General features: G+C 43.1%; 2 protein-coding genes across 11 annotated transcripts in view; one reads left to right on the forward strand and one right to left on the reverse strand.

The window, feature by feature from the left end:
• Positions 1-1,829, forward strand: part of eml6 (EMAP like 6) — an 844,856-nt gene extending 843,027 nt beyond the window's left edge. For 3 of the 8 annotated variants that reach the window (XM_085981346.1, XM_085981348.1, XM_085981351.1), the window contains one exon: positions 880-1,820. The gene's annotated coding sequence lies outside the window, so the exon portion shown is untranslated. Of the gene's footprint in view, positions 1-879 lie in introns of all 8 variants that reach the window. The other 5 variants (XM_085981352.1, XM_085981349.1, XM_085981353.1 and 2 more) reach the window with 5 other exon arrangements.
• Positions 1,830-15,565: 13,736 nt separating this feature from the next.
• On the reverse strand, positions 15,566-108,768 carry LOC147121211 (uncharacterized). Of its 3 annotated transcripts, XM_085981355.1 has the most exons (10): positions 108,174-108,768; positions 102,025-102,060; positions 92,869-92,925; positions 72,808-75,846; positions 42,230-42,437; positions 41,504-41,642; positions 29,541-29,610; positions 25,067-25,113; positions 18,519-18,577; positions 15,566-16,538 (listed from the first exon to the last, which is right to left on the reverse strand). In XM_085981355.1, exons 1-10 carry the CDS (start codon positions 108,517-108,519, stop codon positions 16,496-16,498), a joined length of 4,044 nt encoding a protein of 1,347 aa, XP_085837481.1. In that variant the 5' UTR covers positions 108,520-108,768; the 3' UTR covers positions 15,566-16,495. The 3 variants fall into 3 exon arrangements, with proteins under 3 accessions (XP_085837481.1, XP_085837482.1, XP_085837483.1); XM_085981356.1 differs by lacking the exon at positions 102,025-102,060 and having other exon boundaries at positions 108,174-108,767; XM_085981357.1 differs by lacking the exons at positions 92,869-92,925; positions 102,025-102,060 and having other exon boundaries at positions 108,174-108,767.
• Positions 108,769-144,179: the final 35,411 nt, after the last annotated feature.

Genomic DNA, 144,179 nt, shown 5'->3' on the forward strand with positions numbered 1-144,179 from the left:
TTAACTTCCTGTCTGGGCTAATTAAGGTGTCCTTTCTGCACTGTGACAAAAATAGACCTTTATCTTTCAAAATACTAATACATACTCATAATGTTAAATATTTTGAAGAAGTGAAATGATTTTACACAACCTCAGTAGAAAGTACCCATATACCTAAAATACAGTAGTATGTTTTCCTGTGTCAGTACTGTACTGTGCATAAAAGGGTTTCTCTAGCTACCCTAAAATAGTACACCTCAGATACCGCTGTTGTTGCCCCTATGCAACTGAATCTTCTTATAATGCCATGGATTTATTTGGATGTTATTTGCATTTCACTGTCTTTCACTAAAGAATCATGGCCATCTGACTTGTGAAGTCCTTTGCACAAGTGCCTTTCTACAATTCTACATACAATAACCATTAATTTAGTTTTTACATGGTGCTATCAATTTTAGCAAGTTTCAAATAAAACTAGGGCTATGTGTAATCTTGAGTTTGGATTTTAAACAATCAGTAATGTATGAAATCATGACCTACTGCAATAGTTTTTTGTTGTAGTTTCATTGTTCAGTTTCCATATTATAAGAATAAATACCCCAGATGTAAGATAACTGTTACTCCTTACATTTGGAGTCTGTGAAAACTTTGTATTTGACAGTTGGGCAGTGAATGTATTGGCTGTGAGTTATGAATTGCTTTTTAAACATTTCTACACGAATGGCAAATATTTACTACACGTATGTACAGTATTTAAACTGCTAGTACTAGAAATAAATATGCAAAAAGTCTCTTCTAGGGCATGGCTCTAGAATTATAAGGCAATTTGTTGGCTCTAGAATATTTATATGAAATGCTCCATGAATTATGTCAAGTCAGACCCCAATTTTCTCATTACAGTCAGCATAATCTCATGACTGAATGTTTTGCCCGTAGTGCAATGCCCTGGTACATGGAGTCCTCTATGAAACTTCAACTCCAATTCACTTAGGAAGCAATCTAATATCTTTCAGCATCTTTAGTGGACTACTACACTTCAGCTTTACAAAATGTTCACAGTTCAAGAAATGTTGCCTTATAATGTTTGATTGTGGATGTGGATTATTAAACTAGGTGTCTAAATTCAGCAAGCCAAAGCTCACTATGCAGTGTAGCCACTAGCATGGTGGTTTCATACTAGTTGTATAGTGCTTCATAAGAATATCAGATTAATAATGGTAGTAACTTTAATTAAGTGTTTGTATTATTATTTACAGTCTGTATTTGTGCTTAATCCTTTTGCCTTTCAAAATTTGAGAATTGATTTTTTTATATGTATCCAAATGAAAGTGTATAATTGTCAGTTGGCATTGGCAACATGTGTTATACAGTAGGATAATAAAACTAATAGCAATATTACAAATATCCATGGAAGTAAATTTAAGTACCTACATGAAATGATAAAAAAATGCAACTGTATTAATTTTTTTGATTCATTTTGGAAAATATAATTCTTACATCATTTTTGTATTTGATTTTTAAATATTGTAAATATTTATATATAATTGATCAATTTGTTATACATTGTAATATAATGTATATTAAGAAACTGCTTCATGCATGAAATTATTTTTAAAATTAATATAAGAATCATAGTTGTATGGGTTTAAATGAAGTAATATGGTTCACGTGTGGCCAGTGCAGCATCAAATTCTATCAGAACATGTGTGGTCAGTTTCTTTTTTATACAGAAATGAAGTCATTGTTTAATTTTTAATGTTTTGGTATGAATATATGATATCCAACAATCAATTAAAAAATACAGTTACCAACAAAGTTGTCGCCGTCAATAATTAGCTTTAAGAAGAAAATGCAAAACCATTGTGGTTGGTCCATCATGTCTGATAGAAAAGGAAAATAAAGATGAATCAAGACGATTTCCAAATACATTATGTACTTAGAAATTTGTTATAAACTACGTATTGCTAATTTCATATCAAATGCAAATGAGGGGTTACAGATTGATATTCCAGGCTTTTGGAAAACCTGGGCGGAGAAATTGGTTTTCCGGCAAAAAACGGCATGCAGTGAGCAGTGCCTGGTACGCGCATCCAAAGACGTCAGTCTGAGATTCGCTCCAAAGTGGGCTTTGGACCTCATTTTTCTAAAACCAACAAGCAGCGCTCAATCTCCTGTTGGCTCCACATTAAGGTAAGTTTTAAAAAAACCTTACCTTTTCGTTGGCACATGCTGTGCTCAGTTTCTGCCAAATTTGGGAGCAGGGTCATACAACAGGCATTAAAAGCCTTACCAGCATATTCAAAGGGCCTAATGCCTCTTTCAGGAGGGTGCCCTAGGCGCTCGGCAGTCACCAGCTTCCAGTTTGTCAGCCGGTACACTCCTTGGTGAGGGGTGGGACACGGGATACCGCTGCCCAAAATTCATCCACCTCTCTCATTTAGTGCAAATTTCTCCCCTAGTTATCCTGTACCCTAACAGAAAACAGAGAGTCGGAATAAATGGGTCATTTTCCGGATGGCAATCAGTAACTAGTGGGGTGCCACAGGGATCAGTGCTAGGGCCTCAACTATTTACAATCTATATTAATGACTTGAATGAAGGGACAGAGTGTACTGTAGCCAGATTTGCTCATGATACAAAGATAGGTAGGTTAGCAAGTTGTGAAACATAGAAGATAGGAGCAGGAGTAGGCCATTCGGCCCTTCGAGCCTGCTCTGCCATTCAATGAGATCATGGCTGATCATCCAAATTCAGTACCCTGTCCCTGCCTTCTCCCCATATCCCTTGATCCCTTTAGCATTAAGAAATATATCCAACTCCTTCTTGAATATATTTAATGAACTGGCCTCCACCTCTGTGGCAGAGAATTCCACAGGTTCACCATTCTCTGGGTGAAGAAATTCCGCCTCATTTCAGTCCTAAATGGCTTACCCCTTATCCTTAGAATATGACCCCTGGTTCTGGACTCACCGGCCATCGGAAACATCCTTCCTGCATCTAGTCTGTCCAGGCCTGACAGAATTTTATAGATTTTGATGAGATCCCCTCTCAATCTTCTAAACTCCAGTGAGTATAAGCCCAATCGACACAATCTCTCCTCGTACGTCATTCCTGCCATCCCAGGTATCAGCCTGGTGAATCTTCGCTGCACTCCTTCCATGGCAAGAACGTCCTTTCTCAGATAAGGTGACCAAAACTGCACACAATACTCAAGGTGCGGTCTCACCAAGGCCCTGTACAGCTGCAGCAAGACATCCTTGTTCCTGTACTTGAACCCTCTTGCTACGAAGGCCAACATACCATTTGCCTTCTTAACCGCCTGCTGCACCTGCATGCTTACCTTCAGCGACTGGGGCACAAGAACACCTAGGTCTCTTTGCACTTCCCCTTCTCCCAATCTATTGCCATTCAAATAATAATCTGCCTTCCTGTTTTTGCCACCAAAGTGGATAACCTCACATTTATCCACATTATAGTGCATTTGCCATGTTTCTGCCCAATCACCCCACCTGTCCAAATCGTACTGGAGTTTCACAACATCCTCCTCACAGCATACCCTCCCACCCAGCTTTGTGTCGTCTGCAAATTTGGAGATATTACATCCAATTCCCTCGTCCAGATTATTAATATATATTGTGAACAGCTGGGGTCCTAGCACCGATCCTTGTGCTACTCCACTAGTCACTGCCTGCCACTCGGAAAACGACCCGTTTATTCCAACTCTTTGCTTTCTATCCACCAACCAGTTCTCTATCCAAGTCAATACCTTACCCCCAATCCCATGTGCCTTAATTTTGCACGCTAATCTCTTATGCGGGACCTTATCGAAAGCCTTCTGAAAGTCCAAATACACCACATCCACTGGTTCTCCCTTATCTATTTTACCAGTTACATCCTCAAAAAATTCCAATAGATTAGTCAAGCACGATTTACCTTTAGTAAATCCATGTTGACTTTGTCCGATCCTGTCACTGCTTTCCAAGTGCTCTGCTATTACATCTTTTATAATGGACTCTAGCATTTTCCCCACTACCGATGTCAGGCTTACCGGTCTATAATTCCCCGCTTTTTCTCTACCACCTTTTTTGAATAGTGGGGTAACATTAGCTATCCTCCAATCCATGGGTACTGTTCCAGAGTCTATTGAGTTCTGGAAGATGACCTGCAATGCATCTACTATTTCTAGGTCCACTTCCTTAAGTACCCTAGGATGTAGATTATCAGGCCCTGGGGATTTATCGGCCTTCAGTCCCATCAATTTTCCTAACACCATTTCCCTACAAATACTGATTTCTTTCAGTTCCACCCTTTCATCAGACCCTATGTTCCCCGGCATCTCTGGGAGGTTATTTGTGTCCTCCTTTGTGAAGACAGAACCAAAATATGTATTTAGTTGGTCTGCCATTTCTTTGTTTCCCATTATAAATTCCCCTGATTCTGACTGCAAGGGACCTATGCTTGACTTCACCAATCTTTTTCTCTTCACATATCTATAAAAGCTTTTACAGTCAGTTTTTATGTTCCCTGCAAGCTTACTCTCATATTATATTTTCCCCTTCTTAATTAATCCCTTTGTCCTCCTTTGTTGAATCCTAAACTGCTCCCAATCCTCAGGATTATTGCTTTTTCTGGCCAATTTATATGTCCTCTCCTTGGATCTTATGCTATCCCTAATTTCCCTTGTTAGCCACGGTTGATTCACCTTTTTTGTTTTATTTTTATGCCAAACAGGGATGAACAAATTCTGTAGTTCATCCATTCGGTCTTTGAATGTTTGCCATTGCCTATCCACCGTCAACCCTTTGAGTGACATTCCCCAATCAATCCTACCCAACTCGCTCCTCATACCATCGTAGTTTCCTTTATTTAAATTCAGGACCCTAGTCTCTGAGTCAACCACTTCATTCTCCATCTTAATGAGGAATTCGATCATATGATCGCTCCGACCCAAGGGGCCTCATACAACAAGATTGCTAATTAATCCTTTCTCGTTACATAATACCCAGTCTAAGATGGCCTGATCTCTGGTTGGTTCCTCGACATATTGGTCCACCATCCCGTAAACACTCCAGGAATTCCTCCTCCACAGTATTGTTACTAATTTGGTTAGCCCAATCTATATGTAGATTAAAGTCACCCATGATGACTGCTGTGCCCTTATTGCACGCTTCTTTAATTTCCCTTTTAATGCCAGCCCCAACCTCCTCCTTACTGTTTGGAGGTCTATATACCACTCCCACTAACGTTGTCTGCCCCTTATTATTTCTCAATTCTACCCATACAGATTCCACATCATCAGAGCTAATATCCTTCCTTACAATTGTGTTAATCCCTTCTTTAACCAGTAAAGCTACCCCACCTCCCTTTCTTTTTTGCCTATCTTTCCTGAATATCGAATACCCCTGGATGTTGAGTTCCCAGCCTTGGCCATCCTTGAGCCATGTTTCTGTAATCCCAACCAAATCATATTCGTTTATCTCTATTTGCGCAGCCAATTCATCCACCTTACTACGAATCCTCCTCGCATTAAGACACAAAGCCTTCAGGCTTGTGTTTTTAATGCTCTTAGACCTATTAGAATTATTATTTACTGTGGCCATGTTTGATTTAAACCGTTGATTTCTCTGACTGCCACTTTTGTTTTTCTCCTTCCTATCTTTTGCTTTTATCCTTGTTTCCCTTTCCTCTGTCTCCCTGCTCAGGTTCCCAACCCCCTGCCATTTTAGTTTAAACCCTCCCCCAGAGCACTAGCAAACACTCCCCCTAGGACATCGGTTCCAGCCCTGCCCAGTATGCATCCAATCGCAGCTCCAGTGCCGCAATGCGGTCTGTTAGTAGCTGCAGCTGGATGCACTTCTGGCACATGTAGTTGTCAGGACACAAAGTCTGCAAAGGGATATAGATAGGTTAAGTGAGTGGGCAACAATTTGGCAGATGGAGTATAATGTGGGAAAATGTGAGGTTATCCACTTTAGAAGGATGAATGAAAAAACTAATTATTATTTAAATGGAGTGAGCGTACAAAATGCTGCGGTACAAAGGGATCTGGGGGTCCTAGTACATGAAACACAAAAAGTTAGCATGCAGGAACAGCAAGTAATTAGGAAGGCTAATGGAATGTTGGCCTTTATTGCAAGGGGTATGGAGTATAAAAGTAGGGAAGTTTTGATGCAACTTTACAGGGCGCTGGTGAGACCGCACCTGGAGTACTGCGTACAATTTTGGTCTCCATATTTAAGGAAGGCTATATACTTGCATTGGAGGCAGTGCAGAGAAGGTTCACTAGGTTGATTCCTGGGATGAAGGGGTGACGTATGACGAAAGGCTGAGCAGATTGGGCCTATACTCATTGGAGTTTAGAAGAATAAGAGGTAATCTTATTGAAACATAAGATTCTGAGGGGGATTGACAGGGTGAATGCTGAGAGGATGTTTCCCCTAGTGGGGGTATCTAGAGCTCAGGGGCATAGTTTCAGAATAAGGGGTCGCCCATTTAAGATGGAGATGAGGAGGAATTTCTTCTCTGAGGGTCATGAATCTTTGGAATTCTCTACCCTGGAGAGCTGTGGAGGCGGAGTCATTGAATATATTCAAGGCGGAGATAGACAGACATTTGAACTACAGGGGAGTCGAGGGATATGGGGAGAGAGCGGGAAAGTGGTGTTGAGGCCAAGATTGGATCAGCCATGATCTTATTGAATGGCTCAAGAGGCCGATTGGCCTACTCCTGCTCCAGTTTCTTATGTTCTTATGAATTTCAATGAAATGTGGTTTGACTGTTTTAAAGGATATGTGCAGCACAAATATGATAAAACTTTCACCTTAAGATGTACTACATTCTACAGAACTTATTCATAATAGCACTATATCACCAGGCATCTAATAATTTACAGCTTAGTGCACTTAGCTCTGGCTTTAATATCATTGTACTTGTTTGTGTATTCATATTTCCTAAGCTGGTTCTGAGTTATAGAAATTTTGGGGCTGAATTTCTTGGGTGTTCTTCCGATCAGCTGGCATAACTTTGGCAGAAGGTCAGCAGAAACCCTGTTTACGCAGATAAATGGTGACTGATTGGGAGAACCCTGGGAGAGCCCAGGAAATTCCTGGTGTAACTGATAAAATACTTGAGTAAATATGTGTAGAAATTCCGATTGACTCAAAGTCCAGGTACAAATAATTTATGTGTTCATACTATATTCTTGTGTAAGTTATTGTAATGCAAATATTAAAACAAATTGGATACTACCCGTGTAATAATAGCGCAAAAAAACCAAGCCTGAAGACTTTGTGTCTTAATGCGAGGAGCATTCATAATAAGGTGGATGAATTAGCTGTGCAAATAGATGTAAACGGACATGATATGATTGGGATTACAGAAACATGGCTCCACGGTGACCAGGGCTGGGAACTCAACATCCAGGGGTATTCAATATTCAGGAAAGACAGGCAAAAAGGAAAAGGAGGTGGGGTAGCATTGCTGGTTAAAGAGATTAACACAATTGTAAGGAAGGATATTAGCTCTGATGATGTAGAATCTGTATGGGTAGAGCTGAGAAATACCAAGGGACAGAAAACGTTAGTGGGAGTTGTATACAGACCCCCAAACAGTAATGCGGAGGTTGGGGATGGCATTAAACGGGAAATTAGAGATGCGTGCAATAAGGGCACCGCAGTTATCATGGGTGACTTTAATCTACATATAGATTGGGCTAACCAAATTAGTAACAATACTGTGGTGGAGGAATTCCTGGAGTATATACAGGATGGTTTCCTGGAGCAATATGTCGAGGAACCAACTAGAGATCAGGCCATCTTAGACTGGGTATTATGTAATGAGAAAGGATTCATTAGCAATCTTGTTGTGCGAGGCCCCTTGGGGCGGAGCGATCATAATATGATAGAATTCTTCATTAAGATGGAGAGTGAAGTATTTGACTCAGAGACTAGGGTCCTGAATTTAAATAAAGGAAACTACGATGGTATGAGGCGCGAGTTGGGTAGGATTGATTGGGGAATGTTACTCAAAGAGTTGACGGTGGATAGGCAATGGCAAACATTTAAAGATCACATGGATGAACTACAGAATTTGTTCATCCCTGTTTGGCATAAAAATAAAACAAAAAAGGTGAATCAACCGTGGCTAACAAGGGAAATTAGGGATAGCATAAGATCCAAGGAAAGGACATATAAATTGGCCAGAAAAAGCAGTAAACCTGAGGATTGGGAGCAGTTTAGGATACAACAAAGGAGTACAAAGGGATTAATTAAGAGGGGGAAAATATAATATGAGAGTAAGCTTGCAGGGAACATAAAAACTGACTGTAAAAGCTTCTATAGATATGTGAAGAGAAAAAGATTGGTGAAGTCAAGCGTAGGTCCCTTGCAGTCAGAATCAGGGGAATTTATAATGGGGAACAAAGAAATGGCAGACCAATTAAATACATACTTTGGTTCTGTCTTCACAAAGGAGGACACAAATAACCTCCCAGAGATGTCAGGGAACATAGGCCTAGAAATTCAGTATAGCCACGTTCGGGGCGCTAAAGTCGGGCGGCCGCTAAAGTTTGTGCCCGGCGCAAGTTCGCGCCACCTTCGCTGATATTCAGTCGCATCGCCCCAAGAGGTTGCTGCTGTGCTAAAACAAGCGATGCACGACTATCATTAGGCGCTAAGCCGGCGGTCCGGGGTGATACCCGAGGGCGGGCGCAGCGCAGGTGCGGCGAGTTGCTGATTGACGGCACTCTGGCGCCGGTCAGCTCTTAAAGGGGGAGGGTGGACTTGTCTGGCTGCCATGCCCTGCGCACTGCAGCCCTGAAGCAAGGCCTGACCAATGCTGGTTCATCAGTTCTACGCCCTGGACCATGGTGAAGCCCGCTATTCTTCCAAATCCCATTGTACGCTCTTGCTGCTTGTCCAGGGTCATGGGGAAGGAGATGTACTGACGTCTCCTTCTGAAAAGGGCATTGGTCACCTGGCGGATGCAGCAATGTACCGCGAACTGGGAGATGTTGGCAATGTCCCCAGTAGCGGATTGGAAGGAGCCGGTGGCATAGAAGTTGAGAGCCACCGTCACCTTCACTGCCACCGACAGAGACGTCCTGCTCCTCAGCTGTGGCTGCAGATCTCTGCAAAGCAGGTGGCAGATCTCAGTGACCACCTCCCTTCTGAATCGCAGCCTCCGAACACACTGCTCCTCAGACATGTTCAGATATGAGAACTGCTGGCGGTATACCCTGGGTGGGTAAGGCCTCCTGTGCCGACACCTGTTGGCCCTTCTCCATCTGGCCATGACTGGCACTCTCTCACGGCGTCTCTGATCCCTTTGAATGCAATGCAGAAAGCCAACGTTTCCACCCATTGTAGCCCCCATTACAGTATATGTGGCGACTCAAGGCTATGGCACTGAAAGTGAAATCCAAGTGCAAAGCTCTGGCCTGAAGCCAGAAGTACCTGTGCGAGCGCTGAGTCAAAGCAGAAAGCTCTCTGCCTTTGTCTCTCACACAGAAGGATTGGCACAAAATGGCTACCATTTATAATGCAGGAGGAGTCCCCTTTAAATAGCGCCCCCCCGCAGCAACTGGGAACCGTTCCCCTCTACCAGTCACTGGGGGCGCCAGGCGCAGCACCACTGAAGTTCCGGTTTGGGGCGCACAAAGGGCGTTGCACGATGAAATGACGTCAGGATCTGCGCGCGCAGCTGAGCGCGTGCAAAGACTTTGCACCGACGCTAAATCTCTAGTGAAGTTGGGGAGAGGCGCAGATCGCACTGCGCCCGGCCGCTAGCCGCCTAGCGCCCAACATCTCCTCCTAAGGCGCTACCGGCTGGCGCAAGCAACTGAATTTCTAGGCCATAGTATCTAATGAGAGGGAGGAACTGAAAGAAATCAGTATTTGTAGGGAAATGGTTATTTTGAATTGATGGGCTTGAAGGCCGATAAATCCCCAGGGCCTGATAATCTACATCCTAGGGTACTTAAGGAAGTGGCCCTAGAAATAGTAGATGCATTGCTGGTCATCTTCCAAAATTCTATAGACTCTGGAACAGTTCCCATGGATTGGAGGGTAGTTAATTTTACCCCACTATTCAAAAAAGGTGGTAGAGAGAAAACGGGGAATGCTAGAGTCCATTATCAAAGATGTAATAGCAGAGCACTTGGAAAACAGTGACAGGATTGGACAAAGTCAACTTCGATTTACAAAAGGTAAATCATGCTTGACTAATCTACTGGAATTTTTTGAGGATGTAACTGGTTAAATAGATAAGAGAGAACCAGTGGATGTGGTGTATTTGGACTTTCAGAAGGCTTTCGATAAGGTCCCGCATAAGAGATTAGCGTGTAAAGTTAAGGCACATGGGATTGGGGGCAAGGTACTGTCTTGGATAGAGAACTGGTTGGCAGACAGGAAGCAAAGAGTTGGAATAAACGGGTCTTTTTCTGAGTGGCAGGCAGTGACTAGTGGGGTACCGCAGGGATCAGTCCTAGGACCCCAGCTAATCACAATATATATTAATGATCTAGACGAGGGAACTAGATGTAATATTGGCCCAGAAATTTGGGTCTCCATGGGTGAGTACGCATGGGGTACTCACCCATAGGCCTGATGGAAGTGCTGGTTTCCTGCAGGCACTGCGCATGCGCGGGAAACCAGCACTTCCGTTCCTCTGAACCAAGAGGTCGATAGTGTGCACGGGGGAGGCTGCGCGTGAGCATCAAACTTCGTTTTTTTTTTACAGGTTTTTCCGTGAGGGTAAGTCTGCAGAATTTAGAAATATAAAAAGCAGGCGTAAGGCTTCCTTTTTACAAGGTAAGTGGTGAATTAATTAAAATTAAAACATTTTTCCACAGGTTTATTATTTTTAAATACTTTAAAGCAAGATAAGTTTATTTTTAGCCCCGTTAGAATATAAAATTATTTTTTTCAGAAATTTAAATCATTGTTTAAAATAGTTATTTCATGTAATTTACAGTTTATTTAAAAAATGTGATTTAAAAAAAATTATTTGAAGGTTTAGTGCTATTTTGGGGCCGTAGTATTTATAAGTCTTGACAGCACTTCCTGTCAGACTTATGAATGGAGCATTCCCTGCTCCGATTGGCTGCCCATGGCCCACGTGATCCCAGGGCACGCATTGAACTAACTGCGCCCCTGGGATATGCAAGCACTGCGCGCCGGCAGCTGGGCCAGTCCCCGGATCGGAATTCCACAGGGCCCTACAGCTCAACGGCCGGCGCGCAAGATAAGTGCAGGTCGGGGGCTTGCACCCGCGGGAAGCCCCCGACCCGAATTTCTGGGCCAATATCTCCAAGTTTGCAGCCGACACAAAGCTAGGTGGGCGTGTGTGCTGTGAGGAGGATACCGAGAAACTTCAGTATGATTTGGACAGGTTGGGTGATTGGGCAGATGCAGTATAATGTGGATAAATGCGAGGTTATCCACTTTGGTGGCAAAAACAGGAAGGCAGATTACCTGAACGATACTAGATTGGGAGAAGGGGAAGTGCAACGAGACCTGGGTGTCCTTGTGCAGCAGTCGCTGAAGGCAAGCATGCAGGTGCAGCAGGCGGTTAAGGCGGCAAATGGTATGTTGGCCTTCGTAGTGAGAGGGTTCGAGTACAGGAACAAGGATGTCTTGCTGCAGTTGTACAAGGCCTTGGTGAGACCACATCTGGAGTATTGTGTGCAGTTTTGGTCGCCTTATCTGAGGAAGGATGTTCTTGACATGGAGGGAGTGCAGCGAAGATTCACCAGACTGATATCTGGAATGGCAGGAATGACGTAGGAGGAGAGATTGGGCTTATACTCACTGGAGTTTAGATGAGAGGGGATCTCATTGAAACTTATAAAATTCTAACAGGACTAGACAGACTAAATGCAGGAAGGATGTTCCCGATAGCTGGGAAGACCAGAACCAGGGGTCACATGCACTATCGCCATAGAAGAATTTCACCCTCCATGTTTAATAAGGATTAAATCCTCCAAAGGTCCATGTTCCTGCTTCATGAGACTTTTGCTGGTGCCATCAATGTTTAGATTAACCCAAGGTATATTTACTTTTGTCAACTGGGTGGATATCAGGAACTTTTCCTTTTGGCAATTTAACAGTGGCATGGTTGTAATGTTTAATTACAATATGCAGTGTCAGTTAAAGTTTTGAAGAGTTGGAGGCAAGGAGGACAAATACATTTTTATAGTGCAGTAGTTTTGAAGGAAGTTGCTAATCTGTTTACTTCATGCATAGAAAAGGTAATAAACCAATATATTGTAATATAAACCTAGTTAGACCCACATCAAATTCTTAATGAATAACCCAATTTAAAAAAATTCTTTGTTCCTGGTGCAATCATCATTTTTCTCATATACATTTTTAATAACTTCCATTTTATCCCCTTCCTGTTCATTTTGAAGGAGTTTAATGAGCTATACCATATTCCGCCAGAGTTTGCAAGAGAACTGCGATTGTATGAATGAGAACGTCTACATCTGAGTGAGTATACAAGGCGAGTGTATGAGCAAAGGATTTGGGTTGGGGTTCAGTTTACGTGAGATGCCCGTTAGAGAGTATGCAGGAAAATGTATATGCCAACCATCACTGTTTCACACTGACGGTTAGCATTTTGACAGCATTTGCTGACAGTCAGCAGATTGGGCCTCTCCCCTCAGTGCTACTAATGCAAATTTTACCTGATGAAAGCCTTCCCCCAGGAGCTAATTGCAACTGGGCAATCTGGAAGTGCCTTAACAGACTTAGGACCAGTGTAGGTTGCTCAAAGGTGTCACTAAGCAAATGGGGATATTCAACCAGCCCAACAACTTGTGAATGTGGAACTGAGGCACAGACTATGCAACATCTCCTGCAATGCCCATCGTTAGAGGAACCCTGCACTGTTGCAGATCTTGCCGAATCCAACAAGGCGCAAAAATGTGTCCAGTTCTGGCTGGGCTATGTATAGACTGTCCGTGGACACAAGAAGAAGACGACCACCTATACTACAGGAAGAAATTAGGTACTTGGAGAAACTGGGTTTACTCAGGATCAACAAGATTATTTCTAAACTGCTGCTTGACCAATCTAATAGTATTCATTGAAAGGTAACAAAGGATAAAGGAGATGAAGCTTGTATGCATTTTAAAAGGTACTATGAGATCTGCAACAAAATTAAGAACACATGGATAAAGAAATTGTGGGAGGCAGAAAGCAAAGGTGTAAGAGGAAATTTCTCAGACTGTAAAGCTGTGGCAATGCTCCACCAGGCTGTGTTGGGGCCCCTTACATCATGTTGGAACCCCTCCAATTAAGTTTCCAACCACTCCCACCGGACTGATACAGCCCTTAGTCACAAATTACATCCTGTGTGACGGGTAAACTATGCATCCTTATCCTTCTCGACCTGTCTGCAGCCTTTGACTGTTAAACACACCATCCTCCTCCGTTATCCAGCTGCGTGGGATTACCCTCACCCAATTCCATTCCTATCCAGTTGTAGTCAGAGAATTACCTGCAATAGCTTCTCTTCCTGCTCCCACACCATTACTTCTGTAGTCCCCAAAGGATCTATCTTTGGCCTCCTATTTCTCATCTAGATGCTGCCCCTCAGCAAAATCATCTGAAAACACATCAGGTTTCACATGTACACTGATGACATCCAGCTCTACCACACCATCACCTCTCATGACCCCTTGATTGCCTGATTTGTCACACTGGTTGTCCATATTGGATGAGCCACAATTTTCTCCAACTAAATATTGGGAAGACCAAAGCCAGTATGTTCAGTCCCCCCTACAGTTACCTACCAGACTCCATCCCTCTCCCTGGCCACTGACTGAGGCTAAACCAGACTTTGCAACCGTGGTGTCCTATTTGACCATGAGCTGGCCAAACCCATAATCCTCCACCACCAATACCACCTACTTCACCCCTGCCTCAGCTCATCTGCTGCTGAATCCATACCCTTGTTACCTCTAGACATGACTATTGCAATGCTCTCCTGGCCAACCCCTCACCTTACACCCTCCATAAACTTGAGCTCAAAACTCTGCTACCCGTATGCTAACTTGCACCAAGTCCCATTCACCTATGCTCGCTGGCCTACATTAGCTCCCAGTCCAACAACCTCAATTTTAAAATCATCATCCATTTTTCAAATCCTGCCAGGCTCTCGCCCTCCCTATAACTGTAACCTCCTCTAGCCCTACAATCCTCAGAGATCTTTGCGCTCCTCCAATTCTGGTTTCTTGCCCATCTGATATTCTTCATCCTACCATGCCTCGAGCTGCCTAGGCCCCAAACTCAAGAATTCCCTCCCTAAACCTCTCCAGCTGAATATCTACCTCCTTGACCAAGCTTTTGGTTACCTAGCTTAATATCTCATGTGGCTTGGTGTCAAACTTTGTTTGAGAATTGGTCCCATAAACCTTGGAAGTTTTAATAAGAGGTAGCAGATGCACTTTAATATGGATAAGTGTGAGGGAATGTATTTTGGGATAGAAAAAAAATAGGAGTATACAGCTAATGGAAAGAAACTTGAGGGTGTGGATGAACAGTGAGCCGAGTGTTCAACTGCATAATTCCCTGAAAGTGTAAGTACAGGTAGAAAAAGTCAAACTTAAGGTATAGAGTTCAAAAACAATACTGCTAATGCCAGAGTTATAGCATGCTGTGCAATTGGGGCACTCCATTAGAGTACACTGAACACAGGTTATCAGGATAATGACAGGCATGGGAAATCAATCAGTTACATGGAGGAGCTTGGGATACTGGGACTACTTCCACTGGGGCAGAGACGGTCTAGCGGATATTTAATAAAAGTTTAAAATTACCAAGAGTTTTGATACAAATGAAAGGAGAAAGACTATTTGCTCTGGTTGGGGGGGGGGGGGGTCAATGATGAGAGGTTAGCAATTGAAAATTAAGCAACAAGAGGGGTTGGAAGAAATTATTTTGTTGTTGGCGTCAGCTGCGGCTCATCTCTAGAGTCTGAAGGTTGTGGGTTGAAGTCCCATTCCAGAGACAGGAACACATAATCTAGTCTGACACAAGTGCAGTACTGAGGGCGTGCTGCTCTGTCTGTGGTGCCGCCTTTTGGATGAAACGATAAACTGCGGCTCCGTCTGCCCTCTCGGGTGGACGTAAAAGATCCCATGGCACTATCCCGTGTCCTGGCCAATATTGTTCCTGCAACCAAAATCACACAAGAGATTATCTAGTCATCATCACATTGCTGTTTGTGGGACCTTGCTGTGTACAAATTGGCTGCCGAGTTTCCTACAATACAAGTGACTACATTTCAAAAGTGTTGAAAAGCACTTTGGGTGTCGAGGTCGTGAAACGCGCTATATAAAATGCATATTCTTTATTTATTGGAGCATGGAATACATTGCCTCTAGTTGTCGTCCAGTTAGAAATCATTGTTTCAAATATTTATCCAGTTTTCCCTTAAAAGCAGAGAAAGCTACAGGGCTATGAGTGTGCAGGGCAGTGGTATTAATTTTGGATTACCTTAGTAAAGAGCCAGCGTAGACATAATTAGCCAGATGGCCTCCTTCTGTGCTGTAAATTTCTATGGTTCACACACCAAGTCCATATTTTGTCTGTAAGCTTTATTTATTCTTTTATTTCACAATGCATTCCCCAGACCAAAGCCCGAGCCCAATTCATTTACAATGCAATGTTCATTCTCACATTTGTGCATCAAACAATGCTTGAAATTTCCAAGTTACATTTATTTGTAGCATTGGCATTAGATATTCAGTCCACAAATAATCAGAAGTACAGATAAAATGTTGCTATAGGTGTGTTCATACATTTCTTGCTACACAGATGAAAGTTTGATGACTTGTACATTTATGCAGAGATATTTTAATTTTATGGAATATATATATATCTCTTACTGTATGCTTCAGTGCTGTGGCTCCATCTTTAAAATTCAGTTAACTCTGAAATGTCAAGCACTGCGGAGTTACTCACATCAACTCCTTAAGCTTAGGTGAAACACTAACTGGGTAATTGTTAAAACAGTAAAATCTTAATACAGCGAAGGGTTTTAGTCAGAAAAGCAAGACCTCAAATTTCACTACAATGGTACAGTAAATATTTTGAGCGCATGGGGTTAGAAATTTGCACCAACCTCACAGCATAGATTCTACAAACAGTGTGCAAACTGGGGACAGGGAATACCAAAAGCTCCAACTGCACCATGATTTGTTTTCACATAGTAAAGACACTACCCCTGACAAGTGCAATGTACAGCTTCTCAAATCTTTAATACAAACCAGTGTTCTCTGTACCAAATGAGATAAATAAACTGAATTCAAACTTCTTACACATTAGTATTTGTGATATAATGGATCATGAAATAGACTACAGTTAAACACTGTTTCTGTTACTACCAAAATGGAAAAGATTTGCAAATTACACTGCAGTTCCAAGGCTATTTTGTTCTTCCCAACCCTCCCTGTGACAATCCAAGTGACAGCCCAGCAGACAACATGCCATGAAGCACAGGACAGGCTCCTTTACTCCGTTTTCCTCTTCAGACCAGGAACTTTAGCTTGAATCCTAAAATACAAAGAATTAAATTGATGTATGCTTCATAATTTTCCCATATTTCACTTTTGAAAAAGATTAATGTTATAAATACTAGCCTGCTCCATTACATCAGTAGTCATGATTAAATATTTATGCCAAAAACGAATGCAAAAATTAAAAGTTTAGACAAACAAAGGCTAAGCAAACTAGATGCACATCAGGTATGGTTTTAATACACATTCATAAATGGGAACAAAAAAAATTCTGAAATTGCAGTTCCTCTTGCTTAAAGCTGTGGACATTATGGAGCCAAGTCTAATCATGGAGGATGTAAACCAGACAGTCAAAATTTCTGAATTCCATGCATATGGAGCAGATGCAGTAGACTTGCAATTCATGCTTTAAAACATATACAACAAACTGAACAACAAAGCTTGGGCATTGACAAAATGTGTAAATATTATGACTCAAGATAATTATGCACAAAAAATCAGCACATTCAAAAACCATAAGCAGCCCGACTTTAAAGTAAGCTAGGCTAATCCCTGCACCAGATACTATTTTAAACCAATAATTGGCACCACAGGCCAAACACAACCCGAGTCTCCAAAAGGATGGTTCAGAAAATAGTAGAGTGAAGATGCAGCCAGAGAATAGTACTGATTGTTCAAGCCACACAGATCCCAATTCATTTGACACAACTGACATTACGTTCAAGGTATGGGCTGTATAGCTTTTCCCAAACAAATGATGGTTGAACACAAAATAATAGCCCTATGCTATATGTAACTGCAACAATTCATACCACAATATAAAAGCAGCATTAGCACATGCTTTTGCACTTCGTGCTGCTGGCTCCCAACGCACAGGTCTCGCTCAGCTACCTGCAATAGCAAAGTAAACTTGGTAAATTTAACATGGCTGGTGGCCAGAAATGTATTTTCTTTTAATTAAACTGCTGGTGACCCTAGAAGAGCATTAGAGCAATATAAAAGATCTTTCATATGCATCAACCTAACGAGGAGTACTGGGAAAGCATCCAATAAGAAATGTGTTCAACCCTTGTATAACAACATTTCATATTACAGGACTATTCAATGCCACTGTTGCATTAAAAACAAAAGTAACTTTTGCAACATCCTCTGCAAGGGACAACTAGGCTACTGAACAGCATATGAACTGGTACAAGTCAATCTAATAATGATAAAACTGATGCCAAGAATTTCAACAAGATGGATGCAGATCTCTTCAATGGTGCAGACAAGCTGAAAGTGTTCCAAATCAGGCTGCACACTGTTACAACTACACAATTGCTCACGAAGGTTATGAAAAGTTGATTACATGGAGAAATTATGGATTACTGAAAGGGCATAGGAACCACACCATTACAGCAACTTGCAAGCCTAAGAACTGCCCTTAAGAGCCCTAAACATCTGCCCCAAAAGAAAACAGTTCATGGCATAACAAATGACTTGAATGGATCTATTTTTACCAGAACCATTTCATTGCAGCATATCAAATTCAATTAACTCAAATCCTAATACATTACCATCTTTTCAAACTGTGCAACACAGAAAGCAACTAAGTTATGGAATTGTTAATATCCCAAAATACATACAAATGCTATTTACAGCACAGCTAAAATCAAAATGTGAGGGATATGTTTAATAATCACTCAGGAACATACCAAACCTGTATAGAGGACTTTTCCAAATTACACAAGCATTTTCTCATGTGCAAGATCAACACTGCACTAGAGTTCTACAAATGCATTTTCTGAAGATAACTGCTCAATTTCCCTTGGATTTAGCAGATATGAACATTAGTGCTATATGCATATTTTGCAAGGCAACAACCTCCTAGAGATGGGAAGTTACTATATATTAGATCTATATATAAAATCGAAGGAACCAATGGCCAGAAAGAAAACAGGGCATTGCTTAACCACAGTACTAAAAAAGCAACATAGCTGCCACATAAATGGTGTTCCCAAATGCTTTGTATACTTACTTAGTAGTGACCTCTCTAATCTGCTTACTTGCTATCCCTATGTAATGATCAATTTGAGCCTAAAGAGGAAATAAAAACAGGTAAATGTGTATTCATATATTTAATATAATTCTGTGGGATGCCTCACAGCATGGGTAAATGGCTCCAGCTGATCCCAGTCTTCCTGTACAGGCCAGCAACAGTTTCTTCATTATCATGTACAGGCCACTTTGACATTAGAGGAAGGTTTGGGGAAAAATAGCAAAGCCATTCATTCATGTGCAAAACTACCCATGAACAGTTGCCTTGCATACAAATAGGAGAGTAGATACTGCAACAACCAGATCAGACTTAAATACAGAACTGCTTAAAAGCAAAAGCAGCATACTTGTATTCTCAGCAAATTCAGTTATCTCTCAGAATTCAAGGATCACCACCATTAATTTTGAAGACCTCAATGAGGGCCAGAGAAAATTTCCAGCTTAAGATAATAGAAAATCTTACTTCAGCAGCTCATTGTCACTCAAAACATACAGTAATATGGTTAGTGACCAGGTGTATGCTGGGAATATGGGGAAAAGCAAGTTCTCAAGAGCCATTTAGCTTGAGTAGTTTAATAAAAGTCAGTACCTAAATAACAGATTTCAACATTAATCAAAAGAAATAAATTCATCAAGAAATGCAATATTACCGTTGTTGATGAGACGGCAGGGGATAATATAGCTGGTATGCATATATTATAAAGTATTAGTTGTTTCTTGCAGACAGAAACTCTTCCAGAGTTAAAAATGACCTATCCAGTAGCAACAGCACATGGTAGATCATCACACTAACTGAAATGCAACATGCTAATCAGGAGGTTGGAACTCACTATCAACTAAATTCATTTGAATGTCATGGGACTCAGGAGAGGATTAATGCAGTGTTTTTACCAATTTAAGGAAACTATTCATTATCAGGTACTTGTTTAATAGGGCTTCATTGTTGTGGCATTCTACTTTTAATACCTATACTCCTGAAAACCTAGCACATATATACACACAATTTTTTGGGTGGTAGTGAAAATGAGGAACAGCCAAGACAGCTGTACAAATCACCAAACCTCAATTTCAAGCCCAAGACTATTGAAGAGTGAATCTACCAATTTTATCCATCTACATCTATACTTTCTCTCCCCCACCAGTCCCTCCAAAAAAAATTGATCCCATTAGCTGCACATTATGTAAAATAACCCAGTGCCATTTTCACCAGATTGTTTGTAATGTCAACATTTGAAAGTATGGGTATGATCTATACAAGTTTTCAACTCTAAATAAAACATTTTTTACATCTGTAACACTGTCGCATCTCAAAATGCTTCAAACAACTAAATGCTTTTGAAGTGTGACCATGTAGGCAATTGTGGCAGCCACTTTACCACAAATGTTAATGAAGTGACTGATCAGATGATCTGCTTTTAGCATCACTGGGGGTTGGAGGCAATGTTAACCAAGACACCAGGAGAACACTCTGTTCTTAGAATCATATAATGGTTACAACATTTGGCGATTTGGCCTGTCGAACCCGTGCCAGCTCTCTGCAAGAGCACTTCAGCTAGAGCCACTCCCCCACCTTTTCCCCGTAGCTGTAAGAATTTTCTCCTTCAGGTTTTTATCCAATTCCCTTTGAAAGCCACAACTGAATCTGCCTCCACTACCCTCTCAGGCAGTGAATTCCAGATCCTAACCTCTCGCTGCGTAAAAAGGTTTTTCCTCATGTCGCCTTTGGTTCTTCTGCCAATCATCTTAAATCTGTGTCCTCTGGTTCTCGACCCTTCCGCCAATGGGAACAGTTTCTCTATCTACTCTGTCTAGACCCCTCATGATTTTGAACACCTATTAAATCTCCTCTCAACCTTCTCTGCTCTAAGGAGCTCAACCCCAGCTTCTCCATTCTATCCACGTAACTGAAGTCCGTCATCTCCCTGGAAACATTCTTGTAAATCTTTTCTGCACCCTCTGAGGCCTTCAGATCCTTCCTATAGTGTGCTGCCCAGAATTGGACACAATACTCCAGTTGAGGCCGAACCAGTGTTTTATAAAGGTTCATCATAATGTCCTTGCTTTTGTATTCTATGCCTCTATTTAATGAAGCCCAGGATCCCAGATACTTTTTTATCCACTTTCTCAACCTGCCCTGCCACCTTCAACGATTTGTGCATATATACCCCCAAGGGTCTCTGTTCATGTATCCCCTTAAGTATTGTACCCTTTAGTTTATATTGCATCTCCTCGTTCTTCCTTCCAAAATGCATCACTTCACACTTTTCTGTGTTAAATTTCATCTGCCACGTGTCCGCCCATTCCACCAGCCTGTCTATGTCTTCTTGAAGTCTATCACTACAGAATTTGTTCATCTCTGTTTGGCATAAAAAAAATTTAAAAAGTGACTCAACCGTGGTTAACGAGGGAAATTAGGGATAGCATAACATCCAAGGAGAGGACATATAAATTGGCCAGAAAAAGCAGCAAACTTGAGGATTGGGAGCAGTTTAGGATTCAGCAAAGGAGGACAAAGGGATTAATCAAGAGGGGGAAAATAGAATGAGCGTAAGCTTGCAGGGAACATAAAAACTGACTAAAAGCTTCTATAGATATGTGAAGAGAAAAAGATTGGTGAAGTCAAGCGTAGGTCCCTTGTAGTCAGAATCAGGGGAATTTATAATGGGGAACAAAGAAATGGCAGACCAATTAAATACATACGTTGGTTCTGTCTTCACAAAGGAGGACACAAATAACCATCCAGAGATGTTGGGGAACATAGGGTCTAATGAGATGGAGGAATTGAATGAAATTAGTATTTGTAGGGAAATGGTGTTAGGGAAATTGACAGGATTGAAGGCCGATAAATCCCCAGGGCCTGATAATCTACATCCTAGGGTACTTAAGGAAGTGGCCCTAGAAATAGTAGATGCATTGCTGGTCATCTTCCAAAATTCTAGAGACTCTGGAACAGTTCCCATGGATTGGAGGATAGCTAATGTAACCCCACTATTTAAAAAAGGTGGTAGAGAGAAAACGGGAAGCCTGACATCGGTAGTGGGGAAAATGCTAGAGTCCATTATAAAAGATGTAATAGCAGAGCACTTGGAAACAGTGACAGGATAGGACAAAGTCAACATGGATTTACAAAAGGTAAATCATGCTTGACTAATCTACTGGAATTTTTTGAGGATGTAACTGGTAGAATAGATAAGGGAGAACCAGTGGATGTGGTGTATTTGGACTTTCAGAAGGCTTTCGATAAGGTCCCGCATAAGAGATTGGTGTGCAAAGTTAAAGCACATGGGATTAGGGGTAAGGTACTGACTTGGATAGAGAACTGGTTGGCAGACAGTAAGCAAAGAGTTGGAATAAACAGGTCTTTTTCCGAGTGGCAGACAGTGACTAGTGGGGTACCGCAGGGATCGGTGCTAGGACCCCAGCTATTCACAATATATATTAATGATCTAGACGAGGGAACTAGATGTAATATCTCCAAGTTTGCAGACGACACAAAGCTGGGTGGGCATGTGTGCTGTGAGGAAGATGCCGAGAAACTTCGGTATGATTTGGACAGGTTGGGTGATTATACTGCATCTGCCCAATGTGGATATATGCTAGGTTATCCACTTTGGTGGCAAAAACAGGAAATCAGATTATCTGAATGGCAATAGATTGGGAAAAGGGGGAAGTGCAACAAGACCTGGGTGTCCTTGTGCACCAGTCGCTGAAGGTAAGCATGCAGGTGCAGCAGGCAGTTAAGGCGGCAAATGGTGTTGGCCTTCATAGCGAGAGGATTTGAGTACAGGAGCAAGGATGTCTTGCTGCAATTGTACAGGGCCTTGGTGAGACCACATCTTGAGTATTGTGCGCAGTTTTGGTCGCCTTATCTGAGGAAGGATGTTCTTGCCATGGAGGGAGTGCAGCGAAGATTCACCAGACTGATACCTGGGATGGCAGGAATGACGTACGAGGAGAGATTGGGTCGATTAGGCTTATATTTGCTAGAGTTTAGAAGAATGAGAGGGGATCTCATTGAAACTTATAAAATTCTAACAGGACTAGACAGACTAGATGCAGGAAGGATGTTCCTGATGGCAGGGGAGTCCAGCACCAGGGGTCACAGTCTAAGGATAAGGAGGGATAAGCCATTTAGGACTGAGATGAGAAGGAATTTCTTCACCCAGAGAGTGGTGAAACTGTGGAATTCTCTACCACAGAAGGCAGTTGAGGCTAAACTTATTAAATATATTCAAGGAGTTAGATATATTGGTTAAGGCTAAAGGGATCAAGGGATATGGGGAGAAAGCAGGGACAGGGTACTGAATTTGGATGATCAGCCATGATCTCATTAAATAGCAGAACAGGCTCGAGGGGCCGAATGGCCACTCCTGCTCCTATCTTCTAGGTCTATCCTCCTCACTGTGCACTGTACTTCCAAGTTCTGGGTCATCTGCAAATTTTGAAATTGTGCCCTGTACACCAAAGTCCAAGTCATTAATATACATCAAGAAAAGCAGTGGTCCTAGTGCCGAACCCTGGGGTACACCACTGTGTACCTTCCTTCAGTCTGAAAAAAAAATCAATCACTACCCTGTTTCCTGTCACTTAGCCAATTTCATATCCATGCTGCCACTGTCCCTTTTATTCCATGGGCTTCAACCTATTATGTGGCACTTTATCAAACGCCTTTTGGAAGTCCATGTACACCACATCAATCGCATTACCTTCATCAACCCCCTCTGTTACCTCAAACAACTCAATCAAATTAGTCAAACAAGATTTGCCTTTAACAAATCTGTGCTGGCTTTCCTTAAATTAATCCATACTTGTCCAAGTGACTTAATTTTGGCCCGGATTATAGTTTCTAAAAGTTTCCCCACTACCGAGGTTAAACTGACTGGCCTGTAGTTGCTGGGTTTATCCGTGCATCCTTTTTTGACTAAGGGTGTAACATTTGCAATTCTCCAGTCCCTGGCACCAGCCCCGTATCCAAGGAGGATTGGAAGATTATGGCCAGTACCTCCGCGATTTCCACCTTTACTTCCCTCAGCATCCTAGGATGCATCCCATCCGGTCCTGGTGACTTATCTACTTTAAAGTACAACCAGCCTTTCTAGTACTTCCTTCCTCATCAATTTTTATCCCATCCAGTATCCCAACTACCTCCTCGTTCACTACGACTTCGGCAGCATCTTCTTCCTTGGTAAAGACAGATGCAAAGTACACATTTAGTACTTCAGCCATCACGCATAGGTCTCCATTTTGGTCCCTAATCGGCCCCACCACTCCTCTTACTACCCGTTTACTATTTATATGCCTATAGAAGACTTCTGGGTTCCCTTTTATGTTAGCGGTCAATCTATTCTCATACTCTCTCTTTGCCTCCCTTATTTCCTTTTTCCACTTTCCCTCTGAACTTTCTATATTCAGCCTGGTTCTCACTTGTATTCTTAACCTGACATCTGTCATACACCCCCTTTTTCTGCTTCATCTTACTCTTTATCCCTTTCGTCATCCAGGGAGCTCTGGCTTTGGTTGCCCCACCTTTCCCCCTTGTGAGAATGTACCGTGACTGTACCCAAACCATCTCATTAAAAGCAGCCCATTGTTTGATTAGTTTTGCCTGCCAATCTTTGATTCCAATTTACCCGGGCCAGATTCATTCTCAACCCACTGAAATTGGCTTTCCTCCAATTAAAGTATTTTTACTCTAGCTTGCTCCCTGTCCTTTTCCATAGCTAATCTAAACCTCGATACTCTGATCACTGTTCCCTAAATGTTCCCCTAACACTTGCTCTACTTGACCCACCTCATTCCCCAAAACCAGATCCAGCAATTCCTCGTTGGGCCAGAAACATACTGATCAAGTTCTGCTGAACACACACTTCAGAAATCTTCCCCCGCTCTGCCCTTTATAGTATTACTATCCCAGTCTATATTAGGATAGTTGAAGTCCCCCATTATCACTCTAGTTCTTGCATCTTTCTAATTTCCCTGCAAATTTGCTCCTCTTTATCCTTCCCACTAGTTGACAGCCTATAGAGTTGGGAGGAGCACTCCTGCTCCTCCACACTCCACAGAAGGGGAAGTAAAAAACTTTCCCCATCATTTCTTCAGTGGTCTCTTCAAAAGGACCATTGTTTAAGCTGCTGTAGAACTGAAAACTAGTCTGAGCTTGCACAGCACATGCTCTACCTAGTTTTTCCACTCATTTTGCAGCAGAGTCCTAAAATAGGTGTATTCTTTGCATATTTATATTGATCCAATGCCGATTTCAGCTGGCTGTCAGGGATGCCTAAACAGTAAGGACCAATATGGTGGCAGTCATGCCACCAGCGCAGATTAGGTGCAAGACCTCGCGCTATTGGTATACACTGAACCCGTTTTATACCCAAAATATAGGCAAAACACATCAATTTATCCCCTAGTGTGTACTATGGCCCACGCCAAGATGTCAGATCAGGCCAACAATCTAAACTGAGTTTCACACTCCTGCTGTAGGAGAAAGGGGAGGCACTAAAACATACATGAATTTCTGACACTTACCTGGTGTCTTTCATAAACAACAGGAATGCTGAAAACTGCTACCAGAGCTACAGGTAAATAAAAATCAATCTTTCAGTATATAATACTTTAATAAATAGCATGTTAAAAACCTGAAGCCAGTTAAAAAAAAAATACAGCCACTTGTACAAATATATTCATTGCATAATTTTTTTTTCTTCCTTACAGAAAGATTTCTAATCCTCAGTAATTTCTGCCCCAATTTTACATTATCTTCTTCAGGTAACAGTGTGGTATAATTCAGATACAGATACCAACTTTATAGCTCCTTGAAAAGACATACTAGAATAATTTAGACAGGATCCCCCTCTGGTCAGTTTAGCACCTCTAGAAAAGAACTGCAAAATTGACTCCTAAGGAAGTCAGAACATAAGCCTCAATCCAGACAAGTCAGATGCTCTTAAGACTGTTGCTAATTCAATTTACATTTCAACTTAACTCTTAAATTTGATAAACTTATTTTAGGTGAGATTTAACAGTTCTTTCTCAGTAAGTACCATCAGCACTGCTGTTGCACAAAGTAGTGACATGGAGACAAGGCACCTCATCCCATGGTCATGGAAGTAAAACTAGACATTTTTATACAACTGGCCTTCATTCTCCCAAGTTAGGTTACACATACCTTTTCACCCCCACAAGGTAATATAACCTGTGCAACTGGGAAAAGTCAATTGAGATTTTTGTTGCTTTAATGGACCAGAGGTAGAATCCATTTAGCTTTTTCCTAATAGAATTATGTAGAACTATTTATGTTTCTCACCTAGCAGGTAATGAAGATGGGAAAGGAGCTGCACGAACACAAGATTTTGGTGTTCTGTTATCAATATCCAGGCACCACAAAGAAACAATCTTTGAATTTCTACACTTTGAGCAAAGCCACACAAGTAGACAATCTGGTAAAACTATCCTGATAGATTTATGCCAATTGCAGCCAACCAAAACTAATTGGGGCTGGGTTCCAGAATATTACTCTTATTAAATAGTCTAAGGAAAACAAAAAATATTCAAAAAGCCCTCCCCCAAAAATAAACAATTTTGCTTCTAGAAAACTACCCTGGCCCCGATCTGGAAGACAACTAAAACTTGCATTTATATAGTGTCTTCAACATCAAAAAACATCCCAAGGCACCACAGGGAAGCTTGGGAAAAAATTGACACTGCGACCAAGGAGGTATTAGGAGTGGTGATGAAAAGCTTGGCCATACAGCAGAGTTTTAAAAAGGTCCGAGGAGGAGGGAGAGCTAGAAAGGCAGAGGGGTGTAGGAAAGAAATCCCAAAGCATGGGATCTAGGCAGCTGATGACAGGGCTTGCACAAGAGGTTGGGGTCAGAGGAAATGAGATGCCGGGGGGGGGGGGGCGGGGGAAGAAAGATGGTTTGTAACACTGGAGGGAGGAGTTCAAAAGGTAGGGAGGGGCAAGGCAACGCAACAAACGAGATTTAAAAGACAAGGATGAGAATTTTAAAGTTGAGGCCTTGGGGAACTAGGACAGAGCAGCAAGAACAGGGATGATGGACAAAAGACTGGATATAGAATACAGGCAGCAGAGTTCTGAAGCTTATGGAGGATGAGGGCCAGCCAGAAAAACACATTGGAAGAGTCAGGTCTGGAGGTGACAAAAGCATGGTTAGGGTTTCAGTGGCAGATGGGCCAAGTTACAGGCAGATGCGGTCTTTGTTTGAGTGGAGCTGGAGTCAGTGGCTCAGTTTCGGGTCAAATAGGGAACCAAAGTTTTGAACATTCTGGTTCAACCCGAGCCAGTGGCCAGGGAGAGAACTGGAGTTGGTGGCAGGGCTGCAGACAATGTCTTTGATTTTCCCATGGTTTAACTAGAGGAATTTGCTAATCAACCAAAACTGGATGTCAGACAAGCAGTCTGATAGCACAAAGGTAGTGAAATCAAGAATCAGTGGAGGGGTAGAATTGTGTCATCAGCTTGCATGTGAAAGCTAACCCATGTCTGTAGATGGCGTCGCCAAAGGGCAGCATGTACGAAAATAATGGTGAGTCAATTCAGTTTCAGAAGGGGCAGATTCTACCTGACCAACTCTTGCATTTTTTTTTCCCCTGAGGTAGTGACAGCCAAAATGGGCATTGGAGTTCTATGGCATAGTACACAGACTTAAAGAAAACTTAAAGTTCCAGATGAAAGGCTGCAATACAAGATCAAGGTGATGGGTACCCAAATACAACTTGGAATGAGACAAGGCATTGATGGAGAGGAAGTGGCAGGGATATTGAGTGAAGTTGGGCTGGGAAAATATACTGAGTGGAGTGCCCAAGAATCAGTGCTGGGGTTGGTACTGTTTTTATGTACATACATGATTCAGAAACACAAAATAGGTTGTCCAATATTGAAGTTGATGCTAAACTGGAAGGGTGGTGTGAAGTGGTAGGGAATTGCAGAAAGACCTAGATGCTATTTGCAAGAGGCGAAAACTATAGCAGTTGAAATGAGAGATGAATACAAGGTATTACCATACTGGAAGAAAAATGGGGTACATAATGAACGATGTTTAACTAGCTCGGATGAGGCAGAGATTTGGGATTGATGGACATAATTTAAGCCAGGTGTTACACAGCAGCAATTATAGCAAACAGAATGCAGACCTACATTATCAAATCAGCAGAGTTCAAATCTGAGGCCATCAGACTGAAGCTGTACAGTGCTTTGGCCAGGCACATCTTAAATGGTGCATTCAATTCTACTCAGAGATAAGAAATATCCAAGCCCTGGAAGCTATGCAGAGAAGAGCTACAAGGCAGGCCCCAACTGCCAGAGGATGGAATCCAGAGGAAGTTTGAAAAATCTGGACCTGTCAGCCTTCACCCCATCCTATCTCTAATCTCCTTCAGCCCCAGAGATATCTGCACTCCTCTAATTCTGCCCTCGAGCATCCCTGCTTATAATCACTCAACCTTTGGTGGCCGTGCCTTCTTTTGCCTAAGCCCTAAGCTCTGGAATTCACTGCCTAAACCTCTGTCTCGCTACCTCTCTTTCCTCCTTTAAGTTGCTCCTTAAAACCAAACTCTTTGACCAAGCTTTTGGTCACCTGCCCTAATTTATCCTTGCGACTCGGTGTCAAATTTTGTCTTAAAATATTCGCAGCACCTTGGGACGTTTTACTACATTAAAGGCGCTATATAAATACAAGTTGTTGTTGAAATGATATGAGGACCTTGTAGATGTACAGTCAACATCTCAATTTAAAGTTGTTTAATTCAAATTACTGGATAATTCAAATTTTTAACCACAACAATTACTGCATCAGTAGGAAACTGTATAAAAGATAATGGCTCGTGTTTTCCAATCGGAGGCTTCCCGCTTGCGGAGGCCTCCGATCTGGGAAAAATCTACGGACTTACCACATATCCCAGAGGCACATGCAGTTCACAAGCGTCCCTGGGATCACTTGGGCCATGTGGAGCCAATAGGAGAAGGGAATCTCCTTCATACACTTAACAGATAGACCTGTCAAATATATGAATGGAGATCAGCCCAAAAACCACTTCAAAACATTAAATCATTTTTTTTTTAAATCACATTTTAAAAAATGGAGTTGAAATTACAATAGATTCAATATTTTAAACCAAATTAAATTTTTTGAAGAGTTTTTTTTTTAAAAACAGGGCTAAAAATAAACTTTTTTAAAAGTATTTTTAAATGATAAATATGAGTGAAAACATTTTTTTAAACTTTCAACTCTTATGCTGGTAAAAGGCATTATATAAATGCAAGTTATTGATTTTAAAAGCAGCTGGTGTGCTTCTGGAGCGATTTGCATTGGGCACTGGGAACGCAGGGGTAAGCTCTACGGCTTTTCTGCAGGCTGAGGTTCTCCAGAAAGCGGAACTATCCACTCGCAGAGGCCCTTCTCTAGGGCAGGCGTCCGATCTGTCAAGAGCATTCTTAACAGATCGGAAATGCCGGATTTCAGTGCATGCGCTTGGCATGCCTGAAACCAGCATTTCAGAGGTCCCTACGGGGTGTGTACACAGCCCGTAGGCATCAGAATATACAGCCCACTAAATTGAATAGAAAATTTTAATCCAAAAGTACTTTTTCCCCCAAGTTAAACCACTACTGCAAGCTGATAAAAAAAAGCAATCTCAGGACCAATGTCAGTAAGTACTTCTTCACATGGAAGTGATTAGTAGCTGGAATGGTCTCCAAGGAAGGATACGAGGCAAAAAGAGGCAACTGTATACCGTGACAGGAGAATCATAGGTTTCTGTAGGAGCGTTACATTTTGGGACTATTTCAGCTCTCATTTTAGAGCATTCTTATGGATGAGTTGGAACACCCAATTTTGTTTTAAAGTATACATATACTTGGTTAAAATATAAATGCAAGATTTTAAAGTTAGATGTGACAAATGTAAATAAATAGAGCCACATCTTTAGTGAACAGAAGAGGAATAGAATATACAAGCACAAAGTACAAATAAAGACTTACCTATTATCAGCAGGGTCAGCCCATTAAACAAGGCACCAACATACGTGAGCAGCCACATCAGCACTGAAAACTAATGGAAGGAAAATAAAAACATTTATAATTTAGAGACTTTTTAAAATCGACAAAATCCAAAACAATGTTAAATAATTGTCTAGTCTTCAAAAAGTAAAATCAAATAAGTGGAAGTGATTTCAGGTAAGCCCTGGTAAATTATATACAGTAACTAGCAATGGGGTTGGGATCCAAAACTATAGCTATTCTGTTTTGGTAAACAAAGAGATTCAACAGATTAAATGTGTGCTGATCATAAACTGGGGCAAAGTGACATTTTCCAATGGCAATCTGATCCAAACCTTCTCCCAAAAGACCTCCAGAGTTTAACAGGATTAATGAATTATATAACATTGCAATAGTAATATATTGGGACAGTCCTTTAAGATTAAATGTACTAACTACTTAATTGCCACAGATAATACAAAAGGGCATTTTCAATGGAAAAAGAGCCTTCAATTTAAATATATGCTAGTAATTCAGACTTCAGAAGTAGATATGCAAATTTCACATCTACCAAAGCCTAGAAAGAAGAAAGTCTCAAGGAATTTTAAAAGATTTAGCACGTTGCATAAGAGGTTTGCCAAGGTTGGCCTGTTTGTACTAGTCCAAGCACCAAAGCAGACAACGGTCATAATAAATTGGTGTTCTGTACTAAGATGACAACGGAAAAATAATTTAGACAGGAAATGAGTGAACAAATGTCACCAGTACTGGACCATAAAGCTGTCACTAAAAAACTATGAAATTCCTCTAGTATTAAAAATGCTACACATTTATCAGACAAGAGGCTGAAACTCCACTCTGCATCAGGCACACAAAATATAGATCAAGTTGGTGTGGTCCAGCTTGCCCAATGGACATTACCAATCTCCTGCCTCATTTCAGCACAAAATACCCAAATTCAAACTTTCCTGCCAACAGGAAGTACAGGTGCCACTTTAAGCTGCACCAACACATTTCTACTACTGCCTTGGAAATCCCAACCCCTGCGTTCCCAGTGCCCAATGCAAATCACTCCAGAAGCACACCAGCTGCTTTTAAAATTAATAACTTACATTTATATAACGCCTTTAATAGTAAAACATCCCAAGGCATGGGGAAAACCAGGGAATACCTGCCTGTGCGCTAGTATCACAATCTGCCAGGCAAACTGCATTAATCCCACTAATGTGCCAGGAACATAATTTTAGCTCTTAATTTCCAAGATGTGAGAAACATAGGCCTATTTTCTCTCATTAGCAAATTCAAAATGTTGCATAGAAATGGCACGAATTCCTTTTCAGTTCAAATGCCAAAGTAAACTCCTCCCTAACGATGAGCTGAATACATACCGTAGCACCTCTACCAATGAAATGGAAATGAGTCCAATTATCTTTAAAGAATACTAACTCCAGATTCATCCCAGCACCAACACATTAAAAAAGGTTACATTTTACTACACAATAAACTAGAGTTCACACTTTATTTTAAAATTAATTTGAATATACTTCATTCTATGATGAAAATAACTTAAAATATTTTAAAACAGTAAATTATGGATTTTAAACTCATTTACTCGAGGTACACCAACTCCTAGTTTTTATGATTTACTGAGATTAGAACTTTGTCAGAGCTCTCTATTGATGCCATAAATGGAAATCTTCCAAATATTTAATGTCAGTTATTTCACAATCTAATCTGCTGACCTACATAAATGCCTTTCCCAACTTTAGTGCGATGAGCTGTGCTAAGTCCAGTCTATGAAAGACATCTGCTAGAACTTAACCTTTCCTATCAGACAATACGCACACTTCTTTAACTGTTGGCAAACAACCTCTGCTCTCCCATTCTCCAAATTGGTCTCGTTTAATTTCACTTCATCAGTTTTGATAACATTCAGAATCACTTCCAGATCCTCATGATGTTCAATCGAAAGTACTGTGAAAGCTATTACCACAAGCTTATCTAAAGCTCCCTTTTCTGATAGTTAGGTTCTACCACTCAGTTACAATTTCCACACACAATTTTAGGCTGTATCTATAAATTCTTTGGATTTATAATGCAAAAAAGGATAAAACACTTACAAAGCATCCAACATAAAAGCATCCCATCATTAATGCTACTAACTGGCTGAAAATGTCTAACTTATTCAAAATTACAAGATTCAATTTAATCACAGTACAGAAAAGGACTACTCAACATAAAATGGCATATGCAACATTAAACACTGCAAATCTCATCGAAACCTATAAAATTCTGTCAGGTCTGGACAGACTAGATGCAGGAAGGATGTTTCTGATGGCCGGGGAGTCCAGAACCAGGGGTCATAGTCTAAGGATAAGGGGTAAGCCATTTAGGACTGAAATGAGGAGGAATTTCTTCACCCAGAGAGTGGTGAACCTGTGGAATTCGCTGCCACAGAGGGCAGTGGAAGCCAGTTCATTAAATATATTCAAGAAAGAGTTGGATATATTTCTTGAGGCTAAAGGGATCAAGGGATATGGGGAGAAGGCAGGGACAGGGTACTGAAATTGGATGATCAGCCATGATCTCATTGAATGGCAGAGCAGGCTCGAAGGGCCGAATGGCTTACTCCTGCTCCTATCTTCTATGTCGGAGAGACAGGTTTAGTCACATTAGGCTGGCAAAAATCAAAGCATCTGATCTAAAAGAGTAATTTCATTAACTTTGTTAAAATTAGACAGGGAGAGTCACACATGGTTTGATTAAAAATGAATGAAGTATCAAAACTGCCAGCCATCACAATTCCACACTGCACAGAGTAATGAAAAAGGAAACATTTGTCTAAACCAAGGTTGTCCAATAAGTTAGCCAGGTGACTAATTGGAAATCCAGGTGTGGTTAATTGCATTTTTGGTAAATAAAAAGCGAGTAAAAACATAGAACATAGAAAAATAGGAGCAGGAGTAGGCCATTCAATATCATGGCTGATCCTCTATCTCAATACCATATTCCCACTCTCCCCATACCCCTTGATGCCTTGTGTCTAGAAATCTATCTCCTTCTTAAATATATTCAGTGACTTGGCTTCCACAGCCTTCTGTGGTAGAGAATTCCACAGGTTCACCACCCTGAGTGAAGAAATTTCTCATCAGTCCTAAATGTCCTACCCCATATCCAGAGACTGTGACCCCTCGTTCGAGACCACCCCCAGCCATGGGAAGCATCCTCCCTGCATCCAGTCGGTCTAACCCGGTCAGAATTTTACACATTTCAATGAGATCCCCTTTCATTCTTCTAGTGAATACAGGCCTAGTCAACCCAATCTCTCCTCATACAACAGTCCTGCCATCCCAGGAACCAGTCTGGTAAACTTTCACTGCACTCCCTCTATGGCAAGTATATCCTTTTAGGTAAGGAGACCAAAACGGCACACAGTACTCCAGGTGTGGTCTCACCAAGGCCCTGTATAACTGTAGTAAGACATCCTTGCTCCTGTACTCAAATCCTCTTGCAATGAAGGCCAACATACCATTTGCCTTCCTAACTGCTTGCGGCACCTGCATGTTTGCTTTAAGTGACTGGTGTACAAGGACATCCAGGTCCCTCTGTACATCAACATTTCCCAATCTATCACTATTTAAATAATACTCTGCCTTTCTGTTTTTCCTACCGAAGTGGATAACTTCACATTTATCCACGTTATACTGCATCTGCCATGTATTTGCCCATTCACTCAACTTGTCTAAATCATCTTGAAGTCTCTTTGCATCCTCCTCAACTCAGTCCCACCAAGTTTCATGTCATCAGCAAACTTGGAAATATTACATTTGGTTCCCTCATCCAAATTATTGATATATACTGTGAATAGCTGGGGCACAGACACTAATCCTTGCGGTACCCAACTAGTCACCACCTGCCACCCCAAAAAAGACCCATTTATTCCTACTCGGTTTCCTGTCTGTTAACCAATTTTCAATCCATGCCAGTATATTACCCCCAATCCCATGTGCTTTAATTGTGCACATTAACCTCTTATGTGGGACTTTATCAAAGGTATTCTGAAAATCCAAAAACACATCCACTGGTTCTCCCTCATCTATTCTACCAGTTACATCCTCAAAAAACTCCAGTAGGTTTGTCAAACACAATTTTCCTTTCATAAATCCATGTTGACTTTGTCTAATCCCATTGATATTTTCTAAGTGTCCTGTTATCACATCCTAACATAGAAACATAGAAGATAGGAGCAGGAGTTCGGCCCCTCGAGCCTGCACCACCATTCAATGCGATCATGGCTGATCATCCAAATTCAATACCCTGTCCCTGCTTTCTCCCCATACCCCTTTAGCCTTAAGAAATATATCCAACTCCTTCTTGAATATATTTAATGAATTGGCCTCTACTGCCTTCTGTGGTAGAGAATTCCACAGGTTCACCACTCTCTGGGTGAAGAAATTCCTCCTCATTTCTGTCCTAAATGGCTTACCCCTTATCCTTTATAATAGACTCTAGCATTTTTCCCCACTACTGATGTTAGGCTAACCGGTCTGTAGTTCCCCATTTTCTCTCCTTTTTTAAATAGTGGGGTTACATTTACCACCCTCCAATCTGCAGGAACTGTTCCATAATCAATAGAATTTTGGAAGATGACAACCAATGCATCCACTATTTCCATGGCTACCTCTCAGTACTCTGGGATGCAGATTATCAGGCCCTGGGGATTTATCAGCTTTCAGTCCCATTAATCTCTTCAGCACTATTTTTTTTTTTACTAATACTGATTTCCTTTAATTCCCTCTTCTCACTAGACCCTTGGTTCCCTAGCATTTCTGGGAAGTTATTTGTGTCCTCTTCCGTGAAGACAGAACCAAAGTATTTGTTTAATTGCTCTGCCATTTCCTTGTTCCCCATTATAAATTCTCCCATTTCTGACTGTAGGGGACCTACATTTGTCTTCTCTAATTTTTTTTTACATAATGTTGTTGGGCATGTGTACTTGAACCTTGTTGTACGCGGTTGATAAAATGATGAGGACCAAAGGGAAGACACGCAAGGCTTCAGATGGTCGCAGCCGAGCTAAAACAAGGCCACGGAGGGAATTACAGGTGAAGATTTTAAATTCAATCCAATGGGAGGGTGGGACGCCATTGAGGATGGGGGTGATGGGCAAATGGAGCAAAGCGCAGGAAAGGATTTGAGTGGTAGAGCTTTGGGTGATTTGGAGTTTGAGGGGCCAATTAGAGTCTAAAAGTAATAAAGGCGTGGATAATAGTTGAGGCAGGTGGAGCTAAGGGCAGAGGAAGGCAAAATTGCTGAGATGAAAGTAAGCGGTCTTGGTAGTAGATTGTCAAAGTTTGAAGCAAAATAGTTCAAACTGTCTACAGCCAGGGTTTTGAATCACTGGCAACAGTGCGTGGTTTTTGGCAGGGATTAAAAGTGATGCTTGCGCTTTTCCCAATGCTCAATTATAGGACATTCTGCTTCATTCATGGCAATGTCAAGCAGGCAGTCTGGTAGCCTAGAAACAGTTCTGAAGTTGAAGTAGCGGAGAGGTAAACCTGGATGTTTTCAACATACACATGCAAGCTGATTTTAAGAAAAAATTTGTTTATGGGATGTGAGCGTCGATGGCAAGGCCAGCATTTATTGCCCATCGCTAATTGCCTTCAAGAAGGTGGTGGTGAGCCGCCGCCGCCGCCTTGAACCGCTGCAGTCCGTGTGGTGAAGGTACTCCCAGTGCTGTTAGGTAGGGAGTTCTAGGATTTTGACCCAGCGACGATGAAGGAACGGCGATATACTTCTAAGTCAGGATGGTGTGTGACTTGGAGGTGGTGGTGTTCCCATACACCTGCTGCCCTTGTCCTTCTAGGTGGAAGAGGTCACAGGTGCTGCCGAAGACGACTTGCTGCAGTGCATCTTGTAGATGGTACACACTGCAGCCACGGTATGCCGGTGGTGGAGGGAGTGAATGTTTAAGGTGGTGGATGGGGGGGCCAAATCAAGCAGGCTACTTTATCCTGGATGGCGTCAAGCTTCTTGAGTGTTGTTGGAGCTGCACTCATCCAGACAAGTGGAGAGTATTCTATCACACTCCTTACTTGTGCCTTGTAGATGGTGGCTTGTAGATGGTGGAAGGGCTTTGGGGAGTCAGGTGGTGAGACACTCGCCGCAGAATGACTAGCCTCTGACCTGCTCTGGTTGCCACAGTATTTATGTGGCTGGTCCAGTTAAGTTTCTGGTTAATGGTGACCCCCAGGATGTTGGTGAGGGATCTGGCAATGGTAGTGCCGTTGAATGTCAAGGGGAGGTGGTTAGACTCTCGCTTGTTGGAGATAGTCATTGCCTGGCACTTGTGTGGCACAAATGTTACCTGCCACTTATCAGCCCAAGCCTGAATGTCATCTAGGTCTTGTTGCACGTGAGCATGGACTGCTTCATTATCTGAGGAATTGTGAATGGCTCTAAACACTGCAGTCATCAGCGAACATCCCTATTTCTGACCTTATGTTGGAGGGAAGGTCATTGATGAAGCAGCTGAAGATGGTTGGGCTGAGGACACCGCCCTGAGGAACTCCTGCAGCAATGTCCTGGGGCTGTGATGATTGACCTTCAACCACCACAACCATCTTCCTTTGTGCTAGGTATGACTCCAGCCAGTGGATAGCTTTCTCCCCCCCCCCCCCCAATTCCCATTGACTTCAGTTTTATTAGGGCTCCTTGCTGCCACACAGTCAAATGCTGCCTTGATGTCTAGGGCAGTCACTCTCCCCTCACCTCTGGAATTCAGCTCCTTTGTCCATGTTTGGACCAAGGCTGTAATGAGGTCGGGAGCGGTGTGGTCTTGGCAGAACCCAAACTGGGCGTCAGTGAGCAGGTTATTGGTGAGTAAGTGCCACTTGATAGCACTATCGATGACACCTTCCATCACTTTGCTGATGATTGAGTAGACTGATGGGGCAGTAATTGGTCGGATTGGATTTGTCCTGCTTCTTGTGGACAGGGACATACTTGGGCAGTTTTCCACATTGTCTGATAGATGCAGGTGTTGTAGCTGTACTGGAACAGCTTGGCTAGAGGCGCAGCTAGTTCTGGTGCACAAGTCTTCAGCACGGTAGCCGGGATGTTGTCAGGGCCCATAGCCTTTGTTGTATCCAGTGTGCTCAGCCGTTTCCCCGAGATCACGTGGAGTGAGTCGAATTGGCTGAAGACTGGCTTCTGTGATGGTGGCAACCTCAGGAGGAGGCAGATATGGATCATCCATTCAGCACTTCTGGCTGAAGATGGTTGCAAATGCTTCAGCCTTGTCTTTTGCACTCAGGTGCTGGGCTCCACCATCATTGAGGATGGGGATATTCATGGCGGCGCCTCCTCCCGTTAGTTGTTTAATGGTCCACCACCATTCACGACTGGATGTGGCAAGACTGCAGAGCTTTGATCTGATTAGTTGATTTATGGGATCGCTTAGCCCTGTCTATAGCATGCTGCTTCTGCTTTTTGGCATGCATGTAGTCCTGTGTTGCAGCTTCCCCAGATTGGCACCTCATTTTTAGGTACACAAAGTGCTGCTCCTGGTATACTGCTTATTGAACCAGGGTTAGTCCCCTATCTTGATAGTCATACTCTCAGAACCATACCTTTACCATTACTGTCAGGCTTGACTAATCTGTGGGACAGCTCTCAATTTTGACAAGTCTCCAGATGAGGAAGGCTTTGCAGGGGCAACTGGGCTGGGTGTATCGTTGCCGTGTCAGTAGCCAGTGCAGAGGTCGATGCCAGGTGGTCCTTCCGGTTTCATTGTGGTTTGTTACAACTGAGTGGCTTGCTGTGGGTTTGGAGTCACAAATAAGCCAGACCAGGTAAGGACGGCAGATTTCCTTCCCTAAAAAGGACATTAGTGAGTTTCTACGACAATCCGATACAAACTTTTTATTCCAGATTTATTTAATTAACTGAATTTAAATTCCCCAGCTGCTGTGGTAGGATTTGATCTCCAGTCTCTGGATCAAATCCATCCAGGCCACCTTGGATTACAAGCCCAGTGACATTACCACTATGCTACCATGATTACTAAAGATGTCTGAAGAGGATGCCAAGGTGAGGCATCTAGGAGATGAATGCAGAAGGGCCAAGGATAAGTCTTGGGGGGGGGGGGGGGGGGGGGGGAGCAGGGGGATTCCAAAAGGTAAATAAATGTGTGGGAGTTGAAGGAGCACCCATTGCTGGAAATGTACAGTCTGCATATTGACAAGTGGAACCATGCAATGACAATCTCACTGATGTGGATCACAAAAGGAGGTAGTGGAAGAGGAAAACTGCAGAGAAGTCTGCTGCCAACTGCAGGATAGGATTAGAGTGGTGGAGTTTGAGGTCAAACAGTCATAAGATATTATTGGTGATCTTGACCAGAGCAGTCTCGGTGCTGTGGGTGCAGGGACCACAACGCTTTATGGTGAGCAGGCAATCGAGAGGAAACAGTATATTGAAGGACTCTAGAGAAGATGAGAAGGATAGTAATTAGGTAGCAGCTGGAGGGTATGAATAGCTTTTGAAGAGGGGGATGTTGAATTGCAGCTTTGAAAAGGAAAAGTGGACAGTGCCTGCATGGGAGTTAAACATTTCAGCGTACTAAGGCCAGAAAAGTTTGAGTGATAAGGAGTTGGGTGGGGAAAAAAAATCAAGTGTCTCTTGGAAGAGATGAACTTTGGAAAAGCCAGGAAGCATGATTAGGGAGAAGCTGCAAATTGACCTGGGAGGTTAGCGTTAAGTTAAGGATAAAGGAAGGGTTGGGAAGGTGTTTGGCAGCTGCATGGACAGGTCTCAATCTTTGAGAATAATAAATCTATGGGGGGGGGGGGGGGGGGGAAGAGAGAGAGAGAGAGAGAGAGAGAGAGAGAGGGAGGGGCGACAGGTGGCCAGAAGAGAAAAAGAGAATAGTGTTATAGGTCTCCAGATAGGGGATTTAAGACCTCCTGGCATTACTTCTAATCTTACTAGTCCAAGCTGCCCTTCCCTTGTAGTCTGATGATGCAAACTCAGACAGAATTGCATAGCAGGAGCGAAAATAAGGACAAAAAAAAATCAAATGGTAAAAGTTGGAGACAATAATGCATGACTGACTTACATACTGTACAACCCTATCTTATCAAAGTGTGTTCTTGGTAGTGTAAAAGCACATTAGTGCTGTTAGCATAACAGACTGTCTACCTGCCCAAGTGTCAATGCTCCCAGTCAGTTTCTCCATTCACTGGCGCTTTAATTTTTAATAAGGAGCATGTTATACTTGTTGCTGCGCATTCCCCTCCCATTTAAGTGAAGGAAGTTACCAACTAGTACAGTAACCAGCTGTTCATAGTTAGCACTTGCTCTGCCAATCCACAGCATGATTTAAAGTGCAAGTAGTGCAAAATGTCAATGGCACAGCTCACAAATCTGCATTGATAGTAAAATAAATTGGAAGTCTTCTTGCATGTTGTATCTAAATGACAAGACCTCACTAGCAAATCAGCATTTGTTTAACAATACAAATTCTTAGTGTCACAAAATTAACTGCAAATCTTATGTAGCAAATAAATCACCACTGTCATAATGATATTGCTTTAAAACATTTTTTTTATGGTTAACATCTACATTCCTAAATAGAACACAGTTCACACAAAGTTCTCGTGTCTTTTCCAAAAATAGTAATACTGTAGCTCCTTTTAAGCTATAAATTTATGCAGACTGCTCATACTTTGAGGATTTTGCCACCATTGTGTACATACTCTACTCTTAATTCTCAATTCCGATAATTGATTATATATATTTTTTTAAGGTTTGCAACTGTAAACAACAGGTTTAACAGATCAGCACACAACTGGAAATAATTAGGCTTAAATTTGAAGTTACGGAAACACTACAGCCGTTGAAAGCTGACCTTCTATAGTACTGTAGCACCAAGTTTTCTGCCGGAATATGTTTACATGAAAGCTAGTTTAAATAGGGAGCTTACAGAAAATGAATAATTAGAACGCGTCAATTATATCAATTTGTATAGTGATAATTTATTTTAACGCTCAAGATCAATGGCTATTTTCAATTATACAAAAATTATCTGGTCATTTTTTCCCCCATTGGCTTAATAAAGTTATCAATCATAGCTAGTGGTGTGCTCCAACAAATCCATGAGGATATTCTCAGGGTCTGGAGAACACTACACTGATTGGCAGAAGCATGGCAGATGCAGTATAATGTGGATAAAGGCGAGGTTATCCACTTTGGTGGTAAAAACAGGAAGGCAGATTATCTGAACGGCAATAGATTGGGAGGGGGGAAGTGCAACGAGACCTGGGTGTCCTTATGCACCAGGCACTGAAGGTAAGCATGCAGGTGCAGCAGGCGGTTAAGAAGGCAAATGGTATGTTGGCCTTCGTAGCGAGAGGGTTAGAGTACAAGAACAAGGATGTCTTGCTGCAGTTGTACAGGGCCTTGGTGAGACCACATCTGGAGTATTGTGTGCAGTTTTGGTCGCCTTATCTGAGGAAGGATGTTCTTGCCATGGAGGGAATGCAGTGAAGATTCACCAGGCTGATACCTGGGATGGCAGGAATGACATATGAGGAGAGATTGGGCTTATATTCACTGGAGTTTAGATGAGAGGGGATCTCATTGAAACTTATAAAATCTAACAGGACTAGACGCAGGAAGGATGTTTCCGATGGCCGGGGAGTCCAGAACCAGGGGTCACAGTCTAAGGATAAGGAGCAAGCCATTTAGGACAGAGATGAGGAGGAATTTCTTCACCCAGAGTGGTGAACCTGTGGAATTCTCTACCACAGAAGGCAGTGGAAGCCAATTCATTAAATATATTCAAGAAGGAGTTGGATATATTTCTTAAGGCTAAAGGGATCAAGGGATTTGGGGCGAAGGCAGGGACAGGGTACTGAGGTTAGATGATCAGCCATGATCTTGTGGAATGGCGGAGCAGGCTCGAGGGGCCGAATGGCCTACTCCTGCTCCTATCTTCTATGTTTCTATGTGCCTGGCTCAATGGGTTGTAGTAAAGGCCCATCTGCACAGAGTTTGGAAACACCAGTGGAATGGGTTCCACAGAGCGAAGGCCTTAAATGAATCAGTTTGATGTGAGGAAGTGGACGCCACACTACAATGTCTAGTTAATAATAGGGTGAGAGGTGTGAACAATCTTCATGCCGAATGCCACCAACTTATCTGGAATCTGCGCCAGAGGCTGGTGATTAGGATTCTTTTGAGGCATACACACACACACACTGAAAGGGTGTCAACAAGACCAACAGAACAACCAATGCAGAGACGGACAACAGTTCATCTGGGTGCCAGTGTATGATCTACCTGGAGGTGATCCAGGAAATCTTCTGGACATGGCGTTTACCCATCAACAAACCATGCTTACAGCAGAAAACAATTTGCTTCCCTGTTTTTGCTGAAGGATCAGCTTGCAGGCTGGACTGCCGGTCAACCTTGCACAACAGATAGATGGTAGGGTGGCCTTCATTAACGTACCATAGGAATATAGTCTAGCTTAATTCTTGGAAGACCGCATTCTGCATACACAAATGATGAATGTGGACATTGGAGATTGACCACACATGGTCTACTTCCATAATAGTCTAGAACTCAAACCATTGCGCCATTTTAACCTGAAGTAGAACTGAAGCTCACCTCCTTTACTCTCCTTAAAATCTACCTCTGATCAAGATTTTAGTCACCCCTCCCAATATTGCTTTCGAGTCAGCGTCCATTTTTGCTTCAGGGAAATGCCTGACATTTTCCTAATGCAAGTTATTTTTTGATGATGATGATACCACCAATTAAATTGCATATTACCCTGAAAACTTCAACAGCTATTATATACAATAATTTGAAATCTTGAATTACATTTGTAATATTTTTATCAAGCAAAATAGAACAGATAGAAAATTTTTACTTTTAAAATGGAGATAAATACTTGCCTTCAGAGAATCCACCAGGTCTTGAACAAGGAACAGCCGTCTTAATTCTGTAATCACACGGTTGATATGGCCTAGCCCAATATCACTATACTTGTGTACCAGTTCATCAGACACAGCAACATCAGTCTCCAAGCAGGCTCTGGAAAAAAAAGTGGCACTGCATAAAACTAAACAGGGCTTTGGCAACAAATTGGAATACTACAGTGAAATTACAATCTTGATGTATGGAATCATCTGGATGACAACTTCTTTTAACCCTTATTTTTAATACTAATTATTTATGATCTCCTCTAATGTAGCCTGGGATTTGGTAGTGGGCCTTAAACAGTTTTTAAATGTTGCCAGTGGTCTAACATATGAGATGCAGTTAATTATGATATTGCAAATGTTACTCAGGAAAAGTATTCCAAAAAACTTTTTGGGGGGGGGAAAGAAAGAAAAAAAAAAAAAAAATCACAAAATGCCTGCTTACAGGAGAATAGGGGAAGCCATATTATCTGATACTGGCATAAAATCACCTATTGCACATACTATGGCCATTATTACATAAAGTACTGGGCTGCAGGAATATGTCCTGAAAACTTTTGTTGAGAAGCACAATGTTGAGAATGGTTTCTCAAAATTTCTTCCTACACTCTCAACATTGTACAGAACTGTTAACACTATTCATATTATAGGTTAATATACCAGTACATTGTACCAATCATATACTTGAATTATACTTACTTGAATGGGTGCCCGTCATCAGACTTCTGCACTGCTTGCAGAATACCTCTGTATATCCTGAAACTAATGGTAACTGAAAGCAATGCCAAGGCAAGGTATGCAATTACACTGACAATGCTGAAAATTGTCATAGACAGCAGCAAGAACAGGCTCGCACCAAACACCAATCCAGTCTTCTTAATATCACGCCAGTAGATTAAGTCCACAACTGCCAGAATTAAAGGGGGAGAAGAAAGAATTAGCACAACACATAACTGCTTCCATTGCATAAAAAGCAGCATAAACTGATGGGCATGTCATTGCAAATTAGGTCATCATTGCAAATTAGGTCAGTAACTAGACTCAAAACAGTTGTATTTAGGAAGGACTTCAAATTAATTTGCAAACACCATTTCCAAATTGTGATGGGTAGGTGTTAAAGAAACACACCCATACCTTTGATATACTGAATTTCCTTTTTATATTGCACCACTGTTTCCCCCACTAGTAAATAATCTTTTCCACTAGAACACAAAATGACAATTCCAACTTTAAACTCCTTGCACCAGCAATATTATGGACAAGTAATAAGAATTTAGTTTAAAAATCGCAGGACTGACAAAAACAAATCAGCCAGCTTGATTTGCTACTCAATTTTAAGCAGCTTGCACATTTGGTTTTGGGAGAGGGGAAGAGGCGAGAAGAATGGAGGAAGGGAAAAGGCTGCATGACACATCTAGACCTGTCCATTTCACGGACATTCACAGAATAGCACAAGTCTTAAATTGTGGAAAAAATCCAGAGTCTGGCTTTAAAGCCATGTTAAGGCTTTTTTGTGGGAAGATTGCAACAGTTAATAAAGCTTTAAAAAATCATATTGTGATAGAGTTACCACCAGAATCTTTATAGGTACTGCACAAAATTTAGTCAGCTTATACAATTTGTGTGTTTACCCATTAACCTGTGACTATTGAAACTTAGTTATCTTGTTGTGTGTTTATTTCGTCAATATGGTCTGAGCAATAATAGATTACAAGGATTTAAAGCTAATTTTTGGAGCAAGGTTCCATTACAATTTTCTAAAAACTCATGAATAAGATTCCATCAGCACCTGTTGAAGTGTCTGGGAGACCCGTTTACTATCATGGCTGTATTAGGCATGATGGGGATTGCAGCTTGATCACAAATCATGAAGCTCAACTCGAATTCAGCTACTGCCAATATTCACTACAGCTGTCACTACAGCATAATGATCACTCATGACATTACATATTAACCCAATATTGAAGCGATTTGTAAAACTGCAAGTAAATGGAGACAGACAGAAAATGGACTTACTTTTGCAAATTTGTTGAAAACTGGCAATTTACTGTACACCATTGGTCAACACTGATCTCCAGATTTAACTAACGGCAATTTAACCATCGAAGAATTGACAGCTAATTTTAGGAAACTGCAGATTTTTTATTTATTTATTTATTTTTTAAACAGTACGTTCTTTCCCTCCCACTTCATTCCAAAACAAAAAAAGGAAACAAATGGCTATTGAAACCATGTTCACATTTGGTTTTGATACAACCAAAGTATGCACCATCTGAAGATGCGAGGGCAGTTTCAAACATGTACACTGATGACACCCAGCTCTACCGCGCCATCAACTCAAGTGACCCCTCCACTGCCTCAAGACTGGCTGTTGGACAAGCAGTCTGACATGAGCTGCAATTTCCCCCAGTTAAAAGATTGGCAAGACTGGAGTCAACGTCTTCAGCTCTGGTAATTTTAGATCCGGTAATGTGTAATGAAACAGGATTAATTAGTGATCTCATAGTAAAGGATCCGCTAGGGAAGAGTGATCATAAGATGATGAATTCCACATTCAGTTTGAAGGCGAGATACTTGGGTCTGAAACTAGAGTATTAAACTTAAATAAAGGCAATTACAAAGGTATGAGGAGCAAGTTGGCTAGAAGGCAAGACGATAGAAAAGCAGTGGCAGACATTTAAAGAGATATTTCATGACTCTCAACAAAGATATATTTCAGTGAGAAAGACAGACTCGAAAAGGATGAACCAACCATGGCTAACCAAGGAAGTTAATGATGGTATCAAATTGAAAGAAAAGGCATACAATGTTGCAAAGATTAGTGGTAGGCCAGAAGATTGGGAAAAGTTTAGAAACCAGCAAAGGATGACTAAAAAGAGGGAGAAAATAGCTTGTGAAAGTAAACTAGCAAGACATATAAAAACTGACAGCAAGCGCTTCTACAAGTATATAAAAGAGTAGCTAAAGTAAACGTTGGTCCCTTAGAGGACAAGACTGGGGAAATAATAATGGGAAACAAGGAAATGGCAGAGGCATTGAACAAATATTTTGTATCAGTCTTCACAGTAGAGGACACTAAAAACATCCCAGTAATAGTAGAAAATCAAGGGGCAAAAGGGAGGGAGAAATTTAAAACAATCACCATCACTAGAGAAAAAGTGTTAGGCAAACTTATGGGTCTAAAGGCTGACAAGTCCCCTGGACCTGATGGCCTGTATCCTAGGGTCTTAAAGGAAGTGGCTAGAGATAGTGGATGCATTGGTTGTAATCTTCCAAAATTTCCTGGACTCTGGAAAAGTCCGTGGATTGGAAAACTGCAAATGTAACGTCCTTATTCAAAAGGAGGGAGACAGAAAGCAGGAAACTAGTCTAACATCGGTCATTGGCAAAATGCGCTAATCCATTATTAAGGAAGTCGTAGCAGAGCATTTAAAAAATCATAAAAGTCAAAATGGTTTTATGAAAGGGAAATTGTGTTTGACAAATCTAATTAGAGTTCTTTGAGGTGGTAACAAGCAGGGTGGATAAAGGGGAACCAGTAGATGTAGTGTATTTGGATTTCCAAAAGGTATTCGACAAGGTGCCACATAAAAGGTTACTGCATAAGATAAGAGCTCATGGTGTTGGGGGCAATATATTAGATTAATAGAGGATTGGCTAACTAACAGAAGAGAGTTGGGATAAATGGGTGATTTTCAGGCTGGCATTCTGTAACTAGTGAGTGCCACAGGGATCAGTGCTAGGGCCTCAACTATTTTCAATCTATATTAATGACTTGGATGAAGGAAGCGAGTGTATTGTAGCCAAATTTGCAGACGATACAAAGATAGGTGGGAAAGCAAGTTGTGAGGAGGACATACAGATCTCCAAAGGGATATAGCTAGGTTAAGTGAGTGGGCAAGAATTTGGCAGATGGAGTATAATGTGGGAAAAGAAGAATAAAATATTTAAATAGAGAAAGACTACAGAATGCGGCGGTACAGGGGGATTTGGGTGTCCTCGTACATGAAACACAAAGTTAACATGCAGGTGCAGCAAGTAATTAGGAAGGCAAATGGAATGTTGGCCTTTATTTCAAGGGGAAGAGTGTATAAAAGTAGGGAAGTCTTGCTACAACTGCTGGTGGTGAGACCACACCTAGAGTACGGTGTACAGTTTAGGTCCCCTTATTTGAGGGATATACTTGCATTGGAGGCAGTGCAGAGAAGGTTCACTAGGTTGATTCCTGGGATGGAAGGCTTGTCTTATGAGGAAAGGTTGAGCCTATACTCATTGGAGTTTAAAAGAATGAAGGGTGATCTTTTTGAAACATAAGATTCTGAGGGGGTTGGACAGGGTAAATGCGGAGAGGATGTTTCCCCTCGTGGAGGATCTAGAACGAGGGGGCATAGTCTCAGAATAAAGGGTCGCCCATTTAAGACGGAGATGAGGAGGAATTTCTTCTGAGGGTCGTGAATCTTTGGAATTCTTTACCACAGAGAGCTGTGGAAGCAGAGTCATTGAATATATTCAAGGCGGAGATAGACAAAGTTTTGAGCAATGGGAGCAGGCAGGAAAGTGTAGTGGAGGCCAAAATCAGATCAGCCACGATCTCTTTAAATGGCGGAGCAGACTCGAGGGGTCAAATGGCCTGCTCCTATTTCTTATGTTCTCCCGCCACAAACTCTGTACCCTTGCCACCGTTTCCAGCCTCCTACCCACCCAGCCACCATCGAGATTGAAATAGACTGTTTACAATCTGTGTCCTATTTAACCCGGAGCAGGGCTTCCGATCCATGTCCTCTCCATTACAGACACGCCACCTCAAGTGTCTTGGGACATTTTGCTCTGTTAAATGCACTATATAAATGCAAATTGTTGTTGCTGCTGCTATTCACTGCTACACAGAATTACACTGTGCAACGGCAGTGGTGGGATTCACATTTAATGTCAGATGCCGGAGATCCCAGGATCAGATACTCCATGGTTAACAGCTGCTGAGGAGGAGGCAAATTCAAGAAAAAGATTTCTACACATGAAAAGGAAATGTATTAAATGTTCTTACTATGCCAATATTGATCTAATTTCAAAAGGTTGCTGTTACATTGTGGTGAAGAGCAGCATTAAGATTGCCAATTACAAGGGGCCATGCATCACAAAGCTAAACTAAACCCAAGTTCTAGGCAAGCTCTTAATCGGGGTTGGATAGAGATACTCTTGTTGTCTACGACATATCTAGGAAGTTTACATTGGGATGGTATTGCTGATATCGTAACTGGTGAAAATATTTTGCAGTCAAAATGTTCAAACAAAGCATAAGCTATCTGATTGATGAATTTACTCATGCTTCATTATACACAAAAAACCAAATTGGATAACTTAACAGCCAAAATTAAAATGTAAACTAGTTTTTTTTTTTTTTTTTTTTAAATATGTATCTGCTGCACAAGATTACACTACACAAAAATCTGCAAAATGCCAAGACACAAAATACCTGCTCTTAGTCCAGTTGACAAAGATATAGTCTAACAATTCAACCCCACAATTCTTTTTACAAGAATATGTGGAATGTGTTTAGTACATTTTTTGGAGTTTCAAGTAGCAAATAAGTTTAATCTGATTGGTGAAGACTTCTGTGTACTGTATGTAATAATTGTAAATATATTCTTTACAAATGGGTTTATAATTTCATCTCAGTGCGAAGAGGGAATCTTCCACAATATGACAACCACAAGTTGCAATACCAGGTCATAAATCTAACCAAACTAAATGATTTGTAAATGTTAAAACTCTAGACATCTTGACAAAATAAAAAACCTCAGATTTCTCTTCATCCTTCAGGTTTTTCATTACACCCACACACCACACACACACACGGAGGGCAAAGCACAGCTGGCAAAACCAAAAGTTATACTACTGGCTATGAATAACTGACATTCACAAAGTGCCTGCGAGATCGGGCGACCACACGAGCATTTTTTTTAAACCCAGCTTCATACTCCTGGAGAGCATTGCATACTGCTCGTTTTCAGGGTGTGTAAACGTCAGACTAGGACTGTCCATCTGATTTAGACTTCCACTTCACATCAAAGCACACCTGAAATGGCTTTCCAAAAGTGCAGTATCCAGTGACTCACACCATGGTTTCATTTCATAGGTACTGGCAGTTCACCAGTACCTCCTCCAAGGGGTTATTCACATTTGAGCCTTATAGCAAAGGTTAGCAATCTATTAACAGTGGGGTGTAACACAGCCAAGCCTCACGTCAACACAAGCATACCTTTAGCAAAGACATTGGAAAGTGTTTGGAAGCTGGAACCTCGATTCATTTTATTCCTCTCTAACTTAGAAACACAAGGGCCAATTGTAACACTGTCCTTGCAGAGATCAACTAACAGTAAAAATTTAGCCTGAGGCCTCCCTGGTTTGTGCCACACCACAAGGTGTATTTGTCCTCTGACCCATCAGGGCTTTCGCCAATAGCATGCTGATCTCCAATTACCAGCTCTTTCCTTTTTAACTAATTTCTTAGCTCAAGCTTGATAAGTTTTTACAGATCATGCTTAATGCTCCAGTTCTTGTTCAAATTTATAGACAAGCTATGCGTTGGTCTCAATTCACTTATCTGCAGAATATACATTTCTTTAAAAAGAATCAGATTAAATAATCCTTTGTAACTTTATGGATCTCCAGCTCTTACTGGATGACATTAAGATAAATTCATCTTGCTTTAAAAATACATGGGATCAAATATTACACAATTAAAATGTATTTAATAACCACATTCTGTAGATTAATTTGCAACTGCCAATTCAATTTTTTGGCAATCTCCAACTGATAATTCAATCTTTTGGAAGACAGCTTTAGGGCATCAGTTAAGCTATTTATTAACTTGTCCTTTTTGTTCTCTACCTACAAATAATAAACCTACAAACATTAAATCCACTAGTTACAATAGGTGTGCCTTGGGCATGAACACACAAAATTGCATTCTTCAACTAATGTGCAATTTCTTATTCAGTTCAGGAGCAGATAAAGATCAGACGGTACTGCCAAACAACATTTTTATCTAGTCATTCACTAAATACCTCAGTAAATCAAAGTACAATGTACAATGTCTAATTTTTGATTATATGTAAAGCATAAAATCAGTTCAAAGCATTGCAAGCTGTGAGCAGACACCATATAAAATACTGCAGGCAATATTTGGTATGCATCTACTGGCATCTGCTATGCCTAAAAATAGTATCAATATAAGCTGCAACTAGCGTGCTGATCTCATCCAATTACCAGCTCTCCTCTTTTAACCAATCTCTTATCTCAAACTTCATTGCCGTTTTTAACAAATAAAGAATGCTTAATGCTGCTGTTCCTCTACTGTAAAGCACCAAATCCTTTTAGATAAACCTTCTAGTATATACACTATCTGACCTCATCAGTCCTTCTGCCCAATGCAGTGATCTCCAAATAAGGCACCAATTTTCAACACCAAAACAAAACAGATGAGGCATACTGTTGAGAATCAAACAAGGGAAAAAGATTAACTCAATCATCTGAAATTAATTAAAAGAATGACAAACCCATTTTGGCATCCATCTTAGGCTGCTCACATGCACTGAGCTCCCGTACAGCTGACTACACCCTTTTACTTCCTGCTAGGTCACTTAGAGGTTAAATTACATACGTAGCTGTCTGCTGTGTCACTGCACAAATAGCAGCACCAGTTTGCATGCAGTGTCTGACTGCGCAATTGAAATCTACTATAAACCAGCGACAACCAAACTGTTAAAAGCTACTGGAACCTCACGGGGGGGAAAAAAGTCTTACCTATAAACCCAAGTGCACTTAAGTCCTAATTCACAAATAATGTCCACATTTTCCCCCATTAACACTGTTCTAGCCTTCTTTTAAACTTGCTAGCAATTACCAAAGTGCAATATTTATCAGCCTTCCTTTCTCACCCACCCCCTCGCCCCAAATTACAAAGGAACTGATATATTTGAAGAGTATATAAACTTCATTTTTTGACAGCTAGGAAATGCATTGGTTGAGGCTAAACAGGAGATTCTTTAAAGGGCCATGAAGTAACTTGGCAAAAAATCCTATGTTCCCATGTTTACTGCACTCTAGGTTTATTTTATTCATGCATTCAAGGAAAAGGGTCATTTTCCCCTTCAAGTATAGCTTGAATTCGGTTTAAATTTATAGTAGTATGGTCCCAATATACTTAATTTGAAGATTTTTCTTGGGAACTAGTCTTGTAACATGTTTAGGTCACTTCATTGTCTAGGCTCGTTGAGCACAATTACTAAGCTTAAGGAATGTGGCGTATACAGGTTAAAAAACAAAAAAAGCCAACATTTAACCAGTGATTAGCTGAATCACAACTACCTAACCAAATTTCACAAATTTAAAAAACAAAAAATTGGTCGATTCAACCCGATACAAGAGCACCGCAATGCAACACTAAATAAAACATTTTGGGAATTTAACTGGGGGGAGGGAGTAGCAGTAGCATGCAACTTCAACTGAAAGGAAGTTTTAAATGGCAAATACCCTTGTTCTTCCAGTTGCTGCTCCAGCACTCCATCTCACCACAAAAGCTATTCAATCCACAGCTGCCGTTATCAATTACAAATTCCAGTCTAAAGACAGAAATTGGAGATCCTGGGGCACAGCCACTGGGGATTAATGCTTTGAGAGATTTTTAACCAAAGGTCTGAAGTCCAGTATGTTCAGCTGCATGAGATTCTACAAGGACTGCTAAAAAAGAATGAAGTCACCTGGCAGCTTTAATACTAGGCATAGGTGGTAATCATGCAATCTGTCATCATGGCAGTATAATGCTATAAACATGTTGCTCAGTTCAATCTTCTTGCACTCGCAGGTTTTAATAGTATGAACAGAATTCCCCATACACCAAGAAAATTGGACCTGATGGCCTATATCCTAGGGTGATGAAAAGAGGTGGCTACAGAGATAGTGGATGCATTGGTTGTGATCTTTCAAAATTCTCTATAGATTCAGGAACTGTCCCAGCGGATTGGAAGGTAGCAAATATAACCCCACTATTCAAGAAAGGAGGGAAAAGAAAAAAACAGGGAACTACAGGCCAGTTAGCATGACAGCGGTCGTCAGGAAAATGCTGGGATCCATTATTAAGGAAGTGGTAACAGAGCACTTAGAAAATCATGATTAGGCGGAGTCAACATGGTTTTATGACAGGGAAATAGTGTTTGACACATTTGAGAGTTTTTTGAGGATGTAACTAGCAGGGTAGATAAAGAGGAACCAGTGGATGTAGTATATTTGGATTTCCAAAAGGCATTCAATAAGGTGCCACATAAAAAGGTTATTACGCAAGATAAGGGCACATGGGGTTGGGGGTAATGTATTAGCATGGAGAGGGGACTGGAACTGACAGAACACAGTAAGGATGAACGGGTCATTTTCAGATTGGCAGGCTGCAACTAGTGGGGTGCCCAAGGATCAGTGCTTCGGCCTCAGCTATTTACAATCTACATTAATGGCTTAGATGAAGGGACTGAGTGCAATGTATCCATGTTTGCTGATGATACAAAGCTAGGTGGGAAAGTAAGCTTTGAGGAGCACACAAAGAGCCTGCAAAGGGATATAGACAGGTTAAGTGAGTGGGCAATAAGGTGGCAGATGGAGTATAATGTGGGGAAATGTGAGGTTATTCACTTTGGTAGGAAGAAGAGGAAAGCAGAATATTTTTTAAATGGTGAGAAATTATTAAATGTTGGTGTTGAGAGATTTAGGTGTCCTAGTACAAGAAACAGAATTAGCATGCATGTACAGCAAGCAGTTAGGAAGGCAAATGGCATGTTGGCCTTTATTGCTAGAGGGTTGGAGTACAAGAGTAAGGAAGTCTTGCTACAATTGTACAGGGCCTTGGTGAGACCACACCTAGAGTGCTGTACACAGTTTTAGAGGCGGCAGCACAACGAAGGTTCACTAGATTGATTCCTCGGATGAGAGGGTTGTCCTGTGAGGAGAGATCGAGTAGATTGGGACAATAGCCTCTGGAGTTTAGAAGAATGAGAGGTGATCTCATTGAAACATGCAAAATTCTGAGTGGGATATGGGGGGTCGGACAGGAAAGTGGAGTTGAGGTTGAAGATCAGCCATGATCTTATTGAATGGCGGAGCAGGCTCGATGGGCCATATGGCCTACTCCTGCTCCTAATTTTCTATGTTCTAAATACTTGAGATTTTAAATTAACCCCAAAGAGAAACAGCATCACGACCAATCCACCTTTACCTCCCAGTTTCCAATGACATTCATAGAAAATGTTTGTACAAATATTGACACCTCCAACAACAGGTACAAATACTTTCAGCATCAAACAACAAACAAGCCATTTGGCCTAACTAGTCTGTGCTGGTGTTTACACTCCACACGAGTCTCCTCCCATTCCATCTACCTCACCTCAGCCTTTCAGCATATCTTTCCATTCCCTTTTCCCTCATGTACTAGTCTAGTTTCCTTTCGAAAGCATCCAAGCTATTTACCGCAACCATTTACTGTAGTAGCAGGTTCCACATTCCAACCACTGAGTAAAGAAATTTCTCTTCATTTACCGACTGGATTCATAACTATCTTATATTTATGGCCTCTAGTTTTGGATTCTCCCACAAGTAGAAACATTCTCTCTACATCTTACCTGTCCAACCCAATGACATGTCCTCCCATTCATTGAGTAGCTCCATGGGAGATCTGTTAGCAGATATGTGTCTAATGTATATTATAATGACCCTTGTGCAGAAGAGCATATGGGGTGGTACGGCATCAAATATGATTCTCGATGACTAACTGGTGAGGTTGGCCAAATTTGAACAAGATGGGCAGTCTGGGAGAGAGGAGAGATTGATTAAATGAGAATTAATTATGATTAACTGAATAAGAATCATGTAAGATATTAGTACTCGAGGTCCAAAATTCATCAAAAGTGACATTCAGATAATGCAAGTTCCCCATTATGGTAAATACTGGAGGGCAGGAAGGGGAGCAGATTGTCAAAGAATGTTGGTTAGATTAAGGGTCATTTTCTTGTGTGTAGTCATAGATGAAATTGTGTTGGTACTGTGGATACTGGGTTAAAATGCAAGTGACTTCTTGTGAGCCTTTTGGACTATTCCATGAATATAGAAATTACAGCATAGAAGGAAGCCATTTGGCCTGTTCTACCTGTGCTGGTGCAAGCACTGCAACAGGAACTCTATTCTAATTCCATTTCCCTGCCCATCCCTTGTCTTTTTTACATTCTTCGCTTTCAAATATTTATCCAATTCCTTTTTTAAACTATATGACCTCAGGCTGAAGAGTCAATTCTGGTAAAGCATTTCATGTTCAGAACTCAGAACTTTTGTAAGAACTGTTTAAGTGATAGGAAAGATACTGGAATCTATACTAAACAGTGATAGAACATAGAGACAGAAGATATAATAAAAGTCAGCATGGATTCTTAACTAACCTGATTTCTTTGAAGAGTTAATGGCAAGAGTAGACAAGGGCAATGCAGATGTCATATACTTAATTTTCAAAAGGCCTTTCATAAGATACCACATGGTAGGCTCATGACAAAGGTTAGGACATGTGAAGTCATGGGACAAATAGCTGAATGGATAGTAAATTGGCTAAAAAGTAGAAATCAGATGGAAAAGGGGTAGTTATTCAGATTGGAAGGTAGAAAATGGTGTTCCACGATGTTGTTCATAATTTACATTAATGCTTTGGACTTGGGAGTCAAGTAACTCAAAATTTACAAATCATACCAAACCAAAGGGTATAGCTAACATGAACAAAAAATGCAACATAATAAGACATTAGAAAATTTGCAGACTGGGCAGTTGAGTGTCAAATGAACTTGAACAGATAAATGCGAGGTGAAGGAAAAATAGAAACATCTCCTACATCTTAGAAAATAAGAAACGGAATTGGTAGAAGAGCGAAGAGGTCTAGGGATACAAGTGAACAAATCATTAAAAGCAGCATTACAGTCAGCGAAGCAATTAAAAATGCTAATGAAGCACTGGGATTTATTTCATGGGGTACAGAATTCAAAAGTAATGAAGTAATGTTAAACTTGCACAGGACCCTGGTCGGGTCACACTCAAGTACTATGCACAGTTTGGGTCTCCATACTATATAAAAAGACATAGAAGCACTGGAGAAATTGCTCACTGTGCATTGCAATACATGCATTTTAACTTTAAAAAAAAAACACTATTCCCTTTCCCATGATTTTTTTTGTCCAAGTTACTCCCTCGTTCATTTTAGTCTTTTCCCTGTTTATATCTAGTTAATTTGATTTGGTTGCTCTACTCCATATCCTTTGTGCTAAATTGTTTTCTGCATAATTATCCACACCTATTTCTCCCTTCTCTGAGCTGATCCTGGTTGTTTATATTTTCACAGCAGCCCCCCTACCCCCATCCCAGTTTAAAAAACCTCCACTTCCCTATTTAAAAATTTGGCCAGTACATTAACACCTTGCCCATTCAGATGTAGCCATCCTTACAGAATAGCTCCCAATGCCTGAAGTGGAATCCCTCTTCTTGACAACACTCCTTACGCTATGCACTGCTTTCCCCAATCTCCCGGTCTTTCCCGATTCTAGCACATGGCTGGGGAAGTAATCCTGAAATTGCCACCTGTGAAGTCTGGCTCCCAAATTAATTTCCTAATCTCCTAAATTCATCTTGCAGGATTTAAAGACCATCTTTACCCACATCATTGGCTCCCACATGGACGACAACTGGTTGCACTCCGTCTCCTTGCACAATCTTTTACTTTTTTTTAAAAAAAAAACAATATACAAACGGTGGTGGGGATATATTGGTAGTTTTAGGTAAGTAGGTGTATAGCAATAGCAGGGACAGGGAGTGGTTTGGACTAAGAGGGTCTGAAGACTTCTGCAATAGTGAGGTTCTTGGCATGGATTTAATAGTACAGGAAACTTTGTGCTATCCGGCACCGAGCTGTTGCTGTTCCCTCAAAACTGCCAGACAAACCAGCGTTAATGTTGAAGCATACGGAGCTTTTCAGCTCCGTATCTGGCAACAAACACTAGCAACAGCTTCTAAACAGTCGGCCGTACCTTGGAAGCGTCTCTGTCGCTTAGCAACAGCTTCAGAGAGACTTTGCAGAGCCTGACTTGGAAAAAAAAGCCACAAGAAAAAAAAACCTAAAACAGCTCCTGATTTTTGCCAGTGGCTCGAGCTTGCTGGACATTTAGCCTCCGGATAACACAAAGTTTCCTGTACTGGGGGCAGGGGAAAAAGCATGGTAGATCCAGCTGGTACTGCAGAGGGGAGGGATGGGTGTTTAGGGTGGAATACAGCAACGGTATTAGGAGGGGCAAGAATGAGGAAGTATATGGGTGCTTGGGCAGGAGCAGGAAGACTATGGCATTCAGGGTAGAAGAGCATATAGCAGTGGGACTGGAAATGGGGGCGGGGAAAACAGATTTTGGTGCTTAAGTGTTACAATTATTAAAATTTCAGAATGAAGTTACAATTTCTAACAAATGTACCTATTAAAAGACAAATGGGTTGCACACTGAGCTGGGGAGACTGAAGTTCAGCAATTTATTCTACCTAGAGGCCAGAGGCTGCAACCACAGCATGACATCCGACCTAGCAATTTATAAAAGATGGCACAAAAATGTGACCAGAAAGTATGACAACAGGATGCAAGGTTTGAGGACAGGAAATGTGTGCCCTACAAGATTTTTAAACAAATGATTGAAACATTTTTTTTATATATGCACACACTTCCTATCTACAAATTTCATTTAGTCACAATTCTTGGTAATATTTTCATGTCAACATATAATATTGAAACTCTCACATAAGCAATTTATAATAGCACTTCCTTACAACAGTTTCTATTGAATGGTTTCCTTTCTCAATACCTTCTGTAAAAGTTGTTTTTTAAAGCTCAAGGCCTCAGCTGGTCCCAAAACCCTGCGCTTAAACTTGGATGGCCCGGATTTTGCGTTGAGAATAACGGTGAGGCCAACAGCGCTCGCTACTATTATGGAGTGAATCGGACAGCAATTTCTAGAGTACGCACAGTTAAACCCAGAAATCCGGAAGTTACGGCCAGAGTTACCCTTCTCCTCCACAGGCTGCACTACAACAGAATTTCACTGATGGAATTGGCATTAAAATCAATGCACGGGTGTGAAGTTACAGTACTTACCCAATAGTTACCCACTAAAAACGGCAGAAAGTTACGGCAGGTGCATTCAGGTTTAAGTGAATTTTTAATCGCGTGATCAGTCCTAGTGACTGCCAAACCCCTCTCTGATCCATAAAATTTAATTTTACAAGTGTGGAGTCTTATTCCTTCAGAATTAAAAAAAAATTAAAATATTTACTCTGTCTCTTATCTCTATCACATCTTTCATTCCCAATCTATATTTTGCCTGTGTACACGATTTAAATCCAATGTATAATTCCTGGTTTGGACTCTGTCGCAGTGAGGATTCTTCAATCTGATTAGTTGAAGAGCCTTGCTGTTGCTTGCTCGGCTCACACGACAGCAAGTCTATGCTCAATAGCCCGGTGAAAACTCTGGCCAGCTGTCAGCGTAGTGAATGGCGAGTGCCGTTCCTTTGCTGCTGACCGCAAAATCCGGGCTGATATTTTTGCTCAGAGTGGTAATGCAGTGAATGCGATTAGATTGTGCAGCCCAAGCATGGCAGTATACTCAATTTTACAGGATGCATTAAGTTAGCAGTACTAATATTCTTTGGCTTCCAGAACTTTTGCTCTGTTGCTTTTCCAAAATTATTTGAAGAGGTAGAGGACAAATTTCAAAAGCTTTACTCAGGCAATAGTGTGTGTGTTTTGTCTGTGTTGTGTGTGAAAGTGGGAAAAAATTATATACATGTTCTAAGTTCAAGGAGCATTAAATTAAATGTCTTTCCTCATCTGGAGTTCCTTTTTCAAAAACAAATTTAGTTTGAATTTTGAAACATTCTCCAATTAATCCAGATTGCTACCTGGTCTGTAGATCATTCGAACAGCATCAAACCATCACCTGGGTTACATTTAACAAACTTCAGAGATGCAAAGAGACACCATCATCTTGATTTCTTTTTTCCATCAAAATTGAGTTGAATTTTGATAATTTAAACTATCACTTGTAATCAGTATGTTTACATTTGAGAGGTAGAGGTAGCAGCCCAGGAACCCATCAGGAAACACAATGCCCCAAAATGTGCAGTGGGTAATCTGCGAACAAACAGCGTTCACTGTTATTACTACTTTGAAACTGACCGCAACTCCAGGATGTAGCAGATGCGCGTCCTAACGTGGAAATCCTGAGGTTGCGGTCATTCACTGCTCCGACACGGGTTGAGCTGTGGGCCCCGCCCCCACACAGCCAGCAATCAGTGTAATCGGAAATCAGGAAAACTGACTAAAACTTCGACCCTTCCACGATATCACTGTTAAATACCCCATTAAAAAGTTAGACCCTTTTGGATTAGGTGTAACTGGGGTTTTAACAGCATACTGACTGTTAAACAAACATTACAGCCCTGAAAAACTAATTTTAATTTGGTCGTGTGTCAAATTTATCCATTTTAATAAAAATGTTTTTAAAAATGTAGTCTCAAATTGTAAAGTTGGCTCATCTTTATTTCAGGTTTACCTTTCTCCATGCGAGAGCCCCAATCTTTGTTTTGCTCTAACATTTTTAAAACGTTAGAATCAAAAGGAGCTTACTCACTTTCTGGTTCTCGGTCTGAGAATTCTGCATTGTAATTGGCTGCTTAGACAGCTTGTTGACGTCACAGCAGCTCGCTTTAGGGATTCCCATTAACTTACTCGGATTCAACTGAATGTTGGAAAAGGTGAACTTCTCGCCATAGAGATCGTGCAACCTTTGTGGGAAGCTTACTACAGGGCTTGTGGCGAACGCCTTTGCTTTGCCACTGACCGCAAATGACAGGCCTATGTTTACAAATTCACTGTTTACAGATCCCTTACAAAGTCACAAACCAGTGATGTTAGCATGGGATATCTCTTCCCTCCCCTCCAACCCCTGTACCCAGGGTTGTTAGACCCTTGACCTGCCTCTCTAACTGCTGACAAACACCAGGAATCCACCAGTGAGCCAAACTTTACATTCAATCCCCAGTTTTCCCACTCAACAATGCCAGATCAAAGGACTCTCCATGCTGCTAAACTGTAGCAACACGCACAGTTTCCTTCATAGCTCCATTTATACTGTAAATTCAAATTTCAGTAGTCACTGATTAAATACAAATGCAAGATGCCTCAGATTGGATTTTTCTATGCAAAAAAACCTCCATCCCTTTTCCTCAAGTCCATAGGAGGATGCAAGGGCATTTGCCTCAGATTAATAGAAACCTACAAAGGATCCATTTATGGATATAAAATCTAAAGTCACCATACACAGAATTTAATCTCTTTCCCGTCCCACCCCAAAACCATGCACATGAACAGACCCAAACTATAAACTGTGGCCGGGGAAGTGACTGGAACTAAATACAGGCAAGAGAGGTCTAAAGATAGAGATTTATATTTTATCTAGCTGACAACACAAAAAGCAATTCTAACCAACATTCCAGTCAGTGGTGGGGAGGGGAATCCAGTCAGCTACAGGATAATGGCCCAGATTTTACGGGGCCTATGACCACGTATGTACCGCATGCGCAGGAAATGGACATTCGCTGGCGAAGAGTTGGGCTATTTGCCAAACTACTGTCCAGTGAATGCCCATGAAACTCACACCTGGTAAAAGCAGGTGTAAGGCCTTCTTTCACCAGCGTAAGTGTTTAAATAATTAAAAGTTTTAAAATCATTTTAACAGTCTAAAACCTGTAAAATTAGTTTAGGTTATTTCTGATCCCGTTAAAAATGTTTACATTTATTTTTCAAAAAATTAAATGTTTTAAATGTTTAAACTGTATTTTAATTAATTTTAAACATGGCGATTTATTTTTAGTTAGGTTGTGTGAAAGTGTGTTTTTTGTGTTATTCCTATTATAATGGGAATCCCCCTTTCTGATTGGTTGGGCCGGCCCACCTGATCCCAGGGACGCTTGCGAACCGCATGCGTCCCGGGATACGTGGGCCTTTACACAGGTGTACACCTGCAGGCCCAGAACCACAAGAGTCAAAGATACAGCGGCACCAGGTAGGTGCGTACTTTTCTTGTGGATCGGAGGCATTCGCCCGTGGGAAGCCGCCGACCGCAATTACAGGGCCAATGTGTCTGCCTCAGTAAAACTGCAGAATACATAAGTGTTCAGCAGTTAGTTACTGCAGTGGTCTCAAATAATTCTTTTCAGCTGCTCATTTGGTCCAATTTAGCAACTTCGCTTTCATGTTTTTCGGTTAGTCTCAAAAGGACAAAATAAGGCAGCTCACATTAAAAAGACATTTATAAACAAGAGATTTGTTGGCCCAGTGACAATGCAATAAAAGTGGGCTCAGCATGGAGTGCAGAGGTACACATAGAATGGTTACAGCACAGGAGGAGGCCATTCAGCTCATCGAGCCCATACCAGCTCTCTGCAAGAGCGTTTCAGCTGGTCCCACTCACCCGCCTTTTCCCTGTAGCCCTGCAATTTTTTCCCCCTTGTTCCTCATCCAATTCCCTTTTGAAAGCCACAATCGAGTCCATCTCCATCACCCTCAGGCAGTGCATTCCAGATCCTAACCACTCACTGCGTAAAAAAAGTTCTCATGTCACCTTTAGTTACATAACAAGAAATGAGCAGGAGTGGGTCATTTGGCCCCTCGAGCCTGCTCTGCCATTCAATATCATGGCTGATCTTTACCTCATCTCCACTTCCCTGCCCGCTCCCCATAACCCTCGACTCCCTTATTGTTCAAAAATCTGTATCTCCACCTTAAATATATTCAATGACCCAGTCTTCACAGCTCTCTGGGGAAGAGAATTCCACAGATTCACAACCCTCAGAAGAAATTCCCCCTCTTTTCCTATTTAAAAAGGGTTTCCCCTTATTCTGAAATTATGCCCCCTAGTTCTAGATTCCCCCACGAGGGGAAACATCCTCTCTGCATCTACCCTGTCAAGCCCCTTCAGAATCTTACATGTTTCAATAAGATCCCCTCTCAATCTTCTAAACGCCAATGAGTATAGGCCCAACCTTTCTTCATAAGACAACCCCTTCATCTCCGGAATCAACCTCATGAACCTTCTCTGAACTGCCTCCAATGCAAGTATATCCTTCATTAAATGAGACCAAAACTGTGCACAGTACTCCAGGTGTGGTCTCACCAACGCCCTGTACAGTTGCAACAGGGCTTCCCTGCTTTTATACTCCATTCCCTTTGCAATAAAGGCCAACATTTCATTTGCCTTCCTAATTACTTGCTGTACCTGCATGCTAACTTTGTGATTCATGTACAAGGACCCCCAGATCCCTCTGTACCTCAGCATTTTGTAATCTCTCCCCATTTAAATAATCATTTGCTTTTTTTTAATTTTTCCTACTAAAGTGGATAACCTCGCATTTTCCAACATTAAACTCCATCTGCCAGATTTTTGCCCACACACTTAGCCTAGCTATATACCTTTGGAGATTCTTTGCATCCTCCACACAATTTGCTTTCCCACCTATCTTTGTATCAGCAGCAAATTTGGCTACATTACACTCAGTCCCTTCATCCAAGTTATTTATATAGAGTAGAAGATTGTAAATAGTTGAGACCCCAGCACTGATCCCTGTGGCACCTCACTAGTTACAGTTTGCCAACCTGAAAATGACCCATTATTCCGGACTCCGTTTTCAGTTAGCCAGCTAATCCTCTAACAATGCTAATATATTACCTCCAACCCAGTGAGCTGTTACCTTGTGTAGTAACCTTTTATGTGGCACCTTATCGAATGCCTTCTGGAAATCCAAATGCACGACATCTACTGGTTCCTCTTTATCCACCCTGCTCGTTACATCCTCAAAGAACTCCAACAAATTTGTCAAACATGATTTCCCTTTCATAAAACCCTGCTACCTCTGCTTGACTATACAGGAAACTTTGTGCTATCCGGCACCCATGGGACCGAGCTACTGCCGTTTTTTTTAAAGCTCCGGATAGACCAGCGTCAATGTTATCAGATAGGAGCGTTTCATCACAGTATCTGACCACAAACACTGTTGCTCAGCAACAGCTTGTAAACACTCGGCCCAGTAGCTTGGAAGCGTCTCTGAAGCTGTTGCTAAGCGACAAAGACGCTTTCCAGAGCCTGCCTGTGAAAAGCAGAAAAAAAAACTAACCAAAACGGCTGCTGATTTCTGCCGTTAGATCTAAGTTGCTGGACATTCAACTTCCGGATAGCACAAAGTTTCCTGTATTATGATTTTCTAGTTGTCCTATCACATCCTTAATGATGGACTCCAGTATTTTCCCAATGACAGATGTTGGGCTAACTGGTCGATAATTGCCCGCTTTCTGTCACCCTCCTTTCTTAAATGGGGAGTTACATTTGCAGTTTTCTAGTCCACTGGGACCTCTCCAGAATCCAGGGAATTTTGGTAGATTACAACAAATGCATCCACTATCTCTGCCACCACCTCTTAAGACTCTAGGATGCAGGCCATTGGGTCCAGGGGACTTGTCTACCTTTAGTCCTATTAGTTTGCCTAGTACTTTCTCTCTAGTGATCGTGATATAGCGATTACCCATTATTGGGATGCTTTTAGTGTCTTCTACCGTGAAGACCGATACAAAATATTTGTTCAGTCGCCGTCATTTCCGTTTCCCCAGACTCATCCTCTAGGGGACCAAAGTTTTCTTTAGCTACTCTTCCTTTTTATATACCTGTAGAAACTCTTACGGTCTGTTTTTATATTTCTTGCTAACTTACTCATAAGCTATCTTCGCTATCATTTTTTTTAGTCCTTTGCTGGTTTAAAAAAAAATTCCCAATCCTCTGGTCTTTCACTATTCTTCACAACATTGTATGCTTTTGTTTTCAATTTGATACCATCATTTACTTCTTTAGTTAGCCACAGATGGTTCATCCTTCTCTTTTATATAGAGTATTTCTCTCACTGGAATATATCTTTGCTGAGAGTTATGAAATATCTCCTTAAATGTTTGCCACTGCTTTCATAACTTCCTTGCTTTGGTACTCTGCCTCCATTTATGAAGCCCAGTATCCTACATGTTTTTTTAACCGCTTTCTCAACCTGCCCCCTTCAACAATTTGCGCACATATACCCCCAGGTCTTGATGTTCATGCACCCACTTCAGGATTGTACCCTTTACTTTATATTGCCTCTCCTTGTTCTTCCTACCAAAATGCATCATTTTGCACTTTTCTGCATTAAATTTCATCTGCCACGTCCACCCATTTCACCAGCATTTCTATGTCCTCTTGAAGTCTATCACCATCCTCCTCGCTGTTCACTAGTACCAACCCCTAGGGAACACCACTGTATACCCTTCCTCCAGTCCGAAAAACATTCACCACGACTGATTCCTGTCACTTAGCCAATTCCGTACCCATGCTGCCACTGTTCCTTTTATTCCAAGGGCCTCAACTTTGCTGGCAAGCCTATTATGTGGCACTTTATCAAAATGTCTTTTGGAAATCCATATACACATCAACTGCATTGTCCTCATCAACCCTCGGTTACCTCATCAAAAAATTCGATCGTTAGTTAAACACGATTTGCCTTTAACAAATTCGTGCTGGCTTTCCTTGATTAATCCACACTTGAAGTGACTGTTAATTTTGTCCCCGATTACCGTTTCTAAAAGCTTCCCCACTAGAGGTTAAACTGACTGGTCTGTAGTTGCGCAGTTTATCTTTACACCCTATTTTGAACAAGTGTGTAACATTTGCAATTCTCCAGTCCTCTGGCACCACCCCCGTATCTAAGGAGGATTGGAAGATTATGGCCAGGACCTCTGCAATTTTCTTCTCAACCTCCCTCTGCATCCTAGGATGCACACCATTTCCAACCCTTCAATCCAAGCAACACCCTTTAACCCCCAAGCCTCCGTTTCCAGTCAATGTCCTGTCCATGCTGCTACTTTGCTGTTCTAACATAAATCTGAACTTTAACATCTACTGCATTCCTTTTATTTATACAACCAGCCACTTCTTCCACAAATGATTAAATGTATCAAACAAAACTCAACAATTTCTAGCTATCCTAGATTATCCCATGCATCTCTAAACACTCGCTAACTTGATCTCAGATTATAAATTTGAAGAGTTTTCCCACAGCTAGCATCAGACTAACTGGTCTATAGACGAACCATTTTAAAAGTTTGAGGGAAATTGAGAAGACAGTATAGAAAGAACTAGGGGCCATAAAATATAGGCAAACGGATTTAGTTTTGACAGAAATATGGATAGGATTGCAAATCTCTAAACACCCAGCAAACATCCCAGAAATCCATGCAATGCTGAATTTTATTTATTCAGCCATCAAATCTGGTGCCCTGAACATTATGAACTTAAAAAAAATCAAGGTACACAAGGATAAGCTACTTCACACTTATAGAATAAGCCACACATAGAATAAGCCATCACCAAGTGTAGTGAATACAGACCTAAGCAATTAAAAAAGGAAAGCGACAGATTTTGTACTAAATTGAAGTCATTTAAAAAAATCTGAACTGGATCACGCAGCAATAAAACAAATGAGCCAGAGAATCAGATTAAAACGTAACTAAAAACACACTTTTTCCAATCATGCTGAAACAAGATCTAAACACCAAAACTTGCAGAGAACAGCATCCTGGCTTAACCAGGGTGCCGATATCCCATCAGATATTGTGCATTCCATGACACAAGCTCATAGTTTGCATATTTTTGGGGATTTATCATGGATTTAACAAACCACGTCACATATTCAACTGAAAGGACAAAGAAACTATAGTTCACAGAGCCCTCTACTGACCAGACTTTTTATTGCTTTAAAACTCAAGGGTCAAGTCTAGAAAAATGCAGACTGCAAATTCACAATTCTATAGTAGTTTTTCTGTAACATTTTTATACATGTACAGCTTAGTGCCACAGGAATAAGTTTGAAATGGCAGGATACTATTTATGAGCGGGTTGCATAGTGTGACAATATTCAAATTATTTTAATTTAAAAAAGGTGTTCACTCTTGCTAGTTGTCCAGTATTCAGTTTGCATATATTATAAACTATATATATTGGGTACTTATCAAATAGAGCTCTAGGAAAGCCCAGCACTATTACTTATGCTTGAACCCACTTCACAACTTGAGCACATAATCTAGATCAATAGTAGTACCATCCACCTCTTCCAGAAGTTCAGGTGGATGTTAAAGATGCCATAGCATTATTGAAGAGCAACAGATAGTTCTCCTGGTACTCAGAATAACATTCCTTCAACCAAAACCACTTCCCCCCCCACACAAAAATTTAACTGGGCATTCATATCATTGCCATTTGTAGCCAATCTACTTGATGGACAAGGTTGTATATTTGTACACACATCAACAATAACTTGAAATGGTCAAGGAGATTTAGCAGTTACACCAGATGGGTGGGGGATATGTGTGCGTGTGTGGAGGGGGGGGAAAGAGAGAAGGGCAACACAAAGAGAAATGGTGTGTGGGAGGGTTGGGGAGAAAGGGCAGGGGAGAGAGAGAGAGAGAGAGATTCTCATTAATCGTTATAGAATCATACAGCCTATCGTGCCTGTGCTATCCAATTATTCCCACTCCCCTGCTCTTTTCCCATAGCCCTGCAGTTTTTTCCCCTTTTCTAGTATATCTCTAATTTCCTTTTGAAAGTTACTATTCACAGAATCACAGAAACCCCACAGTGCAGATAGAGGCCATTTCGGCCCATCAAGCCTGCACCGACACATATCCCACCCGATCCCCGTAACCCCTACACCAACACATATCCCACCCTATCCCTGTAACCCCACGTATTTAATCCCCCTAACACTAAGGGTCAATTTATCATAGCCAATCAACCTAACCCACACATCTTTGGACTGTGGGAGGAAACCGGAGCACCCGGAGAAAACCCACGCAAACACGGGGAGAATGTGCAAACTCCACACAGACAGTCGCCCGAGGCCGGATTCGAACCCGGGTCTCTGGCGCTGTGAGACAACAGTGCTAACCACTATGCCACCGTGCTGCCCTGAATCTGGCTCCACCACCCTTTTGGGCAGTGAATTCTAGCTTATAACTCGCTGCGTTAAAAAATACTCTCATCTCCACTCTGGTTCTTTTGCCAATTATCTTAAATCTGTCCCTTCTGATTGCGGACCCTCCTGCCAGTGAAAACATTTTGTCATTTACTCTATCAAAACAGTCAATAATTTTAACACCGCAATTAAATCTTCCCTTAAACTTCTTTGCTCCAAGGCGAACAATCTCAGCTTCTGCAGTCTCTCCACATAACTGAAGTCCCTCATTCCTGGTATAATTCTAGTAAATCTCCTCTGCACCTTCTCCAAGGTCTTGTTTTGACATCCTTCCTAAAAAGCGTGGTGCCCAAAACTGGACAATACACCAGCTGAGGCCTAACCAGTGATTTGTAAATGTTTAGCATAACTTCCTTACTTTTGTGCTCTTATGCCTCTATTTATGCAGCTCAGGATCCTGTATGTTGTTTTTAAAAAACAGCCTTATCAACTTGTCCTGCCACCTTCAAAGATTTATGATGTGAACCCCCTTCTCTTCCTGCATTCCATTTAATTTATGTTGCCTCATTCTTCCTTCCAAAATGCATCACTTCACACTTCTCTGCATTAAATTTCATCTGCCAGGTGTCTGCCCATTTCACCATTCTATATCCTCCTGAAGTCTGCTACTATCCTCTTTACATTTACATTTCCGAGTTGCGTCTCATCTTCAAACTTTGAAATGCCATTTATACCCAGGTCCTGATCATCATTAATATACAGGAAACTGTGATATCCGGCACCGACTGGACCGACCGGTGTTGCCGATCTATCAAAACTGCCGGACATACAAAGTTAATGTTGAAGCATACAGACGTTTTCATCTCCGTATCAGACAACAAACACTTGCTTAGCAACAGCTTCTAAAGAGTCGGCTGAAGCTGTTGCTATAGCTACAGACCTTGCAGTGCCTGACTGGGAAAAAAAAGAGAACTAAAAAAACTTATAGAAAACAGCTCCTGATTTTTGCCGTTAGATCGAGTATTCCGGACATACAACCTCCGGATAAACCAAAGTTTCCTGTACATCAAAATGGGCAGTGGTCCGAATACCAGCCCCTGGGGGACATTTCCCTCTTGTCCAAAAAATAACCATTCACCACTACTCTCTCAGCCAATTTCATACCTATATTGATATTGGCAGCATCCTCATCTTTTGTGATGACAGATGTAAAGTACTCATTTAGCACCTCAGCCATGCCCTCTGGCTCCATAGGAACAGATCCTTTTTGGTCCCGAATAGGCCCCACCCTTTGACTATCTTTTTATATGCTTAAAAAGTCTTTATTGTTCCCTTTTATGTTACATACATTCTTTGCCCCTCATTTTCTTTTTCAGTTCTCCTCTGCACTTAATGTATTCGGCTTGATTCTCTACTGTATTTTGAACCTGCCATTTACCATAAATCTCCTTTTTTGGTTTCATTTTAATCTCAGCATCTTTAGTCATCCGGGGGCTCTAGCTTTGGATGTCCTTCCTTTCTCCCCCCTCATAGGATTTTGTTTAGTCTTACCCGAACTCTCTTCCTTGAAGGACTCCTCCCGTTGCTCATTTATCTGCCAACCTGTTTCCACTCCACCTGGGTCAGATCCTTTTCAACTCACTGACATTAGCCCTTTGACCTTTTATTGCTCCTTGTCCCTTTCTAGAACTACTCTAAACATAATGATAGTAATCACTTTCCCAAATGCTCTCCCATCCAGGGTTATCCAGTGATTCCTACTGGAAGTGAACTTTGGACGAGATCAAGCTTGGCTGTGATGTTCCTAGAGGTCAAATAGCTTGCCAATATTCATTAAGGCACTCATGAATAATTTAGGCACGGTACCAGAGGGTAACAACCAATAGAACGGCACTTCTACAAGGAGAAGATGATGAGAAGAGGAGAGAGAGAAGAATGGGGGGACATAAATTGAAAAGAAAACTGGCAAGAAAAAAATGCAATCCAGACTGTTTCAATGCAAGACACCATTGTAATCACTTCACCCCTAATGTACAAACAATGCTTCTATATTGTAAACACTGAAGTTTTCTGATGACTGCACAAGCTCCTATGGAATGCTGAAGTGTTATCAATCAAGTTTTAAAATTGTGTTTTTAAGATGCTAGATGTCACATCAGAAATTTAAACAGTGTGGGAATTGTTTTAAACAAAAGTACCCAGTGTGTCACACTTAAGGTCCAAGACAATGTGATAGAAAGGTATAGTGCAGGTTGATGCTCTGGATTGCCCACAGCAGGAGTTCTTATTGGAGAGCTCAGTTCCTGATCGGAGAACTGTGGAAGGTGGTGAAAAAGATGAGTGTACTAGCCACCCAGTTGCATCCTCAAACACCAGGGACTGTTTGCTGAGGGGCTAGCAAAAGGTGGAGTTAAGTACACGTTGTTCTTTACACCGGCCTAAGAGTAATCATGAGTACTTTCATGACTGAAGGGATAAATACAAAAATGCACAACTGGAATGCGTACAATTTATTGGAAGGCAGCTATGCATGTGTTTGCTGGACAGATAGTGGGATAGGATACAATTGAAATAGGAGGATCATTTCAAAAAGGTCAAGAACCAGATGATTAAGAGGAATAAAAGTTGGTATCAGGTCATAAAAAAACATTTTAAACCAATAGGAAGGATATTCTGATACAATAGCAAAATACTGCAGATGTTGGAAATCTGAAATAACAACGGAAAATGCTGGAAATACTCAGCAGGCCAGGCAGCATCCATGGAGAGAGAAACAGAGTTAACGTTTCAGGTCTGGGACCCTTCATCAGAACTGGAAAAAGCTGGAGATGTAAATCACGTCTGATTCCAGTGTAAAACAAAAACAAAAATATAAAATCTGAAAAATAAGTTGGTGTGAGCAGCAAACTATTCTGTTACTTTACTTTTTTTTTTACATAGATACTTGTAGCAGGTCAAAAAAATCCTCAAAGTACAGTGGGTAGTGCAGCTGAAGAGGCAGAGAGAATGAATTCACTCATGAATGCTTCACAAAAAGTTTTATAAAAGGCACCCATGAGTATTTGTATTTAACAAAGCTATACCAATAGTTCAGTCATGCCTCAACCAGGAAAAATTCTGTACATCATTTTTTATATTATACTTTACACCGACAGAATAAAAGGGATTTAATGATCGACTTCATGCAGGTATATTTTTATGATGGTTCTTTTGGTATTGGCGAGAAACACAAAAATAAAAAGTAGCCATTAGTTCTGTGTGAGATGGCACGATCACAAATTGATCAGGTCAAGTTTCTTTGGTTAGCCCTTCATGCTTTTGAAATGTTATGTATGCACAATTCAAGAGATGTTAGTATTTATTATCTCTAGCATCTGAACTATCAAGAATGTTTTACTCTAGTAGAAATTCAAATGTGTGCAGTATTGGCAAGTGCGAAACCCAACAATGTGCATCAGGTTGCTCCTTGCCTGTACTTTGTACAATTTCTTTCACCTTGGATGTTGAAAAAAGTCAAAAACTGTGGGGTTTTCCTAGGATCTTTAGCTTGATGCTTTGCACTGCAAAGTCCAGCAGAGGTGGCCAAGAGAGGCTCCTTGGGGCTCATTGTTCACACAGCACATCAGAGACTCAGTTACAATATTCTGGAGAATTAAAATTTTTGGACTTTTGCAACAAAAACACAATTTTAAGTATTGGACCACAGGTTACTTGCTGTGCGTCTTCTGTTGAATTCTCATTTGCAAACAAATTCAATTTATTAGATTTAGTCTGAATGGTACGATCAGCGAGATAGTTACCACCTCAAGTGATCAGGAGAACGTGATGGATTGTCCACGTAGTTTACAGTACAAAAGGGTAATGGTTAGTCCTATGGCGCACACTCCCATTTACATCATGCTTAAGACTGCAAGATTCGGCTCATAGGAGACCCTGGCCCGTTTACAGAAATTGCCTTTTTGTTGTGAATATGATTTAAGAATGTAGAGAATCACAGACTGTAACAATCAGAAAGTGATTAAAAACTACAATGGAATGTTTCAAATGGAAGACAAAAATATACCCCATTCCCCAGAAACTCCGATGCTAGCTAAAAAGATATGAGCATTAGCAACAGGAGTCGGCCATTCAGCCCCTCAAGTCTCCTCCGCCATTCATTCAATCAGATCATGACTGATCTATATCTCAACTCCATTTACCCACCTTTACCCCATATCCCATACCTAACAAAAGTCTCAGTCTTGAAGCTCTAATTATCCTAGCATCTACAGCCTTTTTACTTTGGTTGTGGGGGGGGGGGGGGGGGGGAGTAAAAAAAGAGTAAAAAAAAGTGAATAGTTCCAGATTTCCACTATCCTGTGTGAAAAAGTGCTTCCAATTTCACCCCTGAATGGCCCAACTAATTTTATTATGCCGCCTTGTTCTCAATTCCCACACCAGATGAAGTAGTTTCTCTGTATCTACCCTATTGGACTATTTTAAATACCTCGATCAGATCACCCCTCAATCTTCTGTACTTAAGGGAATACAAGCCAAGTTTATGCCACTTGCCCTCATAATTTAACCCTCTAAGCCCTGGTATAATTCTGGTGAATCTGCACTGGATCCCCTCCATATTCTTCCAGAACTGCAGTGCCCAAAACTGAACAAAGTACTCTAGATGTGGTCTGACCAAGGCTCTACACAATGGAAGCACAATATCCTCCCCTTTGTATTACAGCTCCCTTGAGGATAAAGGCCAACATTCCATTAGCCTTTTTGAACTGATCTAGCTTTTAATGATTTGTTTACTTGGACTCCCAAATCTCCTTATCTACAGTCCTAGTTACTCACAATTTAGAAAATAATCCAACTTAGTGTCATCTGCAGCTTGGATATACAATGCTCTATTCTTCATCCAAGTCATTAATAAATATGGTGAAAAGTTGAGGCAGATACCGATTTAACCATGGTATTCTTAGGTGTAGAATTCCCCATCATGAATTCTCTCAGCTGTACAGTGCATGACAACATTTCTATTACAGGGATCTGTCACACTGCTTGTCAGGCATCCAGTATTGGATGAGCAAAAATTTCCAATATTGGGATGACTGGCTGAAACCATTTTCTTCAGTCCCCACCACAAACTCCATGCTCTACTCACTGACTCCATCCCTCTCCTCCGCCAGTGTCGATGCGGAACCAGAATGTTCACAACCTTTGTGTCCTATTTAACCTGAGCTGAGCTTCCGACCCCATATCCTCTCCATCACCAAGAACGCATACTTCCACCTCCGTAACATCGCCCATCTCCAACCCTGCCTCAGCTCATCTGCTGAAACCCTCATCCGTGCCTTCGTTACCTCTAGACTTAACTATTTTTACAATGCTTTCCTGGCCACCTTGCTCCCTCCATAAACTTGAGCACATCCAAAACTCTTCTACCTATATCCTAACTCGTACCAAGTCCCGTTCACCCATCATCCTGGAGCTCGCTGATCTAAACTGCCTCCGGACCAGCAACGCCTCGATTTTAACATTTTCATCTTGGTTTTCAAATCCTTCCACATCACTGTAACCTCCTCCAGTCCTACAACCCTCCGATCTCTACACTCCTCCAATTATGACCTCTTGCGCATCCCCAATTTTAATCACTCCACCATCGGCAGCTGTGCCTTCAGCTCCTAGGCCCCAAGCTCTGGAATTTCCTTCCTAAACTTTTCTGCCTCTCTTTCCTCCTTTAAGACACTCCTTAACACCTACCTCTTTGACCAAGCTTTGTCACCTGTCCCAATATCTCCTGTGGCTCAGTATCAAATATTGTTTGCTAACGCTGTGAAATGCCTATATATCCCAGCTAGGTTATCAAGGCAGCAGCATGTGAAGCTTAATCATAAAAGGAGGAAAAGGACAACTATTTAGAATAGCATTGGTAGAAATGTAGCACTAAGTTTCTTCTCTCAGACACAGATGTAGCGAACATAGGAAGGTTACCGGGGGTGGGGGAAGAGTGCAGAGAGAAATGTTTACTAAGCATTTAATTACCCCCCTACATATAGTACAAGGTGACAAGACTATACCATCCTTTTTCTAAATACGGACTGATCGGGACAGAAACTTTCAGACAACACAACGTAAAACTGAGCTAAAAGTAACATTTCCCTCAAAATAAAGATGCAAAATTAAAACGAACGTTTAATATTCAATTCTATAGCTTTATTGTTTTACTGTGAAAGTTTGGTAAAGGTTTAATTATTCTCCCTTCATTTGCAATAGATGCCTTTGGAAACTAATTCAAACTTAATCCTCTTGTACAATCCAGATTGCAAATAATGAAATAGTTATCGAAGTAAAATTGAGACACTGGAGAGAAAATAAAAAGCACACTGCTACTTACCCAGCAAATTTCTCCATTAATTTCAGACAGGCCTTTGTCCCATGTTTAGGTCTATATTCTTAACCACCTAGTAATATGCCTTAGATGCTTACTTGGTATAATTGTTTCCACTTTTTGTCTTCTCCCTCCCTCACCAACATGAAAGTTCTCTGAGCCAATGTGATAGTTATTCATCAAGTCCAAATGGTTGGCTCAAATCATTTAGCATTATTTTCCCCCACATGTATCTTGTGCAATCTTTAACTCAAATCAGTTGAGAAAGGAACTAAAGCTTTTTTCCTCTGGAACACTTGAATAATAAATAAGAGTTTAGTGCTGAACAATGAAATGCATTCCCATTTCAGTATCAACAGCAATCAATCTTATTGGGTCATTCATAGCATTGCCAGCTGCAAAGCAATGCTCCCAATAATGGGTGTGATTTTTCCAGTCCCCGTCCAACTGGTGCTCAACAGGAGTGGGTAGGCTGTGCCTGCCTAGGCGCACAGGCATTTCCTGTCCTGGGGCATTAATATAGGCCAGGGTATCCCTGGCATAGGCCTGCCACCTGGCAAAGGGAGGAATTTATAGTGCATTCCTGGCCACTGACCTTGCGGTCTGGCAAGCAGCATCCAGAAGGCTCAAAGATTTACTTGGTGAGTAAACTTACCTTGGGGCTCCTTTTCATGTTGCAGCTGGGCATCTGGAGTCCTTCCAGTCTGATGAGTGCTTAGTGCAAGCCGAACAGCAGCACTACAACTCAAGGGGAGAGGCGCAGGAAGCCAGAAGCACCCCACCCACCTGACCCTCACCCCTTTTATATGCCATGATGATGATTGTTTGTGCCTATTGCACACACAGATTCAGTACTGGCTTGATTGAAGCTTAGCCCTAGAGATGTAAGAGCAGTCTACTGTGACACCAGCTCTCCAATTGGGGCATCCAAGAACAAAATGTTCTTTAGCATTTTCATGAGCTGGGGTACTCTACTTTTGGTTAATTCAGAAAGGAACTGACAAAATTGGAAGAGGCAGATTGTTCATCATGTCATATGATTCAAAGACAATAGGAAAAGTTAAAAAAGTGAAATTAGAAGCAAGCAAATTATATATTTTTCCACAAATCATAAAGGAGTTGTGGAATAAGCTTCCAGGGACACTCATTGAATTGAACAGCATAAATTAGTTCAACAGAAAACTGGATGCATTTCTGGATAGAAGGGAACGCAGGAAGATGAGTTTGATCTTTGAAAAAGGGTCAAGGATTATTGGACTAAATGTCTTTTCCCCGTTCCTAGAATTCTTAAGATGGCTATCTAGTTCTCCAATGTACAGATTCAAAAAAAGTACCCATAGCATTTTTCCATAAGGTACAATTTGAATTAAAATATTCTAACCAAACAATTTTGCAAAAGGTCATTACAAATTAGTGTAGCATCCAACAATGCAACGTTCATGCAACCTAGCGAAAGTTACCTTAAACCTTGAATCACTAATTACAATTTCACCGATGCCATTTAAAAATCATGGTGTAATCAAGCATTCATTAATTTTATTCATGAGTTATATTAAAGGACATAAACATTAGACTTACAAGACGTGTAAAGGTAAGGACATTTAGCACACTCATGCAGTTAAGGCACTACTAAAAGCTAACAGATGAGATGAGGTAAGCGCATTTTCAATTTACACAAATGTAATGAATCTATCTACAGGTGAAGGTGCATTTGTGAAGTCGGGCAATGAATGTGCACATATTGTTACCTGATTTTTTGTCCGGCCTCACTGAAATATCTGCAATATCCGCAACAGCAGAATCTTTAGATGTTTCAGTGCTCTCAGCAACAGTAGGCAATTCTGGCACCAGAGTTTCTACAGGAACATTTTTTTTGCTCACATCACCCTCTCCAACAGGGGAGGAGATTATATCTGCTTCTTGCCGAGATATGGATGCTGCTCTTGTTCCTTCTTTCTCTCCCAACACTTCTGCTAGAGCAACACTGGTTTCTAAAATTTTTGTAACCACCTCTTTAGAAGCCTTTTTTACTTCTTCATTCATGGGAAATGAAGCATCAGTGGGTAACTCTTGGGACTTTCTCTGTACTTGTGCAATCTCCAATTTTTCAGAATGGCCATCAATTTCAGCTTTCATTTCACCAAGCTTTTCCAAACGATTGTCTGGGAATTTATCCTGTAAAGATGGAGCAACAGCCAAAGTCACTGGCTGGGAAGTAGTCAAACAAGTCTCTTCGGCCAAAGCTTTTAAAGCAATTCCTCTGCCAACACTTGAAAAATCCTCATTTGGCATTGATAATGTGGTTGGTATACCAGTGTCTTCAATCATACAAGGAATAGGGATAGATTCTTCTGCAAAACACTTTTCACTCATTGTTGGACTAGGCAGCATTTCTCCAGAAGCTTCCTGATGGCTTAACAGAATTTCTATTGTAGCTTTCTCTGTAATCGTTACTGGGCCGGCCAGAATATCTTCAGTTACATTTTTAATCAGTGATGGGATTTCCGTTTGATCTTGGAGTGATAGTGTACCAAGTGAACATTGCTCAACATGTTTGTAATCAGCTAAAATCCCTTCAACAGGTTTCATTCCAATTGCAGTAGCTCCCTGTGCTCCCAAAATAGGTTCAGATTTGCTGATGGTAACTTCTTTGCATGTGGTCATATCTTGACTTTTCATTGTCACCGAAGTGTCAGCTGATACTTTGTGTTTTGGAGTAAGCAATGTAGGATCATTTTCCTCTTCCACAATCTTACTTGGCAATAACTGTTTACTGGACTGGTTAACCAATTGATTTATATTTTCAGAGACATCAGGCTCCCTGTACCCAAACTGTACACACAAATCCTCACCTTTAGACTCTATAATGGAACCAACCAATAGATGCTCTGGTAAATTTCTCTCTTCAGAAACTGGAACCTGCTGTGAAATAACTACAGAATCTTCACTAACTCCTCTATTTGAAACAGTCTTTTGTTCCTCAAAAAAATGCTGTATTTTTGTCACCTCTGGAATACCATTAGCAGCACTGTCTGTAAAAATAACTGGTTCTAGAAGGGCATGCACAATTTGTTCTTTACCAGCATTTTGAGCAACAGATTGTGTTGTAGCACACTCAGGATCTCTAAGAATTGTAACACATTCTGTAACACACTTTTTTTCTGTGCGAGTAGGTGCCTTTGCAATCATTTCTGTTAAACCCTGTACCTCCTCAGATTTGCCTAAAACACACTGTTCTGATGTAGAAGGTAGCAATTCAAATGGTTTAAGAAGCTCTTGAGCAGATTTTGTTATTTCTACATCAAATGCATCTTCAGTCGTTTCTATACCTACTACCAAGCCACACGACTTGGTTTCAGAGATTCGTTGGAAATGGTCCGGCACAAAACTTTGCACAGTTTGATCTGAAGTTATGGCTTCATCCAAAGAGTCTGCTTTTATAATCTGGTCTGGTTTGACTGCAAAGCTACCAAATAATTTTGAATTAATTTCAGAAGCAGAGGTCACATCTACTTTGGAAATTGGTTTGTTTCCAGTATCTACTGGTAGTACAGGTTTTGTTACTGTATCTTCGACCTTTTTAGTCACTTCTGACTTAATAGCAGTCGACTGTAATGGTAATAATGAAGTTTCTTTCAATTCAGTCTTTCCTCTAGCAGCTGCATCATGCCCAGAAACCATTTCATTAGTGCTGAAGTAATCAGACTGTGGAGACTCTAGCATGTTGTAGGAATCAAATGTAGCATAGGTCATGTATGTTTGAGGTTCACTTGCAACTGGAACTTGTGAAACAGCAAAGTATGCTTCATTGGTTGGACACAGCTTTTCATCTTGTTCAAATGAATGTTCCAAAGAGGTTAAGTTCTCCAAGTCTGCATAACCAAGCTTCCTAGTGCCCTTAGCCACAATTTGTTCTTCAGTATCACATGGCGTCTTTGAAACTTCCTGATCTTGAAACCTACCACTCTCAGACTTAACAGTTACATTAATAATGGATTTACTGGCATCAGTATCAACAGCTACCTGATTAATTGTTGTACCAGAAGATTTTAGCTCATTTCTCTCCTTTACTTCCAAAATGTCTCCATAACAAAAGTTAAGACCATGGTCTGTTGGTTTTATGGTTTGCTCATTAAAATCCATCAACATGTCCTGCATGGATTCCTTTTCCTCAACAATTCTGTTTAAGGGGGACATACCCATTTCTGATGCACCAACGTACTCGCACATTAATCCTAAATGTGTTTCCAATTCAACTTCCCCGTCATCTGATAACTGAACTTTATCTATGCCCGTGATCTCACTAATCTTCATCAGTCCTCCCTTATCTGCTTTGACTTGTTCTGGCATCGTTTCTTCAACCAGGGATGATGTAGTCCCTTTAAATTCACTTCCATTTGGCTCGACACACTGACCAACTTTGTATTGGAATGGACTTTCATCAACAGAAATTAGTGTGTCTAACTCTGATGATTCTCGAATTGCTGGCTTCGGTTGTGTCTTTTCACCAACAGCATGGGCTTTTTCTAAATGGTCCGCTACTGGTTTGTCCATTGTATTTTCCATAAAACCAGAGATCGTTTGTAAAACAGTGCTTATGGGAACTTCAGTCTGTACAAGATCATCACTGTGGACTGCTTTTGTGGACATTGCTAATTCAGTTATAGAATCAGAAGAAAAGGAGGACATAGAGAAGACAGGAACAGGTTCAACATGCACAGGTGCAGCATCCTGTGGGCCCACAGGTTTGGCACTAGATGGTTGATCTTTCAAGTTGACAGAAAAGTCTGTGATCATGGATGGAAAGGAAATGAGAAAAGTCAAGTCTTAGTTGAATGCTATATATAAAATCAATAGTTAAATACAGATTTAATATAAACAGTAATTTTCATTGCTTTAAACAAACTAAAAGGACCACTCCAACCTACCTGAATGAAAGGAAATTTGACATAGTCAAACAGTAAAACTGTGCACAATCGCTAATGCATTTCATCTTCATTTGGAATCAACGGAACGGAGGTAACAAAATTAATCCTTCCACTTCTCTCCCCACCAGCCTTTTAATAGCACATCCCACTGAAGAGTACTTGGGTCTAAAATGTCCCTACATTCATTTATAAACATATACTTCTTCTGTTCAGTCTGAGCAATTTTTGAATGCGCTGTCTATACACACTTAAGCATGCCAGCTTCAATTTAACTTTTGCATACCTTGATTCTTCTCACTCAAATCCCACAAACACTTCGTGTTCTCGTTAGTCATATGACTCAATAGAAGTTTCACTACTGAATTCTAGTGAACACAAGAACATAATAAATAGGAGCAGGAGTAAGCCATTCGGCCCTTTGTGCCTGCTCCGCCATTCAATAAGATCATGGCTGATCTTCTACCTCAACTCCACCTTCCTCATATTCCTTGGATCTCTTAGTATCCAAAAATCTACTGGTCTCTGTCTTGAATATACTCAATGTCTGAGCATCCACAGCCCTCTGGGCTAGAGAATTTCAAAGATTCACAACTCCTTGAGTGAAGAAATTTCTCATTTCAGTACTGAATGGCTGATCCCTTATTCTAAGACTGTGACCCCTAGTTCTAGACTCCCCAGCCAGGGGAAACATCCTCTCAGCATATGCCCTGTCAAGTCCCTTAAAATAATTTGATATGATTCAATGAGGTCACCTCTCATTCTTTTAAACGCTAGGAAATATAGGCTAGTCTACTCAATTTTTCCTCTCAGGACAATCCACCCCCCCCCCCCCCATCCCAGAATCAGTGAACCTTCGCTGCGCACTCTCCACCTGTGACACATAGCTCCTATAGGGACATTGGTCCTTATTGGATAAAGGAATATTCAGTTGTATGTGGAAATGGAACTATATTACAATTTGAGCAAGACCATACCCAAATGTAATCTAGTATTAAATGTCACTGTTGCATATCTGAATTTTACGTGTCAACTGTGGCTCCGTTGGTATATCCTTCCTTAGGTAAAGAGACCAAAGCTGGACACAGTACTCCAGGTGTGGTCTTACCAAGGCCCTATATAATTGCAGTAAGACTTCTTTACACCAATCCTTTTGTAATAAAAGCAAACATACCATTTGTTTTCCGAATTGCTTGCTGAACAATTTAGTGGAACAGGTTAAATCAGCAAGATATTATGATTGAATTTATAATCAATAAAGTCAGTCTGACACCTAGCAACTCCCACCCACTTACTCCAGCAAAATTCAGATACAGGCGAGACAAGCAGCAGTATCTTACTGGATGAATGCCCTGAAATTAATCTCAATTTTTTTAAAAACTTGTATTTACATAGCACCTTTCACAACCTCAGGACATCCCAAAGCGCTTTACAACCAATGAAGTACTTTTGAAGTGTAGTCACTGTTGCAATGTAGGAACTGCGGCAGCCGATTTGCACAAAGCAAGCTCCCATAAAGTTTTCATGACCAGATAATCTGTTTCAGTGATGTTGATTGGGGGATAAATATTGGTCAGGACATCGGGGATAACTCCCCTACTCTTCTTCAAACTAGTGCCATGGGATCTTTTACATCCACCCGAGCGTGCAGACAGGGCCTCAGTTTAATGCCTCATCCAAAAGACAGCGCCTCTGAATGCAGCACTCCCTCAGTACTGCACTGGAGTGTCAGCCTAGATTTTCGTGCTCAAGTCTCTGGAGTGGGACTTGAACCCACAAGCTTCTGACTCTAGATGCAAGAGTTATACCAACGGAGCCACGGTTGACGTGTAAAATTCAGATATGCAACAGTGACATTTAATACTAGATTACATTTGGGTATGGTCTTGCTCAAATTGTAATATAGTTCCATTTCCACATACAACTGAATATTCCTTTATCCAATAAGGACCAGTGTCCCTATAGGAGCTATGTGCCACAGGAGTCATCTATCCTACCTCCCCTGTTGTATAACAACCTCGTGAACCACACATTCTTCAGCAGATGACCATTTAGTACAGGGGAAATGAAAAAGAAACACTCCAGGCTCATCAAATCTGAAAGAGAACCAATGAACAGGATGGAATTGACTTGTGCATACGGAGATTGAATTCATTTCAAAAGAATGAAGCCCATATAATGTTCCCTTCAATTTGTTTTGGGTGCGTGGACCCTTTAAGGGGTTGTGCGGCCCATTCAAAATACCGCACATGCGCAGTTTTTCCTATTTATAGGCCGGTGATCTGACTACACGGGAGCTGCAGAATACTGCATGGATTCGCAGCTACACAACTTAAAGGGAACACGGAGTCCATAGCAACAGGAGATAATGGCCCGGAATTTATGGTCAGCGGCAAAGTGACAGCGATCGCCGTTGACCTCTAAGACAGTTGCCCACAAAGATCTTGTAATCTCGGTGGCGAAAACTTCAGCTTTCTCAACCTTAATTTGATTGTAGTGCTGTCAAAAGGGAATACCCAGCATAGAGCAGGAGTGATGTCATCAAGCTGACTAAGCAGCCAATCATTGAAGAACACATAACAAACCAGGAAATAAAAAAGCACTAATTATCAATTTGCATTAAAAAAAAAAAAAAAAATTTGTTCATTGGATGTGGGCATCACTGGCAAGGCCTGCACATATTGCCCATTCCTAACTGCCCTTGAGAAGGTGGTGGTGAACTGCTGCAGTCCATGTGGTGAAAGTATTCCCACAGTGCTGTTAGGGAGGGAGTTCCAAGATTTTGGCCCAGCAACAATGAAGGATCGGCAATATACTTCTAAGTCAGGATGGTGCGTGACTTGGAGGGGAACTTGGAGGTGGTGGTGTTCCCTTGCGCCTGCTGCCCTTGTCCTTCTAGGTGGTAGAGATCGCGGGTTTGGGAGGTGCTGTCGAAGAAGCCTTGGCGAGTTGCTGCAGTGCATCCTGTAAGAACATAAACAGGAGGAGCAGTAGGCCATTTGGCCCTTCAAGCCTGCTCCGCCATTCTACAAGATCATGGCTGATCTTCTACCTCATCTCCACTTTCCTGAACTATCTCTATAACCCTTGATTCCCTTAATATTCAATAATTTATCAATCTCAGTCTTGAATATACCCAATGATTGAGCCTCCACAGCCCTCTTGGGTAGAGAATTCCAAAGATTCACCACCCACTGAGCGAAGAAATTTCTACTCATACAATAGCAAAATTTCTACTCATCTCTGTCCTAAATGGCCGACCCCTTCTTCTGAGACTGTGACCTCTGGTTCTAGACTCCCCAGCCAGGGGGCAACATCCTCCCTTCATCTACCCTGTCAAGCCCTGTAAGTATTTTGTATGTTTCAATGAGATCACCTCTCATTCTTCTAAACTCTAGAGAATATAGGCCTAGTCTACTCAATCTCTCCTCATAGGACAGTCCTCCCATCCCAGGAACCAGTTGGTGAACCTTTGTTGCACTCCCTCTATGGCAAGTATATCCTTCCTTAGGTAAGGCGACCAAAACTGTACACAATACTCCAGGTGTGGTCTCAACAGGGCCCTATATAATTGCAGTAAGACGTCTTTACTCTTATACGCAAATCCTCTTGTAAGAAAGGCCAACATACCATTTGCTTTCCTAATTACTTACTGTACCTGCATGTTAACTTTGTGATTCATGTACAAGGACACCCAGGTCCCTCTGAACACCAACATTTCCCAATCTCACCATTTAAAAGATACTCTGCCTTCTGAAAATCCAAATACACCACATCCACTGGTTCCCCCTTATCTATTCTGCTAATTACAACCTCAAAAAACTCCAACAGATTTGTCAAACACAATTTCCCTTTCATAAATCAGTGTTAACTCTGCCCAATCCTATTATTATTTTCCAAGTGTCCTGTTACCACAGCCTTAATAATAGATTCTAGCGTTTTCCCTACTACTGATGTCAGGCTAACTGGTCTGTAGTTCCCCGTTTTCTCTCTCCCTCCTTTCTTAAATAGTGGGGTTACATTTTCTACCTTCCAATCCACAGGAACTGTTCCAGAATCTATGGACAACCAATGCATCCACTGTCTCTATAGCTACACCTCAAAACCCTAGGATGTAGGCCATCAGGTCCAGGGGATTGATTGGCTTTCAGTCCCATTAATTTCTCCAGTACTATTATTTTTTTTTAACTAATACCTTTCAGTTCCTCATTCTCGCTAGAGCCTTGGTTCTCTATTTTCGGGAAGTTTGTGTCTTCACGGAAGACGACGCAAAAGTATTTGTTTAATTTCTCTGGCCATTTCCTTATTCCCCATTATAATTTCTCCTGTCTCAGCCTGTAAGGGACCCACATTTACTTCTGCTAATCTTTTCCTTTTTACATACCTATAGAAGCTTTTACAGTCTGTTTGTGTCTCACTAGTTTACTCATATTCTATTTTCCCTTTCTTTATCAATTTCTTGATCCTCCTTTGCTGAATTCTAAAATCCTCAATCCTCCAGGCTTACTATTCTTTTTGGCAACATTAAAGGCCTCTTCCTTTGATCTAATACTATCTTTAACTTCTCTTGTTAGCCACGGTTGGACCACTTATCCTGTGGAGTTTTTGTGCCTTAAAAGGAATGTATATTGGTTGTAAATTATGTATTAATCTTTAAATGCTAGCCATTGCTTGTCTACCATCATACCGTTTAACAGTTTCCCAATCTACTGTAGCCAACTCGCCCCTCATACCTACATAGTTTGTTTTGTTTAGATTTAAGACCCCAGTTTCGATTTAACTAAATCACTTTCAAACTCAATATAAAAGTACTCTCATATTATGGTCACTCTTCCCTAAAGGCGCCTTTACTACAAGGTTATTAATTAACCCTTTCTCATTGCACAATATTAGATCTAAAATAGACTGTTCCCTAGTTGGTTCCTCAACATACTGATCTAGAAAACTATCTTGCATACATTCCATGAATTCTTCCTCCACACTATTACTGCAAATTTGGTCTACGTGTAGATTAAAGTCCTCCATGATCACTATTACCCTTGTTACATGCGCCTCTAATTTCCTAAGTTATACTCTGCCCTACATTACAACTATTGCTTGGGGACTTATAAACAACTCCCACCAATGTTTTCTGCCCCTTGCCATTTCTTAGCTCCACCCAAACTGATTCTATTTCTTGATTTTCAGAGCCAAGATCCTTTCTCGCTACTGTCTTTATCCCATCCTTTATCAGGGCTACCCCTCCTCCTTTCCCATTTTGCCTATCTCTTCTAAAAGTTATGTATCCTGGAATATTTAGTTCCCAACCTTGGTCACTTTGCAACCACGTTTCCATTATGTAACCACGTCTCCATTATGGCCATTAGATCAAACCTGTTCATTCCTATCTGCACTATTAATTCATCTATTTTGTTGCGAATGCTTTGCGCAGATATAGTGCCTTTAGCCTCAACTTATTTTTATTTTTCCCTGGTGTCATCTTAGTCACTATTGCCCTTTTATCTTTGTTACTCTGTCCCTTCTTGACCCACTCTGCTTATTTTTACCCAAAACTCTACTCGGCTCTAGAGCCTTGAAATTTCTCTCGCTGCTTTTAAATACAGTATACTCTTGCCTGAATCCTCCCACCCCCCCCCTATCATTAGATTAAAGCCCTGTCTACTGCCCTAGTTATTCGGTTCACCAGGACACTGGTCCCAGCCCAGTTTAAGTGGAGCCCGTCCCAGCGGGACAGCTCCCTCTTTCCCTAGTACTGGTGCTAGTGCCCCATGAACTGAAATCCTTTCCTCCCACACCACTCAGCCACACATTTAAACCTCTAATCTGTTTGTCCCTATGCCAATTTGCACGTGGCTCAGTTAACAATCCAGAGATTATTACTTTTGTGGTTGCGCTTTTTAATTTGGATCCTAGCTCCTCAAACTCCCTTGGCAGAATCTCATTCCTAGTTCTACCTATGGAGTTGGCTCCTACATGGACCACGACAACTGGATCCTCCACCTTCCACTCCAAGTTCTTCTCCAGCCGCAAGGAGATGTCTTTAACCTTGGCACCAGGCAGACAACACAACCTTCGGAACTCTCGGTCGCAGCTGCAGAGAACAGTATCTATCCTCCTGACTATACGGTCCCCTACCACAATTATATTCCCTTTCACTCCCCCCCCATTTGAATGGCCTCCTGCACCATGGTCAGCTTGCCCATTCAACTGCAGGCTTTTCCCTCATCCACAGGCAGCAAGGACCTCATCTGTTGGACAAGGGCAAAGCTGAGGCTCCTCCAGCACTTCACCTGGGGTCCCCTTACCTGCCTGAGTTGCAGTCACACCCTCATGTTCTTGACCACTAACCAGACCTGTCCCACTACCTAACCCAAGGGGTGTGACTGCCTCCTGGATCAAAGCGTCCAGATAACTCTCTCCATCCCTGATGTCCCGCAATGTCTGCATCTCGGACTCCAGCTCAAAAAACTGAGCTGAAGTTCAAGATGTAGGCACTTACTGCAAACATGGTTGTCCGGGATCACAATGCTCTCCACAAGCTCCCACACCACCTGCCCTGCCATCACTATATGACCTTGTTTTGTTTAATTAAATTTGTATTTAGGAAACTTAGTTTACAGTGTAGTTTCTTGACTACTTACTTGATCTAGATTGTTATGGGTACTGAAATTAAATATCTACCTGTAACACAAAGCACAAGTAGTGTAGGCAAAAAGCAACAACTCCTTCCCCCCTCTTCTCCAAATTTCCACTCTTTCCAAATTCCACATAAAACACACTTGTTCAAGTCCACTCTGTTTAATCCCGCTGTGTGTAGATGGTACACACTGCAGCCACGGTACGCCGGTGGCAATGGGAGTGAATGTTTAAGGTGGTGGATGGGGTGCCAGTCAAGCTGGCTGCTTTGTCCTGATGGTGTCGAGTTTCTTGTGTTGTTGGTACTGCACTCAAGTAAAAGTATTCCATCACACTCCTTACTTGTGCCTTGTAGATGGTGGAACGGCTTTGGGGTGTCAGGAGGCGAGACACTCGCCACAGAATACCTAGCCTCTGACCTCTTGTTGCCACAGTATTTATGTGGCTGGTCCAGTTAAGTTTCTGGTCAATAGTGTACCCCAGGATGTTGATGGGGGGTTCTACGATGGTAATGCCGTTGAATGTCATGGGGCTGTGGTTAGATGCTCGCTTGTTGAAGATAGGCATTGCCTGGCACTTGTGTGGTGCGTATGTTACCTGCCACTTATCAGCCCAAGCCTGAATGTCATCCAGGTCTTGAAGCAGTCCATGCCCGCATGCAACATTAGCTGATGAGTTACGAATGCACTGAACACTGCAGTCATCAGTGAACGTTTCCATTTCTGACCTTATGTTGGAGAAAAGGTCATTGATGAAGCAGCTGAAGATGGCGAGTCCTAGGACACGGTCCCGAGGAGCTTCTGCAGCGATGTCCTGGGACTGTGATGATTGACCTCCAACCACCACAACCATCATCTTTTGTGCTAGGTATGACTTCAGCCAGTGGAGTGTTCCCCCCCCCCCCCGATTCCCATTGACTTCAGTTTTACTGGGACTCCTTGATGCCACACTCGGTCAAATGCTGCCTTGATGTCGAGGGCAGTCACTCTCACCTCACCTCTGGAATTCAGTTCCTTTGTTCATGTTTGGGCCAAGGCTGTAATGAGGTCTGGAGCAGTGGTCCTAACATGGTCATCGACACTTTCACGATAGCCGGGATGTTGTCGGGGCCCATAGCCTTTGCTGTAACCAGAGCGCTCAGCCGTTTCTTGATATCATGTGGAGTGAATCAAATTGGCTGAAGACTGGCTTCTGTGATGATGGGGACCTCAGGAGGAGGCCGATATGGATCATCCACTCGGCATTTCTGGCTGAAGATGGTTGCAATCACTTCAGCCTTATCTTTTGCACTCAGGTGCTGGGCTCCACCATCATCGAGGATGGGGATATTCTTGGAGCCTCCTCCTCCCGCTAGTTGTTTAATGGTCCAACACCATTCACGACTGGACGTGGCAGGACTGCAGAGCTTTGATCTGATCTGTTGATTGTGGGATCACTTAGCCCCGTCTATAGCATGCTGCTTCTGCTTTTTAGAATGCACGTTGTCCTGTGTTGCAGCATCCCCAGGTTGGCACCTCATTTTTAGGTACACCTGGTGCTGCTCCTGGCATGCTCTTCTACACGCCTTATTGAACCAGGGTTGGTCCCCTGGCTTGATGGTAATGGTAGAATGAGGGATATGCCAGGTCATGAGGTTACAGATTGTGGTGGAATACAATTCTGCTGCTGCTGATGGCCCACAGCACCTCATGGATGCCCAGTTTTGAGCTGTTAGATCTGTTCTGAATCTATCCCATTTAGCAGTGGTAGTGCCACACAACACAATGGAGGGTGTCCTCAGTGTGAAGACGGGACTTTCGCTCTACAGTGACTGCAGTGGTCACTGCTACCAATGCCGTCATGGACAGATGCATCTGCGACAGGTAGATTAGCGAGGAAGAGGTCAAGTAGGTTTTTCCCCTCATGTTGGTTCTCTCACCACCTGTCGCAGCCCTGACTGGCAGCTATGTCCTTCAGGACTCGGCCAGTAGTGGTGCTACCGAGCCACGCTTGGTGACGGACATTGAAGTCCCTCACCCAGAGTAAATTCTGTTCCCTTGCTACTCAGTGCTTCTTCCAAGTGGTGTTCAACATGGAGGAGTACGGATTCATCAGCTGAGGGAGGGCAGTAGGTGGTAATCAGCAGGAGATTTCCTTGCCCATGCTTGACCTGAAGCCATGAGACTTCATGGGGTCCGGAGTCAATGTTGAGGACTCCCAGGGCCACACCTTCCCGACTGTATACCACTGTGCCGCCACCCCTGGTGGGTCTGTCCTGCCGATGGGACAGGACATACCCAAGGATGGTGGAGGAGGAGTTTGGGACATTGGCTGAAAGGCATGATTCTGTGAGTATGACTAGGTCAGGCTTGACTAGTCTTTGGGACAGCTCTCCCAATTTTGGCACAAGCGTTGGTGAGGAGGGCTTTGCAGGGTCAACTGGGCTGGGTGTGACGTTGTTGTGTCCGTAGCTGGTGCAGAGGTTGATGCCGGGTGGTCCGTCCGGTTTTATTCTTCATGTTTTTCATAGCAGTTTGTTACAACTGAGTGACTTGCTAGACCATTTCAGAGGGCAGTTAAGAGTCAACCACATTGCTGCGGGTCTGGAGTCTTATATAGGCCAGACCAGTTAAGGACGGTAGATTTCCTTCCCTAACGGACATCAGTGAACCAGATGGGTTTTTATGACAATCTGCTAATTTCATGGTCACCATTACTGATACTAGCTTTTTATTCCGGATTTATTTAATTAATTGAACTTAAATTCCCCAGCTGCCGTGATGGATTTGAACTCACGTCTCAGGATTATTAGTCCAGTCCTCTGGATTACTAGTCCAGTAACATAACCACTGTGGTACCGTTTACAGAGAGCAAAATAAAGATTGGGATATATACATGTGGTTAAGGTAGATTGGTGAGGACAAGGTCACGTAGGTTTTTCCCCTCGCGTTGGTTCTCACACCACCTGTCACAGGCCCAGACTGGCAGCTATGTCCTTCATTCAGCTTTTTTTTTTTTTTTAAATATAAATCTAGTAATTTTTTTTATTTTTATAATCATAATGGAGAAATTTGACATACCACAAATATAAAAAATTCTCAGGGCCAGAACAATTGTTCAGCAATCAATATGCCATTAAAACCCCAGATCCATCTATTCCAACAAGGCTTAATTTTTTATGGGGCGTTGAACAGCAATGTTAGAGCAGAAAAATAGTTAATTAGTTCAACTGCTTTCATTGATTGCGAACTAGGGGGAGTTCCCATGCAGCCAGCGGTGGAGCAGAGAATGACTGACCGCAATTTCAGGAATTCCGCGTTTATTTGCGCATGTGCTAAATCCTGAAGTTAGTCAGTTTTAGAGGGGTAATGATGACGAATGCTGACAGTTTTGCCATCATTACCACCGCAAAGTCCAGGACAATATAAAATTCTTCCTCGTTCGCTCAACCTCCACATCCAAATTATAACCAAGCAACAAAAAACAATGCGAGGTGGGAACTCTGCTACCTATCATGGCTTCAAAAGGAACACCGCCCTACTAAGGCTCATCTTGAATTATCAGATCAAGAACACAATACTCTAAAATGCATGCAATTTACTCCAAGTAGCTCTCCACATATTGGCCCTAAATGTGACCCAGGCATCAGCCCACTGTGTTTTTACTAGTGGTCCTTGATTAGCAAGGGAACATGAATGGAGGAGAAGAAATAATGCTGGCAGTCTGTCAATGTGGTTAAATCTACTAAATCCAGGATAGAATCTGTTAGTATCAGGATTCTCAGCATGATAGAGCACCCAATGCGAGGGATTATGGAAATTAAATCAAATAAAACAAGCATAATTTTGCTAAAGGGTGCTACAGCAGGGTCTTGCCCACCAAAAGCACATAAGAATTCGGAAAGTCATGAGCGATGCATGCCCGATTTCTGATAGGTGACTAAGGGCCATGGCAGGAACTCCCTAACATTTATGAAGTAATACACAAGAACTTTGAGGTTCATTCTTCAGAGAAGTGTGGAATTTCACCTTGCACTGCTTGATAAATGCTACTAACTTTCCTCCTTTCTACAAGCTGGTTAAATAGTACCTGCTCTGGACTTCAATCAAGTTGGGCACCAAGGAACCCATGCAAAATGAGGACAATGAGGTCGAGGGGAAAAACTCTCCAGTGGCGTTATACCTGACATACAGGGAAAATGGTGTTAATAGTCAGTGGGCAATATACTGTCACAGGCCCCTTATTGCTGCAGGAGTACACGGGGCAGCATCCTCAGCCCAATCATCTTCAGTTACTTCATCACTGAAAATGCCTCAAGGTCAGGACTGTGGTTATTTGCTGACTATTCAATAGTAGTCTGCTTCATTTACAACTCCTCCAATATTGAAACTATCCATGCAAACTTGTATCAGGGCTTGAAATCCAAGCTTGGGCTTGGGATCAAAATCACTAAGGAAGTGGTACTCGGTAAAATAATGGGACTCAAGGCTGATAAATCACCTGGACCTGATGGCTTACATCCTAGGGTCTTGAGGGAAGTGGCGGTAGGGATCGTGGATGCATTGGTAATAATTTTCCAAAACTCCCTGGACTCGGCAAAGGTCCCGGCAGACTGGAAAACTGCTAATGTAACACCCTTATTTAAAAAGGGCAGTAGACAGAAGGCTGGAAACTATAGACCGGTTAGCCTAACATCTGTGGTAGGTAAAATATTAGAGTCCATTATTAAGGAGACAGTAACAGGACATTTGGATAATCATAATTTAATAGGGCAAAGTCAGCATGGTTTTATGAAGGGGAAGTCATGTTTGACAAATTTGCTGGAGTTCTTTGAGGAAGTAACGTATAGGGTGGATAAAGGGGAACCAGTGGACGTAGTGTATTTAGACTTCCAAAAGGCATTTGACATGGTGCCACACAAAAGATTATTGCTTAAGATAAAAAATCACGGGATTGGGGGTAATATTCTGGCATGGATAGAGGATTGGCTATCTAACAGAAGGCAGAGAGTTGGGATAAATGGTTCATTCTCAGACTGGCAATCAGTAACTAGTGGTGTTCCGCAGGGGTCAGTGCTGGGTCCCCAACTCTTTACAATCTATATTAACGATTTGGAGGAGGGGACCGAGTGTAACATATCAAAGTTTGCAGATGATACTAAGATGGGAGGGAAAGTAGTGAGTGAGGAGGACATAAAAAACCTGCAAGGGGACATCGACAGGCTAAGTGGGCAGAGATTTGGCAGATGGAATACAATACTGGAAAGTGTGAGGTTATGCACTTTGGCAGGAAAAATCGTAGAGCAAGTTATTATCTTAATGGCAAGAAACTGGAAAGTATTGAAGTACATAGGGATCTGGGGGTCCTGGTGCACGAAACTCAAAAGGTTAGTATGCAGGTGCAGCAAGTGATTAAGAAGGCCAATGGAATGTTGGCTTTCATTGCTAGGGGGATAGAATATAAAAATAGGGAGGTATTGCTGCAGTTGTACAAGGTATTGGCGAGACCGCACCTGGAATACTGCGTGCAGTTTTGGTGTCCATACTTAAGAAAGGACATACTTGCTCTCGAGTCAGTACAAAGAAGGTTCACTCGGTTAATCCCGGGGATGGACATGAGGAGAGGTTGAGTAGATTGGGACTCTACTCATTGGAGTTCAGAAGAATGAGGCGATCTTATTGAAACATAAGATTGTGAAGGGGTTGGATCGGGTGGATGCGGGGAAGATGTTCCCGATGATGGGTGAAACTAGAACTAGGGGGCATAGTCTTAGAATAAGGGGCTGCTCTTTCAAAACTGAGATGAGGAGGAACTACTTCACTCAGAGGGTGGTAGGTCCATGGAATATGCTGCCCCAAAAAGCTGTAGAAGCTACATCATTACATAAATTTAAAACAGAGAGTGTTTCCTAGAAGTGAAGGGAATTAAGGGTTACGGGGAGCGGGCAGGAATTTGGACATGAGTCTAGGTTCGGATCGGTCATGGCCCTGTGGGTAGCGGAGCAGGCCCAGGGGCCGTGTAGCCTGATCCTGCTCCTATTTCGTGTGTCTAATTCTGTTAGATTCAGGAGATGGTTCTGTGATAGTGGATTGGCGGTTAGGATCAGATCAGCCATGATCTTATTGAATGGTGGAGCAGGCTCGAGGGGCCGATTGGCCTACTCCTGCTCCTATTTAAGTTCTTATGTTATATTTGTGCCATATAAAATGGCACATAATGACCATCTTTACCAAGAGAATGTACACCCACCTTCCCCCAATTTTCAACTGCATCACTACTGGCGAGTCCCCTGCCAGCAACATCTTAAGAGTCTACATTGACCAGAAGGTAACTAGAGCAGCCATTTCATCAGCGTGGCTACAAGTTCAGGACAAAGGCTGTATACCATGCACCCAGCATCTCATCCCTGACCACTCAAAGCCTCTCCATCATCTACAAGGTTCAAGTCAGAAGTATGATGCAATACAGTGCAATCATAACACTGGAGAAGTTCAAGACCATCCAGAACAAAGCAGTGTATTTGAGCAGCACCTGCCACTGCTCTTATGGCTGTAGTATATGATACAGGATGCAGTGCAGCAACTTACCAATCTTGCTTCAATAGCACCTCCCAGCTCCATAACCTCTACCACCATATTATGGGAACGCCATCACTAAGCGCACACGCCTTCAAAACCTATATAAATCCTACGACATGTTTAGAGACATGAGCAAGGAGACAGGCTCAAGATAACCCTGGACTGGACTCAAAGAAACTTCCTCAAATGATTTGCTTATTGAAATTGCGATGTCAGAAGTTTTATCAACAAATATTGCTAAATTTTACAGCAATACTCTGGTTCAGAATTTAGATTGGAACCTTACATTATTGAGTTACTCACATCTATCGCTCTAGTCAACATATGCATCAAATGTAAATTACTAAATTGAGCACTAACGATTTCTTTACTCTGGTGTTGAATGGTGTTGGAGTGGCTGTGGAGCCTCGAGGATGAACAGTCTGCAGTAAAGCTCAAAGAGCTTGTGTGCTTTCTAAAGGGCCCCAATGTTTTTAATTCTTTTGTTCAGACCTGGACAAGGCTGAACCACTGCTACCATTTTGGAATATTCCAGATTACACTCCCTACCTGCATTCAATTATTTTTCTGACCTGGAAATGGTATAGATTCCTTAGAGGAATCGGAAATAATGGCTTGGAGGATCATGAATGGTATTTTTGTGTCATGGGCCCAACTTACTGCAAATAATTTTAAAATGAGTATATTCCACTACTGGGTATCATGCAATGCCAGCAGACAACCGAAATATCACGGATCAGTCACCAGGGAGGAGCCATGACTGTGCAGATTTTAAAATCAGGTGAGTATCAAAGAAGCCTAAATAAACTAGAATGAATCTTCCCTACTCAAGCAGACATTTCCACTAGAGCTGCAATGTCAATATTTTAAATGATTAAAAGGATCACTGAAAAACAAGTAAAACCATAAATTAAATAAAGACAATTGAACTGACAAAAGCTGTTCCCATCCACATAAACAATCAAGACTTTGGTCAACAGCAAATCAATAGAATTTAGGTGGAACTCAATGCCATACAATGGCAATACTGGTGCAAACAAGCACCTAATGAACTTCTTGAAAGAAAAACATTTGATTGCAGGTGGGTCAGGGACATTACAATTGGCCTGGAGACAGAGATTTGTTTTTAGGGAACAAATTGGAGGGAGGAGAGAAATAAATCTTCCAAGATTTATGTACACAATGACCCCTGAAAAAGTATACCTGCGAACATTGTAAGAACAGGTTTATGTTAGTTTTCAATTTCCACTCCGCTTCACCTGCTACCTCCAGTGTCAAATACTTTGCCAACATTTATTATTCAGACTCTCAGAATACAGGAGTACCTTCACCACATGGACTGCAGCAGTTCAAGACGGCAGCTCACCACCACCTTCACAGGCAATTAAGGATGGGCAATAAATGCTGGCCTTGCCAGCGACACCCACATCCCAGGAACAAATAAAAAAAGCCACCCACTCAAACCACAACCTAGGGAGAAAATTGTTGTAAAAAAAATGAAGGACAAGGCCAAGTATTTGCCCCCATTGAACTCTGGGTATATATGGAGGTCGAACAAAAAGGAATACTAAATTCTGAACATCCAATATTTGACATTGGGCAATTTTTCTGTGAATTTAAGATTACACCATCACGTTTAATTAGAACTTCATCAAAAACTTTTAAACTGGAAGTCTAATTGAGAGACAAGAAAAATAGCTGGTTTAGGATGGGTAGGTAATAGAATGAGAAGGTGCTCTTCTCAGGCTGGGGTTTAAGCACATTATTGGGGCAGAGTAGAAAGTTTTGGGATGTGGACACTGGATTACTAGTGGAAAATATTTCTATGTAATTCTACACAATTTCTAGAATCAACATCACTTACTTGTTGAGCATACAAAGTGTCAGCAATTTAAGAGTACTGAAATATTCTGAGAATTAATATAACTATATTGAATTATAAAATATCAGGGTTGGTCATTTTCTTCAATTAAACGTACACTCAGCAGATACTTTAGCTGACTGCAGGTAGTCAAAGCTGCACTTCAGTATAGTAATGTCTAATCCAAACTTTTTTTTGGAAAATGCTGCCTTGTGTACCAGAGTCGTAACCTAACCCAAGCATGTCAATTTAACCATGCTTTGCAAGTAGATTTTCTGCTTGAATATGAAAACATAAATTAATTTCTTTGTGAATTAATGCTGGGCCAGTATTCAAAAGAAAATACTGACCTTAAGTTTCCAAGTCACTGGACCAGATGCCGTTTTCCTGGCAACTACATATGTAGACATTTCTTGGCTCAGTTATGCCGATAGATATCTCTGCCCCTGCCTCAGCTTATCTGCTCCAGAATCATACACCCACATTAGCAAGAACATACTAAATAAGTCTGGGGTTCACAACATTCAGGCTGTCGCAATTTCACAAAATGTTTTTACGGCAAAAGTTCTTTGCTCTAGCTTCAAACTACCTTAATTTCCCCTCCCCCCCAAAACAAAATTGAGCGAGCAGATCACTCCAATCTTCAAACATTTCAATGCATACAGCCTAGCCCCTCCTTGATTAACACACCAAGTTATATGCCTGAAGTATGCATCCTCTTTCTAGCCAGGTTTTCTCTCTCCATACAGTAAACCCAAGACAGCACTAGAATTCAAAGTTCCCAGATGAAAAACACTGACTAATGGGGCAGCTCTGGTATTTACCAGGTTTATTGCAAGTAAAATATTTTACAAGTGTGATTTTTTTTTTTTTAAACTTCATATGTGGAACGATTTGGGCAGTGACATTATATCCTTAGAACAAAAAAAATCATTAAGGTATGGCAGAGTGGTCCTTAAATACTAATATTGCCTCACAATTGTGGAATATTAAAATAGTTTTTCTGGATCTAGAAAAGGGGTAGTGTAACTACAGAATTTGGTCAAACAAAAATAGGGAAGGGGCAAGGAGGAAGGGGTATTATAGTATATAAAGAATGGATAAGATAAAGACTAAAATAGAAAGATTAAAAGTATATTATAGAAGTCAGCATTCTTTTCTATATAAAGCAGTAAGTAGCAAATACAGGACAAACTAATGCAAGAAAATGGTACAAGTTGCTGCCAAGTACAAGAGTGTGACATGTTAATAAGTTCAATTACTGCATATTAAAGCAATTATGTCTTTTCCCCCCTCTCTCCATTTGTCTCCTGCTGAGAAGGTTTACTTTCTCAATGGGCAGCAGGCACCCTCCAGTATCATGTCCTAATGGCCAGTGCTGCCAGGCTATCAATCTGTGGAGGACATCACAAACTGCTCTGTTCTCGTACAAATGCACTTCCAATAGGAGTTGCTGCATAGCAATCAGGGGCTTAGGAAAGTGTCCCCTTCCCTAGCCCAATGGAAACATCTCAATAGTTGCCCCTGTTGAAATCAGGATACTCAGCATAGATCATAAAGTTCTTAATATGGATCCTTGGTCTATGTGGCTTTACACAAACTTTACTTCTGAACCATCAAAATTTCACAATTAATCTGCTTTGCGAGTCACACTCTGTACTAAAGCAAGATTTTAATGCAAAAAGACTTTGAAATAAGAAGGAAAATAGAAAATCAGCAAGTATTTAAACCCATAAAAAGTGACCAATGTAAATCAAAAGTAAAATTTAAGCAATTGACTAGAGTTACAAGATGCAGATAGAGAACAAAAGGAAAGCTGAAGGAACTTGCCTGCAGAAGACTGCATCACACATTCAGGTGCAACGGAAGGAGAAAAAAAGGATTCGTCTGAAAAACAAATACGACAGGACCTCAGCAGGGGGAAGCAATATAACTAAATGATCACAGATGGTCCAAACACCAAGTCCTTTAAATCCAGACCCATCCAGTGAATTATTAAAAACTTTTTCTCAAGCAACATTTTGATCTTAAATATCAAAATTAGGCAGGTGGCCATGCAATTGATTGCTATTTTAGCGGTCTTCATGCCTGATTATCAGTGTAGGACAATCTCAATACTCTGATATTGCTCACATGAAAAGGACCAGTGTAATACAATCTTTCACAAATCCGACCTCAAATTTTAAATGAAGCCAATAAAAATAGTTTAGAATATATAATATGGCATATCCTGAAGTCAGGTTTCTTAAAGGGAAGGAGGGGGTGGAAAGAAAATCAGTCAGGTTTCCAGCTCTTGACTTCTATCTAAATAAGCTTTTGGTCGAAAGTCTACATGAGTGGACATCAGACTTGGCTGAGATCTCTGTAAAATGGCCTTACCACACTCACTATATAGGGTCACACAAAGAATGGGCACTTGGGGCAAGGTACCAGAGAGCATCCAGCACCACAGGACCATAACCCAGTAGCCTTCTGGATGAGGAGGAAGAAGAAAGTGGGGGGGGGGGGGGGAAGAGAAAGGAAGAAAATTAACAAAATCAAATCAAAAAGCTAGCAGTTTGAGATTTTGCATTTTATTGACAAAATGGTATGTCAGCATCTTTCTACATTTTTTTATTTTAATATTTTATCTATTAATTTTCTGCCTACCTGTTTATTAATTCCAAGTGCAAGAAACCACTCAGAGCATACTAAGAAAGTGCAAAAGATTTGTGCAAATAAAACCACAGAAAAAGGAAGGTTAATTAAGCAGGGGTATTCTGTAAATGTCATCAAAAGGCTAATACACAACTTCACAGAATTGGCAGGAATAATTCAAAGCTACAGTCATAACATTTTGAAATCTTTAAAACTGAATCCATTCTACAATTACTATAAAACATAAGAACTCAAGACAGAGGCGATAAAAAATTAACAGTTCAAATCAGTTGTATTTTGACAATGTTAGTCGGCATCTTAAAATGTAACTTTTGGGAACAAAGTCAGTCAAACTTCAGAAATAGTTAGTAGCAAATTCCCCCCACTAGGGAAGTTTAGGGAGAGTGTAAACTACTCAAAGTTTGCATTTAAACAAACACAAAATTAACTCCAATTGCAAATTAGAACATTTGCAAGACACTTTATGGCTCAGCACGCAGAAAGGAAAATACAGATGAGCAAGATTAATGTAAAATTATTTTTCTTTCTCCAGGATATTCATTTGATGAGTGACAATTAATAGAATTCCATTTATGGCACTACTTTTTGACCAGAGATTGGTTATGTTCTTTTAAAACTAGAAAGTTTACTTCAATTGCTTCCATCACTTAAGGTACTTCTCTACATTCAAGAGCCAAATCATGACAATTGAGCCACAGATAAGTTGCCTTTGTTCAAAATCAAGCAGTACTAGAAAATAGGCCTTTTCACAATTACTTTTGAGATTAACACTCAATGACTATATCTGCATAATAAAGTCTTGCACCTACCGTGCATCTTCAAGGCACGTGAACAAATTGCAATTATTCAAGTTACAACATGCAATTAAAAAGCACCTTTAACTTAGTAAAATATCCTACAGCACTTCACAGGAGCATGATCAGACCAAAAATTGACACCAAGCCAAAGGAGGAGACATTAGGAAGTTGACAAACAGGACTTGGTTAGGATATGGCAGCAGAGTTTTGGACGAGTTTGAGTTTATGGAGGATGGAAGATTTGAGGCCAGCTGGGGGAGCACTGAAGTCGTTGATTCTGGAGCAGATAAGCTGAGGCAGGGGCAGAGGTAGTCAATGTTATGAAGGTGGAAAGAGTTAATCTTTGTGATGGATAGGATATGGGGCCAGAAGCTCATCTCTGGGTCAAATAGGATGCCTATGTTACAAACAGTCTGGTTCAGCCTAAGCCAGTAGCCAAGGCGAGTGATTGTTCCCGTGCCACCAATTCAGAGTTTGTGGTGGGTCCTAAGACAGTGACCTCAATCTTCCAGAGATTTAATTGAAGGAAATTTCAGTTCATCCAGGACTTTGGTCAGACAACCAGTCTGACGACACAGCCAGTGGAGGGGTCGTGAGGTGGTGGTGGGGGTGTCTCGTCAGCGTACATGTGGAACCTGATGTGTTTTTGGATGATGTCATTGAGGGGCAGTATGTAGGTGAGAAATAGGAGGGGGCCCAGGATAGATCCTTGGAGTATGTCAGAAAAAACAGTGCAGGAGAAGCCATTGCAGGCAATTTCCTGGCTACAACTGAATAGGCAGGCAAGACTGAAACCAGACAAGGCCAGTCACTCAGTTGAACAATGGAGGTGTTGGAGGAGGATGGTGTAGTCAACAGTGTTAAAGACTGCAAACAGGTCGAGAACGAAGAGGCATAGTGCACTATGTTCACAGTCATAGAGAATGTTTGTGACTTTGATTAGGACTGTTTCAGTGTTGATAGGTGGGAGTAGTTCAAACATGGATTTGAGGGGCAACATGTTCAAGGACTTTGGTGAGGATACAGGGGTTTGAGATGGGGTGGCAGTTTGCAAGGAGAGGGATCAAGGGTGTTTTTTTGAGGAGGTGGGTGATGACAGCAGATTTTAAAAGGGAGGGGGACAGTACCCCAAGAGAGGGAACTGTTTACAATATCAGCTAGCATAGGAAGGGAAGTCTGGTGGTTAGCAGAATAGCAGGAATAGGGTCAAGAGAGCAGGTGGTAGGTCTCATGGAAAACACGAGCTCGGAGAGGGTATGAGGGGAGATAGGAGAGAAACTAGTGAAGGATGAGAGTTCAGGGCTAGGGCAGGTAAGGGAGGGATGCACTAGAGGCAGCTGAATGGATGGACTCAACCTTAGTGACAAAGTCCATGAGCTCCTCACATGTTGGGGGCAAGAGTGGAGGGGGCAGGGGAGAGGGGTCCAAGGAGACTGTTGGTAGTGGAGAAAGTTAGTTAACTACATGTTAACCATGATAATTAGTTCAAACATTCCACCAATCAAATAAAAATCAGTTTAATTCACTAGACATGTAGGAAAGTCAATAACTGGCAACCACGGTGAATCTGATCAAATTGCTCAATTTTTCCCCCCCAACTCCATCTCTTGTACTGGTTGAGGAAACCTAGCCACTACCCATAGCTTTGCTCATGGCGAGTCAGAGTACATGCGGATTTGTAACTATTACAGGATAGCATCACAGCCGAAGGTCAAATTCTATTACTGCATGTTATTCTGGGATTTAAAAAAAATTAAACTGGTGCTCGAGATCAAATTCCACGACTGTCCATTATTCTGTGAAAAGAGTTAATAAACTCCCTTAAATTTGCACTGGGAGATCAGGTTGGGCAACAGTGGAGTTTTCAATCTACTGGTGCCTCCCCAATGTCCACAGATTTCTTCCTAATAATTACCAGTTTCACAACTCTCCTCCCTAGTGTCTCTTAGCACTCTGGGATAAATTCCATCTATCCCTGGAGATGCATTTGTTTTGAGCCCATTTAGCTTGTCTAGGACTTCAATCACATCATTGATTTTATTTAGAATCTGTCTGGAGAGGGCATGTTGCTCAAGTCTTCCATGGTAAATACTTGGAAGTAGTATTCATTGAGAATATTTATTATATCCTCAGTTTCAAGCCCATTTGCATAGTTTTTGGTTCCCACCTCTTCATTGACTGCCTTGTGATACCGAATAATCTTTTACCATTATGCTTAGCCTCAGTTGCGTTGACATTTTCCAGCACGTTTTGTCACTTTTTTCGTGCGCGGTCCCTTTATATTTACTGCTGTGCGGTATCTCTACCAGCTTGTGAGCAGCCTGCACGGGACCTCCTGATTGCTGCACGGCCATGCACCTTAGGAGGGAACGTTGCTGATCACCCTTTTAATGTGTTTCTGTATTTTCTTATATTCATCCCAGAAAGCCCTTTCTTTCTCCCTGCAGGATTTGTACAGGTCATTTTTGCTCTTTCTTGCACTTATTTGTTAATCCATTTACATTCATGCTTGCTTCCTCTGAATTGGTTGGTTTTGAGAATGTAATTATCCTGCATGCATGTATGCATGTATTTTAATTGTTTAACAACTTCCCAAGTTTGGCAGGAAGTAACAGGGTACTGTATTTAGGGGACTGAGTAGTGAACAATTAGGATGTATTTACATTTTTTAATTTTGGTCTGGTTCACAAGGGAAAATAAGTAGTTACCATACCAATTTTTTTTTTTTTAAATGGGGGAAGAGGCTGAAGTAAAAAAAATTGGGGGACAGGATTGGGGGGGGGAAAAAAAGTGGGGAACGTAAAACTTAGAAGATAGTGGGGAACAGGTTTTTGGGAAGAAAAGCAACCAAGTAAAAAACACAAACAAGCAACCATAGCATAGAAAAGGGGTTTAATAAAAGCAACAAAACCAGGAAAAAACAATTGGTGCTGAAAGATAAAGGGCTATGAATTGCCCAAAAAAAGTGGTTAAAATAGTACAATGAAAAAAAGGCACAAAAGGGGGTTTAAGAGCCAGAAAGGCAATTAAAGAGATGCGAAGCAAGGGTTTGAAAAGCAGAGCTAGAAGGGAATTCACAAGAAACACGTAAATGAAAATCAATACAGGAGGTATGGTTGAGACCTGATGGAGCCACAAAACAGCAGCAAGCATAACAGTTTTTTAAAAAATCACAGCACCAGACAACTTTAAGTACAAACACAAACCAAGCAGAATTTATTTTAAAAAAAAAAATTTAGTAGCTATGGCAAGTTTGGAAACATATGGGCAACTTTTTGAAGGACAAAAGCAGGAGGTTGCAGCACACCAACAAGGACACTGAACTATAGCTCGTAAAGGATCAGCAACTGGAGATGCAAGCAAGTGTGGGCCCAGTGGCAGGAAGCTTCATGACTGTCAATTGTTTACATACAGATTGCCAATATAAATGCTTACATTGGCCATTTCAATTAAGTTGACAAAAATCCATGTTTCAAAATAGTCACATTAGGAAGCAAGGTTACTGAATAGGAAGTATGCATAGTCTTACAAATCTTATTAACGGACACACAACGGCGAGAGAGCAAGTGAAGTCAACTAACTCAAATTATTTATGGAGCCTCCTTCAAAGCTTCTGGCAGAGAATTCTACATTCTAACCATATGCGCAAGAATTATTTTAACCCTCAATTCTTTGTGATTTATTTAAATGTGTGCTCTCATTACCCTCTCGGTGACCAATGGAAAGAATCGATCAGTATTTACTTCATTACCACCCTTTATAATCTTGACGATCTCCATTGGGTCACCCCTTAACTTAGTCCACTCTAGTGCAAAAGGGCCCAATTTCCAAGCAGCCCCGACAAAGACAAAGACCCCTGCAGGACACCACCACTCATCTTTCGAGTTTCAAAAATCTCCTTTAACTCATACCCATTCCTTTACGTCCTCTAACCATCTCTTATTCATGTTCCCCTTAATTTCATGTACCACTGTCTTCGCCACAATATGCAGTACTTCATCAAATACTTTTTGAAAATCCATAGATACAATCTGCACTGCAGTTACTTTATCTCTACTCTTATTTCTTCAAAAGGTTGTACAAGGTTGGTCAAGCACAATGTGTCTTTTAGAAATTCATGCGGATAGCCCCAACTAACTCATGTTTCTCCAAATACTTGAATAAAAGGATGAAATTGCTCTAAGTGTCAAGAACTGCCGCAAAACTAACTGGCTTATAATTTTGTGATTTATCCCTGTCATATTAGCCACCTTTCAGTCCTTTGGCACAATTTTGGGAAATTATAGTCAAGAGCATCTGCTATTTCTAACCAGCCTCAAGGGTATGGTAGCATCGTGGTTATGTTACTGGACTAGTAATCCAGAGGCTTTGTCTAACAAGTTCAAATCCCACCATGGCAGCTGGGGAATTTAAATTCAGTTAATTAAATAAATCTGGAATAAAAAGCTAGCATCAGTAATGGTGACCATGAAACTACCAGATTGTTATAAAAACCCATCTCACTAATGTCCTTTAGTGTGTGTGGCACCATGCTAAATGGGATAGATTCAGAACTAGCAGCTCAAAACTGGGCATCTATGAGGCACTATGAGAACTGCATTCTGCCACAATCTAATCTCATGGCCCAGCATATCCCTCACAACCATTACCATCAAGCCAGTGGACCAACCCTCAACCAAGGCTTAATGAGCGTAGAAGAGCATGCCAGGCATACCTAAAAGAGGTGCCAACCTGAGGGTGCTGCAACACAGGACTACATGTATGCTAAACAGCAGAAGCAACATGCTAGACAGAGCTAAGCAATTCCACAACCAACAGATCAGATCAAAGCTCTACAGTCCTGCCACATCCAGTCATGAATGGTGGTGGACAATTAAACTAATGGGAAAGACGAGGCTCCATTAACATCCGCATCCTCCATGATGGGGGCGGCCAGCACAAGCGCAAAAGACAAGTGAGTGCTACCGCTAACTTCAGTAGCGTTAACAGCCAGGACTTATGAAGGCGGATGCCGGAGCTTCATATGCCTCCTTTGCCACAGTTCCTTTTTTGCACATCAGTGGCTGGGGGGGGGGGGGGGGGGGGGGGGGAAAGGGGTGGTGCATTTTCTGGCAACTTTCCAGAAGGTCTACAATGTTTGTGGGTCAGTAAATCAATGGGTGAACTCCATTGCAACGATTGAAGATGATCTGAGATAACATCTCTTGCCTGCATTCATGTCATAAACCAACCAAAAAAAAAAATCAGGTGGCAGCTAATATTTCTGGAACAAGTGTTCGGGTCGCTCCTTTCTTCCCCATTCCCCTACACTGCAAGCGGGAGACAGAGGCACATGTTGGCTTCCTAAGGAGATTAGAGCATCAAATAGCACGTTGCAATAGAAAATCACCACCACGCTGATGATAATGAGCAAGTGGAAAGTATTCTATCATAATCCTGACTTGTGCCTTGTAGATGGTGAAAAGGCTTTGGGGAAGTCAGGAGACGAGAAAGTTGCCGCAGAATACCCAGCCTCCGACCTTCTCTTGTAGCCACAGTATTTATGTGGCTGGTTCAGTTAAGTTTCGGGTCAATGGTGACACCCCCAGGATGTTGATGGTGGGGGATTCGATGATGGAATGCCATGGGGAGGTGGTTAGATGTTCTCTTGTAGGCGATGGTCATTGCCTGCTATGTGCGCTAATGCTAATTTAACTCAAATTACAAATCTAAGAGTTTGTCGAAGACGGACATTAGACTAGCTGGTCTAGTTACCTGGTTTATTCTTTTCTATCTTCTTGAACAAAGGTATTATACCCTGTCCCACAGCACAATTTGCATATTGGATTTAAAAATTGTGGCCAGAGCCTCTGACTTTTCAACAGCCTAGAGTGCAGGTCATCTCCAACAATGGTTTCATAACTTCCTCTAGTACACCTACATTTTCACTTCCACCAGTCTAAAAAAAATTTAATAACTTCACTATGCCTGCAATCCTACCTTCTATAATTATTCTTTACTTTTTATATACTCAAAAGGAAATAGCAAGGACTTTTATATTATTCATTAGCATTTTTATATTCCTAATTATCATCTTCAGTATAGTTAGCCCTACCTTATCATATGCCTCCCTTTTGTGTTTCCCGGCTGTAGTCACAATGCAATCCAAAAAGTAAATACATTGCAGGCAGAAAATGTCACATGAGGTTTTGGTTGTGACATTTAATTAACTATCTGCAGACTGGTGGAAACAAAAATCAGTTAAAAGTTCCTATGCCTGTCAAAGAGCAGGGGAGTTCAGAGTGTCCTGGCCAACATTTATCCCTCAACCAACACCGAAAACAGATGATCTGGTCATTTATTTGGTTGTTGTTTGTGGAACACGCTGTGTGCTATTGGGCTGCCGCATATCCTACATTAAAACAGTGAATCTACTTCAAAAAGTATTTCATTGGCTGCAAAGCATTTGGGATATCCTAGGTCACAAAAGGTGCTATATAAATGCAAGTCTGTCTTTCTGTCCGATTCGTCCATCACCCCAGTTCTTGCTGACCTTCATTAGCTCCCTGGTGTACATGGATGCCAACAGAGCACAGGATTGAGTTACAATCCTCCCACACTCAAATCAACTCATGAATGGCCACCTGGGTATGGCAACATGGGGCACCCATGAAACAGCACCCTCAACTAATAACTTCACAAGAGGGGTGTGGAGAATTGACAGAATAAATGGATAGAATATGAAAATATCTCTTACATTCATATTGGGTTTGTTGCAAACAAAAGAGCTTTGGTCCAATCACAAACTACTGCGTTAGAAATTATTTTTTGAACAGAGAACGATTGAGAGAAATATCCAGGTGCTCTTGTAGAAAGAAAGGCATAATGCTTTACGTTTCAAAACCATTAATTAGGTCATGTCCAAACATAAGGCGTTAAGTGTTATTTAAAACAAAATTGTAGTTCTACACCATACTTATCTACACCATGACTGTGCCTTAAAGCATCTTTTGTAGAAGGCAGTTTAGTACCTGAAGGTTTCTTCAGTGCACAACTAATAATACTAGAAAGAAACATTACAGAAGTACTATCTACCAATCTTAATTTCACAGGAGGTCTAGGAGATTTTATTTCTACCAGTGAACCAAACATATGACAAGTTAAATTCTGTTGCACAGACCTCCATAAAATATTCTTGGCTTCATTAACATTTAGCGATGACAGTGTTATGATCAGCAAATGCGTTTGGGGAAATAAGTTTAAATAAGCAACTGTATTTACTTATTTCATTGCAATATGGTTTAAGCTACCCTTGCATCACGTGAATATAAACATTTACCTTCCTCTCCCACCCCAAAAAATAATCACTGATTAGCAAGATTGATGGTCGTGATTAAGGATTAACTTCTATTTTAAAGGGCTGAAACAGCTTTAAAGAAAATACCAATCAGCAAAACAATTTTTTTTTTTTTTTTTTTTTTTAATAAATCAACAGTTGAGCAACCCATTAATGATCTTGGCTGATTGTAACAGATACCTCACAGCTGGTTACCTTTTGGATCTAGCTTCTGCTCTAGGAAAGTGTAACCTGCAAGCAGAGCAGCAGAAAAAGTGGTAGTCAGTTCCAAACCACACCAAAAGCTAAACATTGAGAAAACAGTTAATTACCACAAGTGTCTATTTTCACACCCATTACAGTTACAGCGCAGAAACAGGCCATTTGGGCCAACTGTGTTTATGCACCACATGAGCCTCCCCCCCACCCTTCATCTAACCCATCCCTCTATTCCTTTCTCCCTTGTGTTTATCTAGCTTCCCCTTAAATGCATCAATGTTAGTCACTCAACTACTCCTTGAGGTAGAGAGTGATTGGGCAAAAGCATGGCAGATGCAATATTAGGTGGATAAATGAGAGGTTATCCACTTTGGTGGCAAAAACAGGAAGGCAGATTATCTGAATGGCAATAGATTGGGAGAAGGGGAAGTGCAACGAGACCTGGGTGTCCTAGTGCACCAGTCGCTGAAGGTAAGCATGCAGGTGGTTAAGGCGGCAAATGGCATGTTGGCCTTCGTAGCGAGAGGGTGAGTGTACAGGAACAAGGATGTCTTGCTGCAGTTGTACAGGGCCTTGGTGAGACCACATCTGGAGTATTGTGTGCAGTTTTGGTCACCTTATCTGAGGAAGGATGTTCTTGCCATGGAAGGAGTTCAGCGAAGATTCACCAGGCTGATACCTGGGATGGCAGGAATGACGTATGAGGAGAGATTGGGACAATTGGGCTTGTACTCGCTGGAGTTTAGAAGAATGAGAGGGGATCTCATTGAAACTTATAAAATTCTGACAGGACTGGACAGACTAGATGCAGGAAGGATGTTCCTGATGGTCAGGAGTCCAGAACCAGGGGTCACAGTCTAAGGATAAGGGCTAAGCCATTTAGGATAGAAATGAGGAGGAATTTCTTCACCCAGAGTGGTGACAATGTGGAATTCTCTACCACAGAAGGCAGTAGAGGCCAATACATTAAATATATTCAAGAAGGAGTTGGATATATTTCTTAAGGCTAAAGGGATCAAGGGGTATGGGGAGAAAGCAGGGACCAGGTACTGAATTTGGATGATCAGCCATGATCGCATTGAATGGCGGAGCTGGCTCGAGGGACCGAATGGCCTACTCCTGCTCCTATCTTCTATATTTCCATGCTCCACATTCTAATCACCGAGTAAAGAAGTTTCTCCCAAATTCCCTATTGGATTTATTAGTGACTAGCTATATTTACGGCCCCTAGTTCTGGTTTCCCCTGCAAGTGGAAATATCTTCTCTACATCTACCCTATCAAACCCTTTCATAATATAAAAAAATCCCATCAGGTCACCCCTCAGTCTTTTTTTTTTTAAATAAAAGAGCCCCAGCCTATTCAATCTTTCCTGATAGGTATAACCTCAGTTCTGGTATCATTCTAGTAAATCTTTGCTTCTCCAGTGCCTCTATGTCCTTTTTATAACAAGACCAGAATTGTTCACAAAACTCCCACAGTTCAAACATTTGAACTTTAATAATCTTATCCAGTGTGGTCATAGGCTTGTTTTGCATACTAGTTGATCATGGATAGCTTGGTGTCTAAAGCATCATTGTGATTTATTCACTGTCCCATTAAGGTCCCTATTCAACTACTCCGTTAAAAAGTGGTCAAAATAAGCAAAACCGGGTAGCTGCGTCTGCTTTTCTGACACCAGAAGAGGACCACTTAAGCATCTGGCAAGGGAACCTACGCAGCCAAAAAGGAACTGGCGGAGCCAAGAATGGGCCACCGGCAGTTGAGATTAGGCTTTGCAAATTCTAATCTGCGTGGAAGCAGCAAAAATAAATTTGGTGAAATGCATTTAACACCAGTGCAGTAACCAAATCAGTAGGGTGGGAACAATCGCAGCCCAAAACAGGCCGCAGAAGCACCGACTTGCAGGGCAGGGAGCCAAGCATTGGCAGACGAGAAAATATGGTTGACTAGCAACAAGCATCTCAGGTAGGGTGGGAGAGGCAGAGTGGAGGCACCAGCACATGCCCTGCCAGCAACCTTAAAAGCTGGTGGGGTTAGAGGGGAGAGGCAGAGCAACTAGGTACATGAAACAGAGGGCAGGTGAGTGGGAAGAGCAATAAAAGTGAGATCCCACTAAATAGCAGGGGCCCTGAGCAGAACACATAATGGGGTCTTAAAAAGCAGGGAGGAGGTAGAAGGTTCGAATAAAATCGATACCTTATTAAAACACTTTCAGAGTATAAATATTTCCAGTAAGGGAACAAAGCCATGGTTCTAAAGCTGAGCAATGAAAAAGAGTTGCTACATCACCACCGGTGGAAGGGTGCAACCACAGCAGGACAAGTTTACAGACCAGTAAATTACAACCACTCTCAACTACTCACTGATTAACCTCTGGAATGTTACAAGTAGTTATAACATGGATTTGCCTATTTAGACTTTTTTTTATTCATTCACAGGGTGTGGGCACCGCAGCATTTATTGGCCATCCTTAATTGCCCTCGAAAAGGTGGTGGCGAGTCGTCTTCTTGAACCGCTGCAGTCCATGAGGTGATGGTTCTCCCAGTGCTGCTAGGTAGGAAGTTCCAGGATTTTGACCCAGCAACAATGAAGGAACAGCAATACATTTCCAAATCAGGGTGGTGCGTGACTTGGAGGGGAACTTGCCTAGATGGTGTTGAGCTTCTTGAGTGTTGTTGGAGCTGCACTCAGCCAGGCAAGTGGAGATTATTCCGTTACACTCCTGACTTGTACCTTGTAGATGGTGGAACGGCTTTGGGGGTCAGGTGGTGAGTCACTCATCGCAGAAACCCAAACTGAGCATCCGTGAGCAGGTTATTGGTGAGCAAGAGCCGCTTGATAGCACAGCCGACGACACCTTCCATCACTTTGCTCTGCCACTTGAGCAGTGGCTTAAAATGGACAGGCCAGGGTAGCAGCTAAACATCACAACTATGCTTCAGAGTACCCATGAGCAACACCAGAGATTGACTATTGTTAGCCATTAGTCACTACAGCCCTACCTCTGAAATTCAACAAAACTCTTGCTCTGCTACATCCCACACTCATCTAACTTCCCATCCCAGTTCCTCCCCTTCTGGCTAACATGTTCACCTGTGAAAGGCTCAGTGACATTATTTTAAATCAGAGAAGTGGCTATATAAATGCAAATTGCACCAGAGACACGTTTCAAATCAAGTTTTTGAAAAATTCCATTATATTGCCTACTTAATGATTGAGTTAATATGTTTCTCGCTTGGTTCTTATACAGAATTACAAAAATACAAATGCCGACATCTTGAAAGTGCAACATATTCAACAGAACAGACAAGTTTTCCACAATGTCAGAAAGGTAGTGATCATTTCAAATTCCTACTATTGTGATTTCAAGCCAGAAAACCCTCCTGGATCCCTCATTTGCTTTAAATAAAATGAACAAAAACTCAAAATATAACCTTTGATACAGTCTTGCAGAACAGAAAGCTATATTCCAATATTTTAATAATGATCACATACAAGCACAAACTGATTTTTTTCTAAACCATTTTCCAATCACAAGTTGCACAAATGTTCTTATTTGGTAAAGAACACAGAATGAACCATACACTGTTGAAATAAACTGCCTTCAATGAGTCTTAGTTTCATGGACTTGAAAATTCCTCATCACGCAGAGCATAATTGCTGTAGAAAATCAGTGACATTTAAATGTAATGTATAAGAACATAAGAAATATATGAGCAGGAGGCGGCCATTTGGCCCTTCGAGCCTGCTCCGCCATTCAATAAGATCATGGCTGATCTTCTACCTCATCTCCACTTTCCTGCACTATCCCCATATCCCTTAATATTCAAAAATCTATCGCTCTCTGTCTTGAATATACTAAACGACTGAGCCTCCACAGCCCTCTGGGGTAGAGAATTCCAAAGATTCACCACCCTCAGTGAAGAAATGTCTCCTCATCTCAGTCCTAAATGGCCAACCCCTTATTCTGAGACTGTGACCCCTGGTTCTAAATGCCCCAGCCAAGGGAAACATCCTCCCTGCATCTACCCTGTCAAGCCCTGTAAGAATTTTGTAAGTTTCAATGAGATCACCTCTCATTCTTCTAAACTCGAGAATATAGGTCTAGTCTACTCAATCTCTCCTCATAGGACAATCCCAGGAACCAGTCTGGTGAACCTTCGTTGCACTCCCTCTATGGCAAGTACATCTTTCCTTAGGCAAGACCACCAAAACTGTACACAATACTCCAAGTGTGGTTTCACCAGGGCCCTATATAATTGCAGTATACGCATCTTTAAATTTTAAAATTAATAATTTCATGCAACAAAACTAATTTATGGAAACGCAAGTCAGTCAGCATATGTGGAGAAGTCACTATTTTAAACTGTGCTCTTCAAAACTGAAAATTGAAAGACAAGTGTGCACTTTAATAGAATATGAAAAAGGGAGATGGGGAAGAGGATAAAAGCAAAGAGGAGATTTTAGTGGAATGAACTAACATTTTTTTTAAAAAACACAAGAGTTTGTTAATGACTGAAATCTTTACATCAAGGAAAGAAAAATTAAAAGCTGCTAGTGAAACAAAGAATGCGTGAACAGCCAAGACAATGAGACACACCCAAGAATAAAATGAGAGACTGAATTCACCAATTTTAATTTCCCTTTCGTCGGTGCCCCTACTTTTCATTCTAATGAACAGTTTATTCATCTTTGTTTTGCAGTTACAAAGGACCAGTCCAAAACGTCCACTAATAAAATAGCAAAATACTGCAGATGCTACGGATACTGCATCCGTGGAAAGAAAATGTCCTTTTTGCTTCTATCCTCTACTCCATCTCCCTTTTTCATATTCCTCTTCACGGATGCTGCCTGACCTGCTGAGCGTTTCCAACATTTTCTGTTATTCCAAAACATCCACTATTCTCTCCACAGATGCCAACATTGTTTTTGTTGCGGCTTTTTAAGCATGCCCCTTTATTTTATTTATATTAATGTTGTTAATACGGAGGTAAATATAATTATTTTATTCGTATCAGTTCTCAATCATCCTTTTGCAATCTGGCACGGAGATGCCGTCCGCCAGTACTTTGGTTTGTAGTCAGCTGGAGTCGCTGCTCCCATACCGTTTCGAGACAGTCGAGATCTCGTACGGCAACTTTCGTAGATTGAAGCAAGACCAGATGTTCCTGCAGTGACCGAAGACCTCAGCAATTAACAGCCGGCAGATTAATAAACCACTTCTTTCCCATATTTTACTTACTGGGAAAAACATTTCGGGAGCAGTGAAATGTAAAGTGGCTCGCCCTTTGTGTTAATGCGGTTGCGCACAGAGGGATATGGCCAAGCCCATCGTCTGCTGAAGTCCCGCCCTGAGCGCAGTGATTGGTGCAGCTGTCCGCTGGCTCGGGTTTCTGAATGGTCAGAGCAGTGTCAATCAACTGCCCAGAGTTCAGGCGTGGCGATTGGGGGGTCCCAGACGCAGTCAATGAAAACGGGAACAAACCTACAGCGGCGCGGACAACGACGGCTCATTTCCTCTCCATGTTATCCAACCGACAGCACCCACCGAGCGAAGCGGTTACCTCATCCTTTCAAAATTTTAAACGCACTTCATTCCCCACAGCCCAACACTTTAAACCAATAGAACAAATAGAATAAGGCGGCCATTCGGCCCATGTCGGCTCTTTGAAAGAGTTATCCAATCAATCAGTCACATCTCCCCCCCCCCCTTTAGCTCTGCAAATTTCCCTCTTCAGTATTTAGCAAATTCCCATTTGAAAGTTACTACTGAATCTGCTTCCACCACCTTTAACAGTGCATTCCAGATAACGCACTGCATAAAAAAAAAATCACCCCCCCCCCCTTTGGTTCTTTTGTCAGTTACCTTAAAATCGTTGCAATTTAAATCTAAAATCTAAGTCAGAAATACAATAAGCGCGATCTGTTGGCACACTCATTTCTGGCGAAAAGGAAACAGCGGAACATATAACTTATTTTCAACTGTGAATTTAATGCACAAAAACATACTCCTCTCTAGTGTTCAACGGTGAGGGGATTTTTTTTTAATTTTTTTTTTTATAAAAGCCCCATCCTCTCCCAAGCGGTCGAGCCGAGCCAGCGTCGAGTGTACCTTAGTTACAGGGTTGGCAATCTGAACACTTACCGACTGACTCTGGGCGGGTCCTGGCGGACTCGGCGGCTGCAGCAGGGGCTGTCTCAGAAGTGGAGTCCGGTTCGGGTCTGCTTCTGGCGGGCAGAGGTGGAGGAATCAGCGAGTCATCGTCTCCCAATGCACCGGCGCCGATATCGGTGCCTTCTGCCGGCTCAAAGGCTCTGGCAGCCGGGACCGGCGGGGGCGCGGAGGGAAATATGGGTGCGTCTCCGGCCCCGGGCTTGAGAGGATCCGAGCCGTCCGATGCTTTCTCCGCACCTTCGTGGGGAGAATCTTCTAAAATGTCGTCTAAACGAGCCGAGAGCGAGACGGAGGGAGACTGCCATTCCTCTGCCATGGTTCCGCCTTAATTCTTTTAAAATCCTCAGGCTTTATTCTTAAAAGAAACTTAACTGTTCGCCCTCAGCTACTTTGTGGACTTAAAACGCAGCAGCGTTGCTAATGTTGGTTTCAAAGGTTGAGAAGTGCGCCACCAGACTGAGGCGGGTATTACTGAGTGAGGAAGCAGAAGTAAAACCCGCCCCATTCACCCTGCGCGCTGATTATAATCATTAAAAATGGCGTCGCAGTGATTCATAGAAACCAAACGACGCGCTGCCTCAGAAGACAACCGAACCCTGATGAGGTGATGGCAGTGATTGATGTCGCATCCGACCAATAAGCGGAGCGATAGGCAGCGAAACGGGGCGCCAATGGGGCAGCTCTTGACCAATGAAAATCAAGCATTTTGAAATTAAAATCTGGTTGGTCGGGCGGGTAACTGTTGCCCGCCCAGTGTAACCCTGCGCCATAATTGAAGCGGATTATTTTTCGCTGCAGTTGCTTCAAGGTGCAGAGGTTATCAAATCATCACAGTCAGCACAAAGCACTCACTAAAATCCAGACAGTCCAGTAGGGATTCAGAGTAAAATCATCACGACTGCCTTAAGGAAGAAATGTGTATTTGTTTCTCAATGAAGTATTTTTTAAATTTTGCACTCTATGTAATTGATGACATCATTACGATAGCAAAATACTGCAGATGCTGGAAATCCGAAATAACAACAGAAAATGCTGGAAAAACTCAGCAGGCCAGGCAACATCCGTGGAGAGAGAAATAGAGTCAACGTTTCAGGTTGAAACCCTTTGTCAAGACTGAAAAGCACAGTCTTTTTCAGTCTTGACAAAGGGTTTTGACCTGAAATGTTGACTCTATTTCTCTCTCCACGGATGTTGCCTGGCCTGCTGAGGTTTTCCAGCATTTTCTGTTGTTATTTTGATGATGTCATTGTTTTGTAGGAAGCAAAAGTGAAGAAGAGTACTTTGTGCAATATGTTATCATGTAGGAACGGAGGTTCCTAGCTGAAGAACTGAGATCGACGCAGAGAATCAAAAACAATAAAATTTAATGAACAAACGAAGTTAAACAGTAAACTGCTGGATACAATGCAAATAGGTCTGGTCTGGTTGAAAGCCTCTCTATAACTGCTAGAAGGTTCCGAGCACTGACGTCATGACGTCATCACGTTCTTGTCGCCGTTGGGGATCACGTGACGGGCAGCATGACGTCATCACGCGGAGTAAAGGAAAGAAGCCACAGTACAGTTAACAGATACATTAAAGGTGCAGCCCCTGGTTGCACTACATTGCTGTTAAAGGAATTATAAACAATTGTCCTGAATCCCCTGGTGGCTCCGCCACAATCACATGGTTTGGTATAGAAACATAGAAGATAGGAGCAGGAGTAGGCCATTCGGCCCCTCGAGCCTGCTCCACCATTCAATGCGATCATGGCTGATCATCCAAATTCAGTACCCGGTCCCTGCTTTCTCCCCATACACCTTGATCCCTTTAGCCTTGAGAAATATATCCAACTCCTTCTTGAATATATTTAATGAATTGGCCTCTACTGCCTTCTGTGGTAGAGAATTCCACAGGTTCACCACTCTCTGGGTGAAGAAATTCCTCCTCATTTCTGTCCTAAATGGCCTACCCCTTATCCTTAGACTGTGACCCCTGCTTCTGGACTGCCCGACCATCGGGAACATCCTTCCAGCATCTAGTCTCTCTAGTCCTGTTAGAATTTTATAAGTTTCGATGAGATCCCCTCTCATTCTTCTAAACTCCAGCGAGTACAAGCCCAATCGATCCAATCTCTCCTCATACGTCATTCCTGCCATCCCAGGTATCAGCCTGGTGAATCTTCGCTGAACTCCTTCCATGGCAAGAACATCCTTCCTCAGATAAGGCGACCAAAACTGCACACAATACTCAAGATGTGGTCCCACCAAGGCCCTGTACAACTGCAGCAAGACATCCTTGTTCATGTACTCAAACCCTCTCGCAACGAAGGCCAATTTACCATTTGCTTTCTTAACCGCCTGCTGCACCTGCATGCTTACCTTCAGCGACTGGTGCACAAGGACAGCCAGGTCTCATTGCACTTCCCCTTCTCCCAATCTATTGCCATTCAGATAATAATCTACCTTCCTGTTTTTGCTACCAAAGTGGATAACCTCACATTTATCCACGTTATATTGCATCTACCATGCTTCTGCCCAATCACCCAACCTGTCCAAATCATCCTGGAGTTTCTCGGCATCCTCCTCACAGCACACACGCCCACCCAGCTTTGTGTTGTCTGAAAATTTGGAGATATTACATCTAGTTCCCTTGTCTAGATTATTAATATATATTGTGAATAGCTGGGGTCCAAGGACTGATCCCTGCGGTACCCTACTAGTCACTGCCTGCCACTCAGAAAAAGACCCGTTTATTCCAACTCTTTGCTTTCTGTCTGCCAACCACTTCTCTATCCAAGTCAGTACCTTGCCCCCAATCCCATGTGCCTTAACTTTACACGCTAATCTCTTATGCGGAACCTTATCGAAAGCCTTTTTGAAAGTCCAAATACACCACATCCACTGGTTCTCCCTTATCTATTTTACCAGTTACATCCTCAAAAAATTCCAGTAGATTAGTCAAGCACAATTTACCCTTTGTAAATCCATGTTGACTTTGTCTGATCCGGCCACTGTTTTCCAAGTGCTCTGCTATTACATCTTTTATAATGGACTCTAGCATTTTCCCCACTACCGATGTCAGGCTTACCGGTCTGTAATTCCCCGTTTTCTCTCTACCACCTTTTTTGAATAGTGGGGAGACATTAGCTACCCTCTAATCCATGGGTACTGTTCCAGATTCCATCAAATGTTGGAAGATGATCAGCAATGCATCTACTATTTCTAGGGCCACTTCCTTAAGTACCCTAGGATGTAGATTATCAGGCCCTGGGGATTTATCGGCCTTCAATCCCATCAATTTCCTTAACACCATTTCCCTACAAATACTGATTTCTTTCAGCTCCTCCCTTTCATCAGACCCTATGTTCCCCGACATCTCTGGGAGGTTATTTGTGTCCTCCTTTGTGAAGACAGAACCAAAATATGTATTTAATTGGTCTGCCATTTCTTTGTTCCCCATTATAAATTCCCCTGATTCTGACTGCAAGTGATCTACGCTTGACTTCACCAATCTTTTTCTCTTCACATATCTATAAAAGCTTTTACAGTCAGTTTTTATGTTCCCTGCAAGCTTACTCTCATATTCTATTTTCCCCTTCTTAATTAATCCCTTTGTCCTCCTTTGTTGAATCCTAAACTGCTCCCAATCCTCAGGTTTACTGCTTTTTCTGGCCAAATTATATGTCCTCTCCTTGGATCTTATGCTATCCCTAATTTCCCTTGTTAGCCATGGTTGAGTCACCTTTTTTGTTTTATTTTTATGCCAAACTGGGATGAACAAATTCTGTAGTTCATCCATGCGGTCTTTGAATGTTTGCCATTGCCTATCCACCTTCAACCCTTTGAGTGACATTCCCCAATCAATCCTACCCAACGTGCGCCTCAGACCATCATAGTTTCCTTTATTTAAATTCAGGACCCTAGTCTCTGAGTCAACAACTTCATTTTCTGCCCCTTGGTATTTCTCAGTTCTACCCGTACAGATTCCACATCATCAGAACTAATATCCTTCCTTAACCAGCAATGCTACCCCACCTCCCTCTCCTTTTTACCTATCTTTCCTGAATATTGAATACCCCTGGATGTTGAGTTCCCAGCCTTGGCCACCCTGGAGCCATATTTCCGTAATCCCAATCAAATCAAAGCATGCTCAGTTCGCTCTGGCCTAATAAAAGCAAGCACATGGACTAGGAACTCATTGTGTCTCTGTCCTTCATTTGTTCTACCCAAGTATAATATATTTTGGCGGCAAGGATGGGATTCCCAAAGCCATTTTTAGGGATCATGAAACCACACAGTGTTCAACTTTCGACAAAGAATCAACAGTGTCTCACCATCAACACACATAAGGGACTGTACTCATACACCAAGCTGCCGTATAGTGTAAAGTCCTCCCCCAAAATCTTCCAGGCTACAATGGATAAGATTTTGCAAGGAGTTCCAAATTGCTTATGCAATCAGGACGATTTGCTGATCGCAACAAGCAGCAAGGAGGAACATCTAGCAGTGTTAGATATTGTGCTTCAAAAGTTGAATGCCCACAATGTCAAATTGAAAAGGAGAAAATGTGCTTTTGTGCAGCCCGAGGTTGTGTACCTTGGTCTGAAAGTTGATGCAAATGGCTTGCAACCAGTGAAGGAAAAGGTTGATGCTGTCATCAATGCTCCAAAGCCGCAGAACATGTCTGAGTTAAGATCTTTTCTTGGAATGGTCCAGTGCTAAGCACGTTTCTTACCTGAGTTAGCGACCATGTTAACTCCATTGCACAAACTCTTCAAGAAGGATGTCCAGTGGTAGTGGACAAAAGCACAACAGGAAGCTTATGGCGCTTGTAAGAGAAGTCTCTCTAGCGATGCTCTACTTGTGCACTATGACACAGAGCATGAGCTTAAGTTAGCATGTGATGCTTCCAGCTACGGTATGGGAGCTGTCATAAGTCACGTAATGGATGACGGCCAAGAGAAACCAATCGCGTTCACGTCGCGAACCCTCACAAAGAGTGAAAAAATCTACTCGCAAATTGAAAAGGAAGTACTCGCCATAGCGTTTGGAATCAAGAAATTCCAACAGTTCCTTAGTGGCCGAAAGTTTACCCTGATATCCGATCACAAACCACTCCTAGCAATATTGGGGCCAAATCTGCCATCCTTGCAATGGTCGCATCAAGAATGCAACGTTGGGCAGTGTTGTTGTCACAATATGACTAAACGATTGAATGTCGCACTTCAAAGCAAAACGCAATCGCAAATGCCTTTTCCAGGTTGCCACATGAGGACTTTTGTGTTGGGAGTGAAGGTGCGATTTTCACACTCGGTGCAGTTGACAAAGACTTTCCCGTGAATGCAACTGAGATTGCAGATGAGTTTCAAAAGGACTCAGTACTGAAAAGAGTGTATGAAAACATCTTGAATGCATGGACTTATCAGTATATGGGCACAGGATTGAAACCATTCCATAACCATCGTACTGAACTGTCTTGTGAGCAAAGTTGTATCAAGTGGGGAAACAGAGTGGTAGTACCTACTTCTTTGAGAGATAGAATTCTGGCCGAACTTCATACTGAACATCCAGGGATCGTCAGTATGAAATCAATTGCAAAAAGCTTTGTTTACTGGCCTGAATTGGACAGCGATCTTGAATCACTTGTCAACAAATGCAGCGTTTGCCAAAATTGCACAAACAAACCACCCAAAACTCCACTACAACCCTGGTCATGGCCAAGTAAACCTTTTCAGTGAGTACATGTAGATTTCAGTGAGAAAGCAAATGATTATTTGCTGTGTCATCGCACCAACGCTCTTCTCAATCTTCCTTGCTGCAATGCTCCATCTCACCCTCAGTAAGCTCCCCACTGGAGTGGAGCTAATTTACAGAACAAACGGGAAACTGTTCAACCTCCATCGCCTCCAGTCCAGATCCAAGGTCGTCCCATCCTCTGTCGTTGAATTACAGTATGCAGACGATGCTTGCGTCTGCGCTCACTCGGAGGTCGAACTCCAGACCATCGTAAATACCTTCACCGAAGCATAAGAACATAGGAACATAAGAAATAGGAGCAGGAGTAGGCCAATCGGCCCCTCGAGCCTGCTCCGCCATTCAATAAGATCATGGCTGATCTGATCCTAACCGCCAATCTACTATCACTGAACCATCTCCTGAATCTAACAGAATTAGACACACGAAATAGGAGCAGGATCAGGCTACATGGCCCCTGGGCCCGCTCCGCTACCCACAGGGCCATGACCGATCCGAACCTAGACTCATGTCCAAATTCCTGCCCGTTCCCCATAACCCTTTATTCCCTTTACTTCTAGGAAACTGTCTATTTCTGTTTTAAATTTATGTAATGATGTAGCTTCTACAGCTTTTTGGGGCAGCATATTCCATGGACCTACCACCCTCTGAGTGAAGTAGTTCCTCCTCATCTCAGTTTTGAAAGAGCAGCCCCTTATTCTAAGACTATGCCCCCTAGTTCTAGTTTCACCCATCATCGGGAACAACCTCCCCGCATCCACCCGATCCAACCCCTTCACAATCTTATATGTTTCAATAAGATCGCCTCTCATTCTTCTGAACTCCAATGAGTAGAGTCCCAATCTACTCAACCTCTCCTCATATGTCCATCCCCTCATCCCCGGGATTAACCGAGTGAACCTTCTTTGTACTGACTCGAGAGCAAGTATGTCTTTTCTTAAGTATGGACACCAAAACTGTATGCAGTATTCCAGGTGCGGTCTCACCAATACCTTGTACAACTGAAGCAATACCTCCCTCTTTTTATATTCTATCCCCCTAGCAATGAAAGCCAACATTCCATTGGCCTTCTTAATCACTTGCTGCACCTGCATACTAACCTTTTGAGTTTCGTGCACCAGGACCCCCAGATCCCTTTGTACTTCAGTACTTTCCAGTTTCTTGCCATTAAGATAATAACTTGCTCTACGATTTTTCCTGCCAAAGTGCACAACCTCACACTTTCCAGTATTGTATTCCATCTGCCAAATCTCTGCCCACTTACTTAGCCTGTCTATGTCCCCTTGCAGGTTTTTTATGTCCTCACTCACTACTTTCCCTCCCATCTTAGTATCATCTGCAAACTTTGATATGTTACACTTGGTCCCGTCCTCCAAATCGTTAATATAGATTGTAAAGAGTTGGGGACCCAGCACTGACCCCTGTGGAACACCACTAGTTACTGATTGCCAGTCCGAGAATGAACCATTTATCCCAACTCTCTGCTTCCTGTTAGATAGCCAATCCTCTATCCATGCCAGAATATTACCCCCAATCCCGTGATTTTTTATCTTAAGCAATAATCTTTTGTGTGGCACCTTGTCAAATGCCTTTTGGAAGTCTAAATACACTACGTCCATTGGTTCCCCTTTATCCACCCTATATGTTACTTCCTCAAAGAACTCCAGCAAATTTGTCAAACATGACCTCCCCTTCATAAAATCATGCTGACTTTGTCCTATTAAATTATGATTATCCAAATGTCCTGTTACTGTCTCCTTAATAATGGACTCCAATATTTTACCTACCACAGATGTTAGGCTAACCGGTCTATAGTTTCCAGCCTTCTGTCTACTGCCCTTTTTAAATAAGGGCGTTACATTAGCAGTTTTCCAGTCTGCCGGGACCTTTGCTGATTCCAGGGAGTTTTGGAAAATTATTACCAATGCATCCACAATCCCTATCGCCACTTCCCTCAAGACCCTAGGATGTAAGCCATCAGGTCCAGGTGATTTATCTGCCTTGAGTCCCATTATTTTACCGAGTACCACTTCCTTAGTGATTTTGATCGTGTTTAGCTCCTCCCCCCCCCCCATAGCCCCCTGTTTGTCCAGTGTTGGGATATTCTTAGTGTCTTCTACTGTAAAGACTGATACAAAATATTCATTCAGTGTTTTTGCCATCTCCATATTTCCCACCATTAATTTCCCGGTCTCATCCTCTAAGGGACCAACATTTACTTTAGCCACCCTTTTTCTTTTTGTATAACTATAAAAACCCTTACTATCTGTTTTTATATTTTTTGCTAATTTACTTTCATAATCTATCTTCCCTTTCTTAATCAATCTTTTTGTTACTTTTTGCTGTCTTTTAAAGTTTTCCCAATCCTCTATCCTCCCACTAGATTTGGCTACCTTATATGCCCTTGTTTTTAGTCGAATACTATCCTTAATTTCTTTACTTAGCCACGGATGGCTGTCTTTTCTTTTACACCCTTTTCTTCTCAGTGGAATATATATTTTTTGGAAGTTGTAAAATAACTCCTTAAATGTACACCACTGATCATGTATCGTCTTACCCTTTAATCTATTTTCCCAATCCACTCTACTCAATTCCGCTCTCATACCTTCATAGTCTCCTTTATTCAAGCTTAGCATGCTTGTTTGAGATCCAACCTTCTCACCCTCTAATTGAATGTGGAATTCAACCATGTTATGGTCACTCATTCCAAGGGGATCCTTTACTAGGACATTTTTAATTAATCCTGTCTCGTTACACAGGACCAGATCTAAGGTTGCTTGCCTCCTGGTCGGCTCAGTTACATACTGCTCAAGAAACCCATCCCTAATACACTCAATGAACTCATCCTCAAGGCAGCCCTGCCCAATTTGATTTGTCCAATTAATATGATAGTTAAAATCCCCCATAATTATAGATGTTCCCTTATTACAAGCCTCAACTATTTCCTGATTGATACTCCGTCCAACAGAGTTGCAACTGTTCGGAGGCCTATAGACTACGCCCACTAGTGTTTTTTTCCCCTTATTATTCCTTACCTCCACCCAAACTGTTTCATTATCCTGATCTTTTGACTCAATATCATTTCTCTGTATTACAGTGATTCCTTCCTTTATTATCATAGCCACCCCACCTCCCCTCCCTTCCTGCCTATCCTTCCTGATCGTTAAATAACCTGGTATGTTTAATTCCCAGGCATTGTCACCCTGCAGCCATGTTTCTGTAATGGCCACAAGATCATACCCATATGTAGTTATTTGTGCCATTAACTCGTCTATTTTGTTACGAATGCTACGTGCATTCAGATAGAGAACTTTCAAATATGTTTTGTGACACTTAGTTCCTGCTTTTGCCCATTTTATTACTTTACCTTTTACTCCATACCTTCTGCCCCTTCCTGACACACTCTGGTTTTTAATTTCCCCACTGCTACCTAAGTCTATGACCTTCTCTGTTGTCATTTTTATTATTTGCTCTCTAGGAACCTCCCCCCCCCACTAGTTAGTTTAAAGCCCTCTCTACAGCCCTAGTTATATGATCCGCCAGGACTCTAGTCCCAGCACTGGCCAAGTGAAGCCCGTCCCAACGGAACAGCTCCCTCCTGCCCCAGTACTGGTGCCAGTGTCCCAGGAAGCAAAACCCATTTCTCCCACACCAGTCTTTGAGCCACGCATTTAACTCTCTAATTTTATTTGTCCTAGCCAAATTCGCTCGTGGCTCAGGTACCCTTGAGGTTCTGTTTTTTAATTTGACCCCTAGCTGCTCATACTCCTTCAATAGAACCGGCTTCCTAGTCCTATCTACGTCGTTTGTACCAACATGGACCACGACAACTGGATCCACCCCCTCCCACTGCAAGTTTCTTTCCAGCCCAGAGGAGATGTCCTTAACCCTGGCAGTGGTAGGCAACACAGCCTTCGGGACTCTCGCTCTCAGCTGCAGAGAACTCTATCTATCCCCCTAATAATACTATCCCCTACCACTACAACATTTCTATTTACTCCCCCCTCTTGAATGGCCCCCCGTTCCACGGTGCTGTGGCCAGGTTGCTCATCCTCCCTGCAGTCCCTGCTCCTGTCCCCACAGGGAGTAAGAACCTCGAACCTGTTGGTCAAGAGCAAGGGCTGCGGCTCCTCCAGCTCTACCTCCTGGATCCCCGTACCTGCCTCACTCGTAGTCACACCGTCCTGTCCCTGACCATGGGCTACATCTGAATTACTTAACTTCATAGGTGTGACCACCTCCTGATACACAGAGTCCAGGTACTTCTCCCCCTCCCTGATGTGTCGCAGTGTCTGAAGCTCAGACTCCAGCTCATCAACACGGAGCTGGAGTTCCTGTAGCAGCAGACACTTGTCACAGACGTAATCACCGTGAGCCTCAATGGGGTTCACCGGCTCCCACATCTCGCAACAGTAACACATCACCTGCTCCATTGTATTTAATTAATTAAAATTTTTATTGTTAGTTATGGACATCCTCTGCCCGATTTTAGATGCTAGTATCCCCTTTAATTAATTGGATTTAAATTAAATCAATCTCTCTAGTTACACCAGTTAAATGGTTTACCAACAGTCACTCTGCACCAGAAAGGCCTTGGTACACCACAGCAACCTTAAAAACTATAAACCACAGACTTAAAGTTTTAAAACGAGAGAAATACTCCAACCAATCACCTACCTGTTTTGTGGTGACGTCACACCTTGAATACTTTTTACCTCTCTCCTTGCCTGAGATTGGAGATTGGTGAGGCCTACCTGAGCCTCTGGGGCCTCTTGTAGTCGCTCTGCCGCGCTGCTCCGCCTCCACCCACTGCCGATGCCGCACGGAGGCCTACCTGAGCCTCTGGGGCCTCTTGTAGTCGCTCTGCCGCGCTGCTCCGCCTCCACCCGCTGCCGATGCCGCACTGAGGCCTACCTGAGCCTCTGGGGCCTCTTGTAGTCGCTCTGCCGCGCTGCTCCGCCTCCACCCGCTGCCGATGCCGCACTGAGGCCTACCTGAGCCTCTGGGGCCTCTTGTAGTCGCTCTGCCGCGCTGCTCCGCCTCCACCCGCATAGGAGACCATGGGCCTTACACTAAACATTCGTAAGACAAAGGTCCTCTACCAACCTGCCCCCGCCACACAGTGTTGCCCCCTGATTATCAAAATCCACGACAAGGCCTTGGACAACGTGGACCACTTTCCATACCTCGGGAGCCTACTGTCAACAAGGGCAGACGTCGATGACGAAGTCCAACACCGCCTTCAGTGTGCCAGTGCAGCCTTCGGTCGCCTGAGGAAGAGAGTGTTTGAAGACCAGGACCTCAAACCCGGCACTAAGCTCATGGTCTACAGGGCAGCAGTGATACCTGCCCTGCTGTATGCCTCAGAGACATGGACCATGTACAGCAGGCACTTCAAAGCACTGGAGAGGTACCATCAACGCTGCTTCCGCAAGATCCTGCAAATCCATTGGCAGGATAGGTGCACCAACATCAGTGTTCTTGCTCAGGCCAACATCCCCAGCATCGAAGCTCTGACCATGCTCAATCAGCTCCGATGGACGGGTCACATTGTCCGCATGCCCAATACGAGACTCCCAAAACAAGCGCTCTATTCGGAGCTCCGGCACGGCAAGAGAGCCCCAGGTGGGCAGAGGACACCCGCAAAGCCTCCTTGAAAAAGTGTAACATCCCCACCGACACCTGGGAATCCCTGGCTCAAGACCGCACAAAGTGGAGGAGACGCATCCGGGAAGGCGCTGAGCACCTCGAGTCTCTTCGCCGGGAGCAAGCGGAAGCCAAGCGCAGGCAGCGCAAGGAGCGCACGTCAACCCAAGCACCCCACCCAACCGCCCCTTCAACCACCATCTGCCCCACCTGTGACAGAGACTGTAGGTCCCGCATTGGACTCATCAGTCACCTGCGAACTCATTTTTAATGTGGAAGCAAGTCATCCTCGGTTCCGAGGGACTGCCTAAGAAGAAGATTTCCTGGTACTTGTAGATAGTCACTCAAAGTGGATTGAAGTGAAACATGTAGGCTCAAACAAGTTTGAGATAGAAACAGGGTCATCTTTGAGTTTGGAACCAAAACAAAACAGCCCGAAAATTGGTTCAACATCGAAACCTTCTGTAAGGAGATGATGAAAGCTCCGCAAACCTGTTATTAAACTGGATTTGTAGTTCATTTAAAAGAAAAAAGCCAGGAGTTTTTGTTATGTGATACATGTAATGCTGGGAAAGGTGGGACCATAGATTTGTTGTATTTGCGAGGGGGGTATATACATTTTTTTTAAGGGGGGAGGCAGTGTAATGTGTTATCACATGGTTTGGTATGAGCATGCTCAGTTTGCTGTGGCCTAATATAAGCAACCACATGGGCTAGCAACTCATCATGTCTCTGTCCTTCATTTGTTCTACCCAAGTATATTACACTTTATATCCCAGTGAAAAAGAGGACCTAGTGGCAGCTAATAAAAGAAGGCCTTTTTTAAAGGACTAGAACAGAACATTCTGTAAACACACAGCATCCTGTAAAGGTAAAAGACTGGTTAACGTTTTGTGTGTAGACCCTTCCTCTGAACTGAAGAATAGAAAAAAATATACTTAACAGAGCTAAAGAAAACTGGGAGAGGGAAAAAAACAAGTGAAAGTCAAGCATCAGGAATGCTGACTCATAAGAACATAAGAAATAGGAGCAGGAGTAGGCCATATGGCCCCTCAAGCCTGCTCTGCCATTCAATAAGATCAGGGCTGATCATCGACCTCAACTCCACTTTCCGACCGATCTCCATATCCCTTGATTCCCCTAGAGTCCAATAATCTATCTATCTCAGCCTTGAATAGACTCAACAACTCAGCATTCACAGCTCTCTGGGGCAGAGAATTCCAAAGATTCACAACCCTCTGAGTGAAAAAATTCCTCCTCATCTCAAACATCTTAAATGGCCTACCCCTTATGCTGAGACTATGCCCCCTAGTTCTAGACACTCCAGCCAAGGGAAACAACCTCTACCCTGTCAATCCCCTTCAGAATCTTGTACGTTTCAATGAGATCACCTCTCATTCTTCTAAACTCCAGAGAGTATAGGCCCATTCTACACAATCTCTCATCATAGGACACCCCTCTCATCCCAGGAATCAATCAAGTGAACCTTTGTTGCATCACCGAGAGGAGTTTGTGCCATTTGTTATTAGTAAAGACTGCACAGTTTCAAAGCTTGATTTGGATTCACCAGCCATTGTAATACACTGCCTTCAGTTGTCAATCATACAAGCATTTCCAGGTCAGATGGATCAGTTAAGAAGCTTCCTGTGTAATTGTGGAAACAGTTACACCAATAGTAATACATTGCCCCCTTAAAAGAAATGAAACTTAAATAAGAAAAACATGATCAGATCTATGTATCAATCATGCAGTCCAACTGTTCTGTCTCTGCACCTGCTTAATATCTGTTACATCTCCAGCTTTTTCCAGTTCTGATGAAGGGTCCCAGACCTGAAATGTTAACTTTGTTTCTCTCTCCACAGATGCTGCCTGGCCTGCTGAGTATTTCCAGCATTTTCTGTTGTTCCAATATTATTGTTCGGGTAGTGGTTATTATTATGTCCGTGTATAATTGAGACACGGACTGCAGGAGTTGATTATAACAAGTCTTTACTGAATAGAGATAACCTGGAAACTGAAACTACAGAAGCCTGCTAGGGCCTTTTATACAGGGGTGGTCACTGCCGGTATTGCAGTCTGAGACCAGTTATTCCCTTAAAGGTACATACACAACAATTCCTCCCCTTTTAGATAAACAGTACATAACATTCATTTAACAACTAAATAATAACTAATTACAATTACGGTTGCTAGATACATTGGTTGAAGCTAAGCAACTATAAGTTCAGTCTTTGAGGAGGCTTCCTGATTCTGTCTGGATAACGCCTCTTTGGGATATTAGGTTCTTCTGGCAAGGTTGAGTCGGGATCAATGTCGTTGTTTGGTTCGTCTGCTTCCAATATCGCCGATTCTGCGGTAGATGCAATTGGTACTTCGGTTTCACCGCCAGGTGTATCAGATCGTGGTGTGGAGTTGACGTTTTCCAGTGACTCTAGAATCTGGTCAGCATGGCGTCTTACAATGCTCTTTCCAACGTCCACAGTATACATTAGAGGTCCTTGCTGTGTACAGATCGTTCCTGGCTACCATTTCTCTGTGCGGTAGTCCCGGGCCAAAACTGGTTGACCTATCTTAAAACTCCTGGTCGGCCTTTCATTCATATTCTGAAACTGCCTGTTCTCCACATCTCTTCTGACGTTTGGCTTAAACAAATCCAAGCGGCATCGTAGTCTTCGATTGAAGAACATCATGGCTGGAGTTTGGTTGGTAACCGCATGTGTCGCATTCCGGTAGGCAAACAAGAAGTTATCCACCTTGTGTTGTAGGGGTATATCTTCATTACACATTGCTTTATAGCCTTCTTGAATGTTTGAACAAACCTCTCGGCCAATCCATTAGTGGGTGGATGATATGGGGCGGATGTGTAATGCTTAACACCATTGTTCTTTAAGAACCTCCGGAACTCTTCAGACACTAACTGTGGTCCATTGTCAGAGCAAATCTGTTCAGGCAGCCCATTCCTGGTGAATATGGTTCGGAAGACTGTGATAGTTTTTTCTGTGGTGGTTGAGGACATTTTTATTACCTCTGGTCACTTTGAATGTGCATCCACCGCAATTAAAAACATCGAGTCCATAAAGGGACCAGCAAAATCAATGTGCACCCTTTGCCATGGAGATGAGGGCCACTCCCATAGATGTAGAGGGGCTTGTGGTGGGGCGTTTTGGACCTTCTGGCATCCTGTACAGCTCTTGGTCATCTCTTCGATTTCTCTATCGATTCCCGGCCACCACACAAACGCTCTGGCTATGTTCTTCATTTTTACCCCTCCCAGATGACCCTCATGAAGCTCATTGAGCACTCTATCCTTCAATTTGGGTGGAATTACTACTCTGGATCCACACATCAAGGTTCCTCTGCACACTGACAGCTGTTCTCTTCTCGGCGAGAATGCTGGTAGCAGTGGTTCGCCATGTGCTGGCCATCCCTTCACCGTTAAATCATAGACCCAGGAGAGTGTTGTGTCATTTCGTGTTTCCTTTTCTGTGTTTGCATTCATCACAGGGAGACATTCGACTATAGTCGAGTGGAATAACTCCACTGGATCCACTGCCAGTTCTTCTTCCACCGTCGGCAATGGTAGGCGCGACAATCCATCAGCATTCCCATGCTGTTTAGTTCCTTTGTACTCGATGTCATATTGGTGTGCCCCTAGGAAAAGGGACCACCTCTGTAGCCGTTGTGCCGTCATTATCGGTACGCCCTTCTGAGGGTTGAAAATGGAGATGAGAGGTTGATGATCAGTTAGTAGAGTACATTTCTGACCGTGCAGGTAGTGATTGAACTTCTTCACCCCCCACACCAGGCTGAGGGCCTCTCTGTCAATCTGGGCGTAGTTACGCTCGGCTGAAGTTAACGAGCGTGACGCAAAAGCTATCGGCCTCTCTGAACCATCAAGGAATTTATGTGACAGTACCGCCCCAACACCGTAGGGAGACGCATCACACACCAGTCTTATCGGTAGTGATGGGTTGTAGTGAGCCAATACTTCTCTTGAAGTGATTAGGTCCTTACTCTTCTGAAAGGCCCACTTACATTCATCGCTCCATTTCCATGCTACTCCCGTTCGTAGTAGGGTGTTCAGTGGATGCAGAATTGTGGACAAATTCGGCAAAAACTTATGGTAGTAATTCACCAATCCGAGGAATGACCTCAGTTGCGACACATTTTCAGGCGCTGGAGCCTTAACTACCACTTCAATTTTGTCAGGGGACTTATGCAACCCCTCTTCATCAATCACGTGGCCACAATACGATATCTGTTTCTTAAAAAACTCGCACTTAGGGCGATTGGCTCGTAGCCCATGTTCACGTAGTCTAGTGAGCACCTGCTCTAGGTTGGCAAGGTGTTCACTGTCATCTTCACCTGTCACTAGGATGTCGTCCAAGTAACACTGAGTCCCCGGAATCCCTTGCAGGACTTGTTCCACCAATCTTTGCCATATCGCCGGAGCTGATGCTACTCCGAATACCAGTCGATTATACTGGTAAAAACCTTTGTGAGTGTTTATCGTGAGATACTTCCTAGAGGATTCTTCAACCTCCATCTGCAAATATGCTTGTGCTAGGTCAATTTTTGTAAAACGCTTCCCTCCAGATAGTGAGGCGAAGATATCTTCTATCCTTGGAAGAGGATATTGTACTGTGTGAAGGACTGGGTTCACCGTCACCTTGAAGTCCCCACAGATGCGAACCTTCCTTGGCTCCTCAGACTTATTGTTTAACGTTTTCTTCATGACAGGAACGATGGGTGTCGCCCACTCGCTCCAGCCTACCTTAGATAACACGCCTGCATTCTCCAGATTCTCCAGCTCTGCCTCGACGGCTGGGCGAATTGCATATGGTACCGGTCTTGCTTTGAAAAACTTGGGAATTGCATTCTCCTCTATTTTTATTGAGGTGGTTACGCCTTTAAGAGTGCCCAGTTCTTGTTGAAATACCTCTTTGGCGTCAGCTAAGATTGTTGACAATCGTCCAGGAGTGACGTCGTCATCCTTTTTACCAGCCACCGTCAATGCCTGAATGGAGTGCCAGTCTAAACTTATCTTTCTGATCCGTTCACGTCCCAATAACGGTGGTCCACCATCTTGCAGAATGTAGAGATACAATTTCCGTATTTTCTTGCCGTTGTATTCGACAGGCACCCTTATTTTTCCTCTGGGGTATACTTTTTGCCCCGTATACATCCTCAAGACAATGGATGTCTCTCTCAAGGGTATGTGTGAGAATAGCCGCTCGTAGTCTCGTCGATTCATGACGGTTAGAGCTGATCCTGTATCCAATTCCATTTTGACTTGGGACCCTGCTATCGTGAGGGTGACCCAAATGGTTCGGTGATCCTCTTTTGCGATTACGTTGTGAAGTTTGAGACAGCTTAGTCTCTTGTTCCCGGATTCACTATCGCTCATCTGGTCTTCAGAACTACTGTCCGTCATCTTTTGTACTTTCCTGTACGGTTCCTTAGTAGCCTTTTTGTTGTCGTTGGTCTTCTTCCCAGACCTGCAAACTCGTGCAATGTGTCCCATCTTTCCGCATTGCCTGCATATTTTGTCCTTGGACCAGCAGTCCTTCTGGTCATGGTTTGTTCTGCCGCAGCGAAAACATTTTGCAAATCCCCGTGTCATTTCGTGGGTGCCGTATTCCTGTGGCTTTTGTTGTATTTCCGTAGCTCCCCTTGCTGCTGCTTCGTACGATACTGCCACGCTGAAAGCCTTATCTAGCGTCAGCTCTTTCTCTGAGAGTAGCCTCTTCTGGGTTCCTTCACTCAGGAGTCCACAGACAAATTTGTCCCGTAAGGTATCTGCCAGTCCTGCTCCGAACTGGCAGTGCTTTGATAGCTTGCGTAGTTCCGTAAGGTAATCAGCATTGCTCTCATTTTTATGCTGATTTCTCCTGTGGAATTTAAATCTTTCTGCTATCAGCAGCGGTGTAGGATTCAGGTGTTCCTGTAGGATAGCAACAATTTCATTAAAACTCTTCGCCTTCGGTTTGGCTGGAGTAATCAGGTCCCGCAATAGGCCGTACGTTCTTGCGCCCATTAAATTTAGCAATACCGATGCCTTTTTCTCATCGGCAATTTCGTTTGCCTCGCAATATACCTCGACTCTTTCCACATACGTGGTCCAGTCTTCTATTGCATTATCGAAGGCAGTGATATCGCCAGTCTTTGGCATCTTGAAAATCTAAGATGGCGCCTTCGTCCCCGATGGATCAAAATGGTGCCTCCCGTGCTTTTCCTTCTTCCCCGCCGAGTTAAGATGGCGCCTCCCGTGCTTTCCCGCCGCTGCCGCTGCTGCCAACGCTGCTCTCCGCGGTATTTTTATTTTTCTATCGCGCTTCAATATTTGCTCCGTTAATTGAAGAACCGTTCCCGTCGTGGAGCGGACCCTCTGGGACACTTCCCTCCCTCTTCTTAGGTCCGAACGGTGCCCGGCTGCGAAGCACCGGCCGCGCCCTGTGTGCTCCACCCTCTCTCTCTCTCTTTGCTTCCCGACTCGCTGCCCGGCCCCGTTGCAGAGCCACCCGATTGAGCTCTAGCCCGCCGCAGCACAGGAAGGATCAGTGCACTACCTGCCACCAGCCCGATTAGCTGGGAAACCACAGACTGGAGACCAAGCCTGGCTCTCGACAGTCTCTCCTGCACTTTTCAATTCGATGATTTGGAGGGCGGTTGCCCACGGTCGACGCCCGTTTCTCGAGTTTCTTTGGATTATTTTTTTTTTCTTTCTTCTGGCTTCGACCTTCAATAACGTCATTTGAGGTGCTGCCGAGTTGCCGGTAAGTTCGTTTCTTACTCGTCGCCAGTATTATGTCCATGTATAATTGAGACACGGACTGAAGGAGTTGATTATAACAAGTCTTTACTGAATAGAGACAACCTGGAAACTGAAACTACAGAAGCCTGCTAGGGCCTTTTATACAGGGGTGGTCACTGCCGGTACTGCAGTCTGAGACCAGTTATTCCCTTAAAGGTACATACACAACAGTTATTCATACTGTTGATGGGAGCCTCTTCCATCAGAAGTTTCAGTGGTGGTGCTGGCTGTTTGTGTGGTGTGGCTATGGTCTATTTACTGTGAATTGACTAGATAGCTCCACTTGTGTGTACGTAACTGGACTCTAGTATTTCCGCAAATTATAATACTATTTTCTGCAGGTGTCTCCAGTTCCAGCTAAATACCTTCCCATCTTTACGGTCCCAGTGGATTGGAAGGTAGCAAATGTAACACCGCTATTCAAGAAAGGAGGGAGTGAGAAAATAGGGAACTATAGACCAGTTAGGCTGACATCAGTTGTCAGGAAAATGCTGGAATCCATTATTAAGGAAGTGGTAACAGGGCACTTAGAAAATCATAATATGATTAGGGAGAGTCAACATGGTTTTATGAAAGGAAATCATGTTTGACAAATCTATTAGAGTTTTCTGAGGCTGTAACTAGCAGGGTAGATAAAGGGGGAACAGTGGATGTGGTATATTTAGATTTTCAAAAGGCATTCGATAAGTTGCCACACGAAAGGTTGTTACACAAAATAAGGGCTCATGGGGTTGGGGGTAATATATTAGCATGGATAGAGGATTGGTCTACGGACAGACAATTAGAGAGTAGGAATAAACGGGTCATTTTCAGGTAGACAGGCTGTTACTAGTGGGCTGCCGCAAGGATCAGTGCTAGGGCCTCAACTATTGACAATTCAAAGCTAGGTGGGACAGTAAGCTGTGAGGAGGACAAAAATAATCTGCAAAGTTAAGTTAAGTGAGTAGGCAAGAAGGTGGCAGATGGAGTAAAATGTGGGGAAATATGAGGTTATTCACTTTGGTAGGAAGAATAGAAAAACAGAATTTTCAGAGAGATTTAGGTGTCCTTGTACACAAAACACAGCAAGTTAACATGCAGGTGCTGCAAGGAATTAGGAAGGCAAATGGTATGTTGGCCTTGTTTGCAAGGGGTTTGGAGTACAAGAGTAGGGAGTCTTGCTACAATTGTACAGGGCTTTGGTGAGACCACAGCTGCAGTTTACAGTTTTGGTCTCCGTACCTAAGGAAGGATAAACTTGTCCTAGACGTGCTGCAATGAAGATTCACTAGGTGATTCATGGGATGAGAGGGTTGTCCTATGAGGAGGGATTGAGTAGAATGGGGCTATACTCTCTGGAGTTTAGAAGAGTGAGAGGTGATCTCATTGAAACATATAAGATGCACCAGGCAGGCAGAACAGGAGTCCCCTGAGTGCATCTCACTCTCCAACAGGTGGTGAGGGCGATGGTTCCTCTGGGGAGTACAGCCAGAGCCAAGTTCACATCACCACAGATGGCTCAACTGTACGGGGGAGGGGGGGGGGTGGGGGTGGGGGGAGCGAGCAGAGGAAGATTGAGAAAGCAATAGTGATAGGGGATTCAATAATTAAGGGAACAGACAGGCGTTTCTGTGGCCGCAGACGTGATTCCAGGATGGTATGTTGCCTCCCTGGTGCCAGGGTCAAGGATGTCACTGAGAGGCTGCAGAACATTCTGAGGGGGGAGGGTGAACAGCCACAGGTCGTGGTCCATATCGGTACTAACGACATAGGTAGAAAGGAGGATGAGGTCCTGCAGGCAGATTTTAGGGAGCAAGGATAGAGATTAAAAAGCAGGATTCAAGGGCAGTATTCTCCGGATTACTCCCGGTGCCACGAGTGAGTGATTATAGAAATAGGAGGATAGAGCAGATGAATGAATGGCTGGAGAGAGGCCTTTAGATTCCTGGGACATTGGGACTGGTTCTGGGGAAGGTGGAACCTGTACAGCACCTCAACAGAGCTGGGACCAATATCCTCGCAGCGGGGTTTGCTAATGCTGTTGGGGAGGGTTTAAACTAATTTTGCAGGGGGATGGGCACCAGGATGTAGCGTTAGAAAGGAGAAACAAGGTGCACAAAGGATTGGGAGAGACAGATAGCACTAGAGTAAGAAATAGTATGGTATTAGGTGGGGTCAGACTAAGAGAGAATACACAAAGGTCTAAGATAGGTTTACAGTGCATGTGTGTGAATGCACGAAATGTGGTAAATAAGGTTGGTGAGCTGGAGGCACAAATAGACACATGGGAATATGATGTTGTGGTGATAACGGAGACCTGGCTCAAAAAGGGCAGGATTGGGTATTAAATATTCCTGGATATAAGGTGTTCAGGAAAGATAGGGAAGGAAAGAAAGGAGATGGGGTGGCAATATTGGTTAAGAAGAATGTTAAAGTGCTGGAGAGAGAGGATGTCCTGGAGGAGTCAAGGACAGAATCTATTTGGTTAGAGTTAAGAAATAATAGAGGTGCCATTACACTACTAGGTGTATTTTATAGGCCACCAACTAGTGGGAAGGATATAAAGGAGCAAATTTGCAGGGAAATAACAGAGAGGTGCAAGAACTATAGCGTAGTGACAATGGGGGCTTCAACTATCCTAATATAGACTGGGATATTAATACTGTAAATGGCAGAGAGGGGGAAGAATCAAGAGAACTTTCTTGATCAGTACGTTTCCGGCCTAATGAGGAAGGAGGCATTGTTGGATCTGGTTCTGGGGAATGAGGTGGGTCAAGTGAAGCAAGAGCCAGGAGGGGAACATTTAGGGAACAGTGATCATAGTACATAAGGTTTAGATTAGCTATGGAAAAGGATAGGGAGCAATCTAGAGTAAAAGTACTTAATTAGAGGAAGGCCACTTTCAGTGGGTTGAGAATGGATCTGGCCCAGGTAAATTGGAATCAAAGATTGGCAGGCAAAACTGTAATTGAACAATGGTCTGTCTTTAAAGAGAAGACGGTTCGGGTACTGTCGAGGTACATTCCCACGAGGGGAGAAAGGTAGAGCAACCAAAGTCAGAGCTCCCTGGATGACAAATGAGATAGAGTGTAAGATGAAGCAGAAAAAGAGGGTGTATGACAGCTGTCAGCTGTGGCTCAGTTGGTAGCACACTCGCCTTTGAGTCAGAAGGTTGTGAGTTCTAAGTCCCACTCCAGGGACTTGAGCACATAATGCCAAGCTGACACTGCAGTGCAGTGCTGAGGGAGCACTGCACTGTCGGAGGTGCCATCTTTTGGATGAGATGTTAAACTGAGGCCCCATCTGCTCTCTCAGGTGGATGTAAAAGATTCCATGGCACTATTTCGCAGAAGAGCAGGGGAGTTATCCCCGGTGTCCTGGCCAATATATCTCCCTCAGCCAACATGCTTTTTGTGGTATATATCAACGATCTTGACTTGATTATAGGGGGCATGATTAAGAAGTTTGCAGATGATACTAAAATTGGCTGTGTGGTTGATACTGAAGAAGGAAGCTATAGACTGCAGGAAGATATCAATAAATTGGTCAGGTGGGCAGAACAGTGGCAAATGGAATTCAATCTGGAGAAGTGTGGGGTAATGCATTTGGGGAGGGCCAACAAGGAAAGGGAATACACATTAAATAGTAGGACACTGAGTAGTGTAGAGGAACAAAGGGACCTTGGAGTGCATGTCCACAGATCCCTGAAGGTAGCCAGCCAAGTAGATAAGGTGGTTAAGAAGGCTTACGGAATGCTTGCCTTTATTAGCTGTGGCATAGAATACAAGAGCAGGGGGGTTATGCTTCAACTGTATAAAACACTAGTTAGGCCTCAGCTAGAGTACTGCATGCAATTCTGGTCACCACATTACAGGAAAGATGTGATTGTACTAGAGAGGATACAAAGGAGATTTACAAGGATGTTGCCGGGAGTAGAGAATCTTAGCTGTGAGGAAAGACTCGATAGGCTGGGTCAGTTTTCCTTAGAAAAGAGGAGGCTGAGGGGAGACCTTATTGAGGTGTATAAAATTATGAGGGGCATAGATAAAGTGGATTGAAAAGACCTAGTTCCCTTAACAGAAGGGTCAAAAACCAGGGGGCACAGATTTAAAGTAATTGGTGGAAGGTTTAGAGGGGATTTGAGGGGAAATGGCTTCACCCAGAGGGTTGTGGGGGTCTGGAACTCACTGCCTGAAAGGGTGGTAGAGGCAGGAACCCTAACCACATTTAAAAAGTACTTGGATGTGCATTTGGGATGCTCTAACCTGCAGGGCTACGGAACAAGAGCTGGGAAGTGGGATTAGGCTGGATAGCTCTTTGTTGGCACGATGGGCCAAAATAGCCTCCTTCCGTGCTATAACTTTCTATGATTCCATAACAGAAATAGATTGTCTTGTAGCGGTTCGTGTAGATCGCCACTAAATAAGAGAGTTTGACTTCGACGAACTATAAATAGGTTGTTTATTTACAGGAACAGGCTAATTACAGCAGGTAAGATAGCAGGTAATATGGCTGACTGTAGGAGCACCGTGGTGTAGGTCTTGTCCCAGCGGGGACTCCACGAGGACTGAGTTCGCAGTCCTGTGGGGAGCGTGATGACGTCATCGCGTTTGTGTTGTGACGTCATCACGTTGCTCGCGTTTCCCGCGCTTAGGGCGTCACGTGATGCGCGTCGTTGCGTCGCTGGCCGTTGAGGCCGAGGTCGCGAGGCCGGGCTGTGCCGGTGCTTGCCGCGGGAGCGGAAGATCACGTCGCTCCCATCGGCTGGCCGTTGAGGCCGCAGACGCTAGGCCGGGCTGTGCCGGTGCTTGCCGCGGGAGCGGAAGATCGCGTCGCTCCTGTCGGCTGGCCGTTGAGGCTGCAGACGCTAGGCCGGGCTGTGCCGGCGCACGCACATCACGTTGTACGTGACGTGACGTCAGCGCGCTAGGGCGCGTCTTAAAGGGGCAATGGCCCCAACAGGTAAGTTAAAAGGGCAACGGCCCCAAAAGGTAAGTTAAACATACAGTAAGGTAAGTTAAAGGGAATTATGTGTCTCAATGTAAGGGACAACCAGTGGTACCGCCACAATCTGATCATTATCACATTGCTGTTTGTGGGACCTTGCTGTGCGCAAATTGGCTGCCGTGTTTCCCACATTACAACAGTGACTCCACTCCAAAAGTAAAGACAGATGCAAAGTATTCATTTAGAGCTCCAAAAAGGCACCTGCAGCACGCATGCACACTTGTGGGGGAATTGCGCCAGATGCCATACTGGTGAGGTCGTTAGCGTGCAGGCAGTGAGCACCTGCCGGAAATATACAGAGCAGGCAGATCATGATGCCACGCTGATTTGACACCAGCACTGCCATTTTGGAGCTCAGCACTTCAGCTAATGCCCTCTCTTAACCTTGCACAGCTGAACACGTGTTTAGCAGCAGGAAGGACCCCCCCCACCAGCACTATTTAAAGGGATCATCAACAACTTAAAGGTTAGTTGCTGGTTGATTCCTTCTGGCTGTTGCTACACTTCTACAAGTGCTTGGTGCTTTCTATAGTTGTTTAAAGTGGCCAAAGTCTACAGGGAGTGGTGTGGCAGGTGCCAAAGGACTTTTTCCTGACTTCGAGGCTTCTGCAAAAACTACTTGCTGCCAGACATGGGTGCACTAGTAGGAATTCCCCTTGGAATACAGCATGATTTGGAGAATGAACAGAAGGCACGGAGAGCAGGATAAGCTGCTAGAAGAGGGAGGAGGGGGAGAAGGGCTCTCAGCAGGAAGTCATATCCGCCCAGGATGTTCAGGAAGTAATTCTACTATCTGAACCTCAGCAAGGAACAATGTGTGAGATGTCTGCACTTCAGTAAGGACCTCCGCACTGAAATCTACCACCTGCCACAGCCACAACTGCAACCTCAGAGCAGAGCAAGGACTGCATTGCCAGTGGCCGTGAAGATGACCACTGACAATGCATCCTTGCCCTGCGAAGAACTTTTATACGTCTGGCTCCTTCCAGGCTGGAGCTGGAGATATTGGCAAAATCTCCCAGTTTTCCATCCACTGTTGCATACGGGAGGTCATTGAGGCGCTCTATTCAAAGAGAGCTGGCTACATTTCATTTGCTTTTGCCACAGAGCAGCAGGCGGAGTGAGCATGCGGCTTCGCTAGGATTCAAGGCTTCTTCATGGTGCAGGTTGCCATTGACTGCACACACATTGCTTTGCAGGCGCCACATGTCATCTCTGCCATGTACTGGAACCGAAAGGGATTCCACTCCCTCAATGTGCAGCTGGTGTGCGACCATAGGCAGCAAATCATGCAAGTCAATGCCCAGTATCCTGGCAGCAGTCATGGTGCCTTCATTCTACAGCAGTCCACGAGGCCATCTGCATTTGAGCCACGACGGCCAACCAAAGGGTGGATACTGGGTGACAAGTGCTATCCAATGATGACAGGGCTGATGACTCCAGTGCGCAACCCACGCAAACGTGCGCAGCATGCATACAATGAAAGCCATGCTGCCACACGAAATGTGATAGAGCAGATGATTGGCATGCTGAAACAACAACAACTTGTATTTATATAGCACCTTTTAACATTATAAAACGTCCCAAGGAGCGTCACAGGAGTATTATAAAATAAAAGAATTGACACAGAGCCACATAAGGAGAAATTAGGGCAGATGACCAAAAGCTTAGTCAAAGAGGTAGGTTTGAAGGAGCGTCTTAAAGGAGGAAAGAGAGTTAGAGAGGCGGAGAGGTTTAGGGAGGGAATTCCAGAGCTTAGGTCCTAGTCAACAGAAGGCATGGCCTCCAATGGTTGAGCGATTATAATCGGCGATGCTCAAGAGGGCAGAATTAGAGGAGCGCAGATATCTCGGGGGGTTGTGGGGCTGGAGGAGATTACAGAGATGGGGACGGGCGAGGCCATGGAGGGATTTGAAAACAAGGATGAGAATTTTGAAATCGAGGCATTGCTTAACCAGGAGCCAATGTAGGTCAGTGAGCACGGGGGTGATGGGTGAACGGGACTTAGTGTGAGTTAGGACATGGACAGCCGAGTTTTGGATGACCTCAAGTTTACGTAGGGTAGAACGAAGGAGGCCAGCGAGCAGTGCATTGGAATAGTCAGGTCTAGAGGTAACAAAGGCAAGAATGAGGGTTTCAGCAGCGGATGAGCTGAGGCAAGGGCGTAGACAGGCAATGTTACAGAGGTGGAAATAGGCGCTCTTAGTTATGCTGTGGATATGTGGTCAGAAGCTCATTTCAGGGTCAAATATGACACCAAGGTTGTGTGGTAAACCACTTTTATCGTTACACTATAGTTATCACTGTTGTATTGTTATCACCGTTATCACTGTTGTATCACGATACGAGGTCGCCTCTTGTCGCGCTGTTATACCTGGGCTGACCACCTCCGACTCCGCCCATGGCTCCACCTACCTGCCCAGGTATAAAGGTAGTCGACTGGCTGGTATTCCTCCTTGTTGGACCCGATCACCCACGAGGGTGGGCTCTGTTATTTAGTCAATAAAAACCTTTAGTTACGTTCCTAACTCGTCGCTTCTTATTGGACGAATTGATAGGTATATCAATTTTATTGACTAAATTTTAAAGATGTCTACTACTGGCCAGCCAGAAGCCCTCCCAGAAGCACAGCCACACCAGCCGGCTTGGCTGCAAGCCCTCAAACCACCGTACCTGGATCTAAACCCACAGGCAGCAAACGCAGCCCTCAACTTCAAACACTGGCTGGACTGCTTTGAATCCTACCTGGAAGAATCCGGCGCCCCGCAGAGATCCAAACTAAGACTTCTGAACGCCCAAGCGAGCCCGAGAGTATACGCACTCATACAGGACACGACTACGTATGAGGCCGCTATCAACCTACTGAAACAGCAGTACCGCAGCCCGGTAAATTACATGTACACCAGGCACCTCCTAAGATCCCGCCCGCAACAGCCAGGAGAGTCTGTAGCTGAATTTTTACGGGCGCTAAGAGCACTCGGCAGGAACTGTGACTTTAAAGCGGTGACGGCTGTTGAAAATACAGAAGATAATATCCGCGATGCCTTTGTGAAAGGCCTACGGTCCGATTACTCACGGCAAAGACTGCTTGAAGCTAAAGACCTCGACCTGGACAAAGCTGAAGCCCTCGCTCTCTCCCTGGAGGTGGCCCATCAGGACCAGGAGGCGTTTTCCAGGTACTGCTCGCGACCCTGGGACTCGGGCCCGACCCCTACCGCAATACCCTTTGCAGCGCCGCCCCCGGGACCTACCTCAGCGTCGGCGTCCCGGACCCGACCGGGCCCGCCACCCCCGGTACCGGCTCCGACATCGGGCACCCGCGATCGGGCCGCCGGCTGCTTCTTTTGCGGCCAGGAGAAGCACCCGAGGTCGCGCTGCCCAGCCAGGAACTCTACCTGCACAACCTGCAGGAAGAAAGGCCATTTCTCTAAGGCCTGCAGGAGCGGATCTTCAGAGGCCAGCAGTGCCTCATGCGAACTGTGGGGGCGGCCATCTTCTTTCACGGCAACTGAGGCCAGTATCCTCACACGTGAGTCATGGGGGCGGCCATCTTTGATCAAGGCAACCGACCCCAATAGTGCCTCATGTGAGTTATGGGGGCAGCCATCTTCTCCGCCATTTTGTCCTACCTCGTGGGAGACGCCATTTTACCCACCACGCCCGACTGCCACCGGGCCCCCGGACCCGACGACCGCCTCGCCCGCAGACGACAACGACTCGCTTACCTACACGCTAGCCTCCGTCACTCTGGATCAAGCCCGCCCACACCACCTGTCCAAGTCGATGATGGACATCAAAGTAAACGGCCACTCCACGACCTGCCTGTTCGACAGCGGAAGCACGGAGAGCTTCATCCACCCAGACACGGTGAGCCACTACTCCCTCCCTGTCCTGCCAACGCGCAACCGAATCTCGATGGCATCGAGGTCCCACGCCACGGACATTAGCGGCTACTGTGCTGTGACCTTGTCGGTTAAGGGTACGGAGTATAAAAATTTTAAACTCCTCGTCCTCCCCCAGCTCTGCGCTGCCGTCCTACTAGGGCTGGACTTCCAATCCCACCTCCAAAGTGTAACCCTAGCATACGGTGGACCCCTCCCCCCACTCACAGTCGACAACCAGCGAATGTTAAACCGCCCACCGCGTAACACCTGCAGCCTATCCACCCTCAAGGTGCCGCCACCTTCCCTGTTCGCTAACCTCACCCCCGACTGCAAACCCGTCGCTACCAAGAGCAGGCGGTACAGCGCTGGGGACAGAGCTTTCATTTGCTCTGAGGTGCAGCGTCTCCTGAAGGAGGGCATCATCGAGGGGAGCAACAGCCCCTGGCGTGCCCAGGTCGTGGTCGTTAAGACCGGCGATAAAAATCGCCTGGTCATCGACTACAGCCAGACCATAAACAGATACACCCAGCTGGACGCATACCCCCTTCCCCGCATATCTGACATGGTCAATCAGATTGCACAATACCGCGTATTCTCGACCATCGACCTTAAGTCGGCCTACCACCAACTCCCTATCCACCCCGAGGACCGCCAGTACACCGCCTTCGAGGCGAATGGGCGCCTATACCACTTCCTTAGGGTCCCCTTCGGTGTCACCAACGGGGTCTCGGTCTTCCAAAGGGAGATGGACCGGATGGTTGACCAGAACGGACTGCAGGCCACATTCCCCTACCTAGATAACGTCACCATCTGCGGCCGCGACCGGCAGGACCACGACGTGAATCTGGAGAAATTCCTCCGTACAGCCCAACGGCTGAACCTCACCTACAATAAGGAGAAATGTGTGTTTAACACCTCGCGCCTTGCCATCCTTGGCTGTGTAGTAGAGAATGGACTCATCGGCCCCGACCCCGAAAGAATGCGCCCCCTCATGGAGCTACCCCTCCCCCACTGCCCTAAGGCACTTAAGAGAACCCTGGGGCTCTTCGCCTACTATGCCCAATGGGTGCCCAATTATGCGGACAAAGCCAGACCCCTCATGAAGTCCACATCCTTCCCCCTTACGGAGGAAGCGTGCGCAGCCTTCTCCCTCATTAAGGGAGACATTGCCAAGGCCACTATGCACGCAGTGGATGAGTCCATCCCCTTCCAAGTCGAGAGCGATGCATCCGACTTCGCCCTAGCCGCCACCCTTAACCAGGAGGGGAGACCGGTGGCCTTCTTCTCAAGGACCCTACAGGGCCCTGAGATCCGACACTCATCGGTCGAGAAGGAGGCCCAGGCGATTGTGGAGGCGGTACGACGCTGGAGGCACTACCTGGCAGGCAAACGATTTACCCTCCTTACCGACCAACGTTCGGTCGCTTTTATGTTTAATAACAAGCTGAGGGTCAAAATCAAGAATGACAAGATCTTGAGGTGGAGAATCGAGCTCTCCACCTACGATTATGATATCTTGTACCGGCCAGGTAAGCTGAACGAACCCCCCGATGCTCTGTCACGAATTACATGCGCCAGCGCGCAAAGTGATAGACTTCAGACCCTCCACAACGACCTCTGCCACCCCGGGGTCACCAGACTTTACCACTTCATTAAGGCCCGCAACCTGCCCTACTCCATCGAGGAGGTCAGGACCATAACCAGGAACTGCCAGACCTGCGCCGAGTGCAAACCGCACTTCTTTAGGCCGGACAGAGCAAGCCTGATCAAGGCCACCCGCCCCTTCGAGCGCCTGAGCATCGACTTTAAGGGGCCCCTCCCGTCCTCTGACCGTAATGTGTACTTCCTCAACATTGTTGATGAGTACTCCCGTTTCCCCTTTGCCTTCCCCTGCCCAGACATGACCAGTACCACGGTCATTAAATGCCTGAACGACCTCTTCGCCTTGTTCGGGTTCCCAAACTATATACATAGTGACCGGGGCTCCTCTTTCATGAGCGAGGAACTCCGTCAGTTCCTACTAGCGAGAGGTATTGCAGCAAGTAGGACCACCAGCTACAACCCCCAAGGGAACGGCCAGGTGGAAAGAGAGAACGCGACGGTATGGAAGGCCGTCCTCTTAGCCTTAAAGTCTAAGGGCCTCCCAACCTCCCGCTGGCAGGAAGTCCTCCCGACAGCGCTGCACTCCATCCGGTCACTACTTTGCACTGCCGTTAACGCCACCCCCCATGAACGAATGTTTGTTTTCCCCAGGAAGTCGACTACGGGAACCACTCTACCAACCTGGCTGACCTCTCCGGGGCCCGTCTTGCTGCGAAAGCACGTGAGGGCCCATAAAACAGACCCCCTGGTCGAAAGGGTGAACCTCCTGCACGCCAACCCCCAGTACGCCTACGTGGCTTACCCAGACGGGCGGGAGGACACTGTCTCCTTACGAGACCTCGCACCCTCGGGCACTCCGGAGACACCACCTTTACCCCCCCCCACCACCCCCCCAATTCCAGCCCAGGTAGACGGCATGCCGGAACCCCACGAGCCTTCGCCGACCACGCAGACACCAGCACTAACACCGGATAATGCAGCACCGCCGCTGCGACGATCGGAGAGGCTTACGAGGCCTCCGGACAGACTGACATACCAGAACTGGTAGTACACTTCACCCCGCCGGACTCAAATCTAAACAAGGGGTGAATGTGGTAAACCACTTTTATCGTTACACTATAGTTATCACTGTTGTATTGTTATCACCGTTATCACTGTTGTATCACGATACGAGGTCGCCTCTTGTCGCGCTGTTATACCTGGGCTGACCACCTCCGACTCCGCCCATGGCTCCACCTACCTGCCCAGGTATAAAGGTAGTCGACTGGCTGGTATTCCTCCTTGTTGGACCCGATCACCCACGAGGGTGGGCTCTGTTATTTAGTCAATAAAAACCTTTAGTTACGTTCCTAACTCGTCGCTTCTTATTGGACGAATTGATAGGTATATCAGGTTGCGAACAGTGTGGTTCAGCCTCAGACAGATGTTAGGGAGAGGGATGGAGTCAGTGGCTAGGGAACAGAGTTTGTGGCAGGGACTGAAAACAATGGCTTTGGTCTTTCCAATATTTAATTGGCGAAAATCTCTGCTCATCCAGAACTGGATGTCGGACAATTTAGAGACTGTGACGGGGTCGAGAGAAGTGGTGGTGAGGTAAAGCTGGGTGTCGCCAGCGTACATGTGGAAACTGACGCTGTGTTTTTGGATGATGTCGCCAAGGGGCAGCATGTTGATGAGAAATAGGAGGGGGCCAAGGATAGATCCTTGGGGGACACCAGAGGTAACGATGAGGGAGCGGGAAGAGAAGCCGTTGCAGGTGATTCTCTAGCCATGATTAGATAGATAAGAATGGAACCAGGCGAGTGCAGTCCCACCCAGCTGGACGATGGTGGAGAAGCGTTTGAGGAGGATGGTGTGGTCAACCATGTCAAAGGCTGCAGACAGGTCGCGAAGAACTAGGAGGGATAGTTTACCTTTGTCACAGTCACATAGGATGTCATTTGTGAGTTTGATAAGTTTCAGTACTGTGGCAGGGGCGGGAACCTGATTGGAGGGATTCAAACATGGAGTTCCGGGAAAGATGGGCACGGATTTGGGAGGCGACAACACGTTCAAGGCCTTTGGAGAGGAAAGGAAGGTTGGTAATAGGGCACTAGTTTGCGGGAATTGAAGGGATCAAGGGTTGGTTTTTTGAGGAGAGGGGTGATGACGGCAGATTTGAAGGAGAGGGGGACAGTACCTGAGGAGAGAGAACCGTTAAAAATATCAGCTAACATGGGAGCCAGAAAAGGAAGCTGGGTGGTCAGCAGTTTGGTGGGAATAGGGTCAAGGGAGTAGGAAGTGGGTCTCATGGATAAGGTGAGCGCAGAGAGGGCATGAGGGGAGATCGGAGAGAAACCAGAGAAGGATGCAAGTTCAGGGCTAGGGCAGGGGGAACCTTAGAGGAAGTTTGGCCTGGTGGGCTAGGGAAAGGAAAGGAAGTGGCAGAGGCAGCATATTGGATGGTCTCAATCTTAGTGACAAAGAAGTCTATGAGCTACTCATACTTGTTGGAGGTGAGGGTGGAGGAGACAGGGGAGAGGGGTTTAAGAAGACGGTTTTCAGTAGAGAAAAGAAGCTGGGGTTTATCTTTGATTTCAAGAATGATCCTGGAATAGTGAGCAGTTTTGGCAGACGAGAGCAGGACCTGATAGTGCTTTATGTGGTCCAGCCAGCTCTGGTGGTGAATGGCTAAACCAGTTGTCTTGTATCACTGTTTTGTATTCCAATAACTCTTCTGTCTCTAAATTAGACTTTTTTCTAGAGACTCATCATTACATATTCTATTTAAGATGCAGAAAGTCACTGCATACATAGGATTACATAGGATATAAGGCACAGAAAAAGGCCATTCGGCCCAACCAGTCCATGCCGGCATTTATGCTCCACACGAGCCTCCTCCTGTCTTTCCTCATCTAAATCTATCAGCATAACCCTCTATTCCCTTCTCCCTCATATGCTTGTCTAGCCTCCCCTTAAATGCATCCATACTATTCGCTTCAACCACTCCCTGTGGTAGTGAGTTCCACATTCTCACCACTCTTTGGGTAAAAAAGTTTCTTCTGAATTCCCTATTGGATTTCTTGGTGACTATCTTATATTGATGGCCTCTAGTTATGCTCTTCCCCACAAGTGGAAACATTCTCTCTGTATCCACTCTATCAAAATTTTTCATAATTTTAAAGACGTCTATTAGGTCACCCCTCAGCCTTCTTTTTTCAAGAGAAAAGAGATCCAGCCTGTTCATCCTATCCTGATATGTATACCCTCGCATTTCTGGTATCATCCTTGTAAATCTTCTCTGCACCCTCTCCAGTGCCTCTATAACCTTTTTATAATATGATGACCAGAATTCTACGCAGTACTCTTAAGTGTGGTCTAACCAAGATTCGATACAGGTTTAGCGTAACTTCCCTATTTTTCATTTCTATCCCTCTAGAAATAAACCCTAGTGCTTGGTTTGCTTTTTTTATGGCCTTGCTAACCTGCGTCATAACTTTTGGTGATTTGTGTATTTGTACTCCTAGATCCCTTTGTTCCTCTACCCCACCTAGACTCTCACCCTCCAAGTCATAAGTGACCTCCCTATTCTTCCTACCAAAATGTAATACCTCACATTTATCTATGTTGAACTTCATTTGCCAATTATATGCCCATTCTGCAAGCTTATTAATGTCCTCCTGTAACTTGTTGCAGTCCTCCCCAGTATTGACTATCCCCCCCAATTTGGTGTCATCCGCAAATTTAGAAATTGTGTTTTTGATTCCTAAGTCTAAATCGTTGATGTAAATTGTGAACAGCAGTGGTCCCAGCACTGATCCTTGTGGAACACCACTACCCACCTTCTGCCACTATGAATAGCTACCCTTTACCGGAATCCGACTCTCTGCTTTCTGTCCTGAAGCCAGCCAGCAATCCATTCTGCTACTTGTCCCTTGACTCTGACCTTGTTCATCAATCTATTATGGGGTACCTTATTGAAGGCCTTTTGAAAATCCAGATAAATTACAGCTACTGCATTACCATTGTCTACTCTCTCTGTTACCTCTTCAAAAAATTCAATAAGGTTGGTCAAGCAAGACTTTTCCTTTTGAAATCCATGTTGACTATTCATTATTATAATTTTGGTTTCTAGATTTTCTTCTATTTTCTCCTTTAGTAAGCACCCCATTATTTTTCCTATCATCAATGTTAAACTGACTGATCTATAATTCCCTGGATATGTACTATCCCCCTTCTTATATATTGTTGTGTCCGTGTATAATAAGACACAGACTGCGGAGAACGGTACAACAGGTGTTTAATCAACATGGCTCATAGTGGAACTGATCTGTACAGATTACTACTCAGCGCTATATACAGGTGTGGTCACTGCCAGTACTGCAGTATACATGAGCTGTAAAAGATAGTTCCCCACTTAAAGGTATATACATTACAATTCCTCCCCTTTTAGATTAACAGTACCATAACACTCAGTTAACAATTAAATATCAAACTAATTACAATTAACACTTTTAACATGCAACATTAGCTGAAAATAGTCTATTTATATATTCAGTCTTTGGAGAGGCTTCCTGATCCTTTCTGGGTAGCGCCTTTCCCGAGTGTCTTGCTCTTGGTGCGGAGGCAATTCTGGCCCCCTGTCGGCGGTTGGTTCATCAGCTTCCGATGCTAATGTTTCTGGGGTAGATGCGACCTGTACGTCGGGTTCATCACCAGGTACGTATGGGCGAGGCATGGGGTTGACTTGTTCCTGTGACTCTAGGATCTGGTCAGCATGGCGTCTCACGATGCTCTCCCCAACGTTCACTGTGTACATTAGTGGGCCCTGCCGTGTGCATATCGTTCCTGGCTGCCATTTTTCTGTTCGGTAGTCGTGGGCCAAGACTGGTTGCCCTACATTGAAGCTCCTTGTTGGCTTCTCATGGATTTGCTGGAATTGCTTACTCTCAACATCTATTCGTACGTTTGGTCTGAGCAAATCCAGGCGAGATCTTAACCCTCGGTTAAAGAACATCATGGCTGGGGCCTGGTTGGTGACTGCATGTGTCGCATTCCGGTAGGCGAACAGGAAATTGTCCACCTTGTGCTGCAGCGGAATGTTGTCATTGTACATAGCCTTTATTGCCTTCTTAAAGGTTTGTACGAACCGCTCAGCCAATCCATTTGTGGCTGGATGATACGGGGCGGATGTGTAATGCCTTACCCCATTCTTTTTCAAGAACCTCCGGAACTCTTCGGACACAAACTGTGGTCCGTTGTCGGAGCAAATCTGTTCTGGCAAGCCATTCCTGGCAAAAATGGTCCGTAGGACTGCAATAGTTTTCTCCGTGGTGGTGGAGGACATTTTGATGACCTCAGGCCATTTTGAGTGCGCATCCACGGCTATTAAAAACATTGAGTCCATGAATGGACCAGCAAAATCAATATGCACCCGTTGCCATGGAGATGAGGGCCACTCCCATGGGTGTAGAGGGGCCTGTGGTGGTGCATTTTGGACTTTCTGGCATCCTGAGCAGCTCTTGGTCAGGTCCTCGATTTGTTTATCGATTCCCGGCCACCACACATAAGCCCTGGCTAGGCTTTTCATTTTTACCCCTCCCAGATGACCCTCATGAAGCTCATTGAGCACTCTATCCCTTAACTTGGGTGGAATTACCACTCGGGATCCACACATCAAGGTCCCCCGGCACACTGACAGCTGTTCTCTCCTTGTCGAGAATGCTGGCAACAGTGAGTCGCCATGTGCTGGCCATCCCTTCACCGTCAAATCATATCCCCGAGACAGTGTCGGGTCATTTCGGGTTTCCTTTTCGACACAAGCGTTAGTTACCGGTAGGTATTCAACTATAGTCGAATGGAATACTTCGACAGGATCCACTGCTGGTGCTTCCTCCGTAGTAGGCAGTGGCAGGCGTGATAGCCCATCAGCATTTCCATGCTGTTTCGTGCCCTTATATTCAATCTCATAGTGGTGCGCCCCTAGAAAAAGTGACCATCTTTGTAGTCGTTGCGCAGTCATCACTGGAACGCCCTTCTTCGGATTAAAAATGGAGACAAGAGGCTGGTGATCAGTCAGCAAGGTGAATTTCTGCCCGTGCAGATAGTGATTGAACTTTTTCACTCCCCACACTAGGCTGAGGGCCTCCCTGTCAATCTGGGCGTAGTTACGCTTGACTGAGGTTAGTGATCGTGACGCAAAGGCTATTGGCCTCTCTGAGCTGTCCGAAAATTTGTGCGACAGCACCGCTCCAATGCCATAGGGTGGCGCATCACATGCCAACCGAATTGGTAATGCTGGGTTGTAATGGGCCAATACCTCTTTCGATGTGGTTAGTGTTTTGCTTTTCTGGAAAGCTCGTCTACATTCGTCACTCCACTTCCATGGCACCCCAGTTTGCAGTAGGGTGTTCAGTGGGTGTAGTATTGTAGACAAATTTGGCAAGAACTTATGGTAGTAGTTTACCAGCCCGAGGAACGACCTCAGTTGTGACACATTTTCCGATGCTGGAGCCTTGACTACTGCCTCAATCTTCTCTGGGGACTTATGTAACCCCTCTTTATCGATAACGTGGCCACAATACGAGATCTGTTTTCTAAAAAACTCACATTTGGGGCGGTTAGCCCATATTCCTGCAATCTAGTGAGCACCTGCTCCAGGTTGGCAAGGTGATCACTGTCATTTTTGCCCATGACCAGGATGTCGTCCAAATAACACTTGCTCCCTGGGATCCCTTGCAGGACTTGTTCCATTGCCCTCTGCCAAATAGCCGGAGCTGATGCTACCCCGAATACCAGCCGGTTGTATTGGTAGAGACCTTTATGGGTGTTGATTGTGAGGTATTTTTTTGATGCTTCTTCTACCTCCATTTGCAGATACGCCTGGGCCAGATCAATCTTAGTGAAGCGTTTCCCTCCAGATAGCGAGGCGAAAATATCTTCAATCCGCGGAAGTGGATATTGTATGGTGTGAAGGACCGGGTTCACTGTTACCTTAAAGTCCTCACAGATGCGAACCTTCCTTGGTTCCCCAGGCGTGCTGCTCAACGACTTTTTTATCACAGGGACGATGGGTGTAGCCCATTCGCTCCAGTCTACCTTGGACAGTACACCTGAACGTTCCAGACTCTCCAGCTCTGCTTCGACGGCTGGGTGGATCGCACAAGGTACCAGTCTGGCCTTAAAAAATTTTGGGCTTGCGTTTTCTTCAATTTTAATCGCCGCTGTCATGCCTTTTAGTGTTCCGAGTCCTTGCTGGAACACTTCTTTCGCGTCAGTTAGGATCTTTGACAGTCGCCCAGGTGTGACGTCGTCATCTTTTTTGTCAATC

This window comes from Somniosus microcephalus, chromosome 3 (assembly GCF_052327205.1).
Source record: "Somniosus microcephalus isolate GS21.2 chromosome 3, FLI_Smic_1.0, whole genome shotgun sequence".
NCBI lineage: Eukaryota > Metazoa > Chordata > Chondrichthyes > Squaliformes > Somniosidae > Somniosus > Somniosus microcephalus.

Bases quoted from the DNA above. Each gene is read 5' to 3' on its own strand.
- LOC147121211 (XM_085981355.1), bottom strand. From the start codon at position 108,519: ATGGCAGAGGAATGGCAGTCTCCCTCCGTCTCGCTCTCGGCTCGTTTA. The intron at 102,061-108,173 runs GTAAGTGTTCAG...CTCTGCTTGCAG, and splicing joins GACCCGCCCAGAGTCAGTCG to GTTACACTTTCCTAGAGCAG. The intron at 92,926-102,024 runs GTAACCAGCTGT...TTTGTTTTTCAG, and splicing joins GCAGAAGCTAGATCCAAAAG to ACGAATCCTTTTTTTCTCCT.